This window comes from Eulemur rufifrons, chromosome 10 (assembly GCF_041146395.1).
Source record: "Eulemur rufifrons isolate Redbay chromosome 10, OSU_ERuf_1, whole genome shotgun sequence".
Lineage (NCBI taxonomy): Eukaryota > Metazoa > Chordata > Mammalia > Primates > Lemuridae > Eulemur > Eulemur rufifrons.
Window position 1 is genome coordinate 4867814 of NC_090992.1, and position 105448 is coordinate 4973261.

Consider the following 105448-nt stretch of genomic DNA (forward strand, 5'->3'; position numbering starts at 1 on the left):
GTCACCAAGTGCCAAGGGCCAGTTCCAGCTGGTGTATTCCTTTGAGGTCATCCACGTCCGCCTGAATCACACACAGCCCATCCAACACAGGGACCGACCTATCTTTGGGTCTGGAGGGAGGTTGACCTTTTACTTATCCTCCAACCCAGAACCCTTTTGAGAGTAAGATGGGACACTATGAATAATTATGCCTGGGACAATAAGTACAAACAGGGACTGTCTGTCTTGGGAAAACCCAGAAGTAGGATCCCTCTCTGAGACCATTACGGGCAGGGACTGAATCCTTGCCACTTTGGTTCTGTTGTTTTTGTTTCCTTCTTGTGTATTTTTTTTCTCCAGTGTGTTACCTGGGGCTTTTCTGAAGAGCTAGTTTTCCCAGCTAAAGAGACACAAAATCTCCCAAACCTGAAATCCATGACATCAAAAACCAGTGGCCCAGACCTGAAGACTGGGCAGGTCTCATCTGCTTCCCAGAGGACAGCCCAGGCGGGAGCAGCCAGCTGAGGAGCACAGGGGACCCGTCCTCCCCCTAGTCTAGCACACAGGTGACACGGTGTAGCTTCGAGAAGGCCCAGCTCTTCCACAAAGTTACAGCAGTTGAGTCACACAAGCAGGCATGGTCGAACGAACTGCTCTTCTCACCGGTTATTTCCGGACATTCCAGCCGGTCCAACTGCACCTTCAGAAGACAGCAGCTTTAGTAGTCTCAGGGTCCCCATGGGACAAATCCAGAAGAGACATTTTGTGATGTGATTTTTAGCATAGCGGAAGGATCAGTAGTAAAGAAATCCAGTAGCCTGTCACACACTTCACCCCTGAAGGTAGTGAAACACCATGTTCTGCGCACACACACCCACGCACACACACTCACACACACACACACACAGACATCCCAGGTTCTCTGTTGTCCCTGTAGAAACACCAAACACAGCCCAGAGGTGCTCCCTGGGGCTGTCAGGACTCCACTGCTCAGGGCAGAGGCCAAAGCACCTCACGGAAGCAGGAGGGTCACTGGTGATGGCCGACGTCCCCGCTGTGACAGACGACACCAGCCTCCCAAGCTGGAGGAGGGTGGCTCTTGCGCCACCACAGACCTCGCCAGCGAGTGGACCCAGCTGCCGAGCTCCTGCTGTCTGAGTCGCAGGCAGTACCTGCTCCTTCCTCCACCTCCTGGCAGTGGCAGTTCGGGTCATAAGGACTTGTGAATCACAGCAACACCTAAAATACAAGGGGGAGAGTGACCATCCTCGCCTCTGCAAAGTTACACAGAGTGCCACCCAGTGGGTGCTTTATCCAAATATTGAAGAGTCTGTGGTCTCAGGCTGCTAGAAGCTGGTTGTTTCCCTTCTCACAGCCAAGTCCTGGCAAGATATTGGAACCCACAAGTACAGTCCCTCGACCCCCACAGGTCAGTGGCATCATCCCACGTCCCCAGGGACTCACTGTCATGACTCCCATTGCCAACCCCAGCGCCCCGCTCAACAGCGCTCAACACCTTCCCTGGAAGCCCAGAGGCAGCTATACGGCTCTTACATTGGTGTCACTTAAGAGAAGTGCTAAATGATTTATAGCTACTTTTAGAAGATACCGAAATGAACTGGAAAGAACAGTATTCTGACTTCAGGGAAGCAAAGAAAACAGAATTCCAATCCTCGCTCTGCCACCAGTCAACCTGCATTGTGGTCTTACGTGAATCCAGTCACCTCTTTAGGCTCAGTTGTTATACTATGTAATGTCATCTGACTGAGGGACCCTTACAGTGCTAAATTCTCCGCTTAAACACTTCAGACACGTATGCATGTGTTACTGTTTTAATCAAGCTGAACTGTGTCAGCATCTAATCTTTATAAACCCATGTATGACCCAAAATCTCACTGTAAGGGACTGAGGCCATGTGCAGACACTACCGGTTGATTCAGTCAACATCCCTTCCACTTGCTGTCCTCTACTATAGACACCAAGTCACAAGCTCAGCTTCTACCTTGCAGCTAGAAGCACCATGTGACCTGGCCATGAGACTGTAAATGCAGGTCTGCCAGTGCTGCAATGATGGCTTTGTCCTTGTCCTGCCTAGAATGCTCACGCAAGGCCCAAGGGGCGGCAGCACAGAAAAGAAAGGAGAAGTCTGATTCTTCGATGACAGTCTGGACCACCAGGCCAACCTTGGACTTCTTTCTACATGAGACAAATACATCCTCTTCCTTATTTAAGCAAGTATCTGTCAGGGTTTCTGGTATCTGCTGCTGAACAAAATCCTAACTTACAGGGTGTCTACAGGTAAGATGGAGTTTTATTTTAACATATTCTCACAACTATAAAATGTTCTCGTTGGAGATGAGATTGTGAGAACACTGCTAAAAGGAAGCCCAGAATGGAGAGATTCTGCTAAGACATCTATTTCCTGTTAATTTCTGGATGAAGGTGCGGACAGAAGGCTGGAGGCAGGCAGAACCTGAGTCCAGACCAGGTGTGCTGCCTGAACTTGGCACTATCTCACCTATACCTCAAGCATCTCTTTTACAAGATACTTAAAAAAAAAAAAAAAAAAAAAAACAGGCTCCCATGTGTTGCTTTTTAATAGAAACTTTCTCTTTGGATTATAAAAGTAATATATTCTCATTATGGAAAATTTAGAAAATGCAGAAGAACACACAAAAAAATCTTTAATCCCTTCATACAAAGAGAACCACCATTATCCTTCTGGAATACTTCCTGGCCTCTAATAATAATCTCCACCATTTCCCGCACGGAGTGCAGTGCCAGGCAGGCATTGTGCTAAGCTCTTTGTATTACTGAATTTCATCCTCACAACATGGTAAGAGGGTCTAATTTTATTCCCATTTTACAAATGAGACAGCAAAGGTTCAGCCAGATAGAATACCTGGCCCAGAGACCCAGGGCTAGTGGCAGGACTGGGATTCAAGTTCAGATCTGACTCCAGTACCCATCTCTAGAAGCAGCAGTAGCTGTCCGACACCCCGCCCCACGAGGACTGCATGACTGAGCTCACACGGTGCACACAGCTTCGCACCCTCCTTCCTCACCTGACAGTGTCCTGTAAACATTTTCTCCCCGACATTAAAAATACATCTACCCTATAAATATTCCGTAGATTATCTCCCTCGTGTCAGGTATTAAGTAATTCTTAGTTTGTTGCTTTATAAGCCATGCTCCAATAATACCTTTGTCCATAAATCACTGCATTTTGGAGCACTTCCTTACATTTTAAGATAACGGGCTCGCTCAGTCAATGGGTTTGAACACAAAATCGCCCATTTGTTGTCTCCTTCCCACCTGCTGCTGGAGGAGGCAGACAATGAAGAAAGGGACATGAAATACTCAGCACATACACAAAATTCTAACCACTCACACTCAACCTCTCCCCTCTCCTCAAGGCACAGGTGGAACCGAGGGCAGGTCCCGCACGTGCCTCCCTGCCTGGTCCCGAAAACGCCCCGCCCCTCCCTCTGCAGCTTCCGAAAGGAAATGACGGTGCCGGTCTCCACAATAAACCATGAGAACAGAATCACCCTGTAACCAAAATGCTTCTAAAATCTTTTATATCTAACCAAGAAAAATGTGACAGGTGAAAAAAAAACCCTAAAGCAGGGGAAAAGCTTTGTGTAGACAGGTCTAATCTTTCTAATCAAATTCTGGACAGCAAGAACTGTAGCTGATGCCACCTAGGAGCCTGGCACAAAATAAACCAGGAATGGCAACGAAATTCTAACATCTCTTGTGACACCTAGATCAGCTGGAAGTGGCTCCCTGGAGCACTGCGTTCGGAATTCTGAGGCTCCACGTTCAGGTTCACGGGGGAGACAAGCGCTAATGATCAGTGAAGGAATGGTGGCCAGGTGACAATTACCTGCCACCCCTGGAGGAAGCAATCGGTCCTAAGTCACGCAAGCCCACGTCCCCTCATCCCACCAGCCCAGCCCACCCCCGTACCCCCAGGGTGCTGGAGGCCTCTGGGGGGCGGGGAGGGGACGGAACCCACCAACCTGCATAGCTCCGCCCTGTGCTCATGTTGGTGGGCAGCAGCGTCCACTTGTCGGTGACGGGGTTGTAGTACTCCACGGAGGCCAAGTTGCAGGATCCGTCGTCCCCGCCAACCACATACAGCAGCCCATTCACCGCGCACACCCCTGGAAGCCAAGCAGGAGCCTCAGATGCTACAGCAGGAGCACCACGAGATCAGAGTGGACGAGACACCAACCTGCAGAGCCCCGGAGGCTCCTCTCTTCCCATGATGGGAGCACAGCAGAGATTGAGCTCCACGAGTCTGCGTTTGCGCGGTGGAAGGACATACCGACAACAGCACTGGGCTCTGGGGATCCCCCTTGCTCACGGGGTGGTTTCTCTGATCAGGGAGTTTGGGTTACTACACGGTCACACACACACACGCACACAGTGTAAGTACGGAGAGCAGGGTGGATTCGGGCCCCTCTCTGCTGCAGGGGTGCGTGCAGACCTCCTGTGTCCAGCCTGAGGTAGGGAATGAGACGGTTCACGGGATTTTCACGAACACTACTTCTCTGCTGGTAAGGTTTTCCCTGGCAAGTCCTATTGTAGCCATACCGTGTGGCACTAATGATTGCGTCTGTAACCCCTCTACAAGACTGGGGTCTAAATTCATACCTAGTCCCCAGGGACAAGGCACATCTCCTGTCCTAGTCTCAGAGCGAGCTGGATTTGGGGCAAGGTCTCATGCAACAGGGACTAAAGAGTAGGAAACTGTAATTATTGCTCACCAAGACTTTAAAAGGCCGTTGTCCAACACACAGTGTATTTTTTCAGAATTAGAGTAAGGGATTGGTGATGTTCAAAAAAGTAGTAATTATCAGCTTTGGTGAGGATATTCTCAAATACTGGTGAGAGCATAAAACTAACCACCCTCCTAGATAGTGTCTAAAACACATGTGCTTCCTGTGACTCGAGAATTTCACTGCTGGCCTTTTATTCTAAAGAAAAAATTTTAAGTGTGTACACTGATTTAGCTATAAGGATCATTTACAGTAACCAACGCATTATTTACAGAAAAGTTGGAAATAACCTGTCTCCAATAGTAGATTGGCTATTTAAATTATGATACAGCCATTTAAAATAATATGTAAATAAATTTGGTGTTGTTATAGGATATTCATGAAAGATTGTAAAGTGAGTTTTAAAAAGCAAGTTATAAAACAGTGTTACAGTATGATTCCATTTTTTGTCATTAAAAAATAGAAATATCTATGAATGATGATATATACACACATTTACATATAAACTTAATTCTCAGGCTCTGGACAGACTAGCTGCCTTGAGGGTCCTGGAATGCCTTGCTTACATGGCTCAAGGCCAAATGCCAAGCTCTGTCACAGCTCAGACGATGAGTAAATTAATAAACTCTCCCGTTTATACTGCCAAAGTCAGCCACGAATGAGTTTAGCAAACAGGTAATATGAGAATAAAGGAAATAGATCTGCCTGAAAGTCACCTGTTTGTCTTTGCAGGCTTGGAGGGTGGGCTAGGCCAACACTGTCCTAGAGAAGCATAAAACAAGGACATACCCCACAGGGCAAGGTTCTAAAAGCAAACAGCTTAATAGGAATGTCACACTCCAGGAAATATAAGCCTAAATACTCTATGGTAAAAATCATTCCTATGGAAGGAACAGGGGAAGGGAAGGAAAGGAGAGACAGGAAGTAGAAAGGAGGTAATAAGGGAGGTATTTCTACCAGAGAATCTATCAAGGGTCTGGCTCTCCCTGCCAGGAAGAAGACTGGTTTCAGGCAGGAAGTGAGTGGTTCTCCCAGCCAGGCACCGGCAGAGAAAAGATAGGACCGAGTGCCATTGACTGGCCATGTCCACACAGCCCTGTGCGTAGCCACCTAACAAAGCCATCGGGCAGGGGTCACTGATGGCAATCAGAGGGCTTTTCTGGGTCTGTGCCCATCTGTGTGCAGTAAAAGTCATCACCTTTCACTGGGGAAGAAGGGGTCCCTCTGCATCTAAGTGGGGGAAGCCTGGCTGGCTTTGTGGATCGCAATTCCTTCCTCCCTTAAGCCAGAGCCTGCTCAGCAAACAAACACTCCCTGTTCAGGATACAAGCTCAGCTCCAGATCCTGGGAGTCTCTCCCCTCTTCCTCTACTTTACAACTAGTTTCTTCAGGGAGAAAAGACCTGCAAACCCCACAGGGGAGGAGAGGGCAGTCGTGTTACCTGCATTGCGCCGGCACATGTTCATGTCTGCCACCTGCTTCCAGGTGTTTGTTCCAGGATCGTAAACCTCCACACTCTTCCTCACCAAGGGCCCATCATGCCCCCCTGTGGCGTACAGCTGTCCGCTGAGCACTCCAACCCCTGAAAGGCAGAGCACAGTGTCCCAGCCTCAGCTGGCGACGGCACCAGAGACCAGGAGGCCTGGCGCCCAGTCCCGGACGGCCATCAGCAGCAGGGTGACTCGGGGAGTGCCACTTTGTCTCCCTGAACCTCAGTGTCCTCATCTGTGAAACACATATAATGACACCCTGCCTGCCTCCTCAGAAGACTGGCAACTGGGAAACTTTGAAATATAAAGTAAATATGACCCCATTTCTATTTTAAAAAACAAAACTATATATACACACACACATACACAAACACACACATATACATGCACGTATATGGCAGAGGGGGTTCATAGGCAAACAGAAAAAGAAACAAATCCATCAAAACATTGAAAGCAGTTATTTCTGGTGGAAAACCACATTGGTTTTCCTTTTTGCCGATCCATATTGCCTAGTTTTCCTCCAATGTTTCCTACTTGTATTACTCAGCCTTCTGTTAGTTCAGGAGAAAGAATTAAAAACTGAAACTAGCCGCACAGCCGGGTGCGGAGGTCACTGTCGGGCAGACTCCCCGCTGCCCGTGTGAGCGGGAACTGTTCTGCTCACCCCTCTCCTCCCGGCTGTGGAGGTAGTACAGGGCACTCGGTCACTCGCTGTGTTGACCAGCCTGAACTGAGCGCTAGAATTGCATTATTTACAGATTTTAGCGTAATCTTTTAAAATCTTTTCATACAAGTCAAGGAGCTAAAAGCCATCAGGGCAGGTGGCACAGCGCCTGGAAAGAGCAGGTGCCCGGCAGCTGGGACACCCGGGTCTTGGACCCGTCTCTAATTTGCCCACTGGATGACCCTTCCCCTTTTCTGGGCCTCAGTTTCCCCGTTTGTAAAGGCAGGAAGTGGGACCAGCTTGGCAGTTCCCACAGACCACGGACTATTCCTCTCCACGGCCAGGCTGCGTCCGGATCGGCTGAGCAGCTTTCTGCAAAGACGGAGTCCAGGGCCTCACTCCCGGAGATGGGGTCGGGAGTAGAAGAAACTTCCTCGGGTGATCGGGACGCGCAGCCAGGTGTCAGGTCCAAGAACTAGATTTGTAGAAGTGCAAACTTCACACAGTCAAGGACCGTGTTTGTCCTGTCTTCGTCGGCTTCCCTTTGCCCTGTGGCAGTTAGTTCTGGGCAGATGCTGTTTGAATGACAGAATATGTAGAATCCCTCCCCGCAGCGGGACTGGCAGGTTCCTAGCAGTTGCCCCGAACTAACAGCAGGTGGCGCAGCCGCACCAACAATGGCTGTCGAACGGCCTCGGGCTCAGTAAGACTCGGTGGGTTCCAAAGCTGCCTCGCCCTCCCTTCCTCCATGCTCAGCGGGAACACGCACCTGCCGAGACTCGGAGATGGCCTCTTCCCCCCTCCCCCCCGGGCCGTCTGCTCGTGTTGCCCACGCCCTGCCGAGGAAGCGGCGGCCCTCCGGGCGCTCGGGCGTCCCCGCCCTGGCGCAGCGTCATCGGTAAACATTCGTGCAGTTCCCAGACCCACAACCACGGGGGCTCCTGGCGCCTCCAAGGGCCTCAGGCAGCCAAGGCCAGGGCCTTTGCTCTCTGAACCTTCGGCCATAAAATCACCCACCACGACAGGTATGTGGGTTCCCAAATCCAGAGGTGAGACTTGCCCAAATCTTAGGGCAGCCAAACACTGAAGAAAGGCTGACCTGAGAGCCTGAGGCCAGACTCTGACAGTAACCTGGGGGAAAAGGCCATTCCCTAAAGCAAGGTCACCCTGCCTCCCAGGGGACACGGGCAGCAGAGGGACCACCCTCCAGGACCTCCAGCCTGGGTAGGAGGCAGGACTGGGGCCGGGTGATGTTCACCCGTCCATAACTGTCCAAGAAGCTTGGCAGGGACAAAGCAGTGTGGCTTCCAAAGGCAGCTCCAGCGACAAGGACGAGCCTGAGCTCCCCAAGGCAGGTCTGTCCCCGCAGCTTCACCGCAGACCCGAGAGGTTCCTGGGAGGACACAGCTCAGCGCGCACTGCTGCGGGACGCTCGCACCACAAGCTGCAGGAGAGGATTTCTTGGAAACACAAGGAACACTACCAAGACTTCAGAAACCACAGTCACTAAAAGAGTTTTATGAAGAGAAAAGAATCATGGGATCTGCACATTGCATTGGTTCTTAGGGAACATCTGCGGCAACCCAGTCAGTTCACGTCTGAGCAATCAGAGGCCAGACCTGAGGGAAGGCCCGCCCAGAGTCACGTGGCAAGTTGGAGCGGACCCAGCAGGACAGCCCAGGCCTCCTGACTTCCAGGCGTTTGCTCCACATTCAGGAAGGGCCAACCTGTCAGCATCAGCAGAGACAAGCTCCCTAAAAATAGCATTCCAGACACAAACGCTTCTTCCATGGAATCAAACAGATTTTGTTTTTGTAACTAGTGAGCACACAAAGGTTCTTGAAAAATATTAAAATAGCATAATTTTTAAGGAATGGTGAGGAAGTAGTCATGCATTTGGCATTATAAAATGAGATCACAATTCAATTTCTAAAAATACAAAAAAAAAAAAGAGAGAGAGAGTAGAATAACATTATGGGAAAGAACTCCCAGTGTGGTCTGCCCTCCCGGAAGTCACAGTCTTCCCGCAAGGGCCAGACTGGTAACCAGTCACCACTCGCCACAGGAACTGGCAAAGAAGAGCCAGAGGCCAGTACCTCCGTCTGCCCTCCCAGACCCTTTCCTCTGGGCCCCCGAGATGACAGGGGGAGCACAAAGCAGGGAAGAAGGAGCGGTTGCTCCACTTCCTGAAAAATCCCTAAGGATCACAGAGCTCCTGGTCTTCCCACAAAAGCTAGGTGGAAAACCATTTGGGAAGTCCTTCTTTCCCCATGTTGGGGAGGGGGTTAAGGTGAGGAAAGGTGGGGACGGGGACATAAGCTCATCTCCAGACATGAACACCAACAGCTTGGCTTCCAACCCCCGAGACAGAGGTTCCAGATGGGCAAGCTCAGCTTTGACCACTGGAGACTGGGGACAGCGGTGCTTGTCCCACTACTCCGCAGGAAGGAGACTCGCAGTTTGGGGTTAAAGGAGCTAGCTCTGGAGTGAGAATCCTGACCCTGTGAGTTACCAATAACATGACCCTGGGCAAACTTCTCAGCCCCGGTAGACTTAATTTCTGAATCTGGAAAGTGGAATTTACAGTATAACCTTGCAGGGCTGTGGTGAGGATTAGACAGACTGACGCACAGAAAGCGCTTGTCAGGGCAGTGCCTGGCACGTAGCAAGCCGCACTTTCCAGAGCTGTAGACAACGCCACAGCAGCAGAGGATGACGATGAAGGGCATCATCGCATGCGTCCTCTAGCACCGTGATCCCCCAGGAGAGGTGAACGTGTAAGCACCGTGTCTGGCTGCAAAGGTGTTAGTGGCATCGTACACAGTAAAAGGAAGAGGGAGGTAAGTGTCATGTTAAGTTGTTGAACCCGAGACCCGCTTGTGAGCACAACAGACACGGCCTGTGCCCTCCCCGTACCTGCGCCGCTGCGGCGAGTGCTCATGTCTGCCACGTACGTCCACTCGTTGGTCGCCGGGTTGTACTGCTCCACAGTGCTCAGGCACTGGCGGGAAGCCCCATCGTAGCCCCCAACGGCGTACAGCTTCCCTGGAACAGACAGAGTGGCTGAGGGCGGTGCCAGGGACGCTGGTGCAACTGGAGTTCGGCTGCAGCTGCGTCTGTAACCCACTGGAGCACCCTTACTTCAACCAGAGATCTGAGGCCCCTTCCTCGGGGACCGCCGGCTTATTCCCCAACCAGGCAAAGCATCCTTCACATTTCCGCCTTCACTTGCCTTAAGCCATGAGCTCCTTAGAAGCACATACTGAACCTCATTCTAAACAAGGACTCCACACACCCAGCACAAAACCGCGGCCTGGCACCACTGCGGCTCCGCATATTCCTGCTAGTGAACTACGTTCCATCTTTAGAATAAGGCACTCGCGCCACAGAGACGGAAAGCTGGGGGCTCCCAGCTGCGGGAAGGCAGGCCAACGTTCTGGCTAAAGGCTCACGAGAGCAGATGAAATAAATATGGAAAGATGTTCTTCAATGATAACCCAAACCCTATCTTAGCCATTGTTTCCACTCCTTGCACAGCTCTGCCGGGTAGAGTATGTGAATAGGGCATTCTCCGTGCACTCTGGGCTGGAATCTCTCCGCAGGCTACCAAGTGATCTCTAAGCCGTACACAAGAGCCCTGAAGCGTCAACATCTACGTTTGAAAGTAAAAACACCATTAAGCTGCTATACAAGAGCATCATTTCTGCCTGGGGCTGAGGGCTGAGAAGGAGGTTGGGCCAAGAGGCAGAAAATCGGGATCCAAGTTGTCCCAGAGCAGAGATTCAAACCTGGGTTTAACATTTAGTCTTAGAATGCAATGGGGTGGTCTCTTCTGTGGGGGGCAGGGGAGGGGTCCTGCCTCACCGACAGGCCTCAAACGTACGGGGGAACCACGGAATCACAACACGGATCTTGAATGCTAGCTGCGCACCAAAAAAACACCACCAAATGCAAATCCACCTAACAGGATTATGCAATCAACAGATTTTTTTGGTCATTCTGTGCTTCTTAACGGAGGGATACCAAGAGCACAACTAGCATGTGAAAATCTGTAATTATTTTAAGTTAGAAAGATTCTCAGGCTCAAAACTGTGCTCTACCATCAGGACTACTGCTGTATCGCATATAAAATTATCTCCTCTTCTATCAAGCCTGGTTTTATTTTCTGCCCCAGAGTCCTTTGAACTGTCCCATCGAAAAGAAAGAAACATCTTCTCCTCAGTGCTGCCCTCAGCCAGGTCAAAATAAACCAGCCTGGCTCGGAGCTCCTCTAGGGTCCAGGCTGCTTGCATGGTGTGTGCTGGTTCAGATGTAGCAACCTCTGCAAAACCACTCTCCACTCCGTCGGGGAACTTCTACTACTTTCTGGATCTCACCATCCCTTTCCCTGCATAGGGATCCTTCAAGACAGTCAGAAGCAAATTATCCCGACTTCCTCCATTTTTCCCAGAGTCCCTCAGACTGCACAGCTGCGGTGGCGAGAGGATGAGAGGGAGGAGTGAGTCAGACGGTGCGGAACACTCTCTTCAAGGCCAAGTCCGCTCAAGCTCCCCTCTCAACACTCTCACCAGAGCTGTAAATTGGACTCTGCTGCCCCGAGGTGACCCACAGCCCAGGGAGCTTCAGCTTTGGGAGGGGAAAGAGAAACAAATTCCCAGTCTGTCCTCCCTGTCAACGGGGCATGCTACAAGACCCCACTTCTTCCACAAACAGAACGTGCTCACAAGAGCCTTTGTCAAGCAGAGTATTTTAAATGACTGCCACTAAGGCACTTCCTCTAACCCCCACCAACCATTCCAACCCTGCGTCAGCTGAAAAAAATAGCCACTCAAGGTTTCCCCTTGTGTATATTAACAGAGATTGGCTATTTTTAACCACTATATTGTTGGATGTTCCTGGATAAGGGACAAGGAGGGAAATGAGAAGGTGACTAGACAAAGCACTTACATTTGGCAGACAAAGCAATTTCTGCTCCACCAAGAGGATGATTGCAAGAAACAATTTATCTTGGGTAGGAGGACAAAATCTTTGTACTCGCTACCATGACTTGGTCAGCATGTTAGAAAAGCATAGCATACCTTTAAGTGAGAATTGAAATTACACAATACCAGTATGGGCTGAGAAACACAGTGAGAGAGAAGAATCTTTCTATTAATGTCTAACTCACTGGACGTTACACCCTCCGCAAAGCATGTTTATGTGTGTGCGTGTTTGTCTGTCTGCACATGAGAAAGAACGTCTGCACAGACGTCTGACTAACAGATACTCCAGCTCAAGTCGCACATCAAGACAGGTTAACGAATCAGTGTTTTCCTGCAAACAATGAGTAGTTCTAATGATAGTCTATTCTTTGGTGCATTGAATTCTCACGTATTTATAAAACTCTACCCGTTGGTATTTGCCAACAGTGTGAAGGAGCATATACCACAGTGGCCAGAGCACTGGGAGAGCAGCCAGCAGACCTGGGTTCAAGGCCTGGCTGTGCTATTTACCACCATTTTAACACACAGGACACCACTCGGCCTCCCTCCAGGAGAGTGGAGAAAATCTGCGTCCTGCCTCCCTCCTTCACGAGGATTTTGCAAACAAAATGAGAGCCTGGGTGTGAAAGTTCTTTCCCAACAACTCTGCCCCGTCTGACCAGACCCCAGACATCGCCACTCCCTCCTGCCGTCCCCACACTCCTTTCCTGAGCAGAGCAGGACTCGCCCACCACCCCGCCCCGCAGAGACAGTCCTCAGACCCGCCAAGAGGTGCTCACCCCACTCACAGTTCTGTTAATGTTCAACACGTGAACATGAGGATAAAGTTAAATCCATCATCTCTCACCCCCCATTATACTCCTGGGATAACCCACATAAATGTGGACTCTGGATTCTCCACTCTCTTCCCCTCCCCAACCGTCAGCAGAGCTACGGACAAGTGGCCAAAGTGACAGGCCGGTGTCTCCCCCCCAGGGTCCTTCTACTCCCCTGTCCCAGCTCGAAGGCTCATTAGCCTTGGGCCGGAGCTTCAACTCTGAGCTTCAATTTTCCTCATCTGTTAAACCGGGACAATATACCTGACTCAGAACAGTGATCTGAAGAACGGAACAAGGCAGGGGACGCATCAGGCGTGACGCTGGGCCCAGGAGGAGGCCCCGGGGCAGGGAATGACTGGCCACCGCCCACTGCTGCTCTTACCCTCCACGACGCCCACACCCACACTGCTCCGCCGCGTGTTCATGGGGGCCACAAAGAACCACTCGTTGGTCTTGTAGCTGTAGGCTTCCACGGACGCGAGGCCTGGAAGACAAGGGACTCGTGAGACTTCATGGCACCAGGCCTCACCCGTGGGAAACAGTGAGGACGGGTGAAGGGTCCAAACCTGGGGTCTAGAAACCTGGATGGTGGCTCGGCACCACCTCTGTCTCGCGGGGTGGCATGTGGCAACACCCTGAAACACACCTGCAGTGTCCCCCTGAGGGTGCCACTAAGACTCGACGCAGAGGGCGGACTGTGAGAGCACAAGGGCTGTACCTGAACTGCATGGCAAATGTAAATTATTAAACACACAGAATGGAATTCCTTGATTCCAAGTAGACACCTGAGGTTGCCTCGCTGAACACCTATTCCAACTCCCTTTTCCCTCGTCTTCCTCTACCTTAGTAGCTGGAGAGCTAAACACTTGACAGCTAGGGGTGACCAAGTCAATGAGACCTAAGCAGAAGTCTGGTGAGGATTTCTGAAGTAGCCTTTGCTTTTCTGATACAGGTGCCATCCCTTTCTGTTTCTGGCAACCCGGAACACAGATGTGTTGGCTGGAGCCATGATAGCCATCTTGTGATCACGAGGAAAAGGCCAAGAGAACCTTAAAGAACTTGGCCCCAGTATCCTTGAGCAACTGGACCAAGTCAGGAACTAATGACCTCTGGACTTTTTGTTTAATGAATAAAACAAAATCCCTCATTTTAAAAGCCACAGTTTAGTCAGGTTTTCTATTAACACTTATAGCCAAAAGCAATTCCTAGAAGACACAATGCACCACTACCCTGTTGTTCTCTTTATGCCCAGGTCCCACCCACTAAAGGCAGCCTCCCGAGGGGAAAAAGACCCTGGAGTTATATGAGTGAGGCAAAGAGAGGGCTGAGAAAGGTCACCAAATTGTGAAGACACAAATGAAAATTCAGAGAAGTAAAAAATATTGTTTTTCACTTCCCTGGGGCCCAAAGCGTATCATTTTAGTTTAACAGAGTTACTATCTACAGAGACATCTCCCTGGCATGATGAGCAGTGATGAGATCATCTCTCCAAGTTCATGTCCACTAATGGTTTCAGATTGGAGTGTTGAAGCTAGATAAAATTCTGGAGCAAGGGGCTCACCTGTGGTGACAGGGACTTGCAAAGCCTCAGAGAGGTGGCAGAAAGGGTGATGGAAAAAATGGGCAGCCAGGCCCACCGCATGGCCCGAGCCAGGTCTCTTCCATCAGCTGAACCAGTTCCCGCGTCTGTTCGGTAGACGGCTCAGACCAGAGCCCCGGGGCACCGCCCCCCACCCTCCCCAGCTAAGCCTGCTCTGTTTCTAGGTTTCATCGTCTGAGTAAATAGCTTCCTAGACACCAGAAAGTAGGAAAGGGATTCTCCTTAATGTGGGGTCCTTCCTAGCGCCCTAGAAATCGTAGCACGTGGGCAGTGACACGTTCTGTGTGTGAGAAGGTCTGGCTCCAGCCTCCAGGGCTGGACGAAGATGAGGGACGGGCATGTTCCTGGGGCAGCAGCTACAGGTGGACAGAGGCTGGCCCAAGGACTGGCTGAACAAAACTGTGTTGTGTGAAGGGTGCGTCCCAGGCCGGGAGGGGTCAGAAGCATGTCCTGGACCTACCAGTACTGCCATCGAATCCTCCCACGGCGTAGAGCAAGTCGTTGAGCACCGCGGCGCCCAGCGTGCTCCGGCGCTCCTGCATGCTGGCGATGGACGTCCACTGGTCCTTCACGCCGTCGTACACGTCCACCGTCCGTACCCGCAGCGAGCCGTTGAACCCGCCCACGGCATACACGTGGCCAGCCATGAAGACCACACCTGAGGCACAGGAAACCACGGCGTCAAGGTCAGGTCGAGCAGGTGACTGCTCGTGGTGACAGGTGACAACGGGAGAGCAAGGCAGGCACAGGAAAACTCATCGCAGAAGATAATCTCCAACTTTAGGTATTTGGAAGTCATTGTGGAGCACACTGGATTTCTTTCCTCTGTTTTTCTAATTTTATTTGAGTCAAGCAAATACTTGAATTAGCTCAAACTCCCCGAGCACATAAGAACTAATCCCAGAAGAGGGGTGGCCAGAAACTGTGCAGGCGGGGAAGGAACGGGGGCCTCCTGCACAGATGTCCGAGAGCCCAGGGAGCAGGTCATGACTTCTGGCACCAAGTGGCGACCAGCGGGCAAAGAGCCTGCAGAGCCGGGAGAAGGTGCCACTCACCTGCTCTGCATCTCCTGGAGGGAAGCTCGGCGATCTGGTCCCACCGGTCCTCCTCGAAATCGTAGCACTCCACGCTGCGGATGGCCTTGGGCGCCTGGCCACCAACCACAATCATGACCTCCAGAAAGACAAGCGGACATCAGCTGGGTCTCCCCGACATCTGGACGAATGAGCGACCGATCCCTAGTCCTTCCACGCGCTTATCGCCCAGGGTACGCGGGTGATCTGAGACGCCGGTTTACAGAGCTCCATACACGGAGATGTTGCTCCTAATCCCCAGCGGGCACGAGTAGTCAAGAAAAGTCTAACAAGCACCTTCCCACAGAAACACAAGCACAAGGTCTGTTTCCCAAATGCCCCACTCGGGGCTCTGTTGTCGGCAGGTGAAGCGGCTCGGGGCATCGTCCGCAAGCTCAGTGCCCTTAGGATTGGCAGTGGTGGCAGGTCGTGGGGGCTAAATGTTCTATCAAAACAAACTTGAATATATTTGGGGAAAGAGTACAGAATTTGGATGCATTTTTAAGATAAAGTTACTCAAAAAATATTTCTAAATGCCTAGACAGCAGGGGGCACTTATTTGCTGCAGTATAGAAAAAATTGTAAAACACTGTTTTGTGGTAGTTACCACAAAACTTATTAAAACGATAATGTTCTGGAAGACAGCGCTAACGGTACTATTTCCACAAGTAACGCAGTAGCTGCCACCACTGGGCACCGTGTGCGGTACGCTGTCATTCACTTGTCACCACACAACTGTGAGGCGGATGCCATCATCCGCACTGACAAAGAAAGTGAAGCTCAGATAACCTACGCAAATGGCCAAGGTCACACAGCTTACAGAGACTGAAACCGCGTCCCGCTGGCGCAGCTGAGGCCAGCCCCAGCCCTCTCCTGCTCTAGAGACACGGTCCCAAACACAGCTCACCGCATCCGTGATCGTCAAAACACAGGTCTCTTTTCATTAGTGGGTCACGCAGTCAACTTAATGGGGTGTGACCAACAAACTTTAAGTAGAAAAGCACAACAATTGTCATATAAAAGGTGTCATTTCATGAAATTTTTGTTTTGGTTATATACACTTGTATGTGTCTTCTCGATAGCAATTTAAATGTATTTTTTTACTTCAGGGCATGGCCAAAGGAAAAAAAAAAACGAAAGGCACCGCTCTGGCTAGATGGATAGAATTGCAGTGCTTAACTGTGGTATCCCTGTTGCTGTGACTTTTGTCGTATGTTATTCATAAATAAAAATCATTATTAACAAAGTTACCTGTAGTTTACATATTTTAATAAACTCGCACAAATTCCCAGCTGCCCCGCAACAACATCGCTCTCGCTCAGTGGCACCGTGTGCTTTCCCGAGCGGAGAGGCAGGGGTGGAAGGTCAAGGCCAGCCAAGGTGAGTCGCAGGATCTGATCATTGCCTGCAGCGTCTTATCTGCCCGGTGGCTCTCAGACTGCAGTGTGCATCCAGAGCCACCCGGAGCACGAATCCTGGGCCCTGGACTCAGAGGTTCTGATTCAGTGGGTCTGGAGTGGGGCCAAGATTTGCCTTTCTAGCAAGTTCCCCGGTGATGCCACGGCTGCTGTTCTAGGAGTCATACTTTGAGAACCACTTTTTTAACCCACAGCCTGCAGGGCTTTCCCGAGGATATGACAGTAACAATTTTTGCCATTCTGAATGATCACGGTGCTTTTTGCTTCCCCACAAGGTATCTTTGGGGAGAGAGTGATCATCAGAGTCCGAGTGAGTTCGCAGGAGCACCTCCCTCAAGCGACATCATCCACCATTCGAGAGGCAAAGCCAACGAAAACCATTGCTCAAGATCAATAATTTATGCCCAAGTTCCAGGTTCTCACTCACTCAGCTGCCCACCTGGGTGGTCACTGGTCATCAGAAGTTGCCCACAGACATCTGTGACCAAATATGTGTGACCAAGTTTCAACAATTCAGAAATCGATTCTGACTGCTAAAGCACCCCAAAAAACCCAGGACACACAGTCCAGGCTGGAGCTGCTGCTGCTTCTGGAAATAAACACTCGATATTTGACCTCCCTGCACGCTTCAGCTCAGGGGGTCCACTGCGCTGTGTCAAGACCAGCCTTTTTCAGGGAAGAGCCGAGTCCTGCGTTGCTTCCCGTCTGTGAGTCTCTGCTCAGACAGGCACCCATGAGCAGTTCCAGGGAGCTCATGACCACAGCCCCTTGGCAAACTCCAGACAACGTCCAAACTTACTCCTCCAGGGCAGAATGACTCACCCTGTGTTTATAAACATACCGAGAATGGGCATTGTCCTTCTAGTTTCGAGTTGGTAAGGCTAAACTGAAGGCAAAATACTGCAAGGATTGTCTTTGAAATGTGATTCCTGGAGCTAAGTGAGAGTAGAACCAGTTTTCAGTTTTCCTTCTGCAATGACTTCAGGCATTCCACACCCTCACACGTGCTGTTCCCTCACTTTAAACACTCGTCCCCCTCTCTGATCCTTCTGCTTTAACACCTGCTTATCTTTCAGGTCTCAGTTTACCTGTCACTTCCTCCATACGGTCTTCTCTGACCTCCAAATCAGATTTACACGTCCCTCCTCTGAGACCTCACCTGCCCTGTGTGTTCTGCAGTGTGCTGTGACCATCGAGTGACCAGGCTCTCGCCCTCCTAGTGAGCCCTGCCAGAGCAGAAAATTTATCTGCCTCAGTCACCAAGACAACTGTAGGTACTCATGTCATGGCCAGGTAAAATCGAGGGCTCAAATATCTATTTGGAGTAAAGAATAAATGAATAAACAACCCAAGTGCCCATCAATTCATGAGTGGATTAATAAAATGTGGTATATGTATACACCATGGAGTTCTACTCAGCCACAAAAATCAATGGTGATCTAGCACCTCCTGTATTATCCTGGACAGAGCTAGAGCCCATTCTGCTAAGTGAAGTATCACAAGAATGGAAAAACAAGCACCACATGTACTCACCATCAAATTGGTATTAACTGATCAACACTTATGTGCACACTTAGTAGTGGCATTCATCAGGTGTCGGGCAGATGGCGGGGGGCGGGGAGGAGGGGATGGATATATTCACGCCTAATGGGTATGATGCGCACCGTCTGGGGGACGGACATGCTTGAAGCTCTGACTCAGGTGGGGCAAATGCAATATATGGAAAATAAACATTTGTACCCCCATAATATGCTGAAATGTAAAAAAAATGGAAAAACAAACAAAAAAACCGAATAGCGCATACAACAAGTTAAAAGAAAAAAGATACACAATTAAATGAAAAAAATACAAAATTGGGATATCGCTTTCTTTGGTTAAGATGTGTTGGATTACAATTCTGGGGACACTGAGGAAAACAAAATAAAAAGGGAAAGCAAGAGCTTTCTCTCTTTTGACTCAACCATCAGAAGAAATTTTCCTTGTTCTTTGCATAAGCTATCAGGTTTCTTCTGTAAATTAAAAAAAGGTAAAACTTTCAGGAAACCTCACCATGCCCCAGAAACTGTCTCCCACCAGGGATGGAGAGGTTACATTTATACTGGAGAAAATCTACCACTCATCTGAGAATTTTCATAGTAACACAGAAACAATATAATAGAAATATAAAAAATTTTTATGTTAACATAAAACCCAAGTAGAAAGACAAAAATACAAGACAAAGTTTCCAAAATAAACTTGCCTTTGAGCTCATAAAACCACTGGTGAGAGACAACTTTTAACACTCAAAACCTGTACACCTATCTGAGAAGAAGAATGATGAGGCTTTGTGGGGTAGGACCATCATTCTGGAGGCAGCTCAAGGCAGCAGGGAGAACAGGTGTATATTCTGCTTCTCACATAAGCATACAAAGTCCATGTTTTTGTTTTATTCTTAGTTTACACATAATAATCAAACATACTTAGGGGGTACAAAGTGATGTTTTGATACATATATATATTATGCAATATTCAAACCAGGGTCACCAGCATACACCTCACTGCAAACATTTGTCATTTCTTTGGGGTGAGAACATTTAAAATCGTCTCTTCTAGCTATTTTGAAATATACATCATTGTTAACTATATTCACTATGGTGCTAGACAACACCAGAACTTATTTCTCCCGTCTAAGTGTAACACAGTACCCCATTGACCAACTTCTCCCCATACCCCTGCCTTTGACAACCACTATTCTGCTCTCTACTTCTACGATACTGGATTTTTTTAGATTTCACATATGAGCGAGATCATGTGGTATCTGTCCTTCTGTGCCTGGCATATTTCACTTAACTTAATGTCCTTCAGGTTCATCCTTGTCCCAAATGATAGGATTTCACTCTTGTTTATGGCTGAATAGTACTCCTTTGTGTACTGATGCATTTTTTTAACCCATTCATCCACTGATGGACACTTAAGTTAATTCCATATCTTGGATGTTGTGAAGAGTGTTGCAATAAACATGGGAGTACAGTTATCTGTTTGACAAACTGATTTCATTTCCTTTGGATATATGCCCAGTAGTGGAATTGCTGAGTGACATGGTAGTTTTCTTTTTAATTTTTCCTGGATACATACAACCAACCAAGATTGAACCATGAAGAAACCGAAAACCTGAACAGCCCAATAATGAGTAATGATATTGAATCAGTAATAAAAAGTCTCCGATCAAAGAAAAGCCCAGGACCTGATGCCTTAGCACTGCCGAATTCTACCAGACATTGAAAGAAGAACTAATACCAACTCTTCTCAAACTATTCCAAAATACTGAAGGGGAGAGAATCCTTCCGAAGTCATTCTTAGAGGCCAGCATTATCCTGATACCAAAACTAGACAAGCACACAACAATAACAAAAAACAAAACAAACAAACAAAAAACTACAGGCCAATATCCCTGGTGAACACAGATGATCCTCAACAAAATATTAGCAAATCCAATGCAACACCACATTAAAAAGATCATTCACCATGATTAAGTGGGATTCATTCCAGAGATGCAAGGATGGTTCAACATATGCAAATCAATAAACGTGATATATCACATTACCATAATCAGGGACAAAACCACATGATCATTTCAATAGATGCAGAAAAAGCATGTGATAAAATTCAACATCCTTCATGATAAAAATTCTCAACAAATTAGGTAAAGAAGAAATGTACTTCAACATAACAAAGGCCAAATATGGAAAATAGCTAACATCATATTGAACAGGGAAAAGCTGAAAGTTTTTCCTCTATGATCTGGAACAAGGATGCCAACTTTTACCACTTCTATGCAACATGGTACTGGGAGTCCTAGCTAGAGAAATCAGACAAGAGAAAGAAATAAAAGACATCCAAATTGGAAAAGACGAAATCAGATTGTCCCTGTTTGCAGACAATGTGATCTTATATATTATTAATTTTAAAAAGACTCTACTAAAAAAAACTATCAGAATGAATAAAGTCAGTAAAGTTACAGGATACAAAGATCAACATATAAAAATCAGTGATATTTTTATATGCTAATAGCAAACTATCTAAAAAAGACATCAAGAAAAAATCCCATTTACAATAGCTATAAAAATATAAAATACCTAGGAATGAATTTCACCAAGGAGGTAAAAGATCTCTACAATGAAAACTATAAAGCACTGACGAAAGAAATTGAAGAGGATATAAATAAATGGAAAAATAGCCCATGTTCATGGATTGAAAGAATATTGCCAAAATGTCCATACCACCTAAAGTGATCTATAGATTCAATATAATCTCTATCAAAATACCAATGACATTCTTCACAGAAATAGAAAAAATCCTAAAATTCATATGGAACCACAAAGGACCCCAAATAGCCAAAGCAATCTTATGCAAAAAGAACAGAGCTGGAGGCATCACACTACCAAATTTCAAAATATATCATAAAGAACCCAGAAATAAATCCACGCATTTACAGCCAACTGATTTTTGACAAAGGCACCAAAAACATGTTGGGGAAAGGACAGTTTCTTCAATAAATGGTGCTGAAAAAACTGGATATCCATATGCAGAAGAATAAAGCTGGATCCCATCTCCTACCATATACAAAAATTAACTCAAAATGGGTTAAAGTCTTAAATATGGAGGACCTGAGACTATGAAACTACTAAAAGAAAACATAGTGGAAATGCTTCACGACACTGTCTAGGCAAGCATTTTTTTGGATAAGATCTCAAAATCATAGGCAACAAAAGCAAAAATAGACAAAGCGGATTACATCAAATTAAAAAGCTTCTGCACAGCAAAGGAAACAATCAACAGAGTGAAGAAACAACCTACCTAATGGGAGAAAAATATATACAAACTAACCATCTGACAAGGGGTTAATATCCAGAACATATAAGGAACTCAACTCAATAACAGAAAAACAAATAATTTGATTTTAAAAGGGTCAAAAGACCTGAATAGACATTTCTCAAAAAAAAAAAACCAGACATGCAAATGACCAATATGTATATGAAAAAATGCTCAACATCACTAATCGTCAGGGAATGCAGATCAAAACAAAACCACAGTGAGCTATCACCTCACCCCAGTTAGAATGGCTATTATTAAAAAGACCAAAAAATAACAAATGCTTGCAAGGATGTGGAGAAAGAAGAACTCTTATATACTGCTGGTGGGAATGTAAATTAGTACAGCCAGGATGGTCAAAAGAAATCCAGTTTTTAGGGCAGGTCTTGCAAGAAGACAATACAAGAAGCACTATACCCACCATTGTATTGCTCATGCAGAATAAAAAGAATAAATTTCCTATCTTGAATACTAATGAATGGTTGTTTCCATAGATACTTGATCTTAGCAACCAATTAGGCAAATATGAGTATTTCCCAAGGTCTACATGTATTACATCTCTGAAATCACAACCTTCTAGCTACTTAAGAAGACCACAGGACATCAGAGCAGGAAGAGACTTGAACCATTCTCTCCTGCAGGTCCTCATTTTATACTCTAGAAACACTCGGGCCCAGTGAGTTCAACAGGCATATTTGTTTCTTTCCAACACTCCTAAACCCTAATTTACTAATGGTTTATGATGCCTTTAAAAGAAATTACTGAATCAAGTCAGCTTATTTAATGATCACTATTTTTAACATTCATCCTTCAAGGTAACCCTGGTAAAAAACTATCAGTCATGTAGGAATCACAATAAACTAAAGAACTGGTTCTAGGCTAACAATCATGCTAGATTGAAGATAATTTAATCACTCTCATGAACTGCGATGTGCTTAGGAGTTTTGTAGGGTACCTCAGGGTTCAGATCCCAAGTCTCAGTTGTCACAGTGGTGTTGAAGGTTGCAGAAGTTCTGGGGATGGGTAGTTCTCATTGACAGAACACAGGCGAGCTGAACTCCACTGTGGCAGGGGCGGTTATTGGATACCTTCCAAGGAAAATACTGGCATTTCGGAAAGTCAAATGGCCATTTACTTTAGGGAGATTAGTGAGACCATGGAAAGACTACCTGATTCCTTAGGAAGGAAATATCACCCTTACCATAACAAATTTTTAAATAAATATATAATGCTCTCCCTCTGACGTAGATTATTCTAATTCTCCCAGTGTGACTGTGGAATTGAAGGCAGGCTGGTCCCTCCTCAATGAAATGACAACCACTCTGCGTCTGAGAACCATTAGGTGCCAGGGAATAGCCAGGGAAAGAGACAGTGGGCGAACAGTGCAGAGATTTCTGGCCCATGTGTAGATGGAGACCCTGACCCTGGCCTCAGGATCACACAGGTCACTATAATTTCTACTCAGGTGAGAGGAACAACCTGGGCTCTGCACACTTTTCTCATGGGGCAAGAGTAGAGTATGTGTCCAAACTCTCTTCCATGACCGGTGAGCTGGGCAGAAGGCAGGCCCAGCCAGTCGGTCCCTCGGGCCAGGGCAGGAAGCGAGAGTCTCTCTTACCCTGGTGCGTGGGGCCGCAGGGCTAACACCAAAAATTCATCCGTAGGAGCATGTCGAGGTCGAGCCAGAAGACGTGTCCAAGCAGGTTCCTGAGCAACAGGTGCTCTAGGCAAGTGTTAACAGCCAAGGTGCAGAGACAATGGGAGTCTGAGAACCAGGTGACGTGAAGGCGAGGCCCCGAGGGAGAGAGGAGGAGTGGGAAAAAATGGGCTTTGGAATCAAACACATCTTGGCCCAAATATCAGCAGTTAGTCAATAGCTGTATGACCATGAGCCTTCACCTTGCTCAGCCTCATTTTCATCACTTGTAATATCAGGATAATAGGATGTTTCTCGTATGGGTGTCAGGAGATTAAAATGATATAAAGCACTTAGCACAGTGCTTGATAAATAGCAAACACTAAATGTTAGATTAACATCAGTGTCGTTATTATCGTTTAAAGCAATTGCTAATAACCTGACTCCTGAAAAAAAGGTAGAAAAGGATACTTACACACCTGTGAATGGCAGGGTGAGTACCACTAACTCCAGGGGTGATAATGGGTTTTTTTCAGGACCCCAGGGTGTTTGCCAGGATGGGGACCAAGACGGAAGAAGGGTAGTGCCCACTCAGCCAATAGCTTCTACTTCCGCCACCATCTTCTGAAAGCAGGACAGCCCGATTCAGGAGCAAGCCACCCACTTCCAGCCCAAAAGGCTTTTCAGTGTCATTTTTAAAGAGCTGAATAGAGATGCCAACTGAATTAGAATGGTAGTGAAAAGTGCCAGGTTCAGTACATTTCCAAAGGGTTCATTTGCATCTTTCTGGAACCTCATTTCTCTGCTGCCATCTGTGGAACAGGGTAACGTAGGAGGGTTCTGAGTGGCTCCGAGACAGCCTCGGGTTGTCCATGGCAACCCAGCCTCAGGGAAAGTGCTGGGCGGTGAATGTGTGGGAGCCAAGATGATGCTATTAGCTGTTCCGGCTTGAATGTGTCAGCAAGATCTGTGCATATACGGCTCAGGAAAAAACACCCCTATTAGCCTCCGCAGCTATCTCAAGGCAGAGTTATATTCCTTTCAGGGAAGGGACTTGGCTGGCAAACAGATTTACCACTGATAATGGCTGAGAATCGTGCAAATCTCTCCACCATGTTATTTCTCAAAGTTTGCTCCGTCAGAAAGCCTCTCTGGACTGAATTCATGAAAGCCCAAACAGCCTGCCCTTGGAATGCCTGTGGCTGGTCTTCCAACTAGTCCAATTCTCTCCTAACTTCTTCTCTTGCTCGACTTATTTGGTTATTGATATATTTTTATCTTACTTTCTCAGAGAGCCATCTTAAAATTAAAAGTCTTCAAAGGGTAGGAATCAGGTTTCTTTCCATACAGCACCCAGCTACTATGCTTTTTGTGGTGTTTGGAGGCAATATCATAAAATAGTTCAGAGCACAGGGCCTGGGGCCAGACTTCCTGGGCTTAAATCTCAGCCACTTACTAGCTGTGCTTTAAAGATAGGTCACACATTCTTTGATACTCCTACTCTCTGACATGAAACTTAATTCCCCTAGACTTAGTGACTTGTATCTAGCAAAGAAAATACAGCTGAAGTGATGAGACATGGCTTTTGACATCAGGTTATAAAAAGACTACAGCTTTTGTCTTAGAAAATGTGCTCTCATTTTCTTGCTCTAGAATCACTCACTCTGGAGGGAAGCCAGCTACCAAGTCATGAGGACACTCAAGCAGCTTTTGAAGAGGCCCACGTGGCAAGAAACAGGTCTGCCATCAACCATGGAAGCGAGCTTAGAATCACATCTCCCCAACAAGCCTTGAAATGACCGCAGCCTCCCCTAACAGCCTGACTTAATGAGAGACCCTGAGCCAGAAGGACCAAGCTAAGCCATTCCAGGATTCCTGCTCTCAGAAACCATGAGATAATAAACGTTTGTTGTGTTAAGCCACCAAAGTTAGGGTAATCTGTAATGCAGAAATAGACGACTAATACATAATGAGTAGGTGACATAACCCAAGATCCAAGTTCTTCATCTGCAAAATGGGCATTATTACAGTTGTGAAAATCCTCTGGGCAAATGGGAATCACTAGCCCAGTGCTCGGCACAGGACGAGTGCTCAGTAACCGGGATCTGCTGTTACCGTCACTGTGGGGACTGGCACTGCGGAGTGACCGAAAGCCTGGGCTCTGAGTCTGCCAGACCTGGACTCAAGTCCTCATGCTACCACTTAAGAGCTTAAAACCCTGATTAAGTCATTGAATCTCACTGAAATGAATCTCGGTTTTCTCCAACATTACAGCTTCCAGAGTCATTATGAAGATGAAATAAGACAATGTACATTAAGTACTTAGCCTAAAACATAAAGAAGCTGCCCAGTAATTGGTATTTCTTGTATCATCATCAATGTCTTTGGTGGTAAGAATGACAATGACCTAGAAGATGCAAAGTACAAATTACTCTAAGTGGTCACCAGAGGGTGTGAGCCAGTTCTCTCCTGCAGTCCTCTGAACCAGTTTCTGGATGTTCACTCTCACAATTTGCATTTGACCTTGGTCTTGGTCTTGGCTCCTACAGAAAGCTTTCCCTGAATGCTCACCATCCTCTGTGCACCTAGAGTGTCTTGCCCATACACCCATCGTGGTGCTCCATTGTCATTGTCCTTTTATGTCTATCTCCTCTTTCCCTGGTCTGGGAGTCCCTCAGGGAAGGAACTGGCTCATGTGAGCCTCTGTGACTCCAGTATCTACTCCATGGCTGGCAATTAGTGACTTCTCTATGGCAGTATGTTGGATGAGTGAATTAACAAATTAATGAATTAATGCATACATGATAGTTTATAGTTTGTTACTGGGTTTTTGTTTTGTTGCTGTTTTTTTTTTTTTAATCTAAGTGCCTCACAACACTTTTAACACCCCAGAGATGACAACTGGATTCATTCAATATTGGACATGTGAGCTTAATAAAACGTTCTAGGGTCAATCTCCATTAGTAATCAAAGTAGGATATAAATCCTCATCACATACATGCAAAAACACATGCACGAATGCTGACAAGCACTGGGAAAAAATGAGCTGTAATATAAATGGTCAGTACTAAATCTCCATGAGGCTTCTTCTTTAAAAATATATTTCTTTCATATAGGCTATGTGCCAAGGACACAGATGAGTGATGCCTGCTGTCATGGAAACTACAGTTTAGTAGAGGAGCTAACACTCTAGAAGAGAACTCTAAGTACCTGTCTGAAGTGTCAACCGGGGGTACTTAGCAATCTCCTGAAACTATTGTTCCTGTTTTTCAGGAAGCAATGAAGCCATCACCAACCTGACCTCTTCTTCTCCTTTAAATAACATTTCCCATCAATCATATTTCTATATATCAGCAATAAACTAATTTAAAAAGAAAATACTTACAATAGCATCAAGAACTATGAAATACCCAGCAATCAAAGCAACATGGCATTGGTGTAAAGATAGACAAACAGGGCTGGGTGCAGTGGCTCACACCTGTAATCCTAGCACTTTGGGAGGCCAAGGCAGAAGGATTGCTTGAGACCAGTAGTTGGAAACCAGCCTGAACAAGAATGGGACCCCATCTCTACAAAAAATAGAAACATTAGCCAGACATGATGGCGCACGTCTATAGTCCCAGCTATTTGGGTGGCTGAGACAGTAGGATCACTCAAGCCCAGGAGTTTGAGGCTGCAGTGAGCTATGATCATGCCACTGGACTCTAGCCTGGGTGACAAAGCAAGGCCCTGTTTCAAAATTAAACAGACAAAAAAAGGTAGACAAATGGAACAGAATAGAGTCCAAAAATAGATCAACACATATAGAGTCAACTACTTACAACAAAAGTTACAAGGCAATTCAATGACGAAAAGAGAATCTCTTCAATAAATGGTGTGGAACAACTGGACATTCATCTGCAAAATAAATGAACCTTAGACCCTTACCTCATATACCATATTTGAAAAATCTCAAAATAGATCCCAGACCTAAATATAAAGCCTAAAACTTTAAAACTTCTAGAAGAAAGTATAGGAGAAAATCTTTGTGACCTTAGATTAAACAAAGACTTTTTAGATAGAACACAAAAAATAAACCACAATAGAAAAAAAAGTGAAAAATTAAAAACTGCTCTTCCGAGTACAGCCATTATGGAAAACAGTATGGAACTTCCTCAAAAAATTAAAAACAGAATCACCCTACGATCCAGCAATCCCACTGTTGGGTATGTATCTAAAGGAAAGGAAATCCGTACGTTGAGGAGATATCTGCACTCACGTGTTCACTGTGGCACTGTTCATCACAGCTCAGATACGGAATTAACCTAAGTGTCCACTGACAGATGAATGCGTAAAGATAATGTGCTATATATGCATAAGGGAATGCTATTCAGCTCTAAAAAAAGAAGGAAACCCTGTCATCTGTGACAACACAGATGAACCTGGAGGACATTATGCTAAGTGAAATAAGCCAGGCACCGAAGGATAAATACCACATGATCTCACCTATATGCAGAATCTAAAAAAGATTCACATAGAAGCAGAGACTAGAATGGTGATTATCAGGAGATACGGGAAAGGGGAAATGTTGATCAAAGGATACAAAATTTTAGTTAAATGGGAGGAATAAGTTGAAGAGATCTATTGTACAAAACAGTGATATAGTTAATAACAATGTTTCATATTCTTCAAAATTGCTCAGAGACTAGATTTTGTGTTCTCATCACAAAAAAAATAAGTATGTGTGGTAATACGTATGTTAATTAGCTCAATTTAGCCATTGCACAATGTATACATATTTCAAACATCACGTTGTACATGATAAAAATATACAACTCTTACTTGTCAATTGAAAAACTAAAAAAAAAAACCCTTCCACTCTTCCAAAGATAGTCCTAAGAAAATGAAAAGACAGGCACAGGTTGGGAGAAAATATCATATATATATATATATATATATATGTATATTTAAAATTAAAGACTTGTATCCAGAATATATAAAGAACTCCTACAATTCAATAAGAAAACAACCCAATTTTTCAAATGGGTTAAATAGACCCATTTGAATAGATACTTCACCAAAGAAATATGGGTAGCAAATAAGCACATGAAAAAATGCTCAATAATGAGATTAGTTGTTAGAGAAATGCATATTAAAACCACAGTGAGATACTACCACACACCTAATAGAACAGCTAAAACGTTAAATAGATAATATCAAGGAGTGGTAAGACTGCGGAGTAACTGGAACTCCCATACATTGCTGGGAGGAATGCATAATAATACAGCCATTTTGAAAAACAGTTAGCAATGTCTTAACAAGTTAAATTGCATACTTACCATACTACCCAGCAATCCTACTCCTAGGTATTTACCCAAGAGAAATTAAAACGTATGTCCACATAAAGATCTGCAAGTGAAATCGTAGCAGCTGTATTTGTAATAGCCAAAAACTGGACACCCAAACATCCACCAACTGGTGAATGGATAAACAAAGTATGGTGCATCCACACAACGGTGTATTACTCAGCATTAAAAAGGAACAACACGGATGAATCTCAAATGCATTATGGTAAGAAAAAGAAGCCAAGCTCAAAAGGCTGCATACAGCATGAGTCCACTCATATGACAGTCTAGAAAAGGCAAAACGACAGGGACAGAAATCAGATCGGCAGCTGTCATGAGCTAGGGGTAGAAGAGGCGGACTGACTACAAAGCAGCACATGGGAACTTTTCATACTGATTAAAATATTCCATATTTTGATTGAGATAGTTGTTACATGACTTCATGCATTTATAAATTTTCACCAAACTGTATCCCTAAAAAGTGTGAATTTTACAGTGCATAAATTATTATACCTTAATTAATCCAAATTTAAAAGAAAATAATCCTTTAAATCTGCTACCAAAACCTGAAAGCTGTTTCTTGGGAGGCAGTTTGGTATGAAAGAAAAAGCACCGACTTGGGAGGGGACGGACCGACCTCCAGGTCTGTCCTCATCAGCCAGCACCTAAGTGGGCAAGTCACTGAACCTCCCAGAGGGATCGTAGCAAAGCAGGATACAAGTAGTCCTGACCTGTGAACATGAGGACTTGGTGAGATTGCACACAATCTGATCATCCCCAAAGTGACAGTTCCCTCAGCATACCCCTTAATCTCAAGCCCACAGTGGGGGTCTCCTCCTTAACTTAGTGCTCAAACAATGGTGACAAAAGTATAGTTTAAGGAGAAGGCTGGACAATATAACCCCAATGAGGCAAAGACCAGCAATGCCCTTTTTTTTTCTTCCTTCAACAGATTCAAAGACAGTCATGGTTCCCATTGCCCGCAGAAGGCCAGGTGCCCAGGAATCTAAATATTTTCATTCCAAAAATAAATGGTTCCCAAGAAATACAGGGGACAGGCTGATTTTGGCCTCCTGAAACAGGGGGTGAATTCCTTCTCAGCTACACACTCAGTACCTGGGATAGGGTATTGGGTCCCTACTTTGCTAAGATTACTCTGAGAGGTTAAATAACTTGCCCGGTTAAGCCCGGCTGATGAGTACAGAGCTGGAGTTTCGAGTATCCCACTCCCAAGTCTGTGCTTTTTCTTTTATACCAAACTGACCTATTAATGTGATGACTTAATGAGATTATATACAATCTGATAATCCTCAAAGTGATAGTTTGGTATGGGGGGTGGGGGAGGGGCTCCCCGCATGCTTAGTCCAGGTCCAAAGTGGGCTTTGATTTCTCAAACTGTCTTTTTGTTGGTACATGTGGTACGAGCTGGATGCAGAGTCCAGAGGAGAGATCCCTGGATATGGTCTCTACACAAAGAATCTGGGCTAGCTCTGAACATGTACTGAGCTCCAGAATATACTCCTCGGGCAAAGATGTCACTAACCTGATACCATTGAGGATGAAAACTATGGTTTCCAAAGAGAAAAGTCACCAAGACTGCAAGACCAGCCAAAATAAAGGAAAATAAAAAGGATCCTGCACATAAAAAAGCAGAGTGCACCTCAGAATCAACATTCTCAAGACACAAAGCTTGTCGGAGCATAATAAGGGTGGTGCTCACATCAGTAGGGAGAGAGGGAAATTAACCAGTAAAACGACTTTGGGACAACTGGCTCATCCCTGGCAATACAAACAAAGCCAAATCCCTACCCTCACTCCTTATAGCAAAATAAATTCTAATTCATCAAAGATTCAAATGTAAAACAGAAATTTAAAAAGTACTCGAGGAAAACATATGGGCATTTTTAAAACTAATCTCAAGAGTAAAGAAAACAGTTCTAAACATGACACAAAACCCAAGCTATAAAGCAAAAGGTAGACCAATTTGACTACTTGAAAATTGTTTTTGGAGATTAAAAAATTATCATAAACAAGTTAAGAGCCAAACTGCAAACTAAGGAAAAAAAAATATTTGCAATACATACATACAAAGCCCTAACCTCTTTCATGTATAAAGGGCCCTTAAAAACTGTTAATAAAAAATGTACAATTCAAAAGAAAAATGGGCGAAGGACAGGAACAGAGAATTCCCCAAAAAGTAAATATGAATGCCAATAAGCATATGAAACCAAGATTAATCTCACTCATGATTAAAGAAATGCAAACTAAAAAAGGATGCTATGTTTTAAAGAATATTTGACAATAGAAATGTTTATAATACAAAAGAATGAAAATTACTTCAAATCCCATCAGTAGGGGACTATTAAATACACAGTGGTATATAAATACAATTAAATACTATGTACGCATTACAATTTAAATGATTATGTCACCCATACAGATAACACTAAAATCACTCTGTAGCATATGGTCGAGTGGGGGGAAAATATTTCAATTTGTATGGCAAGATTCCATTTATGTAAATGTGTACATTTTTATCTATTTGTGCCTAAGTGCACAGAAATATGTTTGCAAGAAAATTTACCAAAATGGTAGCAGTGAGTGACCCTGGGAGAAATTTCAGGTGACTTTTACTTTATTTCAAAATTGCAGTATTCTTTTACTGATGTACAACAAACAAATATTCCTATAATTAAAGAAAGCTAGGTTATTTTCATTTTGAAAAATATGAAGACATTTCAACGTAATATTTCAGCAAAACAAAAGGCATCAGCATGCGGTGAGGCAAATGTCCAGCCAGACCAAGGCCCTGCCTGCGGCTGCACCTGCTGAACAACACTGGGCAACGTGAGGCAGGCAGGTCAGAATGCGCCCTCAGGTTTACAAAGGTGAAGCCAGGTGCAGGATGATATGGGTTCAGGGAACAGGTTTGGGGGGGGCGGGTGAGAAAGACTCAACTCAAATGCCAGTTCTACCACATTAGCTGGGTTGACCTCAGCAAGTCACTTAACTTTTCTGACCCTCAGTTTCCTCCTTTGTAGAACTGGGATAATAACTACTCTACCTTATGGCGTTGCTGAGAAGATTAAATAAGATATGCATGTGATACCCTCAGCTCAGTGCCTGGCACCTAATAAGCACCCAATAAAGGTCAGCTGCTTGCACTGTTATCTAGGACACTGGAGACATTTGTTCACATTGCAACCACTATCTTCTCCATGACCCAGGGTCACGGAACACAGTGGAAAGAAGGAACCGCAAACCTCGGAGAACCTCAACATCTGCTCTTGAACAATATCATGCTTCTCTACCCCTGGTGAAACCTTCCTGGAAGCAGCAGGCAAGGAGGGTGGCAGCCAGCTGGAAAGAGGAGGAGGAGGGCAAAGCAAGGGCTAAATAACTTCCTGGTGCTGCCTACGTGGTTGTCAATGAGCCAACACTCCTCACTCCTCTCCTCCCACCTTTCCTCCTGGAACCTTCCCCCAGACGTCAGTGTGTTAGAATCCTAGAGACGACTTTGATGCCAGGCCAGAGAGGACTTTAGGGATCATGAGTGCAGCAGCCGTCAGTCTTCAGATAAGGGACCTGAGGGTTAGGGAGGGGAGGGGACTTGCAGGGAATCAAAGCAGCCAGCGCCCAGCATAGGCTCTCTGTCCTGGGGTCCCCTCCTGCGTTCATCCTTCCCCTCCCCTGGCTGCTCCCTCACAAGTTCTCACTTCCCTCATTTCTTTCCCCCGTTTCATTCTTTAATTACCTGTCAGACTCCTCAAGGCCCCTCTCTCCTCTGGCAGCCCTAACTGTCCTTTACTCCTGCCCTGTGGTGACGGAAGGAACCAGACTGGGATTGTTCTGATTCAAAGAATGGCCTGGAAGGAGGACTGTTACATGTCCATCACTAAGTGAAACCAGCATAGCCATTCCTCTGCTTCTAACAGAAAGAAAGCACAAAGCATGGTGTGAAACGAGAAGGCAGGGATGGGGGCGGGGGGAGCTCTGAGTTATTCTCAAACCTCCCTGATGACATTGGAGGTTACCTTGACACTCAGGAAAGGAAGACCCCAGAAGAGAGAGGTACCAGCAGATTCAAGAGGAAGCAGCAGACTCCAGCTCTTGAGTCGTAAATGCAACCAAGATGCAGGGCAGCCACAGGTGAGGAAGGACTTGGAGGCAGGAATGGAAGGCCACGTGCCCAGGACACAGCCCTGCTCTCGGCAGTGACTGGGCTGGGACTTACCTTGGGAAGGCTGACCGGAGTCCTGGGCTTGGTCCTTGGGTTCTTAATCAAGAGCCTCTGATCCAGAGGGAGCAAATGGTATTTCATGGCCTCGATGAGGAAGTCCTTACAGGTGTTGTTATTCTTTATCAAAGCTTCTTCTTCAACCGTCTGGAGGTAATGACCCACAGGTGACCCTGGGGCAGAGCTCAGCCCCATTTCCCAAGCTCTCTCCCTGGGCTGAGTCATTCCTGCACTCCCACACTCGCTCATTTCCATACCTCGTCATCTCAGACCCAAAGAGAAAGAGCCACAGAATTACAACTCAGTGCTCACCTCCTGCATTTCAAGAGCACAGTGGGGTAAGTGATCAAGCTCTGGCATCAGAGATTCAAATCCCAGATCCACCACTTAACATCTCTGATCCTCAGTTTCCTCATCTGTAAAGTGGGCATATGAAAGGTATCTACAACCTCAGTAGTTGGTTGGTTGGTTTGTTTTTGAAGCTTAAATGAGTTTATACAAAACAAAAGACAAGTAATTGTCCTGAAAGCCACTTCCCACATTCTTCCTGATTTGAATGCATTATGATGTTTAGGGCAAACGGTCGGACATCTGAGAGGAGGAGAGGGAGGGAAAGAGGAATGGGCATGGATCCATCAGCAAACCTTTGGAGGCACTGAGTAAAACAAGGTGGTCAAAGAGAAGGATTCATATCTATTCTCTTACTGGCCAGTGAAGCTCTTTCTAACGGAGACAACATCAGAGCAGAAAAAATGTCCATCACAAAGTCTGACCTACTGACCTCGCCTGGTACCCCATCTAAGCTGGGACCCCAGCTTCTCCACCTCTTATTCCAGAGCTTGGGACCTAAGCAGGTGCTCAGTGAATGTAAGCCTAAGTGTTTCATGAGCAAGACCAAGGGTAAAGCCATTCTGATGCTCCGCCTCTCAAATCTCCACCCTTTGGGCCAGGTCGGATCACTATGTGGCACGTCTGGAATGAGTAGTGTGGTCTTCTGAGGCCACTTCGTGTTGGGAAACATCAGTTCTATTCAAGAGCTGACACTGATCAAATATTTTCTGGCTGGGCAGCCCTGTGCTGGCCCCCAGGACAAAAATGATGAGCAGGACAAGGTTTCTGACCCCGAAGAGTCAGAGAATGAGAAGGGTCTCCCACCTCAGTTATCTCAGCCCTCAAGCCAGTCCCGTACAAGGCCTTGCTAAGCCTCTCCTGGCCCCCCACCTGTCACTAGAAATACAAATGTGGCCAGGACCCTCACCTGCTGGGCAGCCCTGGAGCTGGCGGGAAAAGGCGGATTGGTGAGACAAGGCCTCCGCCTCCTCTGAGCACCTCCCTCCCCAGAGACAATCCCCAGGAACACTCCGACTCCTTGGAAGGTTTTTCTACCCTCCCACTAGGGGACTGAGCCAGGCTGAGACAAATCAGAAACTTTGAGGGTCAGTTAAAAAATAAAAAGGGTGGGAGAGGAAATCTGGAAAATCTTGGGAAGAAGGAGACATGCACAGGCAGCCACTTCTCCCAAAGAACCTATTCAGCTTGAATGAAAAGCTGCCCTGGACAGTTAGTGCTTCGTGGGTGCAGAGCTTCAAGTCAGGGTGATGAAAACGTCTTAGAAATCGATACGGTAATGCTTGTACGGCATCATAAATGCAATTAATGCCACCAAATTGTACGATTTGATCGTACAAAGTTTATGATTTTATCACAATATAGCATGTTACACGTTTAGTACAATATTTTTAAATGCTTAATAAAAGACTAATAAATGTTAGCTATTGCAAAAGAAAAAAAACCTTGCCCCAAAAGTTAGGCAGTGTTGGTACAGGGCCGACACAGCCTTCCCTTCCTCACCCTCCCCCTGCACCACTGTCACCATCCCCAGCAGGTTATACTAGTTTAAAGTTTCAAGGTCAGGTGAATGGTAATGAAACATCCTCTTCCAGAGGTGTTCACTCTGGGAGGCTTGATAAAAGCCCTTTAAAAAAAAAAAAAGTTGGGGGGACCCACATAATAGTTCTCATGTCCATTGCCCCTGGCCCCCTTCTTTTCTAGATCTGAATCCTACTTTACTTTGCCATAATAAACCCAGGAACCCTTTCCTAATGGGTAAGTTTGTTAAGTTTCAGCTGTAAGTGCCTGATGGAGTTTGTGACCAAGGGTCCGTTAACGGCCCCTTTAGCTTTCCCCGGAGGCCAGGTCCCCAGGTCCCCAGGTCCCCAGGTCCCCCACCCTCCCTGTGGGAGCGAGACTGTGCTGGGGGCCCGTCACCCACCTCCACCTTCAGGCCGTTTCCCACAGGACAGTGGGAGGTTGGACTCTGACACTGGGAGCTCAGGCAGAGTCAGTCCCTCTGCTTAGGGGACCTTTTCTACAGGAAGGATACGCTGCCACCAGGTGGCAGTGGTGCCACCCCATGTAGCATGCGGGCCTGGAGAGAGGCTGGCGAGTGCACCCCTCAGCACCTGAGCAGAAGGCTGAAGTTCAGAGGTTCGGAGAACACTTCACTGACCCCTCAGGCCTGTGATCAATCAACAGTGTCACGAGCAGAGGAGTTTACAAGTGCTCCTGAGGACACTATGTCACCCGCTACTGCCAATCACAGCCGCAGTCACAAAGACAGTGGTAACATCAGTGACATTCACCGAACATGGTGTTACAGGCTTTGCGTGGATTATCTCATTTTATCCTCAAACAATCCTGTAAGGACATGTGCTATTTTTACCAGATGAGAAAACTGAGGTCTAAAAGGGTTAAAAGGGTTAAGAAAGTGCCCAGTGATGTCTGGCTGGGGAGGAAGGAGAGCTGGGCCGCTGGGCCGTGAGGCCTCCTCTCTTACCCTCGAGCCACACCCTCCCTTCCTTCCGGAGACCCCTCGGGGACAGTAGGGTTGGCCTATGGTTTAAATGTTTTGTTTTGCTCATATATTTTAAAGTTTATCTTTCGCCTGCCTGTGAAAGTGTCTAATTCCATTTCCTATATAAAATAAGTCATGGCATGGGTCGACAGAACAGAGAGCATTACTGATGGCACTAGCTTAGTGGAACAGGGATGTACTTCAGAGCCAGACCGACCTGCATTTGAATCCTGACGCCCCCTCGTACTGGCCGGTGACCCCGGATAAATCCCAACCTCCATAAGCCTCAAGGCCCACGTTTTCTAATCATTGCCTCACAGGGTTGTTGTACGAATTACATGAGAAAACACGAGGCACCACCAGGGCATCCCATAATTCTTCAATTTTCTTTCCTTTTCCGAGGAAGAGAAGCACTACGTATTCTAGGCACCTGCGAGGAACTGTCTTTTACAGTCCTGAATGGGGCTCCACGTTGCCTAAAACTAAGACCAAAAGGGAACGCAGAAACATTATGAAAATGACTCTTCTTGCTTTGGTCCTCTACAGTAAAAGAAGCTAACTTTCCTCAAACACGGGTTTGCCAGCGTCCATGCTACACAGCTAACCTGCCTATTCTCACCCTTTTACTCTCCACAACAACCTTGCTGGACTCTGTTATAATGTCTGTTCTATGGGAAAAGAACTGAGGTTGGAAGAGATTAAATAAAAACTCAAAGCTAATAAGAGTAGAGCAGGACTGAACCTAAGCATCTTATTCTCATACCTATGCTCTTGAACTTTATGTCACCTCCCTCACACCTAACCCAGTGGGTTGGTGCCCTCAATCCACAGGAGACCCATCAAACTCCTCAACCACTGCACACAGCCAGGGTGGCCCTGCCATTCCCAGAGGCCTGGGTGAACAGGGAAGTGCTTGGTTCTTCGCACAGCGCTCACCTGAACTAGGTAATCCCTCGGTAGGAGAGGGAGTCGTACATGTTCCATCAGCTTTGCCATGTGCTCTAAGCGGGTTTCTTTCTCGTAATTGATCCATGAAATCACAGCTTCAAACACCTGTAAAGAAAAGCGATACAGGTACATCAGCAAAGAGACAAAAGCTTTCAAACAACTCTCAATCTGTAAAAAAGGGAAAAAAGTTACAAGTCATGCACAAAGGTATTTGATTAACCTAGGATTGAATATTTAAAATAAAACAAAAACAAAAAGGCTTAGTTGTACTAGCTGGCTTCAGAGAGTGATAACACGCGCGCACACACACGCACACACACACAGACGAGACAAAGCTGCTATCCCAAATGTAGACTCATCATGGTTCATTCCATAATAAAAAGTGGTTCCAGTAGTTGTTTAAGGTTAGAAATAGTAACCTTACTGTGATCCACTAACTGTGATCCAAATTTATAAAGGCTGCTTAAGAGGATCAGACCCAGGGGGCAATGTGGCCATCCCTCCCAGGCCCGCCTTTCCTCGTTTATCTTCTCTATACAGTTGATGCAGAATAAAAATAATAAGAATGCCCTCTGTTTCCAGCTGGCTATGAGGGTGAATGTGACACTGAATGACAGAGAATGGCAAAAACTTCTCCTTGTGTTTAACCTCTCCTTGAGGGGAGATTTCATTTCTATGCAAATCAAAACTGGAGGGTTTGGAACCAAAAAAAAGAGGACTTAAGGTTTGAATGTCCACTCTACTCAAGGATAGGTCCAAATTCAAACTCTGTGCCACCATATACATACAGACAGATAAAACTCAATATTGGTGAGGCCCTGGGAAAACCTGCAATGTTTGTGAAAAGCTAATTAATATGGCTTTTTAAGAGGGGAAGGAAAGCTTTGGCAAGATCAATCAAGAACTTAAATATGCACACTCTCTGACCTAGAAATACCACGTCTGGAGCTCTAGCTTATAAAAATACATATGTGTACAAGAATATACGTTCCAAGATGTTTGCTGCAGCATTGTTGTAACAGGATAAAACAGGAAATGACCTAAAGCCCAATAATGGAGAAATTATTTAAATAGTATCCATACCGTTAGATACAGTCATCATCCCTCAGTATCCGTGGGTGACTGGTTCCAGGACCATCCACAAATACCAAAATCTGCCGATGCTCAAGTCCCTTATATAAAATTGCATAGTATTTGTACAAGGGCTGCCCAGAAAGTATCCAGTTGTTGTTAATATATTTTTCATATTACATGGCTGGATACTTTGCAGACAGCCCTCATATATAACCTACACTCATCCTCGTATATACTTTAAATCATCTCTCGATTACTTATAATACCTAATACAGTGCCTACACATCACTTCATTCACATGAGTTCAATGTACTATTTGGAATGCAGAAAATTCAAAATTTGCTTTTTGGGACTCTGCATAATTTTTTTTCCAAATATTTTTGATCCCTGGTTGGTTGAATCCACAGATGTGGAACCCACAGATACAGAGGGACAACAATCCTATTTTTAGCTGTTAAAAAGAATTTGGGTACAAACACCTTCTTTGTAACCAAAAGAAAGAAAGTGCTCACAAATTGAGGACATGTCAAAAGGACACAGGGCCAACCCCATGGGGCTTTCATTGCCAATATTTGCGACAATTTAAACATTAAAGAGAATAATGAAGAAAGAAATCAGCTCAGCTCTGCTTCAGGGGAGGGAGGTCAGGGAATGACTCGGAAAGGGCCAACGCAAACTTTTGTGGTTTAGGGTGGGCATGACGTGTCAAAACTAATCAAATTGTACAGTTAATATTTGTATATTTCATTATATGTAAATCAGACCTCAATAAAAAATATTTTTTTAAAAAAATTGTGATATATCATAACACAATACCAAAAAAATCCATGAGTCCATAAGGATACTAAAAAAAGTATGACAGGGTCTCTTCTTTACAAAAAAATGCCAGCTAATAAGTGTAGAAGGAATGATAGGATTAGAAAAACACCATTTTGCAGCCAACAATGTAATAACTGATCCAACAAAGATCACTGATGGATGCTAACATCAAAAGTTGTTAGGGAACAAGATACTCACAGTTCTCAAAGTATCACCCCACAGATTACGTATTACTTACTTACATGGGGGAAAGATACCCTCAAATAGGGAGATCTGACAGATACCGCCTTGAACAAGGGATCAAACTTAACATCACCAGTAACAGGACAAATTTATATTATATTCCTGATGGTGACTTTATGGGAAAGACACGGCATCCCCTATGTAGTATTCTTCCCAAAAGGTTTAACCTGAATCTTACAGGGAGGAAACACTCACACAATTCTGTGTTTGGAACATTCTACAAGACGGCTAACCTGGATTTTTCAAACTGTTAATGTTATGAAAGACCCCCCAAAAAGCATACAGACAGTTCTAGATGAAGGGGATTTATAGACATGACAACTAAATGCAATGCAATGCAAAGCAAAATACGAACCTTGATTAGATTACAGATCTACAAGAAAGAGCTACAGAGGACTTTTTGGGGACTACTAAGAAAATTTGAATACCCACTATATGTTACATAATATTGCTGTATCAATGTTAAATCTCTTTGGTATGATGATGGTTTTATGGCTAGAAAAGAGAACTTCCTTGTTCTTAGGAGATGCATGCTAAAATATTTAGGGGTGAAGTGTCATGATGTTTGCAATTTACTGTCAAGTGGTTTGGCAAAATGACAGATTAAATCTGTGGAGAGAAAAAGCAAATGAAGCAAAATGTTAACTGTTGAGTCTAAGTAAAGAGTATATGGATGCTCATTCTTTCAAACTTTACTATGGTTTTTTTAATTTTTCAAAATAAAAAGTAGAGAGTAAAAGAAAAGAAATTCTAAGGGAAAAGTAAAAAAACTATAACAAAAGTTACATGACAGAAAGTTGAAATGAAAGCTTTATCTGCCAGGGGGGAAAAATACTCCAATTTTTCTTAACCTAACCATATTTTTGTGTGTTGATACATTAACGACGCTTTACCCCTAAAATACTCAGTCCTATTTCCCAAATGTATACTTTAAGTCATGTTGGGCATAACTTGAATTTGGCAAGGAAATCAATTAGAAAAGGAAGTGAATGGAACAGAATAGAGCAGAACAAAAGGAAAGGAGCAGTATGTATGTTTAGTTTGCTCCCATTTCTGTATAAAATAACCTATATGTACACAAACATAAGCAAACACACACCACGGAAATTCTCCTTGTCTGGGTCATTTTTTTTATTGTAAACTTTCATAGACTAGGTCCCTCACCACCCATGTTTTACAAATGATTGTGTTTCTTCTACTAGCCCTTAAGATCCATAACAACAGGGGCCTTTTCTTATTTGATGGCACATACTACAAACTCAAACTAAATGAGTGAATGGAAAATTAGTTCCGAATAAGTGTGGAAGGAAGGAGGTGGGTGGAACCTGCCTAGGATGGAGCCGAGAGGAGCCAGGGAGGGGAGGGTTGGAGTCTCAGCGGGCAGGGCAGAGTCAAAGGCTGGTGAAGAAGTCTGGCTTTGCCGGGTTGGCTGGTGGGCAGCCACAGTCCGTACTGTGTTGTATGTGGTTATCCAACATCTCCCTACTGCCCTTCACTAGACTGTGAGCTCTTGCCAGGTGGAAAGTGCACCTGCTCTGTCTTGGCACCTTCTTCTCCTCTGCAGAACTGAAAAAGTTCTGCTGGAGAGGAACTACAAGTCCTTCAGTGGGTGGGATTTATCGATCACATTCTTCTCCATCAATCAGCTTGATTTTTGTTATGAAAGCTAAAGAGCAAGCTGAGTCTACAAAGTCGATATTTAACCTTATCTTTATTTTTGGCTTGACTTGTCTAACTGGTTCCGCTTAGTTGCACTGTTTACCTACTCAGCTGTGAAAGCCACAGCACTCGGCAACCATGGTGACCTTCTCAGCGGCTAGAGAAGGCCACATATTTTTTTATTTAGATTTCATGCTTGAAAAATAAATAAGCAAATAAGCTTCTAACTAGCCTTTAGCCTTCAGTGTACCTAAAACCCTTCCCAAGAGCCCCTCCCATCAAGGGACTCTTTATAGACATCATCTCCTTGAATTCTCAAGATAACTCAAAGAAGAGATTCTCTTATCCTTTATTAAGTGACTTGCTCAAGCACCAGAGTTGAAATGAAGCAGAGCTGGGTTCCACACGAACCCAATCCCAATGCTCATGCCCTTGCCCATTACTCTGAGCTGCCTCTCAAATGCCTGATAACAGTGGTTTGCAGACTACAGCCCACAGGCCAAACCCAGCCTGCCACCTGTTTTTGTAAATAAAATTTTGCTGGAAGACAGCCATGTTCACTCATTTACATATTGTCTATGGCTGTTGTCACATTGCAACAGCAGAGCTGAGAAGCCATAGCCCGCAAAGCCTAAAATATTTACTACCTGGACCTTCACAGGAAAAGTCCGTCAATCCTTGGTCTATAAAATCCAAGCAGAGACCCTGGGGCTTCAATCATGGGACAGGGTGGTGTCTACTCAGAGAGTGCTTTTTGTGATGAAATAATCTGCCCATAGGCACACATAGGGTTGCACTTTTAAACAAAGAAATAGCATCATATCCTCACTGACTCATGTTCTAGAACCAATTTCTTAAGTGCTACAAGGCTCCTGTGTGGAAAAGAGCTGGAGAAGATCAGATCTCATAGTTCCCAGCTCACCACACTTCAGATGTCAGCACAAGCCTTGGCCAGAAAACACCAGGTGAACCTGATCCTTCCGTTCCTCCCCTCTGGCTAGACCAGCGGCCAAGGCAGGCTGGACCTGCATGCCCCTGGAGACATTCTGAGTCCTGGGGCACTTACTCCTGCTTTTGAAATGTGTTATGAGAAATAAGAAGGGGGATTCATGTTTTAAAAGGCAGGGCAGTGGCAAGGCAAGGGGAAAAGTCCAATTAAGAGTGATTATCAGCAAAACATAGGAGTGGGGAAAGAAGCCAATTTTGACAACATCAAGGAATAACTAGGTTCCTGCACATGGACTTGATTTGTTACTCAGTATTTGAGAAGGACTAACTTTATCAATAACAACAACCACATTGCCAGGCATTTTACACAGATGATCTCATTGAATTCACCAAAGAACTCTGTGAAGCAGATGTCACTGTTCACATCTCACAGATGAGGAAACGCCCTCAGAGAGGCCAGCAAGTTGTGCAAGGTGACAATGCCAGGAAGTAGATTTGAGATGTAAACTCACCTTGAGATCCAAAAACCTAAGTACGAACATTACGCAATTTGCATCTCAGAGGCACAATTAGTTTCAAAAGCCTGGGCAGACTGTTGAGTTGGGAAACTGAAGTTCCTAAACCTACAGTTCTAATTACAACCCTCTACACCCTCCTAGGACAACACCCGTGGGTACCCTGTTCCGTTCCCAGAGATTGAGGCAATGGCAATTGCCAAACCCATTGCCATGCTTCCAAGTCAAGAAGAAAGCACTTCTAGATTCAAGAATGATTCTGTCAGATTCCTGTTTTGGTTTCGTAAATGAAAGCTTCACAAGAGTTGTGTTAACCACACTCCCACCTCACTGTCACACACAACACTGGTGAGCTGGAGCTCTTTGTGCCTGTCTCTTCCCAACTCCACATTCAGTGACATTACACCGGCAGTTTGAAATCAGCCTTGATGGAAATATTTACATTGTGGAAATCAGCAAGTGAATCAGCAAATGAATCAGGGCTTTTAGTGTTTCTAGACAGCCGGTTGTTACACATTTACCAGTACAGCCCTGGCCGGGAGATGCCCTGGTCGAAAGGCTCCCTGGACTCTAGAAACTTACCCAGTTGCATTAAACTTTCTGAAAGTACCATCATCTTAAGGTTTTACACAACACTTAAAAGCTCTTTCTCATAGTTGATTCATTGAAATATTAATACCTAGAGTCTCGTACAAAAGGGGAAAGTGAGGCAGAGAGTAACAAAGTAGTTTGCCCAACATTACGCAGCTAACTGGTGAGAGGGCAACAATTAGAACCACTGACTTTCAATCTACAGTTTCATACCACGCTGTACACTTCCTTCATATCACACTTCACAGTTTGTAGCTATATTTTTATTTGTGCACATATTTGATAGAATTCTGTCTCCTCTACGTGATCGCAAGTTCCACAAAGGCAGGTATCTTACATTTATGTTTGCCCGTGTCTCTCCTATGACTAATACACTATCTGACACATAGAAAGGATTCAATATATATTTCTTGAGAGGATGAATAAATTAATAAAAGCAGGAATGAATGTGCATATGGTTCTCTTCCTGCAATAGCATACTGCCAGATATCTGAGTTCAGATAAGCAAAAATGATGAAAAACCTAAACAGTGATATCTCCTAGTCTGGAAATTCTTCAGCTTTCTGCTACTGCCGATAACCAGTAAAGAAGACTTTCACTATGATTCTGTGAAGCGTAAGGAAAAGGACTGAAGAACAATGGTTTAGTAGAAATGTGTGTGTGTAGATGAGCACAGGACGACACAGGCATGCGACGTCCGCCAGACAACATGGGGGACTGCATCACCTTGGAAGGAATCTTCTCCTATAAGTTCCAAACGTGAAAATTATGTATTACCAAAAAATTAACATTTGAGCGATACTCAAAAGCAAAAAGAAATGCCTGAGTACTCTAAACAAGAAGGAATTCAAGCCAGTTTGCTGAATGGAAGCTGAAACCAAAATAACTCACGGGGATAATTCAGGTACGGGCTTCCACGGCTGGGGATTACTGTCCTGTTGGGGAGAGCGTCTAGACCACAGGCTCTTTGTGGACAGTTTTGTGCTAGCTGTAAAACTAGGACTAGACAAACTCTGCCCATCTGCTATGAGAAAGGGGAAGGAAGCTTGCTATCTCTTGTGGGCCGAGGGTGTTGGGGAGTGGGAAAAGATGGGGAATAAAAACTGCACCTTCAAGAAATCTCAACCCCACGCTCATGCCACATACAGATGTGGGGTTTCAACTGACTTTATCCTTGAGTATAGGGGATACCAAAGATACAAAGTAATACAAAACCCATTTCCAAGCCAGTGAACCTGCCTATCTTTAGGGGTGCTTCCAAAGCCCAGGGCAACCTAGACTCCCATGGATATAACACCCTTTGAAGGTGAAGTCACAATCAAAAATTATAAATCCCTAAGGAAATTAATTGCCAAAAGAAACATCAAGAGATGCAATAACAAGTGGAATAGCTGGGTGACCAAAGAAAGGTAGCCTAAAGACTCTTCTCCATAATATGTTCCCAAGATATTCAATGCAGGAGACATCCTATAGTAAAGGGGTTCAAGGGCCAAATAAGCCTGGGGACACATCATAGTGTGTTCCCAAACCCCTTTAAAGATTCACAAAGCTCGGCCGGGCGCGGTGGCTCACGCCTGTAATCCTAGCACTCTGGGAGGCCGAGGCGGGTGGATCGCTCGAGGTCAGGAGTTCCAGACCAGCCTGAGCAAGAGCGAGACCCCGTCTCTACTAAAAATAGAAAGAAATTATACGGACAACTAAAAATATATACAGAAAAAATTAGCCGGGCATGGTTGGCGCATGCCTGTAGTCCCAGCTACTCGGGAGGCTGAGGCAGTAGGATCGCTTAAGCCGAGGAGTCTGAGGTTGCTGTGAGCTAAGCTGACGCCACGGCACTCACTCTAGCCTGGGCAACAAAGTGAGACTCTGTCTCAACAAAAAAAAAAAAAAAAAAAAAAGATTCACAAAGCTCATTACCATATAAAAGCTCTGATAAGCCCTGCAGTAAAGAAACCAGGTTATTTGTTTAGCCAGTGTCTCTTAAATGCGTCTGACCTAAGAACAGTTTTTTCTTTAACCCAAACACCTATAAACATCTTCCAATATTGTGGTTTTATGGGACACAGTTGGGCAAATACTGACCTAAAGAAGAAAGTTCTCCTTAACTCTCTTACTGATCCCTACTCCATTCCCAGCCTCATCTCCCATTATCCCCCATCAAAGACCTGTGATTCTCATCACAAAGGTTATTTTCCCCCCCCAAGTACAGTATTACTCCCAATTTCCATGTCTTTATTCCTACTATTCCTCCAACCTGAACGGCCTTCCAAAATCCTATTTTCATTCTCCAAGTTCAGCTCAAATGTTCCCTATTCCATGATGACTTCTCCCTCTAACAACCTGAAATAAAATATTACAGGGTGCTTTACTTGAACTTTGATTATAAGCAATTACTTCTCTTGGCCACACACTATAGATACATGTTTTGAGTCTGTCTGCCCACCAGACTATGAGCTCTTGAACAGTAATGACTAGGTGTCACTCATCTCCGTGTCCTCCTGCTGGGGTGGGGGTACATTAATAGAGAGCAGGGGCACGGGGGGCAGACACACTCAGCTTCAACTCGTGGAGCTATCTGTTGTTAATGAGCTGCATTGCCTCTCTGAGCCTCAGTTTCTTCCTCTGCAAAATGGAGACAATAATCTCTACCGTGCAAGTTGTTATGAGGAATAGAAATGATGTGCTGAATAGTATGCTGGGCAAAAGAAGTCAGAAACAAAAGCATACACATGCCATTATTCCATTTATATAACGTTTCAAAACTGGTAAAACTCATCTAAGGTCTAAGAAGTCAAGAGGGTAGTAGTCCCTCCCAAGAAATAAGATATCGGAATCTGGCCCCTGAAATAGAGTTTCAGGAGACAACAACACATTTAAATATGTCACAATGCAGAGAGAAACTAACCTGTAGTTCTCATTACAACATATACTTGACATTAATTTTTTTGGAGACTTAATCAATTTATTCCTGACCTATATCTAAAATGCAGGCCATTTCCCTATTATTAATAGTACTCACCCAGAGCTGTCTATGAAAAGCCTTAATAGTATTTCAGAAGAAGGCATGGACTTTTTAATAAAAGCCACTCTAATGGGGGTAAGGTGATATGTCTTTGTGGTTTTAATTTGCATTTCCCTGATAATTAGTGACATTGAGCATTTTTTCAAATGTTTCTTGGCCATTTGTCTATCTTCTTTTGAAAAGCTTCTGTTAATGTCTTTTGCCCACTTCTTAACGGAGTTATTTTTTTCTTGCTGATTTGAGTTCTTTGTAGAGTCTGGATAGTAGCCCTTTATTGGATGTATAGTGTGCAAATATTTTCTCCCATTCTGTAGGTTGTCTATTTGCTCTGTTGATTATTTCCTTTGCTTTGCTTTTTAATTCAATCAAGTCCCATTTATTTATTTTGGTTGGTATTGTAATTGCCTTTGGGATCTTAGTCATAAACTCTTTGCCTAGGCCAGTATCTAGAAGAGTTTTTCCTACATTTTCTTCTGGAATTTTTATGGTTTCATGCCTTACATTTAAGACTTTTATCCATCTTGAATTAATTTTTGTTAAGTTGTGAGAGACAAGGATCCTGTTTCATTCTTCTGCATGTCGCTATCCAATTTTCCCAGAACCATTTAAAACAATAGATGCTGGCATGGATGCAGAGAGAAAGGAACATTTATACACTGCTGGTGGAACTGCAAATTAGTGCAACCTCTATGGAAAACAGTATGGAGATTTCTCAAAGAACTAAAAGTAGACCTACCATTCGATCCAGCAATCCCACTACTGGGTATCTACCCAAAGGAAAAGAAGTCATTTTATCAAAAAGACACCTATACTCAAAAGTTTATGGTAGCATAATTCACAATTACAAAGATGTGGAATCAACCTACGTGCCCATGAATTCATGAGTGGATTAACAAAATGTATACCATGGAGTACTACTCAGTCACAAAAAGAAATGCATTAATGTCCTTTGCAGCAATTTGGATGGAACTGGAGACAATTATCCTAAGTGATGTATCTCAAGAATGGAAAAACAAACACCTCTAATAATTTGGAACTAATTGATGGGCACACATAGAAAGAAGTAAAAATTGTTGGAAATCAAGAAGGGGAGGAAGAGAGGGGTAAAAACCTACTGTATGGGTACAGTGAACACTATTTGGGTGATGGGCACACTTATAGCCCTGACTAGCACTACAAAAGCTATCCATGTGACAAAAACATTTGTACCCCCTTAATATTTTCAAATTAAATAAATAAATAAGGCATAGAATTCTCGAGAAGGAGAAACACACTTACCAGCTAAGAAAGCAAAGATTCAGAAATCCAGCAACTTGCTAGGTCCCATAGCAATTCGGTGGCAAACTGCACTAGAACTCTGGAGTCGTATCTCCTTCCTTAGTGTTTGTCCCAGAACATTGCTTACCCTGCCCTTGGGTCACTGAGGGTATTCGGGGCCAGAGCCAAACTCAGGCTGAGCTCTGACCCTACAACACCTCCGAAGTGGAGGAATCAGGTCCCTGGGAGGGCTTGCTCTTCTTTGTCTTGGCTCTATCTTCGGGATGGGGCAGTGGGTAAGGAAGGGGAAGGTCCTACCCAAAGAACGAGTGATTCTGTGTGACTCCTACCAGACCCATCTGTCCTCTCTCAAATAGCAGGAATTTTAAAATAAAAACTACATGAAGGAAAAACAAGAGAGAAAATGGCAAAGACCCATGCCATCTCTTGCCCTCTAGTATCCCTGTCTGTCCTTATTCTCTGCAAAAATGTTGAAATTATTCCCATAACCCCAGCGGGCTCTGGGCAGTGTCCAGCTTCAGGGAGCGTCTGCTGAGCCGCTCCACGGCATCTCCTAGGGCACCGTGCAGGGTGCAGATATGAGTAAGGTACCCGCACAGCCCTCGAGGAGTTTGAGTACAGTGGAGGAGATGAGGAACGGGCAAAAGACAGGGATGCTGGAGCCCTGCAGAGGCCCAGACAGGGCTGGGGGTCCTCAGGTCACTACTGCCGTTAGCCCCTGCTAGGCACTGAGCCCCAGGTCACACCAACAGCCCAGACCCAATGGGCACTGGGAAGAGCTTCCCCTGGGGAAAGGCCCCAGTCAACAGTTATGACCACCACTGCTAGTAGCAGTAGTGACAATAATGGCAGCAATAACAACAGTATCTTATAGTAATGAAAATGTCCTATATTCTAACCACTTCAGAAGCGTCATCTCATTTCATCCTCAGAACAACTCTCTAAGGTAGATACTATATTATCATTACCCATCTTTTAAAGATGAGAAAACTAAGCCTTAGAGAGTTTCTTTTATTCACTCATTCTACAAATATTTTTTCAGTGTCTACCATGAACCTGATACACTCCAGCAGTGACAATTAGACAAAGTTCTTGACTATACGGGACATACATTCTGGTGGGAGATAAATAACTTGCCCAAGGTTCTCAGCTTGTTTAAGTGGTGGAATCAGGATTCGAACCCAGTCACTCTGTAAAACCCATACTTTCAAACTCTCAAGAAGCAAGCTGCCTAGGCCTGGCCACTGCTACTTATACTCTTCATAAATGTAAAATACCACATTTCCTTTATTTTAAGATGCACACATTTTTCAAATTTCAACGTCTGAAATCTGGCTACATTTTTTTTATTTTAGAGACAGAATCTTGCTCTGTTGCCCAGGCTGGAGTACAGCGGCCCCATCATAGCTCACTACAACCCTGAACTCCTGGTCTCAAGTGATCCTCCCATCTCAGCCTCCTGAGTAGCTAAGACTACATGTACACACCACCATGTCCGGCTAAGTTTTTATTTTTGTAGAGACGGGGTCTCACTATGTTGCCCAAGCTAGTGTTAAACTCCTGGGCTCAAGTGACCCTCCTGCCTCAGCTTCCCAAAGTACTGGGATTACAAGCATAAGCCACCATGCCCAGCCCTGGCTACATTTTATAATATATGTTGAAAGAAACCTGTGGGCTGCGGACTGAGAGTAAGTCATAAGATAGCTGATATCACTGTTCAAAGTGTGGATTTATCTGAACACAAGGATTTGATTACCAACTCAGTTTTCTGCAAATGTAACATGATGTGCAATTGAATGTTAACTTAAGATCCCTAATATTAATTCAAATATGTTAAAACATTCCACTATAAAACGGTATTGAAAGGAAAGGCTATTGTGCATGCAAGGGATTGCTTATCACACAAAATGTAATTAAAGGGAGCAGAAATCACCAAGTCTCCTGGAACCAACACAGAATTTTCAAAGCCTAAAGGACTCACGTTCAAATGAAAAACATCCAATTATAAGAAGCTTCTAGCTATTTAACTTCCAGCAACATATGATCAATTACGGGGAAATAAAACTATGAGTTTAGCCAGAGAAAATGCAGAACAAACCCCACTGTTCTTTGATAGGCCTCAAAATTCACGCTGTCAACCTTAAAGGTGCTAAAGGGATCAAGATCACAAGTAATCAACTTTATGACAAGCAGCACGTAATTCTTAAGTAACGTATAATTTCTAAGAAGCAAATAGGATGCATAACTTCATTAATGTGAAAAATACCTATATTCCAAACGCTGGTCATACAAAAAGAGCAACTCATATGTAAGCATGTAAATTAATGACAGCCACTACAGACAATTTTTCAAGTGTATACAAAGTCATGCTTCTTTGTTTCTGGGAAGATACAATTAACTCAAGGACATATTTTACTGTTATCAATGTCAAAATTGATACCATTATCATTTTTAATGGTGCCTCAAAATAAAGGATATGGCAATTGCAACGATAACTGCCAATACTGAGCACCTGCCAAACACTGTATTGGTATTTTACATCCATTATCTCTAAGGCTTGTGACAGCTCTATAAGGGAGGAACTCTTAGAATTCCCATTTCACATTTGATGAAACTAAGGTTCAAAGAGACCAGTGGCTTTTCACAGTCAGACAGCCAGTAAGCAGAGACTAGAACCAAGCCTGCCCGAGTCCAAAGCCCAGGTGGTTTCCAGGGCACTATGATGCCTCTCCACGAACGGTCCGCCCTACCCTCCACCCCACTTGACCCAGCCAGCACAGATAAGCCCTCACTTAAAGAAAACTTCCTATCATCTCAGAGCAGGACGGGCCAGCACGACTTCAAGGTGACAGGGTCCCCCTACTCTCAACCCAGATATCCCCAAATTGATCCAAATTCTGCTGTTTATATTTCTCAGTCTACACTTGAGCACATGCTTCAGTAGGCCCCAAATGACCAACTGTCTCGACATCCACGCAGCCAATCCGCTGACTGGGAAGGGGGAGGAAATCTGCAGCCTCAAGGCCACGTGTGGCCCCACAGATCCCCAAGTGAGGCCTCTTGACCAAATCCAAATTTCACAGAACAAATCCCTTTATTAAAAGGGATCCTTTATTAAAAGGATTTGTTCTGTGAAATTTGGATTCGGTCAAAAGGCTGCACTCAAGGATCCAGAAGGCACCTGTGGCCCGGAGGCTGCAGGTTCCCCGCCTCACTGTGTCAATTTGGTAGCAAAATCCAGAGAAGGCAGTAAACATGCCTGGCAAGAAACAAGGGCATCCTCTGTCTCTGAGTTTAAGGCGGGAAGGGGCCCACGGCCTGGCCAAAGGCATCCTCTTCTCCGGACGTGCCATTCACGTTAGAGCCAGTGGAAGCAGACGCCTCCCTGAGCCCACTACGGGCGAATCCAGCTTGTGCCAGTCACCTTCTGGGATCCATCCGAAGTCTCGGGGAAGCCCACGGTTCTATCACACAACTGCTTTTCTTCTTGATCAAACTTTTCTAGGATGGCAGGCAGGGGCTTGTGAATTTTACCCTATTCTCTGCACAGTTTTCTCTCTGATATAAAGTCCTTTTCAAGGGTTTTTGTTGAATATTCCTTCAGGAAAGCACCTCAACACTGGATGCTAAGAGTGGACTAGGACGATTCAAGGAGCATTTATTGGGCATCTCTGAGGATACAGAAACAAATAAGATATAGTCTCTACCATCAAGGAACTCACTGTTGAGTGTGGGAGGAAAACCACCTTGGAATTAACTACATACAAGAAAAAGGAGAGCAAGGAGAGTGTTATCCCAGAACATGGAGGAGAAAGGAATTAATTCCAGGTGCAGGGTCAATGATAACTGAGCTAGCGCTGAATTCCTACCAGGCACCAGGTACTATACCAGATATTTTACATACACATCCCATTTAGTTGCCCTGTGGCGTATGTTCTAATACTATTATTCGCACTTTACAAATGAAGAAACGGAGGAGAGGCCAAGAATCTTGCCAAGGTCACGTAACTAATTTGTAAATTTGAGAGATGAGATTTGGACCCTGCTGGCCAACACTAAAGCTTATGTTATTTTCACCACTGTAGACTGCATTTCCTGATGGAAAGAAATTCTTCCTGGGAGAAGAGGAATCTGAACTAGTTTCCCCTTCTATAGCACAGGGACAACAGCAATGCCTATTTCATAGGGCCACGGTGAAGGCTGGAAGAACTGCAGACACAAAGCACTTGGCACAGTGTTTGGCAAACTGTAAGTGTTCAGTAAATTGAGGCAGCTTTGTCATTGTCACCATCATCATCATCATCACTGTCATTTCTTCTTTAAAGAGTCCAGAATGTAGTGGCCACGGGCCAGAAGGTTTGTTTGATTTTTTTGTTTGTTATGTTTTGTTTAAAGGAATTAAAAAAAAAAAAAAAAAAAAAAAGCTTTTTTCGCTGAAAAAAAAGAACAGATCTTATGGAACCACAAGTCCCACCCATGAGCACCTGACGAGCAAGGCCCCTGTCTCCCCAGAGTCGTGCCGTACCTTCTCTTCCGAAGAAACAGTCAGCTTATCACTGGATATCAAGCTGCACACCTGGTCCAGACTTAGGCTAAGAAATTCTTCCCCCAGCATCACCTCTGGAAAGTGCTGCTCTGTTCCAAAAAAAGCAGAAGTTAAGAAAACAAAGTTATAACACACTCCTGCCCTTCTATGAGCCAATGTCACAGCAATCTTTGGGACGTGGGGGGAGGAAGAGAGATAGACAGAGAGAAAGACAGGGACATCTGGACTAAAGGGAAACTCAGCCTTTCAATTCAGCAGTAAAGGCATCACCCCGTGAGATCCTCTGTCCTGAACATCAACACAGACGAAAATAGGGCAGAGAGATCTGAGTTTACATTTTTTTTGAGATTAATAATGGCACTGCGGAAAAGCCTCACTGGGACCTGCCTACTTAACTGAGCCGGTTTCCCCGCAGGGCGCAGGCTGACAGGGTTGCAGACCATGCCCACTGCAGCTCTGCCAAACAAAAGTGGGTCAGGACTGCTGTGTGACTGGGAATCTCTGGGGGTTCTTGTAGGAAGTCAACATTAGAAGGTGTGGAGACGGGATCATCCTTTCTTGCCCAAAGTAGAGTCTACTAGAGTGAGTGAGTCTCTGCCCCATGAGGAGCCCAACTAAGCATCCGTCCAGCTGTGGTGGGCTCTGAGAGGTGTAGCCCTTTAGAGTTATCCAAGAAGCTACCAGGCTAGAGGGATCCACCAGAGAAGGAAGGGGAGACCCAGAAGACAAGGAGCACAGATGCTGCTTGGGGCAATGGCGTAGGGTTGTGTGAGAACTGAGAAGGGAACAACATCTGGGTAAATGACAAAAGGTCCTGTCATTTCCAGAGTCTGCTGAACTAGGAACTGTCAGCCCTTGGGCAGATTCACCTTGTAGGAGCCTCACAAAACACTGCCACAGATCCTTATTCATCAGGGCAGGGGCATAATGAAAAGGAAAGCCAGAGCACGTTAAGCCCCTTTCTCACGCTCAGCAACTTCTCTTTTTTTTTTAGAGACAGGGTCTCACTATGTTATCCAAGCTGGCCAAGTGATCCTCCTGCCTCAGCCTCCCAAGTAAGCTGGGACTACAGGTGCATGCCACCAGGCCCAGCTTCACCAATTTCCTAAAAACCAAAGAACTTAAGATTTAAATCACTTATTGCAAAAATCATTTTAACTTTCTATACTGAAATAATTTTAGACCCAGAGAATTCCCATATAGGTTCCCACCTTCATCTGGATTCTCTAAATGTTAATAGTTTATTCTCAAAGATCAAGTTATAAACAATCTTTTCCATCTTTCCCAGAACAAAAAGGGCTCCCCACTTGCTCCACACCAGCTCACTGATACCACTGTGGTCGCAACTAAAGCTTGTCCACCTTGAAACTCAGGAGTGTTTATACACAGCAAGGCAAATCTGAAAGTCAGGTTCTTCCTGAAGGGAAGCAACTGTTAAAACGTCAGCAGAGTAAGAAGCTGGTCTTTGCTTCGCTATAAGGAAAAAGTCTTTAGTTAAAGCTTAGTTTTTACATTAAACATTCAAAAAACCTTTTTAACTATAGAAATATAAGACCAGATAGTATTACTTTTAAAGTGTTCATTCGTGAAGATCTTAAAATAAAAGCAAGAGTAATCTCCTTTGGATGATGAGGATTTATTCTTGGCCTGGAGACTGGGAAAGTAACTGAATTCTCCCTCTGTGCCCTTTCTGATCCAAGAAGTCTTTGGACCACAGCCCCCTGTCAGTTGGTAACACCCAAGAAACAGCAGATAGTAAAAGCAGTCACCGCACGAGCCACCACACCGTGACAAAGTGCAGGACGTCAGGCTCTGCAGATGCGTCACGGCTGAGCTCAGCAAGACCACTCCGTCCTCAGGAGAGTCAGACACACCAGCACCAACATCTCGGTGGCCCAGAGCCACTTCTGGCCTTCCCACGTTTATCTTTGGCTGACAAAAACACTGACATTTGGAGGAGAGAAAAGACTGAAGAGAACAGGAGGAGGTAAGAAAGCAAAATTCTGTGCTGTGAAATAAAAACTTCCTTACAGCTCATAAAGCCAAAAGTAGGTGGGCTTGGATTTTGAAAAGAAAGACAACAGAAGTGCAGTAATGCATACTCTAGGTGACCCGAGGAACAAATCAGAAATCCTCAGAGATAAATACAGTAGTCAGCCCCCATCTCTCCATCTCTCACCCTCCTGGGCACTGCAGGATTTTATAACAATCTAGATCCCTTCTTTCTGAAGTGGGCTATTTCTTTGCCCATCTGGAACCTTCCACGGAAATCCCATTCAGAAATCCTCCCAGAGGAGGTGGAGAGGGGCAGCACGAGGATGAATGAGCAACAGCTTCTCATGCAGGGCTGGCACCCAGGCACCCTGGAGGTTTGTAGGGCACAAGCACGAAGAGGCAAAGGAAGGGATCAGAGAGGAAAACGCCTCCCCTTCTCCCTTTGGTCCGAGCAGACGGGGTAAGCCCCCAGCGTCCCCTTTCTGTCAGCAACACTCAAGAAACAACGGAATAGAAAAAAACAGGAACAGGATGCTCTGGGTAACTCGATTTCCTGGGAAATAGGATTTCCCCAGAAGACTGTGTACTCAGCCTCTTCACAGCTGCTTCCTAGAAGATGCCTCACTGAGAATAATCTTCTACTTTTAACAATTATTTGGCTTTTTGTTTGTTTTGCTTTGCTTTTTTTTATATTCATGGAGAATGTGGTGAAAAGCCTTTGCTAAAAGCCAGAAGGATTGAGTTCACATCTTACAGTCACTTCTTTCCAGGCTTTGGCTTCCTCGTCCATAAAATGGAACCATAACACCTGACCTGGCATTAGAATGCCAAAATCCGAGCTCTGACAACACCAAATGCTGGTGAGAATGGGGAGCAACAGGAACTCGCATCCGTTGCTGGTGGGGGCACAAAATGGTTCAGCCACTTTGGAAGAGTGTTTGACAGTTTTTTTACAAAGTTAAACACAGTTTTACTATATGTTCCAGGGCATAAAACCCTGCACATGAATGTTTACAGCAGTAATTGATTCATAATTACCCAAAACTGGAAGCGACCAAGATGTCCGTCAAGAGGTTAATGGATAAACAAGCTGTGATATATCCACACAATGGAAAACTATTCAGTAATAAAAAGAAATGAACTTTCAATCCACAAAAAGACATAAAGAAACATTAAATGAATATTGCTAAGTGAAGGAAACCAGCCTAAAATGGCTATATACTGTATGATTCCAACCATATGGCATTCTGGGAAAGTCAAAACCATAGAGACAATAAAAAGATTAGTGCTTGCCAGGAGTTCAGGAAGAGGGGGTGAGGATTGAACAGGCAGAGCAAAATGGACTTGCAGCATGGTGAAACTGTGTTGCGTGACACTGTAATGGTGCATACATCACATGCATTTGTCAAAACCCACAGAACTGCACAACACAAAGAGTGAACCCTAATGTTAACTATGGACTTGAGTTAATAATGTACTAATATTGGCTCGTTGTGCAATAACAATGTATTGACATCGGTTCATGATAACATAGCACCCTAATGCAAGAAGCTAATAATGGAAAATGTTCAGCAAGAGGGAATAAATGGGAATTTACTCACATTTGCTGAGGCCATTGCACGTGCTAGATAACTGTTAACATGTGATATACCAAATGCAGTGTTTCAGCCGGGCGCGTGCAGTGGCTCATGCCTGTAATCCTAGCACTCTGGGAGGCCGAGGTGGGAGGATTGCTCGAGGTCAGGAGTTCAAGACCAAATGCAGTGTTTCTTCACAAATGAAGAAAATGTGAAGAGCTGATACCACAAGGAGCCTAGGCCCATAGGAGACAAGGCACCAGTAACTCCAACCCAAAGTCCATAGAGCCACGACTTGGAGAGGTACTTTGAGTATAAACAAAAGCAGGGGAGCAGAAAAATCCAGATTATGTGTAGGGAACAGCAGTGGTGAAGTCTAGCCAGAGCCTAAGCTATGTCTTCATGTGTCTAACAAAGGGTTAGCAAGCACCCACTAAGCAGGGAACTGCGCCAGGCTCCAGAGACGCCGTGGAGAAGCAGGCATGCTAGGGCTGGGGGAGGGGTGCACGTGCAGGGGCAGAGGATCCTTTGACCAGGGGCTCGCCCCTTGGAGGGCAACTCCCCAATAATAAACTCCAGCTTTTCTTGTCTTTTTGCCTCTTTTCCTTAAAGAGGATGGGAAACAGAGAAAAAGAAGTCAATTAATTAAGGGTTCTGGTTAAGAGTTTTAATTAACCAGCTTTACTATAAGTAACAAACACTGTTTAAGTTCCAAGTCCTGATTAATTAAACACAATGGGTGTGCCCCATCCATTTGGATGAGAAAGTGTGGAGAAGAGGGAGAGGTACCACATAACTTCCCGTCTTTTCCCTACCAAGGAATACACATCTATCTTCACAATGTTGAAAGGATAACAAGATTTGAGTGGCACATTCCCCAAAAAACGGCTTTCTCTGGGGGCAGAGTTAGGTCTTTTCAAGGAAGCAGGTATGGAACAGGGTGAGGCATCTCCTAACGGCAGCTAATACCATGCTAGGTATTTTACATATATTATGTCACTTAATCCCCCTAAAAGCCCTACTGAAACAGAAGCTCAGAAAGTCTAAGTCTATGTTTAGGTTCACAAAACAATAAGTAGAGCCAGGTTTTTAAACCAAAGCTACCTGATTATAACAACAAATATTCCAATGAGTACCTTATTCCCGAAGATAATAAAAACCAGTCCTGAGCAGGCCACTGGGGTAAAATTCAATACAGATATCAGAAAACCCTAAGCATCCCTCTTAGGGATGCTGGAGACGGGGGCGGGGGGGGGCGGAGACAGAGAAAAAAGGTATGAATCCAAAGATCATTCTTTTAGGGAAAAAAGTAACCTTAGAGTAGCAGTGTTCTGAGCATTTTGGAGTCAGTCGGGTTTAAATCTCAGACCTAATCCCTGAATTAAGGTCTTTCCCTAATCCCCACGCTCACCACGCTAGATGAAATGATATTCTTCAGTGTTCCCAAAGCCCCCAAAACAGCAAATCATCATCAGAGCCCTAATCACCCTGCTTCATCACATGAGGTCTATCTGTCACACTGGGACTGGGACTGGGAGCCCCACGAAGGCAGGGCCTAATCTGCCTTGTTTGAAGCTGAGTCCTCAGTGTCCAGAAAAATGTCTATATTTATTGAGATCTAAAATTATTATTGCACTTCCCTACCCATTCTCTAGGACTGCCTAGGGCTCAAGCAACCTCCCAAACCCTAAGCCTAAGCCTATTTGTCCCCTCTTTATGGGACAAAATAAACCTAAGCCTTTGGTCTGGTTCATCTAAACTACGAGCCCAGAACAAATGGAATGCTAACCCTTCTGTGACTTCTGTGACCTGCAGAGATGAAATGAACCTCACAATCCCCAGGGCCAGTAGCCCCAGGGAACAGGTGTTGGTGCCTCTGAACAGAACCACTGGGCACACCCTCGGGAGAGACTAGGTGACACAGGTGGACATACAAACAGCATCAAAACATTTTGGCAGGATTAAAAAAAACAGAACCGCCTTAAATCTTTCTCTTCTGCCCCTCATTACCCTATTTCTGGAGCCAAGAGGCAAGCTTTCTTGAATCAACATTTAGCTTTCCAGGCCCACACCCTCTCTGCTCCAGGGAGAAGCCTTGTCTCCCACAGGGAAGTAACAGAGACCTACCTTGACCTCTTCTCAGAAGGGTCATGACCACTGGCCCTCAAACTCTAAATATTATTACCTCCACCCTCCCTGGGGATGGTGAGCAATGAGATCTCTTTCCATGTTGACTTAACTCCAGAAATGTACGTATCGTTCCATTCTCCCTCCTCTTCTCTCTCTCTCTCTCTCTCTCTCTCACACACACACACACACACACACACACACACACGGCCAAGGGCTACATCAAAACTGCCCAGTTAACAGTGCTATCAATTCAACACTGAAGTTCCTTGTTACCCAGAAAATTGAACAAGGGAAGTTTCCTAAAATCCCAACAAAAAAAAGAGCTAGCAACAAAAACCGTGTGTGCACTCCTGCTTCATTTGCCACCTTCAAGCTAGAAGCAGAAAATCAAGGGGAGGCAGGAGTCCCCTCCAAGGCAAGACAGGCTGTGCTGGCCTGGGTGGGCGGTAACATAAGTAATGGGGGTGGGACATAGCCCCCTGGAGTCAGACGGCCTCATTGTGCATTTTGGCACTGCCACTTACAAGCTGTGTGATCTTAGGCAAGTTACTAAACCTCTCTGGAGTTTCACCTATACATTAAGAAAAAAATAACTACTTCTTCGAGTTAGGTGACCAAAATGAGATAATGCCTGTAAAGTGTGTAGCACCATTCCCGGCGTGTAGTCAGTGTTCAAAAGTGGTACAAACTCCTACCATTATCATCATCATTTCATGATGACAAGTGGGGGGCAGCAATTTTATAAAAAGACCCTCACTGAGTCAGAGGTTCATGTTTTTTTAATGCTTTGCCAAATTTTTCTGCTGCCCTTAATTTAATTACTTCATTCCACAATCTCAGATGACTCAATCAATCGAAAAAAGGCCATTTCCCACCATGAGCACGTGAAATCCGATGGCTTTTCCATCCCATGGCTGGAGGGTTTCAGCTCAGCTTTGGCAGACTGATGTAAACAACATGTCAAAAGAATTTTAATTGCTATTTCATTAATGGGGTCCATTAACAACCTTCCCAACCGGCCTGCTGATGGCCCAGTGCATGGCTGTCCAATTACCAAACAACAAAATCCCCATAAACTCAGGCCCTGGCCTCTGAGGTTAAAGATTAAGCAGTCCCTGGAAACAACAATAATGAGGTAAAAGAAAAAGGTTGTACAAAACACTAGGGTCCCTTTCCCAACTACTAAATACCCAGAAGACTATGATACCATCAGAGAAGGCAAAGGTCTGAGCAGTCATATTCTAAATGTGGGAATCACGCTCCCCTACCCCAGAATAACATATATCATACAAAACTCTGAGGGCACAGCCCTGGGGGAAAACTGCATCCAGAGGAAGCAGGAGGGACTTCCACAGCAGGAAGAGACAGGGCCACTCCACACAGGAAAACGAACAGGCAGCTGGATAAAGAGAGGTGATGCTCCAGCCCCCGCAAAGTAACTAACGCTCTCCCCAGGAAGGCTGAAGACCTATCAGAAGGAAAAAGTTGGACTTAAAAATAAAGTTACCTTTTTTAGAGAGCAATTTGGCAATATCTATCAAAAAATTTTAAATGTACATTCTCTTTGATCCAATAATTATGCTACTAAGATTATACCCTATAGGTATACTAGCAAGTGCACTCCAAAATAGCATGCATAAGAATTCTCACTGAAGCATTTTATATAAAAGAGAAAACTGGAAACATTAATGTTCATCAACAGAAAACTAGTTAAATAAGTTATACCTCATCTATATGATGCAGCAGATAACAAGATACAGACACACACAAGGGTCTGGAAAGAACTGTAAGATTTTGTCTTAAGTCAAACAAAAGTACAGTGAGTACAGAACACTTCTGTTTGTGTAAGTTAAAAAGCATAATATACAAATTCTGGGCCGGGCGCGGTGGCTCACGCCTGTAATCCTGGCACTCTGGGAGGCCGAGGTGGGCGGATCGTTTGAGCTCAGGAGTTCGAGACCAGCCTGAGCAAGAGCGAGACCCCATCTCTACTAAAAATAGAAAGAAATTATATGGACAGCTAAAAATATATAGAGAAAAAATTAGCCGGGCATGGTGGTGCATGCCTGTAGTCCCAGCTACTCGGGAGGCTGAGGCAGAAGGATCACTTGAGCCCAGGAGTTTGAGGTTGCTGTGAGCTAGGCTGACGCCACGGCACTCACTCTAGCCTGGGCAACAGAGTGAGACTCTGTCTCAAAAAAAAAAAAAAAAAAAAACAAATTCTGTAGGGATACCAAAATACTCCCTCTACTCCCATCAGAGAAAGCCAGGAAGAAGACTGATTTTGCATTTTATATCTTTGTATACTATTTGCATTTTTTGTCATGAGTATAAGTTGCTTTTGCTGAATACATTCTCTAAAGTTTTAAAATAATGGTATAGAAATGTATCTGGTAACATGGAAAGGTGTTCACAATGTACTGGTAAGCATGTTTTTTAAGCTGGGAAACATGCATGTACAATGAAAATGATCTGGAAGGACATACACCAAGGTGCTACCTGTGGTTCTCTGCAGGTAGGACTGTGGTGTATTCTTTCTGCCTGTCTGCTTTTTCTGTAATGATCAGGGATGGATTTTGCATTAAAATAGTAATAATAAAAGAAAAAGAAAGCTTTTTTCTTTGGAGAAGGAAGAAGAACAGAATGCAGAGGCAAATCTGGGGGCTGCAGACAAGTGAAGGCAGAGCCCAGCTGGCCAGAGACTGGGGAGGGTCAAGGAGGCAGCACAGGACATACCTGCCTGTGCATCTGGAATAAGAGAAACCAAAACTAGGAGTCCTAGAAACGGTCCTCCTCCCCCAAAGTACATGTGATCCACAGCAGCAGTAACCGGAGATTCCTGTCTCTCCAGCCTGGACCAGCTCTGAAGCTTCCTCACTGCAGGTGATGAGGTTGGCAGGAGCACCAGAGCACAGCCCCAGGTGATGTCTACCTCTGTAGGATGCTCTCCTCTCTGTTTCCCTTGATCCCCAAACCCCCCTGGAAACAAGGCAGGATGTACCACCCCCACAATAGAAAGGAGAAAACAGGCGCAGGGTCACTCAATACCAATGTGTTGGCTGGTCTGATTCCTAGTTCTGACGTGGAAGGTCTCTTTGTAGTTTGTTGGCTTAAAACATCTCCTAACTCATGGGCCCAGGAGGCCTGCGACGACACGGGCTGACACTGTCCCTTGCATGTGACCCTAGTGGCCTACATTCCTGCACTTACACTGGGATGAGGTGGCAGATCTGTCTCGAGAAGCAGTGATAGCAGAGACACCAGGCTCCATCCAGAGTTGGGAGAACGAGACCAAGGAAACAAAGCAGGCTCACATCAGTGGGTGGGTGCAAAGGACAAAGTACGAAGAATCATTTTCTACTTCCTTCTCCAAACACTGCACAATCTCACCTTCACTTCACTTCTTCTAACGTCTTTTCATCATGGTCCTATCAACTTCTGCATTATACCACCTTAAAACTACCTCCCTGCTGTGCACAGCTGAGGGCTACAAAGACAGCCGACAAGGAGACCGGTCATGGGCTCCACAGAAGGCCTGCACAACAGGGGGGACTCTCAGCCTGAAGATCACGCTGCCCCAGCCAGGGAAAGTGGGATGGCTCCCTCAGGCAGTGAGGGAACAGGTGCCATGTGTCTGGGAGGAGCCACCCAACGGGGAAAAGAGAAAGACACCCACGTGGTGCTTCCCCCGCCCCAAATGACTACACATCCTGTGTCTAGCAGACAGCTGGATGTCTGTTTACACTGTCTGGTTGTTGGGATTTGGTGACTACATGGCACAGACTTCCAGGCACACACTTCTAATGGAAAATGCCAACTCCAGTCACCCACACACCTTGGTTACTGATTCACAGGGCCTCCTATGTCCACACTGGGCCTGGAAGCTGCAGAATATAGTAGTTATAAACTCTGGCTCTGGAGTCAGCATCTGTCTGGGTTTGAATCCTGCCTTCTGTCCCTACTAGCTGTGTGACCTCAACAAATTCCTTTACCTCTCTGTGCCCTGGTTTCCTCAGCTACTATATGCATCAAATAGGATGATGCCCATAAAATACTTAGTGTAGGGCATAGACCCAAAGTGAAAGCTCAGTAACACTAGCTAAAGACAGCCCATCAGGACATCTGCACACACACGTACACACACACACTCGCAATGTTGACAGAACCCAGTCACCATAACAGCATCAGAACCAGGGAGCACCAAGAAGATGGATGTTCCCAACTGCATCGTCTCCACTCTCCCACAGATGAGTCTCATCATCAGATAGTGAAAGTGGCAAGGGGAGAAAACATGGGTATTTAAAGTGGGGCAAAGCCAGGCCAGAAGAGCCTGGGCGCCTTTGTTAGAAACAGAGGATTCAGTGTATTCCCCAAACCTCAGACGATCGTATCAGCCAACTACAAAAGGACGGGATGTGTGCGGTTTGTGCACACGTGCACACACACACTATGTGGACTGAGAGGGCCAGCAGGGGGAGACAAGGAAGAGGAAACAGAATTCCTGGCATCTAAACACTCTCCCTTTGCCACCGCACCGGCACAGGCTTGCCTTGGCCAAGCTCTCAGCTCCTACGAAGCAAAGCCTGAGCACATCCCTCAAGAAAGTGACCTCTTCAAAGGCTGGACTGGGGAGCCCTCCCCGGGGAGAAAAGGGATGGGGAATATACAGGGGAAAGAGAGCACAAAAGGGACAACAGAAAACAGGACAGTCAAGATTCAACCCAGAAAGAGGCAGCAGGATTCATAATTGCGGCTCCTGGGGATGTCCTTACAAACATCATCATCGCCAAGACCACTTTAACAACGGGTCCCATTTGTGTCCTCAGAAATGAACTTCAGGGAGACATGAGAGTCTGATCAGGCTCCTGATCAGGGGCTTAGTCAGAGAAAAAATGGTGACAAGAAACAGAGCAAATGCAGGGAGCTGGCAGGTGGGCAGCCAGCAGGTCCTCAGCTAATTTCCAGACACCAGCTGGATGGGGCAGAACAGAATGCAGCCACGGCAGCATTTGGGCAGAGGGAAGAACAAGGTGCTTTACTGCAAGGAAAGGAGGTGGCCGTGACCGAATCTATCAATCAAAATGACCAGACTCGTTTCCTAGGTCACTCATGATCTTTCCTCAAACTGAAATATAAATAGCAATGAAGATTTCTGTCCAGATAAACATGGTAGACTGAACGTTCATATTCATCTCTACACCCTCCCAAAACCCCATTAAAATGTTAAATAGCAGGATGACAAGCTCTAGCAGGCAGAATGTCTACACAAAAAGTAAATGGAATCAATAGATTATCTGTTATATTTTGAAGGACTGTTCAGTTGTACCTGTCTAACAAGAATTAGTGGTAGTAGCATATACTAAAAGATAATTATTAACTGCATTTCTGATTTTAGAAACATTTTCTGATTATAAAGACTGTAATTATAATACACAACCTAGTTGTGGAAATGACATCTGGAGAATAAAGAGAGGGGACAACTGTATGTGTACGAGGAGAATGTGTGAAAGCTCAATCTTACTCTTCTGGAGAAGTCAATAGGTAATATCTAAAACTAGTAAGTCAAAAAATAGTGGCATACAAATATTATTTAGATAAACGGAGGTAAATAGCAGATGAAGTAGCTTTTAGCTGAATCAGAACTTGTATTTTAATTCTTTTAGGACGGAAAGTGAGAGGCTCCAGACTGGGCCTGGAAAGGTAAAGCAGGGCCTCCTGCTCACCATTAAAGCCTGGCAATCGTATGTGACTCTTAAAATTGTGTTCCTAGAACACCTTGATCAAAATAAAGATTCTCTTAAACAACAAAAATGACTTATTTCAAGACCTAACTCAATTTACTCTCCCCACCCCGCCAAGTCTTCTCAGGTCTCCTTCCTCTACTCTCCTGAAAATTAGTCTGTACCACCCATGTGGCGATTCATCATTTCCATTGGGCAATGAGCTAAACTCTTCCACGTTAGTTATCCTTCCATCTGCATCTCACCTTCCTAACTAAACCATAGCTACTTAGCAGCAGAGACCACTTCGCACAATCTTTGCGGAGTCCACAGCTGACCGAGTGATTCACTCCACAAGGTGCAGCGGCCCAGCTCCCCGTTACCTGCATAGGCATTGGCCTGCTGCAGAAGGTCAGTGCAGGTGTGCACGTCTGCAAAGGCGCGGATGCCCAGGCAGTTGGTGGGATGCAGCTGAGACTGCAGGAAATCACAGCAGTTCTGCCGCACGTCCATGAGCTGCAGCAAGCTGGCTGCCGGGAGCAGCACCTGCAAGAGAAGGTGACATTCTGAGACACCGAATTCCACCAGCGGGGACTCATCCCCATAGGCACTGTTCTAACTATATTGCTCCCGTGCTCAAGATCTGCTCATGGCTCTCCACTGCTGCTCGGTAAGTCCAAATTTCCCGGCTTGCTTTCCAGCCTTATTTCCCACTACTCTCCGCTTCATGGACCCCAGGCACCAGCCGATTCTCTGTGTCCCTACAACCGTGCTTCCGGTCTTCAGTCCCTGAGGTCCTGATTAAAATGCAGATTCCGATTCAGTAGGTCTAGGGTGGGGCCTGACAGCCTGCGTTTCTAACAAGACTCCGGGTGATGCTGGCAGCTGCGGGTGCATGAACCACAATTTGAGCAACAAAACCCTATACACAAACACACACACACACACACACACACACACTACAGCAGACATTCTCATACTCGGCTGCACAATGGAATCACCTGAAGAGTTTTAAAAATACTGATGCCTGGGTCTCCCCCTCAAAGATTCTAACTTAGGAGGAATGAGATGTGGCTTGAACGTCGAGATGTTTTGAAAGCTCCCAGGTGCTTGTAACGTACAGCCAACTTTGAGAACTACGGCCTGACAGCCTTTAGTGCTCTGTCCTCACTTAGCTACTTTTGAATCGTCCACTAGTTCACTCACTACTTAATTACTGAGCGTCTAAGTGCCAGGCACTGGTCTAGGCTCTGGGATTCAGATCCGGCTCTCATGGAATTTATAGTCTACCAGAATAAGAGACTCACCCCAAAATCCCTCAGGACTTAGGCAATCACACTGTATTCTCCCATCCAACACATAAAGGACCTCTGTGGGTCTATTCTCAGAGAAAGGAGAGCTGAGTTTTCTTTTAAAAGGTCACAAGACACATGAGCATACTGTATCCGGGAAGACAGAAATAGTCCCTGCTCAGGTACATGTACCTGTGTGTTTCCTAAGAGCCAGGGAAGACTGGCTGGAGCAGGCCAGCTGAGCGCTCAGACTGCCAACCCCTGTCCAGTTTCCCTAGGACTTTCCCACAGTTGCTGACGCCTGCCTCTAGGTCAAAAACACAAGGGCAGAAGGCCAAAGTCCTACTGCACCCCAGCTCTGCTAACCTGCCCTTCACGTATGGAAGGGGCCGGTGGTCCGAGAATGATTTTCCAAAAAGAAATTTAGGCCGGGCGCGGTGGCTCACGCCTGTAATCCTAGCACTCTGGGAGGCCGAGGCGGGTGGATCGCTCGAGGTCAGGAGTTCGAGACCAGCCTGAGCAAGAGTGAGACCCCGTCTCTACTAAAAATAGAAAGAAATTATATGGACAACTAAAATATATATATACAAAAAATTAGCCGGGCGTGGTGGCGCATGCCTGTAGTCCCAGCTACTCGGGAGGCTGAGGCAGTAGGATCGCTTAAGTCCAGGAGTTTGAGGTTGCTGTGAGCTAGGCTGACGCCACGGCACTCACTCTAGCCCGGGCAACAGAGTGAAACTCTGTCTCAAAAAAAAAAAAAAAAAAAAAAAAAAGAAATTTAGAAAAAAATCACAGAACAACTTGATTTAAGGCTGCTTAACTTGGGGACCACAGCATCCGTTTTACTGCACAGCATTCCCCCTGTCCTAGGCCTTTGCTCTCAGAGAGAGTGACTGAGCCAGCCAGACTCCAGTGTTCCCATCCACAAGGGCTTGCCCAGGAAGACACGAGCTGCAGAGGCATTTGTTTTCTTGATTCAGAGCACTACAAGTCTTTTCAGTGATTTAAATTATGGACCCTGACCTTCCTCCAAAACAGCTTTGAGTCCTCAGCTCTGACTCTCATGACTTCTATGTGCTCAGGCCAAAAACTGCCCCACTGCCCATTCTTGGGCCTTGTCCCTCCACTAGGGTAACCAACTGTCCTGGCGTACCCAGGACTGAGGGGTTTCCCGGGACTTTCAGTGCTAAAACTGGGACGGTTGGTCACCCTTCATTATCCCTGCCCACACGCAGTCACCACCACCATCAGTGGTCACACTCCCGAGCTACATGCCTGCTCTCAACAAGGAAAGCTCCTCCCATCTGCAAGCTTAAACCTCTCCCTCACGGAAGCTAAGTTCTAGAGAACATGCTCCTTTTCCCTTCCTCCGTCCGCCCTCTCTTCCACTCTCCTATATCCCCTGGCAAGACAACAACAAATTAGCACCACATCCTTGGTATTTTCTGAACCACTGATTCGTTCCTGAGAAACAAAACAATAAAACCACCCTTTGCTGAGCGTTTTACACCGTAAGTGAACACAGCCAGGATCCAAATCCAACCACTTGAGTTCCGTCCCCACTGGGCAGCCACTGTCCCCTCTAAGCAGCCATAAACTGGGAAACTCAATTAACCTGGGAGCTTGCTCAGCCTGGCCAAACAGATTCCAGGACCAGATTAGTCTCTGCCTGCTAGTTAAGTGGAGATCCAATAACCATTCTTGCTGAGCCTTCAAATGACCTCCATGACACCCCCACCCCCATCCCGGCCAGCACCAGCTACAAAGCCTAGAATTAAGGCCACAGGTTCACCAATCATCCCGATTTGCCTGGGACTTTACTGGTTTGGGCACTGAAAATCCCCCATCCCAGGAAACCACTCGGTTCTAAGCAAACTGGAACAGGTGTTCACCCTGACCTCTAACCAGTAACCTTAGGCAGCCCTAAGGTAAAGGAAGTCATCGAATACTGTCCAGCACACAGCCTGGGGGTATGGCAAGCCCCACCAGAGCCAGCTGAGAGGAGGCAGGAATGCCACAGTAGCCCTTTACCCCAGCCAGGAGGCTTTCTGAGAGTCCCGTCCACCCCCAGATTGCTTTCCCAGCAACCCCCAACAAGACCATGTGAGCGACACCCAGTCCCTTCCCCTTCCCCTCTTCCAAGAAGACAGCAGCACGGTTTGGTGCCTAAATTCTCAAGCTCATGACAACCAGCCAGGGAAGTGAAATAGTAGTTCCTAAACGTACTCATTAGGTTACACTTTCAGTTTTTAAAACCTCCCTGGATGGAGCTACCCACATAGCTTTTAACTTCCCCACTGTTCTCAGTGCCCACTTAGTAGACAAAAATTAAAAGGCTTTTCCACCTCTCCACACCCCCATCCTGTTTGGGTCCACTCCTGCCCAAAAGCATTCCCCAACTGACTTCCTAAAGTGAATGGGGCTTGTGGTTTCTCTAATTGCTCTTTCCCTCTCTTTGATCTTACACTGCCATTAGCTATGAGTCAAAGGCCCTTTTCTTCCCTCTGCTTGCTTCTAACAGGAAGGTGTGAAAAAATGTCAAGGAAGTCAGAATGCTGAGGGGGATGATTTGGAGGCTGAAAGATGTATCGCTGCTCAGACTCTGGGTCTTAGGGATAAACTAGGGCCCAATCCAAAGGAGTTCTGGAGTCTGGACACGACTACAAAAGAAATTCCCAGAGGCTCTGGAAGAGAAGAGAGCAAAACACCCATGAGGTGACAGTCTTCGGTTCCCTCTCTCCAAAATCAACAGGGCTTTGAGGGGATTTCCTCTTCTCTTGTCTTGCCTGAAACTCTACTCCCTAAGCAGCAGCGGTGACAAGATTGGGAACAAGAGGCCGAGGGTGGGTCCTCAGCTTTGAAGCAAGACCGTCCTTACTGAATCACTAGGGCAGTGCTGCTTGGTCCCTGGAGGGAGGAGGCTGAGACCAGAGAAGCAGTAGTTGGCTTCATCAGGATGGAAGATGACCCCAAGCCAGCAAGCGTCTAGCTCGCCTTTCACCACCCCAGCATGGTAGTTCTTGGAAAACCATGGCCCTAAGCAAAGAGCTTAGAGGTTCCACTTCAGCTGGCAAATGGCCTCCCCTCCGTTTTCATGCGCAGGCCCTGTTTTGTTTTTTCTCTCCCTCGGATAACACGAAAACACAGCAGAGGATATCCTGTCACAGAGTTTGCTTCCTTTAGTAAAAACAAAAGGAAATGCCCTGCCTCAGAAAGCACCTACTCCTGGAATTCCAGCGAGGCGGAGCCATGCACAGACGGAAGGCACCAGCCCGGGGCCAGGTACCAGGGGCCACCCGGGGCCTCTGCCCCAGCCCTGCAGTGCATCTGGCACAGAAACGGTGATAATAAAAATCTGTTCAGACAAAGAAGGAAGACAGGAAAAGAGACAGACAGACAGGCAGACAGAAGAACAGGAGAGCTGGCAGAACAGCCTGTGCCACTCTGGATTTGACTCCTCCGCTGACCAGCCATGTAACTGGAACAAGCTACTTAACCTCGCTGTGCCTGTCTCCTCGACAGCAACATGAGGATGACAGTGGTAATGCCTTAAAGGCTTGTTGTGAGGATCAAATGAGATAATACATTTAAAGCAGGTAACAGAGTGCTTGGTACCTAGGGAGTGCTCAGCTAATATCAGTGTTATCATTACAAGTCATTACAAGCTGAAGCCAAGGCTCTGATCATTCATTTAATGAGAAACTAGAGTCATCACAGCCACGGAGCACAGTGAGTTGAAAAGAGCTGGCTTCAGCTCCCAACTCTACCGCTTGACTCCCTTTGAGACCATGGCAGGTTATTTAACCCTTTGAGCATCAGTTTCCTCAGGCTTTTGCAGCTGAAGGGAGGGAGGGATTATACTGGCATATTCCATTGGGTGGTTATGAATGAAATAATGTATGTGAAATGACTGGCACGTATTAGGCTTATAATGAGTATCAGCAAGTGTCAGGCATTGTTACCTCCACCGGGAAAGACAATTCAGGGTCTCTCCAAGTCATGTGTGGCTGGGAGGAGCCCAAGCTCTCACGGCCATTTAGCCAAGCCCCAAGCCTACGGCAGCTGTTTCTGAGGCATTCGGGAGAGCCCCATTGCCTCCACGCTCATCTTCCCAGTGCACCAAAACCCTCAAAAGGTCTCGTTTTCATAGATAACCTGTGAGTAACGGCCTCACAAATTTATAACAGCATGAAGAAGAATCCACTTTGAGCCAAACTCTCTTCTTCTCGACTTTTCTTATTTTGTTTTCCCCCAAGGCCACCCCTGACCTAACCACAGTTTAAAGGAAAGGGGATAGTTGTAACAGTCTATCGCATTCATTCCCAATCATGGCAGTTCCCCGAAGGTTCCGCGTGGCGTCTCCCGGGGACCCTCTGCACTTGCCGCCCCCAGCCCCACTCCACATGCACACGGAGGAACACAGCAGGTCCTCGAGGCGCCCACAGGCCACACACGGACAGGCAGGCAGGGAGGCAGGACTGACTTCCCGGTCTTCTTTCAAGATCTGGTCTGCACGACGTTTCCTCCACAGGGTCTGCCCTGGCCATCCTTACCCAGCCTCATCAGAGTAGGAATGACTATTCCTGCTCCTCGGGTACCTTCTCTCGGCCTCACCCCAGCACAGGTTACGCATGCACTTAGCCATCTGTCCCCACCTTCAGGCCATGTGCTCCGGGGGAAGCAGCCTGTCACAGCACTCTGTGCCCACAGCGTCTGCTCGCACGGGGCAGGGGCTCAGGGAAACATGTATTAAATGAACGAATAAACAAAGGAGTAAGACGATGAGAGCCCACACACAGCCTACCAGGAGGAAGGAGGAAAACTTAAGACAGCTCCCTTAGCCCTGTGCCTTCTAGATCACGCTTCTACCCTCCACCTAGTGAGATCCCTTAAAGGGCCCTCTCCTCAGAACAACAGCCGGCACCTGGCCCCGGCCTCTGTCCTTGCCAAGCATCCCGGGCAGGAGGTATCCCAGACTATCCCCCACTTGGGAGAATTCCCACCCACTTCCAAGCCAGACTGGGTTAGTCTTTTCCTCCCACCCCTTACCATGGCTCCTACTCCCTACCTGGTTCTGCCCCCTCGGTCCTCAGCAGCACCCAGGCAGAGGAGAAAGCAGACAAAGCCTTCCATGCTCACATGACTCCACTATCACCTCCCTATTTTAGGTAATAATGGCCAACACTTATTGTTTACTATGTGCCAGGCACTGTTCTAAGTGCTTTACCTATATTAATACATTTAATCCTCACACCAACCCTATGAGGTTAAATACTATGATTATGCCCATATTGTAGATGAAAACACTGAGGCACAGAGAGCTTAAGTAACTTACTTAGGGTCACGCAGCCAGAAAATGGTGGAACCAGGATTTGAACACAGGCAGCCTAACTCACAACTACCCCACAGAATGGATACTATCATGATTCCTGTTTTACGGATGAGAAAACTGATCCTTGAGGCAGTGTCAGTGGGGGTGTTAGAGAAGCTCTAGCAGGACAGACAGAAGGCAAATCAGAGGCAGAGTGAGTCCCACGCCCTCACGTTACAGATGGGAAAACTGACACCCTACAGTGGGAAAGGGCTAGGATAAGACCACTCTCTGAATTATTCATAGTGGCCAAGCGCAGGCGGGGGCCCAGGTCTCCTTTCATACTCAATTTCCCCCTCATCCCTGTGTCCACTTGTCCCCGAGCTGTACATCTTCACTCTGGCCCTCTTCTCCTCCCCTACAAAGTAGTTTTGAAAAGCAACAATAAAGCCATTTTTCTCTAGGGTGCTCTGTGGTAGCTGCTGCTAACTGCTCTAAGATAAATGGCTTTATAAACTAGAGAGAGACCACCACTGGGTTAGACCAAACTTACAAAGATTACCTTATTACCTAGTATCACCTTATTAATTTTTAATTATTTACTTATTAACTTACTTATTACTTATAACTTTATTAGTATTATGACCTATTATTAACTTATTACCTAGTCAAGCAATAAAGACTCTTCTAATTATCCAAATCTGTAAACACTTTGTACTTTACAAGAAAAAAAGGAAATACATTATGAAAAGAGAAGAAAGCTGGTTCCAATCACACAATTCTGCAATCTCCCCTATACTCATTTTATACTACGCTATTTTGCGCTTACTGTGACTGCCCATAAGTCACTCGGCTGTTTGAATTCTGCTGCTAGACCTACTGTGTGACCACGGCAGCACCCACTCCATTCCGGATGGGAAACCAGCAACAAGAGGGAATGGCTGTCCATTTTACGGTGCATAAAATACAACTGAACTAAAAAGGGAGGGGTAAGCTTAGACCAAATCACTGTGGAAATCACATAACCAAAGAGATAGTCTCAGAGGCCAGAAACAAAAGCAGGCTCTATTGCAGGGGCAGAGTCTGCATTTCCAAACACCGTGTGCATCAGACTCTGCTTGCCGACCCTGATGCCTTGTGAGCACCACCAGCTACTCACACCAAGCTAACTCCCACTCATCTCGCAGGCCTTCTCTCCCAAAACAGCCCTTCCCTGATCCCCTCCCTCCACCCAAATTGAGTTCCCTTAATATTCTCTCTCCTTGTACCATCCATGTTCCTTTCCTTCAAAGGATGTATCACAATTTGTGCATGGACGTTACTTATGTGCTTATTCGGTGAATGTCTGTCTTCACCTCTAGACTGCAAACTCCACGAGGGCAGGCAGCAGAATTGCCACTGCTCACTATGACGACCACAGAGCCCAACGGAGTGCCTGGCATACAACAGGAACTCAATCATTTGGGCTGAATTGAAAGAATAACAATTATCAACTCAGCCTCCCAAAGACCTCGATCCTGGAAAAAGGGGGGGGGGGTGCTGGATAAGATAAGGGAAATAGGTATTTTGATCACTCAAGAGGTATCAGTCACACATAAACAAATAAGGTGGTATTATGCTTTAAAAAGAAAAGGGGAAAAAAAACAGACTTTCATAGCACATGTAATTTCCATTACTCTAAAATAGCAAGAATCTTAAGGAAAAGAAATAGCATGCCTCGTGTCTGTGTTCAAGCCAGTGATCTGCAGGGTTTAAGTGTGGGCCACACCCTCAACCATCCCCCTGCTGGGGCACGATGCTGATGCCTCCTGTCCCACAAAGACACCTCCTCTGGGGGCAGCACTGTCTTCCCTGGCTCCTCTTTTCCAGGCTCCAGATGGCCGAGGACGAGGCGGGGCAGCACACGGAGGGAAAGGCGGATGACACGTTTCACAGCCGCACTCTCCTGCTTAGCCTCGGTCCTGGCGCTGGGCACCTCCATGTGCTCAGAGGCATTTGGATGACCAATGTTCAAATAGGAAAAATTTTAAAAGCCTCACTATATAATGCTCAAAACCCCCGAGATGAGATGCTGACCTGAGAAGAATAAGGGTCCCCCAAGCTTCTAGTTCTTCCTTCACAAGATTTTGAACCAACATGAGCTAGAGACCTTCTGCTCCTGGGGCCCAGGCGCATTCAGACATATCATGGCCTCGTGGTTAGGAGCTTGCTAAACCCTGGGTGCCCGAGCCAGGCGGGCACGAGTTTGGGGATCAGCTGCTCTACCCACTGGCTGTGTGGCTCCAGGCAAGTCACCTAACCTCTCCGGAGCTTTAGTTTCCTCTTCAGGGACTGACACAGTTTTTGTGAAGGTTACATAAAATAATGCTGTAAGATGGTGGTTCCCGAGTGTGCAACACACGGAGCTATCAGCTGGGGCTGAGTTTACCTGGACGTTCTCTTCAGTCACCTCAATTTCGGCCGTGTAGATATAGTCGATCAGCTTGCTCAGCGTCTGCCCGTCCACATCCTTGATTTCAATCTTCTTGGCTTTTCTCTCAGACATGTCACCTACAGTGCACAACAAAAACAGAAAGGACATGAACATGGCTGGGTATGCTTCACTTGCACACACCTCCCATCCTCTCTGAGGAACAAAAGCACTGCCCGTGCTCTGGGCGAGAGCAGGACGGACTCAGGCACGGAGGAGGATACACTAGCTGACATTGAGGTCACATCAACACTGGTTCTGTGGTCACCCACAAACCCAATCTGAAGCATTCCTCATTCTGTCTGCTGCCCGTTTCCATTTTGAAGGCAAGTCTATGTGCAATCACTCATTCAACAACTTCTACGTACCATAAACTTCTACGTACAAGGCTGGGAAAAGTGAACGAGATATGCACCTGTCCTCAAGGAGCACAGGTCTAGCAAAGCAGGAATACAAAAATACTCATAAACATCGTTGATAAGAGCTTAGTAGCAGTACACACAAGGTACTCTGGTAACAAGTAACACCGAGTGTTAACTACGGCCAAGCACTGTGTTAAGCACTTTAAGTCTTGCCTCTTTTCATCCTCACAACCTATGAGATTTACTAACATTATCCTCATTTTACAGATGAAGAAACTGAGGCACAAGAGGGTAGGTGATTCATTTTGCCCACAATCATATACCTAGGCAGGGACCAAATTGTGCGGAAACCCAGGGAGTCTGACCCTGAAGTCCACACGTGTAACCACGACCCCATACTAAATCCTAAGAACGCAGAGGAGGGAGCAAGAAACCCTGTCTGAGAACTCCAGTCAGGCATCCTAGTAGGAGGTCACAGTTGAGCTGGACATGAGAGGATGAATCAGAGTTCCACAGGCAGCAAAAGTGAGGAAGGACGGGCTGGATGAGGGATCCATAAGTGCAAAGGGACGAAAGTGCCAAAAGGATACATTTTGGGAATGGCGCTCAGTAAGTGTTACCTATTCTTGTGAGAGGCCGGTGCGGCTGGTACAAGGGGTAACGGCGAGAAGAAGGGAGCCAGAGAGGCAGATGGGGCCAGGACGTGCAGGGCCTTGTAAGTCATGTAAACAAGTTTGGCTTTATCCTACGGGTAGCACCACTGAGGGATTTTAAATAGGGGAATGACATCAACAGATGGGTATTTTTGAATGAAACTCTGGATGCAGGGTGGAAGCTAGATTGGAGGCAAGGAGAACAGCGCGGGGGAGGCCCTGATAATAATCCAAGAAAGGGAAAAGGTGGGTCTGGGAATGAGGGCGGCAGCGGCACCTTTCCACGGCCCCCAGGCTGCGCTCTACACACAACACACAGGTTTATCCAGAGCCGGGCTCATTCAGAAAGGGCTGCTGACGTCAGAAGGAAAGACAGACAACACATGTGTCTTTGTAGACTGAAATAAAAGACAACCTGACTGCAAGAAACAAGGAATTCAGAAGCCCTAATGCGAGCCTGAAAACAGAGCCTGGGCGGTTTTCCTCTCTGCGGAATTTGTGCGTTGGAGCCAAGAAAATAAAGTACAGCACAGCGTGTGGGTGGCAGACACCCACCTCCAAGCTGCGTGGATGGCACATGATCCCTCCGCCAATCCACAGTTCCAGCCTGACACACTTCTAGATCTGAATGACTCTGGAACAGGCAGGAAAGTGGGCAGGAAAACATTCCAAACCCTGCCTGCTCCCTGCACTGCCAGGTCAGGGGGACCCGAGATTCTCCACTCTGTTCTCTCTCCTCTGACTACCAGTGAAAAGGCCTCAGCACAAAGAGCCCTGGAGCAGAACCAAGAGACAAAAAGGAAACAGGAAAAGATGGTAGATTCCTCCTTTACTGTAAGACAGGCTCTCGCAATCTCTCTCTTGAGTTTATTGTGAAACACATAAACAAAGACATGCATACACAAGGAAATCAGAAGCTTCTCTCTCTAAACAGCCATTAAGAAGTTCATTAATGAGGGTCCAGTTGGTAATTATATTGCAAAAGGTAATCAAAGATAGCCAATTCTTAGTGTAAGAACTTGGTCCTTAAAAAATAAAACTAAAAACAAAGAGCAGCCACACTGCAAAGACCCAGAGGTTCAGACACCCTCATGGCAATGTAAATCAGAGCCCAGGATGATTGTTTTCTGCCTGTGGAATATGGGATTGGGGGTCAGGTTTGGGTTTTGTAACTTTGGGGTAAACAAATGGAAACTCCTGAAATTATACGAAAATATTTTTATATAAGCATAAAAGTTCAGTTTTTCTGGGAGGGATGACAGATCATTTTTATCAGATTCTTACATGGATTTATGATTCAGAAAAGGTTAATACACAGTTTTCTGGACAATGGGACTTTGGGAGACTTTTTCCTGCTTTCTTAGATATACTCTGAAATTTCTAATTATCTATCTTAAATACTTAAAACTTTAATAAGCAAGAAAAATGTGAAATAAAAACTAGGGGCTCAAAGACAACAGTTATTTTCTAAGAAAGCTCACTTGTAGTGAATTAGAGAACTGTGTAAGTCACATACATAGACTTGTAGAATCCAATCTTACTATCTCTTAAGAACCAGCAGAAATGACTACACCAAAGTGAGACTTTAGCTTAAATAGGCCTGAAAAATAGTCATACCAACAGTCACAACTGTGTACCAGGCCCTCTGTGAAGGGTTTTTTATACATATTATTTCATTTAATCCCCTTAACAGCCCCATGAGGTAGATGATATTACTTCCATTTTATAACTTATAAAGTTGGCATTTCAGGAGGTATTTACACATAAGTACTAAGAAGCAGGGCTGGGATTTGAACCCTGGCCTAACTCTAGACTCTGTGTCATTTCTAATAAATCCCTCTATAAAATCTGACCCTAACGGATGACCTTAATAGAAGTATTCCCAAACTCAAGCCATTGGTCCAAATTCTGAGGGCAAGTTAGGGCTTCATACCTACCAAAGACCCAAGCCGGCTGGGATCTTGTCAAGCTTATTTGTCAAGATGTCCTCACCACATAACACAGCGCTTGTCATGTAACAAGGACTTAAAAAATATCTGCTGGAGTGGGAAAAAGAGGAAGAAGAGAGGTTCTCTTGACATCTCATAATTCTATGGGCCTCAGTAATTTCAGAGTTTGGTCATTCTTGCGACTTCACTCACTTCTAACAGTTTGACAAAATATTTCTAGGAAACAGAACATGAACCTATAAGTTCTCCCATCTTTAAGGTCAAACCAAGCACCCTCCTCTGCTAGCTCTTCTCAAGAGGCCCAGTCGGCCACCTCAGGCTCTGAACTTTCAGAAAATGCCTGTCAGCTGCACATCTTTTTAGCCCTTTCCATCTTCTGCTTGTCATCTGTTAACATGCACCTCCTGTTGTCCTGTTTCTCCAAATAGAACATGATCCACTCAAGGGCAGGTGTGTGCTCATTCACTCACTCAGCAAACATGTATTATATGTGTCCCCACATGCCAAGCGATGAGCTAGGCCCAGAGGACACAATGGGGAACAACTATGGCCCTGCCCTCATGGAGCTCACTCTGGTGACTGAGAGACAAGTAAACGAACAATTGCAAACGGTGTTAAATGCTAAAAAGGAGGACTCAGCTTGAAAGGTTCTTAAGCCAAGGATTCTTGTACCTTAAACCTATATAAAAGAATGAAGAGCACACAACAGCACATATTTGCTTTTCTGGGGAGGGAGTCCATTGTTTTCATCAGATTGGTTAAGAACTACTGGTTCTTCATCACAATGGTTAAGAACCATTCATCTGGAGAAGGAGCCATAGTTATTCAGACGAGAAGTTAGAATGAGGGAAGAATGTTCCAGACAGAGAGAATAGTATATATAAAGATCCAGAGGTAAGAAAGAGCATGACCTATCTGGAAACCAGAAAAAGAAGTTCAGTCTGGCTGCGGCACAGCATGAACAGGGAAGAGTGGTGAGACGAGGCTGTGGATATGAGCGGGGGCTGGATCTCTCGAGTGCCTTTTGGGCCGTGCTAAGGAGTTTAGACTTCATCCTGAGGGTAAGGGATTTTAAGCCTCAGATTAATACACCGGGAAATATCAGATTTTTATTTGGGGATGATCACTATAGCCACAGTATGGAGACTGAGTTGGAGATGAGGGAACAAAACAGGTGGCAGGTTGACCAATTAGAAGGCTGTGGCAGAATGTCAGGTGAAAGGTGACGGAGGTCTGAACTAAGGGACTGTTTCTTGAACAACTTTAAATCCTCAGGCTCTACCTTAGCACCTAGCACTTAGCAGTCTCTGAGAACCATAGAGAGCTCTGGAGAGCAACTAATCCCACAAGTCTATTAGGTACGAGCATCTGAGTCTTAGTTCTAGATCCTAGCAAGAGCACCATGGGCACAACTGAGACCTTTTTAGGTGAAAGTCTGCCAAAGGGGAGCAGGAAGGAAGAGGCTGGGCTGGAGGAGTGAAAGCCGGGCATGGTGGCACATGCTATTCAGGAGGCTGAGGCAGAAGGACTGCTTGAGCCCAGGAGTTTGAGGTTGCTGTGAGCTAGGCTGACACCACGGCACTCTAGCCCAGGCAACAGAGCGAGACTCTGTCTCCAAAAAAAAAAAAAAAAAGAAAGGGGAAAATCTTTCACCATCACAGAAGACTCAAGGTGTCTAGAAGAATCACCGGCCCATTTTCCAGGTCATTAGTATAAATACCCAACCCTATTATTAAGTAAATGAAGCCTTGACAATGAGAAAGAAACTGGCTGGCGGGTCTCTCTAAAGAACCATAGCTAAACCACCAGCAACCCCGACTAAGTTTCAAGTCTTTAAAGCAAAGAAAAAAGTGTGTTTAAGGGTCCTTATGTTATAGAATTCTTCCTTGCTCCTAACTTGAATTACTACTGTAATTTAGTCTCATGTTCTCAGTAGAAAGAAAACAGGAAAGTCCTTATCCTTTATACAATAATTCTTCATGGACATCGAGATAGGTATGGAACTTTCTTCCCTCTAACCCTCACGTAAGTCCTGCAAGCTGGGTTGCCAACTCATTTGGCTGCAGCTGAACACTAAACTAAGGCCTATATCAGCCATTAACCCCACATGAGAGAAAGACTCTGCCACCTCCCTGAATCCTGGCCACCCCTGCTGCAGCTAAGTGGCCGGGGCCATTAGAGTACCAAAGGCTGACCTCCATCATCTGTGAAACAAGGACGTTCCCTGCCCTACTTTCATCCCAAGGCTGTGTGAGCATCAAAGGAGACGATGAGAGTGTGAGGGCTAAGATAGTGGGATCCCGCAGAGCTACAGCGATGGGTGTCACCCCCTCACCTACCCTCCCTGGAATCTCATCCCTCCTCCACCTGGAGGAGGCGCAGGGAGCACCGAGTCAGGAAGGAAATGCCCATGTAGCCACACAGATGCTTCAGATCAGCCCTAACCACCACCACCCTGCATATCCAAAGAACTCTGGAAACTATGAAATACTCTACAGATAATAAAAGCAAACTTTATTAAGTACCTATTCTGTGCTGGGTGCCTTATACCCATTTCCTATCTTTGCTCCCTGTTTACTGTTACCATTCCAGACTCGCAGATCAGAAAACTGAGGATCGCACTGGATAAGTGAATTCCCCACACACCTACTAAGTCCAGGGTCAGGACTGGAACCCAGGTCGTTATGACTCCAAAGCCCTTTCCAAAACACCACACTATCTCCTAATGCAAGGTGGCATTACTACTCTTGTGTTTAATCCTTAGCAAAGAGGCCTCCACATCACCAACTCCAAACCTCCTTTTTGAACATTCATAAAACATTCCTTACCAATAGTTAACTCCAAATGATGATTTGAATTTTAAGGCTGAGCTACTCTAAGCCCACACAAGTCTACCCCAGACTATCTCGGTGAAACCAGGTGCACTTTAAATAGGGAGATGGTTGGGGATGAGAGGCAGATAAATAGCAGTCTCTCTTCCTAGATGCATGACTAGTGCGGCCCTTACCCCAAAATCTGGTTCTCCTACGCCAGAAAAGAATGCCTGACTTTGATGTGGTGTGTTAGGGACAGGAAGAAGAAACCCTCTGTCAGCCCAAAGGTGACTAACTCTAGCAGACAGTTCCATGGAAGCTGAAACCATTACTCCTTCAACCCAGGTGGCTTCTGATATCCCCAGTGCTTATTTCTGAACTATTCTACCCAACCTCTGACTCCTCAGGGGCAAAACTCTCAGAAACCAGACCCTATATACTACCAGTACTGCTCACAACCTCCTTCAAGTCCAAAGAAGTACTTCAGTTCCCTGGTTCTGCCTCACTCACTGCCCCATTGCCTTGTATTCAGCTTTGCTGGGCTCCATATCATGCAAAGTTCTTTAAAGGTGTCAATACACCATACAAATACTCAGAACACAGACATGGGCCACGGACCCAGGACAGGTAGGGTCTGGCATGAAGAAAGGGTAAAACAATGGTTCTATGGAATGAGTTCATGCCTAGGAGGGGAGTAAGAGAGCCAGGCCCTCGTTGTTCTGCTTTGTGGATGATTGGTGTCTACTTGAATGCTAAGCCTCTTGCCCCTCACCCTCAGCACATTCCTGACCTTTTCTCCCTATTTCTACTCACCATGTGTTCAAAGATACCAGCTGAACATCAGCCTAAATCTAATAAAAACAGGACAGTAGCTCTTCTCTAAAAAATAAAACCAATCATCTAAATCAATCACTGCACAGAGTACAGTTGAACCAGATGAGTGGGACAAATCACTCCCAGGGCTTCATTTGGGGTGGAAACCCAAGTGTCTTTTAGCCACCATGACCTCAGTTCCTTTAACACCATAAAATGGGGGTTGTTTTTTTAAAGTATCTGGATGATATGTAGGTCAGGGACCCATACAGAGCACAAACGCTATAGGGCACAGAACCCAAAGAAAAGGGCACGATATAAATAGGAAAAAACTGATGAGACTATTTTGGGGAAATGGCTTCCCCTGGGATGGAGAGGATGGGAGGAAGTCTCAGTATTCCATACTCATAGGAAAAAGAACAGAACACAGCACTGCTGGCCTCTCCGCTCATGCTATGCTCAAAGGAAGGGAGAGCAATTAGGTTGACTGCCCATCCCAGATCTTCCTACAGGATTGGACACTCTCTGGTGGGCACTCAGACCTCGGTTCCACATTTATTCCAAGTTATCGTAGGCAGGACATGGTCAAGGAGTGTGGGGTTGGTGTTTAGAACCACAACAGGACATTTGGGCAACAGGACACTTAGTCCTCTGGACTCAGAGGACTAAAAATTAAAAACAGTTAAGCCTGCATAAAAGATCATAATCACACAACTCACATCAGAAGAAAGTCATGTGTATTTTATTGTCCTTTTGGCCATAAACATGCTGATAAAAGTGGACTTAACAAGAGTTAGTGGGACCTTTTCATGATGAATTTTAGGCATTTTGAAGCCAAATCTGATGATTAGAACAAAGTTTTGCAATGTTACTGCAGTTTTTTATACCTGTTTACCAAGGCTTAAGCAAAGCCAATGGGTCTCAAAAATACCTAAATCTCCTCTATTGCTGACGGGAGCACAAGCTCGTACAACTGCTCTGTAGGGCACTGCAGCACGTCTCACGGGTCTTCAAAATGTGCAAACCCTTTAATCAAGTATTTCTTATTCTAGGAATCTGTTCTACGGAAATAATCAGGAATGTAAATAAAGATTAAGATGCAAAGATGGCCATTTTAGCATGATTTTTAATAGCAAAATCTTAGAAAGAACTATAATTTCCAATAAATAAGAAAATAGATTCTCAATTAGGATACATATGATGGAATCTTATGAAGCCACTAAAATTAGGATGTAGATGCAATTTCATTGGCATGGAAAGATAGTCATGATGTGTTGCTAAGTTCCAGTTCCAGTAAGTTCCTCAATAAAAACAGATTTTTATTGAGCACCTACTGTGTGGAAGATCATGCTAGGCAGTGGGAACACAGCAGTGATTCAAAAAGGTATAGTTCTTACCCTCATAAAGGTTACAACTGACCAGAGAAATCAGATATTGAGGAAGTAGTGAGTGAGTAGTACTACTAAAGAGAAGCACAGGTACCATGGGAGTAAGTAGCGAAGGAATGTCACCTAATCCAGAGGGGTCATGGAAGGCCTTCCTGAGGAAGTAGTCCCTAAGCAGTAATGAAGGACAATGAAGTAATAAAGACAGGCAAAGAGACAGGGAAGAAGAATGTTCCAGGAAGATGAATAGCAATTTTTTAAAAAACACATCAGAAAAGACTATTCAACTGTACATATAAAATAAACTCATTTATGTTAAATATATATTTTGTATATGTATATAAGTATAAAATCTGAAAATATATAGATCCTACTCTTACCTAGATGTTATATAACCTGTAGCTTTTTTAGTATTTGCTTGCTCACATTTTCTGATTTTTTTCCCTGTAATGAACATAGGAGAATCGTGTTTGAATGGATGGGTGAATGGATGGATGGAAAGGATGGAAGGAAGGATGGTAACCAAATTCCCTGGAAGGCTTGGGCTGGGCATGACATTAGACTGCCTCCTCTTGATTCTCCCCTCCCTTCAATTACTAGAATCTAACACCTGCCCCAGAAACACCTTTTCTCCCAATTTCTAAGTTCACTTTGTTTTTGCTAAGGTACTTCCACGGCCCCAGATGCAAATTCATTAGCAAAAAGTGAAGCCAATACTATGATTCATTGCAATTCCAAATAGATTCCTCTCTCAACACTGGACTTTCCAAACCACATACACAAAGAATGACTGGCAGAGCTATTTGTTGAAGTTGAAGACAAAGTGAATTATTTTAAAAGAAATAGAGATGCATGAAGGAAAGTGAAAAAAAAAAAAAAAAAAGAAATAAAAACCTTACAACTAGGGTTTGATATAATTCTAAAGGGAGTGTGACTCAAAATTTCCAGACAGTGAACTTAGCTGGTTTTCCAGGCTACATTATGAAATTCCTGGCCCAGGGCTCAAAGTGAGGTAAGAGTGGCTTGGTCCACTTAGCAGAGGCACAACTCCAAGCTGAGACCAGGCTCCCTTCACATGATGAGCCAAGGGGGACACACATGTGAGGAACTCTCAAAGCACAAGTGCCAAAAACCACTTTGCCCAGCTGTGTGATATATTAGGAAAAGGGTTAAAACCCATTCAGCAAAAATGTGCCTGCACTCACCCATTTTTAGCCAGCTCACGTTCATTCTTTTGATCTTCGCTTATTCACCGTCTCCTCTGGCGGGCACTGAGGATTCAATAATAACAAGACATGTTCCCCAAATGCCCAAAGCTCACAGTGAAGTTCAGGAGACATTTCATTTGCTCATTTAAAAAATACTGGAGTCCTACCACATACCAGGTGCTCATAATATAGTAACAAACATGTCCAACAAGGTCCCTGTCCTCACAGGGCTTATATTCCAGTGAGCAGAGATAGGTAAAAAACACATAAACAACCAACCAAGATGATTTTCAGATAGTGATAAATGTTAAGAAAAAATAAAGTCAAGTTATAGGATGGAAAGAGTCTTGGTGTGGAACTATCGCTAGGGTGATCAGAGGAAGCCTCTTTGAGGAGGAGACATTTGCAGGATCAGAAGCAGCCAGTTATGTGAGATGCCGGGACACGGGCCCTGCAGACACCAGGAAACAGACAAGAATGCAGAGTGGCAGTCACCATACTTAGAGTAGGCACAGGGCACTTGGAAAGCATGTGGAAGGGACACCCGACGCAGTCTGGGGGTCTCACCAAGCCCAGTGGCCTCCTCCTGTCTCTCTCAGCAGCGATTTATAGAGCACTGCATACACCTGATTCAGGGAGGTGCTGTGTGGGACTACAGATAAGCTCAGCCCACGGGTTTCAGGGAATTCGGTCTCAGAAGTAACACATGTGAAACAGCAGGACAAGGCTATTGGGCATGCCCAGGAGACAGGGACCCTATGGAAAGCAGGCAAAGGTGCTGAAACTGAATGCCATATTTTGATTATTCCTATGTCCCATTCCCACCATTGCTTCTCCAAATCTCTTCCACACTCCTTTAATGGCTATAGAAGGCCCATGGCCTGGAAGGAAGGGCTGAGAAGGACAAGATGTAGAGCAGCTGGTAGAGTACTGGGCCAGGTGTCGAGAAGCCAGCTCCCACTCATTCACTATGTGACCTTGGGCAAATCCTTTCCCTTCTCTCAGCTCAGCGTCCTCCATCTGCAAAATGAGAGATCAGCAGGCTTGGCGATGAGCCCAGGAGTCTACATGGTTGACAGGCTCCCCACGTGATCGTGGTACTTGCTTAAGTGTGAGAACTAATGGCCTGTATGATCCTACCTCTTCTCAAGGTGGACAGGGGCTACATGACCAACTAGCCTGGCTAGGACTTTGGTTCCATCAAGTCCTCATGGTGCAAAGCACAGTGTCTGGCACAGAAAGCTCCCCATGATGGGTTTCACAGTCTTCTCTGTCCTCCCTCCCCTCGTGCCACCGCCCTCAATATTCTCCCAGCGGGGCTGCAGCCCCATAACCATGGGTCATTGTTTGCCCTTCACCATACCTGTGAACATCGCACAGAAGTAGGGGCTGCAGGCTGCCAGGACCACACGGTGGGCTTCTATCTCGACATCTTCCGCCACAATCATCACGTCACACAACAGCTGTTTACTGTAAGACACCAGTGAGGGGACAGGATGGGTCACAGCATGGACACCTATCCCCATGACACACAAGTATTTTTTTCCCCCACCCAGACTTCACACTATCACCATACAAAGCTGTCACAGAGACCTGCTCTATCTTGAGTGAGGCAGAGGGATGGACTCCTCGACGTTTCCAAGACCCTGATATCCCTGACATGCATGCCTTCCTAAGGCACACAGACAGATCTCTGTCTGTAAATTCAGGGCTACTGCATTTGTCTTCACCCTTCTGCTCCTCGGTTCCATAAGCTCTGATTGAGAATTAGGGGGACAGTGGCTCAGGGAGCAGTGGCAAAGCCTGGGGGTGTCAACCGAGTGACTGAATGAACGCTGAGGAACACGGGCACCTCACTGAGATGTGCGCCAGCAAGACCAAGTACTAACGATTCCCAGAGGGATCCGCTACATGTGGTAAGAGGCAAGCCAGACTCAGCTACTTCTCCTCCCTCTCAGATTTAACACTGTCAACAAGAACACTCTGCCTGCCACACAGTGCTCCCTAAGGACCCTGGGCAAACTCCAATCACTGCAATTATTAAAAATATTGTAACTACCTTTTTACTTGTTTGTCACTGCAATATACCATGAACTCAGAAAAGAATGTGTCATTTACTCTTGTATCCAAGACAGTGGGCTGCATACATAGCACACAGAAGACCCTAAATTTTTAGTGAATGAATGAATAAGATCAATCCACATTCATAAAGGGAATTGATATTTGACTACTTTAGAGATCAATAGGGTGCCACAAGGTCCTGTCACTCTAAGGATTTTTCCTTCATCAGTCATCCAAGCTCTTACATGCCTAAAATCAATGTAATAATTAATGTTTATTGAGTTTTATGTGCCGGGCACTGTTCTAAGCACTTTTTGACACATATTATTTCATTTAATCCTCTCTACAACCCTATGAGATAGAGCTAATTGTTATGCCCCATATTAAAAAATGAGGAAATTGAGATACAGAGAAGTTAAGTAACTTTCCCAATGTCACACAGAAAGGGAGCAGTAGAAACAGGATTTGCATGAAGGCAGCAAAGCCCATACTGTTAACCTCTGTAGTATTTGACCACCCCTGGTCCCTCCTTTAGATTAAAGCACTAGAGGTAGGAAGGATGACAAGGAGGAAACACATTTCAACTGTGATCCACTGGTAGTGGTTACCTAGCAAGCCATACTGGTTGAGAAGTCTGAGGTCATGACTGGGTTCTGTGTGAGAATGTCGAGACCAATTAATGAGACTGCCATGGCTGACAGATGGAAGAGAAGCTACATACTTACCAGCTCTGGTGCAGCATGTTAAGCCATTGTCAACTACTAAGACAGTAGTTTAGGTTCATTTATCAGAGAAATAGAATCATAGAGTCTGGGAAGGCTGGAGCTGCAAATGGCCTTAGAGATCATCTGGTCTATGAAACTCAGAGAGGTAAAGAGAAGTCCAAAGCCACAGAATCCAGTTCCCCTTACTCCAGATACAGTGATTTTTCCACTGGACCAGAATGCCTCGTGATTAGCTGACTCTCAGAATGAGAAAAGACAGAAGGTTGGTTAGCTCCGACAGGGAGAGATGCTCAGGAAATGTTCAACACATGGAATAAAGTACTAGTGAGGGGGTTTCTAGGAAGGGTAACAACTTTGGTCACCAAGAGGCAAAACCTAGGGGTTGGGGCTTCACCCTGCAGTGGATAGCAGACCCCACACACAGACTTCATCAGAGTAAACCAGTGCAACCAGGAACAGAACTGGCTCTGCCCCTAACTGGCTATGAGAACATGGATAAATAAATTCACCACAGTTTTCTCACCTGTCTTAGCTACCTTTGGGACATATAACATAAGGACAAAATGGGATTGCAGAGGCCACCTGAGAACAGGCTTTTTAGTCTGGTCAAAATTGATTGCAAAAAGTTATTCCTAACATGAATAGACTTATCTTGGAAAATGGAGTTATCACTGCTATTTAAGAGTAACTAGTAATTTTTTTGGTAACCAATATTTTAATAAGGAAACTGTTGACACAAAAGGGTCAGAAATGCTGAACAAATTTTCAGTGCTAGGAGCTGAACAATCAAATGTCAGAGTGGGATACCTTGCACAAATCCAGAGAGGCTGATAATTCTTGAACAAATGGGAAAGAAACAAGAAGGAATGGGAAATAAAGATGGAGAATCCAGTTAAGCAAATGAGTGAGAAGAGTTTTGATGGGTAAGAAGTGTGTCTCAAGGCCAGAAAAACTCTAATCTAGGAAACTGGCCAAGAGAAACTTGCCAAAAACACAAGGTGGGTTTTTCCTTGGGATGGGGAAGCCTGTCTGCACACTGGAGATATCTTTATGTATCCACTCTACATGGAAAAGGAAAGAGGCAGCTCTAAAGTACTGCATGGCTCACAAGTACTCCTATTCCATTCACCAGGGATCCTATGGGATCCTTTCTCCTGAGCTATCATACCACTGCAAAGGACAGTCTTGAGGACAGAAAAGCAGAACTACATACTTCATCATTTGTGGAAAAGCATAATGTGGCTATTAAGAAGGAGCTCATGCTCTGGAGTCAAACTGACCTGAGTTCAAGCCTCTGCCGCAGAAATCTCTAGTGTGGACAAGCATACAATGTCCCCAAAGTGTCATAACATTGACATATGTTATAAATGAGATAATGCATAGTGCTAATAGTAAATATTCAGCAAATGTTAGCTTATTTTTTTTCTTTTTTCCACAAAATATTTAAGATTAGAGGTTAAGGTTTGAACGTGTTAAGTTTGAGCTACCTATTGGACATCTAAGTGGGGTTATCAATCAGGTAAGTGGATACATGGGTTTGGAGTTCAGAGGTGGGAGATGGTTAAGAGGTTGAGGGGAAGAATAAGAACCAGCAAAAAAGACGGTGTGGTACTAGCATAAAGATAGCTATACAGATCAAGAGAATAGAATTGAGAGTCCAGAATTAAATCCTCACATTTATGGTCAATTGATTTTTTACAAGGGTGCCAAGACCATTCAACTGGAAAAGAATAGTCTTTTCAACAAATGGTGCTGGGACGATTGGATATTCACATGTAAAACAATGAGGTTGGACCCCTAGCTCACATGGTATACAAAAATTTACTTGAAATAGATCAAAGACCTAAACATAAGAGATAAATATAAAATATTTAGTAGAAGACAGGGGTAAACCTTCATGACTTCAAATAAGGCAATGGTTTCTTAGATATGACACCAAAAGCACAAACGATAAAACAAAAAAAACAATAAATTATACATCAAAATTTAAAACATTTGTGCTTCGAAGGACACCACTAGGAAAGTGAAAAGACAATCCACAGAATGAGATAAAAATTTTGCAAATCACCTATCTGATGATGGGCTTGTATCGAGAATATATGAAGCACTCTTACAACTCAATAATAAATGTAAAATAACCCAAGTGAAAATGAACAAGAGATCTGAATAGACATTTCTCCACATATAAGATATAGAAATGGACAATGAGCTCATGAAAAGATGTTAGATATTATTAATCATCAGAGAAATTCAAAACCACAATGAGATACCACCTAATGCCCACTAAGGTGGCTATAAACAAAAACGCAAATAATAACAAGTGTTAGAGAGGATGTGCAGAAATTGGAATTTTCATCCACTGCTGATGGAAATGTAAAATGGTGCAACTGCTTTGGAAAACCGTTTGGCAGTTCCTCTAAAAGTTAAACAAACAGTTGCCATATGCCCCAGAAATCCCATTCCCAGATATATACTCACCAGATATGAAAATATACACTCATACAAAAACTTGTACATGAATGTTGATAGTAGCATTAGTCATAACAGTGAAAAGCCAAATGTGGTATGTCTATATAATGAACTATCACTCAGCAATAAAAAGGAATGAAGCAGTGAGACATGCCACAACGTGGATAAACCTTGAAAACGTTATGCTAAGTGAAAGAAGCCAGATACAAAAGACTACATATTATATGATTCTAAAATAGGCAAATCTATAGAGACAGAAAGTAGAATAGTGGTTGCCTATAGCTGGTGGGGTTGGTGGAGGTGGGTAAGGACAGGCGGATGGCATGGAAGAGGGTAACTACTAAAGAATACAGGGTTTCTGTTTGTGGTGATGAAAATATTCTAAAATTGATTGTAGTTGCACTACTATGAATACAGTAAAAGCTATTAAACTGTACTCTTTAAATATGTAAATTGTATGGCATATGAATTATATCTTGATAAAGCTGTTACCAAAAGAAAAACTGAAAGCAACATGCTAAGATAGTTCATTACTAATAATAAAGACATAGTGGCAGAACAACTGAACAAAAAGATGAGGTTTGCAATGGGTAAAATGGGAGGTTAAAACTGTCAAAATGAGATAGAGAAGACTGTGGATTCTTAATGCTCATTGGTTGCTCCATTCTCCCTGCCGCCTTCTTTTCGGGCCTGCTCAGGCTGTGTTACTCCAGGAAGGACCACATCCCCATTTGCTGGCTGGATGGTGAGTCAGGAGCCAAAGAACCACTAGGGCTCTGCTGCCCAGATGCAGCTGTGGTCTGACCAGAGCAGAGCAATGAAGTGCAAAAGGAGGAGGAAGGCTGGGCGGTTACCATGCCAACAGCCCTTTCTCTACAATGGAGGTAAAAGAATAGGAAACTCGTGAATTGTGTGATTCATAAACTGCAAAGTGTGCTTGAACTAAAATAGCTTAAAACTGAGGGAGGGGAATGTGAAAACAATGCACATAATAACCCCAGGTGCCTGGAATATCATGTAACATTTCATTAGCCTAATCCCTGGAAGGCAAGATGCTTTGGCCCAGGCCTTCACCAAAACCAAGTATGCCCGGCCTCTCTCCAGTTCCCATTAAACTCATCCAGATCAATAAAGTGACAATTCAGGCCCCTTCTCTCCCTGCCTCACCTATGCTACTCTAGTTTTTAGAACTTAACCATTTAAATACCTTGGAACTTGACATAGCCTTTGGATACCATGAGAATATAAGCTTCACTGAGGAGAAGACTTTGATTCTCTTATCTGCTGCCATATTCTTATAACCTGGTGCCGTGCTTAAACAAATCATCATCATCATCATCATCATCATCATCATAGTTAACACTTACAGAATATTGACTATGTGCTAGGGCCTCGTGACAATGTCTAAGGAATAGTTATTATTCTACAGGCTATTGAAATCACCAATTCTACTTCTAGGAATTAATTCTATAGAAATAATCATGAATGTGCACAAGTATTTAACAACAGTAATATATGTGCTGTCACTGTTTTAAGCACTTTATTCATTAATCCTCTTAACAACCCTGCAGGACTGTACTATTACTGGCCTCATTTTATGGTTGATAAAAGTGAGGTCAGGAAGATTAATTAACCTGCCCAGGGTTACACAGTTAGTAAGTACTAGAGCCAAGATTTGAAACCAGCGTTTGTGTTTGTGACCACTATGTTATACAGCTAACGATAACCATTGCAGGTGTTATTTATATGCAGAATTGGGAAAACCCCAGACATCCAACAGCAAGGAACTGTTTTAAAAAATAAATAAATAAACCAAAAATAGAGTACCATTCATCCACTTAATGATGTAGAACAGTTAATTACAAAGAAAAATTTATTCAATATAGTGTTAAGAAAAAAAATTCAGGTTGAAAAATCTAAAGAGGTATATTGTCCAAAGTGTTAACAATGGTTACCACTATGTATTAAAATTATAGATGACTTGTTGCTCATCTGTATTTTCTAAATGTTCTATAACAAACATATTCCTTTTACAAAAGAAAAATTTTCCCAGCCAGCCAAGTACGTATAGATTTAGTGCATTTGAGGAAAACAAAAAGAGGAAGATCATTCACTTAAATTTCATCAAGGACTATGTCGGGTATTTAGACCAGTGTTTTCCAAAACAAGTTTAACAAAACATTCAGTCTATACATACCAACCACCACCAAATGGGGTTCTGTAGTCAAATACATGCTGGAAACCGTCAGTCAGATAAGTTTATTGCAGGACTTCTCAGAGCATTTAATATGCCAATACGCATTATCAACCTCAGAGTGGGGAGGGGGGACAGTATATAGCATTTCTCAAACTCATTTGAGTACAGAGCTCTTTTTTTCCCACAGAGCATCTTGAGGGAAATAGCATTCCTCAGAACAAATACAAAAGAGAAGTAGCAGCAGGACTGTTGGAGGAGGTTAAATCCAACTCAGTGTTGGATTTATATTGGGGAAAAATACAAAAACATGGTAACTTGTAACAGAAGCAACAAGGACTTAGGATGACTTTTTTTTAGTTATTTAAGAAAAAGAAAAGATGCTAATAGTAGAAAGTGGGGATGGGGGAATCTTGTGTGCATATCTATTCCCTGAGATAACTCCCTTTCAGCAGTCACTGGAGTGGGCTACACCAGGCAAAATTAGGCCTGGTAAGGAACTCTTAAATCGGACTCATAAATCAGACAAAGGACACAAGCCATATCCAAAGGAACTAAATGACGAACTTCGACAGTGTCTAGGGAATACGACACAAATTCTTTAGTAACAAGAGAACCGTGCCCACAGGCATGAGCATCAGCACTGCCCAATGTCTAAGGGAGCTACAGGCAGAGCTTCTAGGAAATCTGGCAGAAGGCCTAATAAAAATTGAGCAGTAGAGCACAAGGCAAATTTAATTTAACTTGGTTTTTAATGCCAAAGCCTGGGCCCTGTAGAAAGGAGAAATGAGAAAACAAACACAGAATCAGACAGAACTTTTGCTTTATTAAAAGTAGTTCAATCCCCCACTCAACAAACACTTCCTTGGCTATATGCCATTTTCTCTGCCTAGAAGGCTTCTCCCTACCTCCGCTACCCTTCATTTCTTTAACTCTTACTTGTCCTTCAAAATTCAGCTGAAACATCACCTCCCTTTACGAAGTGTTCTCCACAGTTCCAGTCTCACATACTCGCTTCTGTAGCACCCTTTAAGAAATAAAAATAATCATTGTATACCTACCATTTGTCAGGCACCTAATGCATTCCTCCTTCGTAATACCTATTTGCACTGTAGAAAGATTATTTTCATTAACCTATTTACATTTTTACTTTGTAACCCCACCCATTCATTCCAGGGCCTAGCCAGTGCCTCTGGGCATCTTTGATGAATGAATAGAAGCTCCTATGAAGTGCCAGGTGCTAGAGATAAAAAGTACACAGAAGTCGCCTTGCCCTCAGAAAGCTCACAAGCTACAGAGAAAAGATGAGATAAACAATTACACCTCACAACAGGATGAAGTATGTAGTGGCACGGGCAAAGGAAGCTTCAGAGCTCTCTGGTAAGGAAGAGATTGTGTACGCAGGCTTTGTACAGAAAAACACGTTCAGTGCCCTGAACCAGTCTTACAACAAGCTTGTCAAACATGCACATTGAACCTTACAAATACCCTGAACACCATTTAGCTCAGAGAAAATGAGTATATTTGCATTTCATTTGTTTCTTTACAGAGTTATACTGCATTTAAGGAGCTAGATATTCTTCCATTTATGTTGCTGTCTTGCCAAGCTAAATTCAGATCACAGAATGAGAGAGGGAGACCAAAAGAAAATACATGACATCCACAGTCTTTAATCTGCAATTGTCTGTAGGTGTTGCAATTATTCTTTTATTGATTTTCAAGCAGCTGGTTCTACTGGAAATCGAGTTTATGAACAGACCTGCTGTAAACATAAAGGATTTTCCCACGGTGACTAATCACTAAAATGATAGGTATTAAATAAATACAAAGGAAAAAGTGATTTCTGGTAAAGCCACTGTCTTTTTTTTAATTTATTTTGTTTTATTTCAGCATATTATGGCAGTACAAATGTTTAGGTTACATACATTGCCTTTGCCCCATCCAAGTCAAGAGCTTCAAGCGTGTCCATCTCCCAGACGGTGCACACTGCACCCACTAGGTGTGAATACACCTGTCCCCTCCTCCCCCCACCACCTGTCGAACACCCGATGAATGTTACTACTAAGTGTGTACATAGTGTTGATCAGTTAATACCAATTTAATGGTGGTACATGTGGTGCTTGTTTTTCCATTCTTGTGATACTTCACTAAGAAAAAATCAAACAACCCCATTAAAAGTGTGCAAAGGACATGAACAGAAACTTTTCAAAAGACAATAGACTAATGGCCAACAAACATATGAAAAAATGCTCAACAGCTCTAATCATCAGGGAAGTGCAAATGAAAACCACAATTAGATATTACTTAACTCCAGTGAGAATGGCTTTCATCAAAAAGTCCCAAAACAAATGTTGGTGTGGATGTGGAGAGATAGGAACACTCATACACTGCTGGTAGGACTGCAAATTAGTGCAACCTCTATGGAAAGCAATATGGAGATATCTCAAAGAGCTAAAAGTAGAACTACCACTTGATCCAGCAATACCATTACTAGGCATCTACCTAAAGGAAAAAAAAGACATTCTATAAAAAAGACATCTGTATTAGAATGTTAATAGCAGCACAATTCACAATTGCAAAGATGTGGAAACAACCCAAGTGCCCATCAATACATGAATGGATTAATAAAATGTGGTGTATATATATATATATATATACCATGGAGTTCTACTCAACCACAAAAAACAATGGTGATCTAGCACCTCTTGTATTATCCTGGATAGAGCTGGAGCCCATTCTACATAGTGAAAGATTCTGCCATGAGACTACTAGAATTGATAAACAAATTCAGCAAAGTCTTAGGTTATAAAATCAATGTACACAAATCAGTAGCATTCCTATATGCCAACAACAGTCAAACTGAAAATCAAATCAAAGACTCAATACCCGTCACAATAGCAACACAGAAAAGAAAATACCCAGGAATATATTTAACTAAAGAGGTGAAAGACCTCTACAGGTAGAACTACAAAACACTGAGGAAGGAAATGGCAGAGGACGTAAACAGGTGGAAAACCATATCATGCTCGTGGGTCGGCAGAATCAACATTGTTAAAATGTCTATACTACCCAAAGTGATCTACAGATTTAATGCAATCCCTATTAAAATACCAACATCGTTTTTCACAAATCTAGAAAAAATAATTCTACACTTCATATGGAACCAGAGAAGACCCTGTATAGCAAAAGCAATCTTAAGCAAAAAGAACAAATTGGGAGACATTGATTTACCAGACTTCAAGCTACAAGGCTACAGTAACTAAAACGGCATGCTACAAGCACAAGAACAGAGACACAGACCAACGGAACAGAACTGAGAACCTGGATATAAAACCATCCTCATGTAGCCATCTAATCTTTGACAAAGCAGACAAAAACATACACTGGGGAAAAGAATCCCTATTCAATAAATGGTGCTGGGAAAATTGGATAGCCACATATAGAAGACTGAAACAGGATCTGCACCTTTCACCTCTCACAAAAATCAACTCACGGTGGATTAACAGACTTAAACCTAAGGCATGAATCCATAAGAATTCTAGAAGAAAATGTTGGAAAAATTCCTATACACATTGGCCTAAGGAAAGAATTTATGAAGAAGACCCCAAAGGCAATCACAGCAACAACAAAAACAAATAAATGGGACCTGATCAAATTAAAAAGCTTCTTCACAGCCAAGGAAACTATCACAAGAGCAAACCCACAACCTACAGAATGGGAGAAAATATTTGCATGCTACACGTCTGATAAAGGGCTAACTAGAATCTATATAGAACTCAGGAAAATCGGCAAGAAAAAGCCATTCTGTCTTAATCAGAGTTTGAAAGGGGAAGCCAAGTGACTGAGAGTAGGTGGGGAGGAGTCAGAATTTCCTAGGTAGTGGTGTTCTAACTTCTGTTCTCAGCCCCTGATGAAGCTCACCCAGCAAGTTCCTTCTGAAAGGGCACAGGTAAGATAGGAAAAGTACCTCCGCAGTTCGTTCATAACCTTGAACGCCTTCCCCATGTGGGCAGGGTTGACGGTGATCATCCTCTGGTTCTTCTCATCATCCCCAGCCTGTATCGGGGGCTGGGAGCTCAGCTTGATGCTGTGAACAGGAAGGGAGAGAGGGAAAGAGATGATCACACATCGGTAAACCCACTCCGTGCCTCCAAGTGCCACAAGTCCACGCATTTACCCACCCGCCAGGGGCATCTCTGCCAGCCTGTTCTCCTCACATCGACCCAGCAGGAAAGAAAACGCACTGGGTCAGGCAGGCATTTCTGCAGGATCTTCCAGTGAAAAGTGCATTCCTCTGGAGGAAGGCAGGTCCTAGCTCAGTTTCTTCCACCAAGTGCTTTGTGACTTTGTGCGAGGTCCTTATCCTCCCTCTCTCCATCCTCAAAGTTGAAGGGGACTAAGTACCACATCACTGACTTCACAGAGATGTTTGTTCACTCAACAAACATTTAATGGAGGCTATTGTATGGCTATGCCAGGCACTGTATTTAGATTTAAAGGAAACGCAATGATAAACAAGGCACAGTCCCTGCCTTCACGAAGCTTAGGGTTCAGTAGAAGAGAATGCCAAGTAAACATTTAAACGTCATATCTTTTAAGTATTATGATTCAATAGGCCCTACAGAACAGTAGACAGGCAACTATCTCAGTGATGGCAGGTTGAGGGAAAACTCCACAGAAGCTGAGACCTTAAGAAAGAGCAGAAATTAGCCAGGTAAAAAGGAAGACAAAGAGTATTCCAGGCAGAGGAAATAGTATTTACAAAGACCTGGAGGAGAAAAAGAGCAAAGTGTGTTCAAAGTACGGGAAGTTTAGTAAAACTAGAGAACACTAGAGGAAACTATCAAAAGAAAAGGCTAGAAGGCTGAGTAGTCTTATAAGTACCATATAAGCAAAGCTAAGGAGTTTGGATTTCTTTCTGAAACAATGAGAAGCCATTAAAGGGTTTTAAATAGAGAAGTGGACAGGAAGCAGGTAAATACATTTTTGCTTTAGAAAGATCACATTGGCTATGGTATAGAGAATAGTGGCACAAGAAGGAAAGCTTTTGGGAAACCACAGTCCCATAGAAAGACAAGGGATTGTAATTATTATAGAAAGAAAGGATATCAATGGAGACTAAATGAGCAGGTAGTGACTAGCAAGTGTCACTCTTAATCTCAATGCCCTCTGTACTGAAATCAAGAGACAAAACACTCAAATCCCTATGGGGTACCAGCTAGCTGCCCAACCACTCCTGAGCAACATGTTTCAACTTTATGGGGGGTGGAAAGGAGGAATCAAAAGAATGAGCAAGGAAAGGACTTTCTCCCCAAACTGGTGAAACTATTCAACTCCAAGGTCAAGGCTGGGACCTTGGAGTTACCTCTGTTTGGATCAGGCTAAGCTTTGTTTTGCTAGTAGGAAAACAGGATCTTCCCCACTTGTGTAGATTTGAGGACTCACAGTTCACTTCAACTCTAGGACACTGAGGGTAGCTTCTTTTGACGTTCCATAGTGGGCCTCTGTCCATGCTACCACCTAGCCTGGCAAACTGGCCAGAGAAAAGGGCTGCTACGGTTAAGAGAATATTTCAGAGGCTCAAGAATCTCTATAGATCTCACATTGGGATTCATAACTATAGGAACATCCAAACACAACCAGCATGCCAAACCCACAGCTTGTCTGACCATAACAGACTCCCCCTTTGGCTTCCTTCCTCACCTTCAGTTCAGCATGTAAATGCAAGCCATGGACCTCTGAACTTTGGGACTACTTGGATTCTGGGTACAAGGAAATTAGCTGAGCAGAGGAAAATGAGTATCAAGAAGAGCACAAAGAAAAATTATTAGAATTGTATGTTTAAGCAGGTAAAGAAAATCTCAAGCCACAAAATGTGATCAGAGAGAGGAAACACCCAGAAAAGATGAAAAACTTCATGTAAGAAATCCCACAAGAATAATTTCTTTTATAGTTAGTGTCTTTCCTTACTCCAAGGCCAGAGAGCACAAAATTAAGGAAAGAACATCTAAGGACTTGGAGAAGTTAAGAATCTTGAATAAGATCACACAAACAATAAGGGGCAGAAATGGGATCTGAGCTCAGGTGTCCTTGGCTTGAAGGTCAAGCTATTTCTAGCACAGCCTACACCCTCCATCAACATAGTGCATGCATGTACATAAATGCACATACACACTCATATGCCTCAGCCTAGGAGCACATGCCCAGGCACACAGCTGCTAGATCCTACCATTTCCTCCCCTAAACCTTTCTCCCTCCATTCATTCTAGATCTTAGCTACTTAGTCCCCAACAGATTGCCCCATCTCCACCCTATCAAGGCTCAATTCTCAGCATTCTCAGTTCTTGGTCCCAGATAAGGCTGGTGAATCCTCCCTCCCCACTTGTGAAACACAGACCACATGGAGGTACAATCTCACTCTGTTGTCCAGGGACTAAGACCATACTTTACACCCTACTCAGACCCAGCCAAAATCACACACACACACACACACACACACACACACATTCTCTGGGCAGACTTAGCCACAATCTTTTCTGTTGAAAAGCATTTATCAGCAAATGCCCTTACTCGAAGCATAAAGTGGTTGATTTCTCCAAGAGCAAAAACTGGTTCCAGCCCCTATTAAAACCACACCAGGCTTCATGAAACCCCCATCTAGTCCAGCTGAAGCGACTTAGCCTTCCCGGTTTCATGATCTGGCAAGAGGTATGCAGCCTACCAAATTCTCTCCACAGTTGATGTTAATTAAATATACCTCTCCCACCAGACCTGAAGCTCTAGCTGCTGAACAAAAAAGCTTTCATCTGTATCCCAATGTCCACGGTTCCAGCAGTATTCAAGTTGAGCCATACTGAGGATTCAAATGGGTCAACAATCACAGATGTAGGGAGAAAGTATAGGCCAGGCAGAATCCTTGCTCTTTCCTATAGAAATATACAGAAATGATCATCTAAGCCATTTTCCACATGTTCCTCACACCTCCTCTTCTTTCAGTATTCTCTATCTCAGAGGCATAACCCACTACCCACTCACCAATCCAAGCCAGAAACTATTAAATAGGATGTCATCCTTGCTGTCATCTTCCCTCTCTCTCTCACACCCCTCACATACAACCACAAGTCCTATCAATTCTAAGTCCTTTAATATTTCTGCACCTCTTTCCCTTTTCGCAGTCACTACAACATGACCACAACCTCATTCCAGGGCATGATACTCTCTTGCCTGGATTATTATAATAACCTCCTCCTGGACTCCAGAGTGGCCTTTCCAGAATGTCAATGTGACTGAGGCATGTCCTACATGAAGCCTCTCACCAATTCCTCACTGTATTCAGAATCAATCTCAGTGACCTAGCCTGGCCCTTCATAATCCCATCATTGCCTTGAACACTTCCCACGACTGTAGCACTAAAATACTTGCAAAAGCCAAAATACATCAGGCTCTTCTGCCTTGTGAAGTTCTGTCTGCCTAGAAAACACTTTCTCTCCCCACCCATTCTCTCCTATATCTAGCTAGCTCCTACCAGCCCTTCAAGCCTCTTCCTGGAAGTCTTCCCTATCATTCTCCACTACCCACTAGATTAGCTTCCCCTCGTCTGTGTTCCCACAGTATTCTGTGCTTCCCTCTGTATTGTGTTCTACTTATCTCTTACTTGTCTATCTCCCCCATACAGTGTGTGCTGGTAAATGTTTAACAGTTGGGTGGTGGGGGAGGGAACCCTGATTTGTAACATTTGCCAATTTCCATGGTGTAAATACTCCCACCGTGGCAGATTTCAAGCTACCAACCTGAATTACTGAACATGAGATTTGGGAAGAGAGTGCAACAGCACACCATTATGTCACTGTATAAGTATTTCTACAATAAGGTACCTTAGAAATAGAAATAACTTCAAAGGCCCAGACAATAGTAACATAATTAGGAAGTGATGAGTTCTGAATACTTATTACATTTGTTTTTAATATAACTTATTTATAAGTTATATAATTTAATTTTTAACACTGGCTCTATTTAATAACTCAAAACATTCCTGAAAATTTAACAAGCAGCCTTTCCAAGTAGGCGAGTGCTGGCTCCAGCAACCACTTCCCCCCAGACTGTGAGTTCCACGAACCAGGACAGTGTCTTACATCACCTTACATCCCTCTGTAGTCTTAGCCTCTGGCACATGATTGGTGCTCAATAAATAATTATTGAGTAAAGTAATGCATAGATAAGTAAATGAGGTATAACTACTGACTACTGTAGCTTTCCTCATTTCCCTCATTAAAATAATTATGGCTTTGTCCTCCTCAACTTCCCCTCCTTTCTCAGCTAATCCAGTCCCCTGCATTGGTGATAAGAACAGAAGGATGAGGGTAGAAGGAAAGCCAGCATCAACTGGAGAAGAAAGCGAGAAGGGTGGCTGCTTGCTGTGTCAGTTCTTAGGCTCTTTGCATTGCTAAAGAAGATCCAGGCAATAAATGGAAAGGAAAAGACACTAAAAATCATGCCAGAAATACAAGAGACAGAAAAGTCTCCAAGTAGGTTGCTTGTGCAGAAGTGTTTGGGGGATCTAAGGAATGAGGAATTCCAGAGCATCCGGGGTGTGAGAGAATGGGGAGGGAAGAAAAGGGGGGTCTGAGAAATGCTATTGAATGCTACTAACTGTTTCTCCTTAAAAGTCTTCAAGAGATGCAAATAAGTCATGGGCTAATAGTGGTCACATACATGGAACCCAAGCACATTATGTTCAAGTCAGAGATGAGACAGAGTAAAGAGAGGCAGTCACCTAAAGAAGGCAAAACAACTCTGAGCCAGAGTAGACTATGCTGAATTCATTAAATCCTACAACAAAGAAAGAATCATTTAGAAAAGAATAACCAAAAACTAAGAATCAGACAGAGGAAGCCCTTGGTCCAACCCATCCCACACTACCTAGGAAAGAATGTGATTTAGTCATCAGATGTCATCATTTGCTTCAGCCTCAGGTCACATCCCTGCTGTGGAGCTTGAAACTTGTAAATACTCCAGTGCTATAACCCAGTCCCTAGTTCCCTATGCAGCCTTTTGACCAATTTGGCCTCCCCCATGGTTCTCCTTCAGAAAGAAAGAAAGTGGTAGTAGGACCTCAGTAATATCTTGCCAGTAATAGTTTTCACTGCAAATTAACAAACTGATGATATGCTGACTATTGTACTTTAGGTTCTCATGACGTCAGCAGCATGACTCTGCTTCTCTAAGTCTGAGCAGCAATGGGACACTAATCAGATAGGATTTCTGAACCTATGGAGCTCTGGGAAAATAGCAGATCTACTAAGTAACCCAATACTAAAGTTCAAGACCAAAATGACCAAACTTTCTACTGAAATGACCAAGATTTCTACTTCTGGATTAAAGAAAGACCTGGTACTTGAAGATGCCCAGCCAGCAGGATTCAGGACTTGATGGCCCAGTCCTGCTGTCAAGAAAGGCCATTTACACACAGGCCACCACACAGCCCCATGCTCTCCACACTCTTTCAGCAGTGCCACCTCACAGCACCAGGCTGACTCCCTGTAACAGCCCACATGGACACACAGAAGATACGCATCAGTAAGCTACAGATTTCAGGTAACAGTTAATAACAGTTAACATTGACTGAAACTTGATAATATGTCAAAGCTCCTTGCCTCTATTATCTCATTTTATCTTTAGAACAACCCTATCAGGTAGGTACTATCATCTCCTGAGGCACTGGGGTAAAATTTGTCCAAAAGTCCCACATAACTATTAAGTGCAGAAATTGCACTCAAACCCAAGTCTACCTGACTGCAAGGCCTGTGCTCTCAATAACAATGTCCACTGACTTGGGACAATATCCACAGCCTATCAGGCCAAGGACAGCCCAACCCCTTATGTCCCACTCTCTGAGGCTCTTCCCTGCATGGCCAAACCACATAAAAAAAAAAATAACTAAATATTCTAGGACCTCTGATATAGCACTACTACATTCCACTGATTATGGGAAGTTGCAGTATGTATTGGAATCAGTGTTATTAATTGTACTGAACTTGGAGTTTCCATACCCAGCCCTTCATATAAGCCAATCATGATTCATCAAAGCTCACCAGGAGCTGCTGCCATTCCTGTAATGTGTTCGTTCCTTTATAAACAAGCTCTATAACAGGCTATGTTACTAATCACATTCCTAAAAGCCCAATTCACAAACTGCTTTCCTCAAAACTCAGGGGGAAAAAACGGTTAAAAGGGCCATGTAAAAATGTAAGACATGATAGACTTGAATTCAGACAGAATCAGACAAGAAGAGAAAAAGATGAAAAGAAAAGACACCCCTCGTTATGTGGCATTTTGGAAGCCGACCTTATATGTGGTTTGAATAGCAAAGCTGAGCTCTTGCATGTGTGGTTTTGATAGGCCACAATACACTTTCATAAGTTAAAAGGAAAAGTCCAGGAAGTTTTTCTGACAGTCTGAAAATCCTTATAAATTATAAAAAGTTAAAAATATATAACCTGAAAGCCATTGAACTTATTTAACATTAAAAAATCTAAAAACAAAGCAAGTCCAAGCTATTTTTTATGTAGTTTATGAATGCTCTATTCCATTTTAACCTTTTAGGATTCATCCAGAAATTTTTTAAAAAATTAGGTCAGTTCTACAATGGCAAATTTCATCCAATAAAGTACTTGCTTTAGAGATCTTACACAAAAATTTTCTTGTCTGGATCTGTCTTAACAATCTAAAACTCAGCAAACAAAATCCTAAAAACCCAAATCTGGGAGTGGGGAAATCAAGAGGTTTCTTTCCCTGACTTTGTTTTTGCAGTTGAAAACCTTACTTCACCAAAAAGTATTTCCAAAATGGAAAATTTGGTTTCAATGATCACGGTTAATGTGCGTGCACATCTGTTTCAGGCAGCAGTGACGTTCGAAGTCATGTATCCTCAGAAAGTACCTGTCTGTTGCTCCTGGATCAAGGCTAAACAGATAAGTTCCTTTGGCTCAGAAGCCCCCTGAGGTGCAGAGGCAGGCTCTCCTGAGCAAGAGCCACCAGCAACTGTCCTCTGAAGACACCCCGTACAAATGCACCGCACAGTGCTGGGTACATGGTGCCCCTCTCAAGCAAGGGCATCCCTACGCTTCTGATGAAGAAAATAACCATAATTTTAAGAAAATCGGACAATCAACTTCCCTGTTTTATGGTGCTTCTTCTAAAAGTTGTGGTGCTTTATAACTCTTCCAGATCTGGCCTGAATTTTCTTCTACTGTGGTAAAATATGTGTAACATAAAATTTACCATTTTAACCACTTTTAAATGTACCGTTCAGTGACATTAAATACATTCACACTGTTGTACAATCATCCATCTCCGTAATTCTTTCATCTTCCCAAAATGAAACTCCAAACCCACTTAATAATAACTCCCCATTCCTCCCTCCCTCCAGCCCCTGGCAACCATTTTACTTTCTGTCTCTATGAATTTGACTAATCATGTTTAAGTTGAAATTTTATTTTAATCCATCCACAAGGCTTTTTTCCAGAACCGAAATAAAATCCCAATAGCAAGGGCAACTGCCATTTTCAATGTCTACCTGCTCTACACACATGCTCACACAGACACAATTTATTACTATAGTAGCTAAGAGCCAGAGACCCTTCCCCCTTGCAAAATAGAAAACAAGGTCACCTTCTTCTGACTGAGCACGCCACAGTGATTATCCCATGGCAGGAACTGGGGAAGACTTGGCATCAGAAGGTCCAGCAGAGAGCTGGAAATCTTGGAGGACACAGCAAGGGTAAGTGCAAATTCACAGGTTCTTCTTAAGATTTTGGGCTGAACCAGGGTGTATCCAGCTCATGGTTCCAAACCACTAAGGCAACTAGATGCCACAGGGTGTCTATAAAAAGGAAGATTAAGGTAGATCTTGATGAAACCTAAAAGAGGAAATGCCAAGTGCTGTGAGGTATCTTACTGTAAGGAGATAGCTCAAGTAAGTGTTAGAACCGGTTTCCCTCAGCCCCAGGAACAGATAGGCAGAGTCACCAAGGCTGCAACAGACAAAGGAGTTTATTCTCTAGCTCGAGCTAGGGTCCAAGGCTCAGAGCACCAACGCAGTGGCCTCTCCACGAGCCAGGACCCCGCCCTAGAGTGGGCACTAAGCTTTTATACTCATCAGTAGGTTACCTGTATGGGGCACACCAATCCCCCATCCCCCTTTTAGTTCATTTGCTCTTTCAAAAGTGGCTGATAGTGTTGGCTCCTGATTGGCCGGTTTCCAAGCTGGGTCCTTGGCTCCTGATTGGCCGGTTTCCAAGCCGGGGCCTTGGCTCCTGATTGGCCAGTTTCCAAGCCGGGGCTTTGGCTCCTGATTGGCCAGTTTCCAAGTCGGGGCCTTCAGTTGTTACTAGCGGCATTCCGGGGAGTGGGAGGGCCTGCATCAGGGAAACTGAAACTTAGGCCTATCGTAGGAGGTCCAGTCTGTCATGGAGTTAGTCCTGTTTTCCTTCCTGCTCTACATAAGAAGCAACATGACGGCCTGACAAGCTCTCCCGAGTTTTCTCATGGAAATGGTCCCCTATAATCTGCTTCAGATGATAAATATAGAAAGGCCCTAAAACATGTCTCAGTTAGTGTCCCAGCAACAAGGCACAGGGTACAACACAGCAATGGATGGATACTGGTAATAACAGCAAGTACCATCTGCTGAGTACTTACTCTGTGTCAGAAAAAGTTTACTAGGTGCTTTACGCATGTTGTCTCATTTAATCTTTGCAACTCTGTGAAATATAGATGCTGGTATTTCTCCCTTTACACAGAACAGAAAACTTAGCTGTGAAAAAAAGTGACATACTCAAGGTCATACTGTTTATAAAGTAGACTCACTACTGGGTCTGTGTTACTCCAAAGACCATGCTTTTAATTAATAGTCATTCAAGGTAGAAGGTATTTTCATACCCTCATGGCAAAGAAAGAAAACTGTTCATTAGAAAACTCTTGGCTGAAAATTTTTAATGCTTAAAAACAGCCCCAATTAAGCTTCAGCAGGTTAAGTGTAGAACAGGCACCAGATTCAGGATCTCTCCAGTCTCTGGAGGTTGGACATGTGACCGTAGGCCAGTCACTCGGCTTCTCTGGCCCTCGGTTTCCCAAGGAACTTGTGACACAAGACTACTTTCCTCTGTTCTCCACCCACCTCAAAGCATTCCATGGGGTCAATTACCCATGCTGAGATAATAAGGCTGATATCCAAGGATGAAGCTATTGACTAAAGGTTTCAATCTCCTCTCTCACCAACTTTCTTTTTAGTTATCAGAATGGCTCACAAAAGTTATTAATCAGCAAGTAACTATCCAGCACCTGCTATTGTGCACCCATATAGGAATGTTCAAAAGTATTATACAAGTCACTGTTCTTGCCCTTGAGGACTTGTCTCCAAGTTCGGAGACTTGTAAGACATACAGAATAAAAGCACAAAAAGAGCTGATGGGCCTATCATTCAGTACTCAACTATGAGATACAAACTAGAGGTATTAAAATTAAGAAGAACATCAGCCAGGACTAGAAACGTGGAGGTTTCCAAGACAAAGTAGAATATTAACACATTAACTGCCATGTGAGTTGTATTTAACTCACTCTAGTTTTGAGCTCAGGGCCCCATGAAGCATAGGTAACTCACATGTTTCTTCACCTTGGCAGCCACGAGAATTATTTTTCAAGTTGCATATAACCCATGCACAGGAAACAATAAAAAATAACAAATTTTTCATTAAATTAGAAAAGGTCATTTTTTCAAAGTTTTTATTATATTTTCATAATAAAACATCGAGACCCCAAAGGAAAAAAATTTTTTTTCTAGGGTGGCAGCCAATGTGTTAAAACAACCTTGATAGATAGATAACTTCTGGAAAAGAGGAAAGAAAAGGCATCCAGTAAAAAGAACTCTAGGAGCTAATGCTACAAGGCTGAATGAAGTGACGTACGGGATGACTGATCATGTAAGAGACCAAAAGAACTCTTAGTGGGTGTACGAGTGAGCAGTAGAAATGGAGACAGGAGTCAGAAGTCAGAGACTTTAATGCATGGCATGGCAAGTTGGATTTACAAAAGGTAGTGAGCTGGGTCACCTGGTGAATACTGAAAGCTGCTCAGTTTGGATTTCTTGTCTACTCTCCACCTCCAGTAGAGGAAAAGCAAAAGAACATGAGTAATCAGGTGTTCTAAAGCCGTAGACATCAGCAATCCCAGCTGAGAGGCACTGGGTGTTGAAGAGCAGCAGAGCTCCTTGGGAGCAGGGACTCACTACATTTCCGGACACAGAACTGGGAATGTAGTGCCCCCAAAATGCTTGATCAGCTGCTGTAGTCTCATATTGACCTCTCAACCCCAAAACGCCACTGGTCAAGCACATAGGTGTGGTCCAGACTCTCTAAACCTACGTCACATCACCTCTGCGCTCTGCTAGCAACCGGACCAATGGGAGACACTGAGGCTATTGCCCATCTCTGCCCCATGCCAAGGAAACAGGCTTCAGACGTTCCCTTGCCCAGCTTAGACAGAGTTCAGCACTAAGCCCCCATTGCAAAGAGCACCCAGAAGAGGCTGCACTAGCAGCACACTCAGTCTGAAAAGTCCCAGACTCTTCCTGTGGGAGTCACATCAAGAAACACAGTCCCTGGGGCCTCTTCACACAGGAAGATGAGATGACACCCAACCATCATGCCAGTTCTAACAGGGTCTGGAGATGTTTAATGACATCACTCTGTCCCATGAGATACAGGAATCAGGACAATCCATGCAAAGAAAAGTATTTACTGAGGTATTCTCCAAAACGTGTTCACTTAACTAGTTGAGCCTGTTATCGTTTAACCAGCCTTGATACTGTCTGTATCAAGCTGGCCACTCAGAGCAGCAGCCTTCCCCTCAGTGGGGCACTGCCATGGCCCGACCCCCGTCCTGCAGTCTTCTCTGCTCAAAGAAAATGGCAAGTCTTGTTCTCTACCAGCCGCAGACCCACAGAGTGAAGAGGCTGGCATTCAGGAGACGTTTTGGTTCACAGAGGAATGACCTGTCCCTGCACAGCACTGAGCACTTTCACAATGAAAGAATCGAATGCTCAGATAACAATTTTAAAATGTGTATGTATGTGCCTCCCAGAAAACAAACCCTTGCTAGTTAGATCCAGCTCAACAGAAGTACTTAAAATCCCTTCTGCAGATTCCTATTTCATAAGAAATCCCTGATGGAAGAAACAGGAGTTCCTCTAAAGCAGAGACCTTCCAGTATCACTTGTAAACTTTTCAATACACATGAAACTCAGTTCAGAGCAAGTGTCATCTGACTGGGTTTCTCTCCTTCGTCCCTGAACGTGTATGTACACAAGCACATACACTGCCAGTGCATGTACGCACGCGCGAACACACACACACACACACACACACAGCCATCAGCATGGCATGCTTGCTGAAGATTTGAGCACTTCAGTGAGAAAAGGCAAACACTCTATGCCAGACCAGCCCTGCTATGACATCAAAAACCCCCACCAAAGAAAAAACACCCCGGGAAAGTAGCCAGGAAAGGGAAACGCCTCCCTGAAACAGCCTGCGAAAGGCAATCCTGATTCAGCCTATGCTGAAACTATTCCCGAACACCAGCCAGGAAGTTCCTTCTTTCAGGGTGCTCCACTGCCCAGCAAACCCAGATCTGCCTTTGCGGAAGCCAGATCTCTAGAGATTCAAGTCCTGGAAGGAGTGGGTTTGGAAAGGGGCTTCCCTGCTCCTGCTCTGCCGTTTTTTGGGATCCATCAGCCGCCAGGTCTTCCAACCCTGCCCAGCCAATGCAAACACAAAAGCTGGTGGCTGCACCACAAGCACACATTTACTTATACACACGCACACACACACAGACACACACACACACCACAACCCACACTCGTACATACATACCTTTCACCCTCCATTGTGTGAGGCCCAGCAGGGGTGGTAGCCGCTGAACTCCGCATGCACCCGGGGATCCTAGCTCTGCTCGCGGTTTTCCCAGCAGACTAGCGGGAGATCTGATCAGCAACAGTGATTCAGCATGGCTGCAGCTGAAGCCTCCTCCCTCTCGATCCTCCTTCCTCTGACTTACTAGAGGCAGCTTCTACCGCAGAAGCAGCGGCAGCAGAAAATGTCTTACCCAGAGCTCCCTGCAGCCCTTTCAGCTGCTAAAAGCAGCAACCCACTTGCTCCCCCTCCCCCGCAGGCTTGCCGCTCCTCGGTCTCCTAGGAACAGTGGCAGCTCCAGCGACCCAAGTGCAGTGCCACCTTTCCAGCTGCCTCTGCATCTGCCCAGGCATCCCCAGCCCAGGCAACTAGCCCATCCCAGGGGTTCCTGCCTCCTCTGTCTAGGCTGCAAAGAATCAGGCAGTTCCTCACTAGCCTGAGAAATACTGGCCCCTACAGTCTCCCCTGCCCCCATAGGCTCTGAGTCTGTCAGCCTGGCCAGATTGCTGGAATGAGGAGGCCCCTCTGTGGCCTGCAGTGGAGTTTATCCACCTGGGGAAATTCACTTATGGGTCACAGTTAATGTTACAATTTCTCCTCCTAAAATCTATAGTAGTTCTGAGTGTCTGATAGATGTAAAGAAGTTAAAGGGAAAAGAGCCTGACAGAACTAAGAACACAGAGAGAAATTAGAAAAATTAGAAATTATAAAAAAAGAGGTGGTAAAATAGGAGAAACTAAAACAAACCCTATTTTACCGCAGAGGCCAAAGTCAAGTCATCACAATGAATATGACATACATTTATTGTCCTATGCCACACTGAAAGACCACCGATTTTATGGCACAATCCTAAAGTCTATCATATTGGAATTTGACTTAAGCTATGTCTCCAGCTAGTAAGTTTCACTGAACCCCCATCTCCAGCCAAAGATCTCTCACACCCTGTCATCTCCAGCTGCTGAGTCAATTTAGACTAATTTAACTCTCCCTTCCTGGAGAC

At 44.7% G+C, this 105448-nt stretch overlaps 1 protein-coding gene across 1 annotated transcript; it reads right to left on the reverse strand.

Moving 5' to 3' along the window:
- Nucleotides 1–212: 212 nt before the first annotated feature.
- On the reverse strand, nt 213–82459 carry KLHL3 (kelch like family member 3). The gene is made up of 13 exons (XM_069484076.1): nt 82398–82459; nt 71810–71931; nt 63162–63324; nt 51336–51445; nt 36650–36766; nt 32857–33006; nt 15376–15493; nt 14781–14978; nt 13103–13204; nt 9837–9965; nt 6208–6348; nt 4005–4148; nt 213–1218 (listed from the first exon to the last, which is right to left on the reverse strand). The coding sequence occupies exons 1-13, from the start codon at nt 82405–82407 to the stop codon at nt 1190–1192; spliced, it is 1533 nt and encodes a 510-aa protein (XP_069340177.1). The 5' UTR covers nt 82408–82459; the 3' UTR covers nt 213–1189.
- Between the last annotated feature and the right edge of the window lie 22989 nt (nt 82460–105448).

Excerpts from the sequence above, each read along its gene's own strand:
- KLHL3 (XM_069484076.1), bottom strand. Across the intron at positions 15,494-32,856 it reads CTCCGGTCAGCCTTCCCAAG|GTCATGATTGTGGTTGGTGG; the intron begins GTAAGTCCCAGC and ends GTCTTTCTGGAG. Across the intron at positions 14,979-15,375 it reads CTCCAGGAGATGCAGAGCAG|GTGTGGTCTTCATGGCTGGC; the intron begins GTGAGTGGCACC and ends CCTGTGCCTCAG.